The sequence below is a fragment of the Lycorma delicatula genome, chromosome 2 (genome assembly GCF_047948215.1).
Source record: "Lycorma delicatula isolate Av1 chromosome 2, ASM4794821v1, whole genome shotgun sequence".
Classification (NCBI taxonomy): domain Eukaryota; kingdom Metazoa; phylum Arthropoda; class Insecta; order Hemiptera; family Fulgoridae; genus Lycorma; species Lycorma delicatula.
Genome location: NC_134456.1, coordinates 46001644 through 46145822, shown reverse-complemented (window position 1 = coordinate 46145822; position 144179 = coordinate 46001644).

Genomic DNA, 144179 nt, shown 5'->3' with positions numbered 1-144179 from the left:
TACGCAGAAAAAATAAATAATTATAATGTAATTTATAATTATAAATAATTTTATTAATATTAATATATTATATTAATAATATTATATAATAATAATATTATATAATAAGATATTAATAATATCTTTTCTCTGTTTTTTTTTTTTTTTTTTTTTTTTTTTTTTGGCAACACAACACAGTTACCCATCAAATTCTATGGTAGTTTGTGTACTCGTAATTATAAAAATACCTAATTACAAAATATATTTTATTTGAAATCCTATGTAATGGATAACAATTGAATATTTAGGCATCCTAATTATTTCTTTTAGAGAATGCACAAGAATTTCACATGTCGAATTTTTACAATCGTTCAACCAGAATGTTTATTTTAATATCTTGGAACATTTATTTTAACGGAGAAGATAGATGGAAAAAAATAAAAAAATTCAATGGTAATCGAACTCAGTAACTAGAACGTAAATAACAACTTTATGAAGGAACTGAATATAATAAATAATTTAATAAAAATAAATATTAATATATTCATAATGTATTGAGGAAAAAACAACTTACAAGCTATTGCAATATTATTTCCCAAATAATTTCACACTGAAAACTGTATTACCTGAAACAAAAAAAAATATATATATAATTAATGCTATAAAAATAAAATATAAGGTAGCCTACAAATATAAGGTACGTTTTAAATATATATATATATATGTATATATAAACCTTTTTATTTTTTAATAATTAGCAAATTGATATAATACATATTAGTTATTCCTGAATACATCACATAATGAATTAAATTCCTTATGTAATCATTATTTTCCCATGATAGTCGTCTCTGACAGCATACGATGCCGCACTTGTATACAAGTGACAGGACAGAAACGCTCAGTGTATTTGAATAGTGGTCTGTTTATTGGGGCTTGCAAATGTCAGAGGCTTACACACTCCACGGAATAACAGAATTACGGTTATTCCGACCCTACACGTCACAACATAACACTGAGTTGTGTTGTGAGCGACGACTACATGCTCAGAAATACGCTAGCTCCTGGCGGTCTGATGTACGTGGTATAATTTTATTAAACCATCTGTAACATTTAAATAATATAATAAAAGGGTTTCTGGTTACTTAAAATTATATCACTTCATATAAAGGGATAAATATGAAATTATTTTAAAAATTAATCTAATTTACTTTTATTTAATAATGAAATAATTAAAATATAATTTTTAGCAGAATTTTGGAAACAATAAAAAGCATAGCAGAGGATATCTTTTCACAATAAATTCTAATTTATTATATTATCTTAGTTATATTGTGGTTTTATGAGAATAATTAATTTTTCCCTGCAAAAAAACAATCAATGTAGACTCAAGAAACGTTAATTTTTCCAAACGATGTGTGTGTGTGTCGGATCATTATTTTAAATTAAAATTTATTTTTGGTAAAAAGGAGAAATATTACGGATTTTGGAAATTCCCCATGTTATAGTAACAATCACAGCTACTTTGATTATCAAGAATAAGTTATTAACACATTTTTTTGTCGATAAATGATTTTCGATAAATGATGTCGATAAATGATTTTCTATGTTGAAGGTTCTGAGGTTCAAATCCTAGTTACGGTAAGTTACTTTTATCCAGATTTGAATATTAAGTTGTGTTGAACTTTGTCGGTTGGGATTATATTAACACAAATCTCAGAATGGTCAGCCTGAATCGGCACCAGACTTCACCACATTTACATGTCATACATATCTTTATCTCATTAAACCATGGATTGCTTATTATTTACTAGCTGGACAGACTACAACGTATACGATAAGAATAGAAAAAAAGAGTAATTGAATAACAACGCACAAACATACAAGTGATAAAATAAAAAAATTTAAAAAAACCCACGAAGACGTTTTGAAGAAACACATCTACGCCTCCTGGCGGCTTATAACCGTAAAACTAATTCAACAACCGGCTCTGAGATGATACCTATGTAATGCAAAAAACCTCATCAGAATCGGCTCAACCGTTTTAGAGAAAATACCTACTACAGCGTTTCCTGGTGGCCTATAAGAGTAAAACTAATCTAGGAACCTGCACTGAGGTGATATCTATATACTGCAAAAATCCGCATTGAAATCGGTCCAGTAGTTTATGAGGAAAATGATACCGGTCTCTCTGGCGCGAATGGTAGCGTCTCAGACTTTCATCTGGAGGTCCCGGGTTTGAATCACAGTCAGACATAGCATTTTCAAACGCTACAAATCACTCATTTCATCCTCTGAAGCAATATTTAACGGTGGTTCAGGAGGTTAAACTAAAAATTTTTAAAAATGAGGAAAATGGTGGATATATACGCATGCCCCCGCTCCACACACACGCGCGCGCGCAAAACCTCTTACTCCCAGTGCTTATACCGCCTCCATCCTCTCGTGGGTAAAAATAGAATTTAAGTATAACGTAAACCATTTTTTCAAAATAATAAATCAAAAATACAATAAAGCCAAAAAAATTAAATATCGTTTAAAAAAAAAATCGTTAGGTTCATTGTCATTAAATAAATAATAATTTTTATATAATCATTTATCGTTTTAATTATTGAATATTCTTGTATTTAATAACATAATTAAAAATTAAATTTTCAGGTTTAAATATTTTCATTATATAAATCTGATGTGTAAACCACATGACTTCCTTGTACGCCTATTAAATACATATACCCATTTTTTTTTTAAATGAAAAGTACATAAAATTTTATTTCATTAATAACTTATGATATTTTTTCATTGTTATTATTTACTTATTATTTATTGAATAAATTTCTTTACAATCAGATGTTAATAATTATTAATAAATCAATACAATAAAATTACAAAAAAGGAGGTGAAGTCGGATTTGAACCGATGTGCCTTCCTCTTGTAATACCAAGTATTTCATAAATTAAAATTTTTTTGACTTTTCATTAGAACCAATGAAAATAAGTACCACTTATGATATATCGTTGAAAAGCTCTCAATGAGATCTTGTTACTGCAGTTAAGAAAAAGTCCAAAATCCAAATTGTTTTGATTTTGGGCTTTTTTGAACAGTTTTGGTCCAATCAATTGGAATGAAAATGGGAGATGCACAACTAGATGTTACAACAGCTCTAAATTCGAAATTTCAACATTATACGGCTTATCGTTTTTGAGTTATGCAAGACACATACATAAGTACGTACAGAAATCACACCCAAACTCGTCAAAATGGATTTAGGGATGGTAAAAATGAACATTTCCGTTAAAATCTGAAAACCGAAATTTTTCGTGATCACAATCCTTCATTTACTTCGTACAAGGAAGTAAAAAGGGCACATATCTTTTAAATATAAAAATAATTTAATTTAATGTTTTAATACGCTAATATTTAAAATAGTGGATTACGACGTTAGAGTAAAAGATTTTTAATTTCGTACTAAAGATAAAAATGGCTCGAAAATCTTAATATAAAAATTTAAAAATTATATAAGATAACAGACTTTTTACCTTAAAATAGAAACAGAGGCGAAGCATCAAATGGGATTACAACATTTAATTCTTGTCAGGAGAATAAAAGATCATAAAAAGAAAGTATTTGAAATAAAGAACACGAAAAAGAAACATTAAATATAAGTCTTGTTGTTATATTAGTGTACTTCGTTCTTCTTATACTCGGATCGGGTCCCCTAAGGGTAAGTCATACACTATGGTTTCAAGACCTATTGTATTTTCTAGAAAACGATTCGTTTCTTTGTCAACGAACTTAATCCTCCTTTAAAACTGGTCAGCTTTACAATAAGGTAATATATATAAAAATAAAATAAAAATAAAAATAGCCACCGGTGGTTTCACGCCACGACAGATTGCAATATCCTGTGGGTCAGTTTCTTTTTTATTCTTCTAGATTATCAACAATTCCTAACTTTATTGACATCCTACCCCTACAGAGGGTAGTACGATGTGCTGAATTATGTAAATAAATTTAACTTCACGGTTGTGAACTTAGGGATTTATAGATGTCGACTACAATACTGAAAAAAAAGACAACGAAAGCAAATTAACTTCTTCTATAATATTAATTAATTAAATGAAAAATAAAAAATTTTTTTGACAAAAAATAATTATAATTTTTTTCTGATTAATTTAGAATAAATTTTATTGTGACAACTAAAGTAATTTCATTCACCAAAAATAATGTTAATCAGAAAGCGTACCAAATGCATCGTGTAATTTTTATTAAAATGAAACCTCATTGCTAATTTTTTATAGGAGAGGTAATAATAAATAATAATTAAAAAACGAATTCTACTTAATTTTTTCCATCTAAGGAAGAACTGTGTGTCGAAACTTTTTATCAGTATAATAAAAAATTGTCCTTAAGATTGTCAGCTGTATTATAAAGCGGACCAGCTTTGAACGATTAAGCTAATTGAAACAGACCGTCAGGGCTCGTTTCGTTCGCCCGGCTGTCTAGACAGGGGACTTTGCTCCCTGGTCCTCGCATTCCTTATCCTTATGGTTGTTAGAATATTAAATATTTTACAGATATTCGATAAAGAAAAAAAAATTAATTTCTGGCAACAGAAATTGTCACCATGGCAATTTCTGTTGCCATGGTGACAGAAATATAATAATGAAGTAAAAGGATACCTTTTTCATTAATGAAAATTTTTCATTCACAAATTCACTTCTGAGGGGGTTAAAGCCTCGGTATGTGACTTAAAGCCATCTCTGGGATAATACAAATGTGTCCTAAAAATTTGAAAGCAATCGGTTTGCTGGTTGTCGCATCATGCTGCTGCAAACGGACTAACTTTCGCATTTATATATATAAGAAGTTTTAAGTTGTTATTTTTTAATCAGCTCTAACCCGATATTTTCCTTTTTTATTCCCAAAACACAAATATAATTTTAAATAAATCCTTCGTATGAAGAAGAAGTATAAATCGTTTGAATGAATGAATCGTTCGTGTGCTTAATTCAAAATAAAAATGTGAGCACATATAGCAAATAAACAAACCAACGCACCGTGTTTTTTTAATGGAGAGAAAGTACGATTGAATAAATTGTCAGGGTATTAAAAGATTCTTAATACTGCTTCAAAGACGTTTCAATCCTATTCAAAATTTCAAAAATTATTTTTTGAAGTTTTGTTGCCCCTCCCAATAAAACCTATAAACATTAATATTTTTTTTTTTGTTTTTACTTTTTCCATTAAGTTAACAGAATGGGTTTTTCCCGTTTCATGACTTCCCTCTAATTAGAAAGTACATAACTTTACCAATGATAATTCCAGAAAGAAGTACAAGTATGTATGAATGTATACTGGCCTATGTTTCCTTAATATCTTCTGACTAGTTGGACTATGTTATATAAAATTTGGCAAATGATTTCTGTATAGACTGTATTGATGCCATTTAATTTTTAACTCAATTTGTCTTGGATTCAGAGAGACATTACGTGACCTTATGGGGTCACGTTTCTCAAAATATACCCTAGGTAGATTTTTCAAATATTTAAATATCCCTTAAAAGGTTAATATCTTCTTAATGGTGTTTGCTCTTATTTAAATCCCAAAAAGGGTTGGAATAAAAAATCCTTTTTTCTTTTTTGTAGTTTCTCAAAAACAGATTTTTGTCAAATCAGACTCAAAGAGTCAGATTTTTGTATTAATTAGTTAATTCCATTATTATATTATATTATTCCATTAATATATCACTTTGGTTACCTTTACGGGAAATTTCATTCCGAGTTGGTAGGTAATAATTTTTTCGTAGCTTTCGTTTTGGTTGATATCTTCAGAGTGCATAAACCGAATCTTTTTTTAATTTTTTACGATAACTTCTGTGGTACAATGATGGCATTTATTTATTATTATTATTATTTTTTTGTAAATGCTCAAGATGATGGAAAAATAAGATGGCTGTATGGTCGAGTATCTCAAAATGTAATCATTGTTTTTCTAGAAAATACTTTACCTGTATTATATTTGCATATACTTTAATTTTTAACTTATTTTTTCTCGACGGCAAAGTCCTCGACAGCCAAAATGGTATACTTTCGTCTTTTCCTGGAATGTTATGGAACTCTTTGCCGATTTTTTATTCATTAATTTTTCCTTATATTTACACAGAGGTAAGATTTCATAAATGAGATTCATCGTGAAAATTTTATTAAACATTCTTCAGTCGTTCTTATAAATTGATTTACATCCAACAATAGGATAACCAAGCTTTTTAAGTATACAGTAAACAATAGGTTAAGGAAGAAGCAATTAAAGAAAACAATTTCATTTATGTATACAATTAATACATGGCTTTCGTTTTAAAATATGGATTTTTGGATAATTTCAAATAGCTTGGAGAATCGATCGGTTGGAATTCTTTAGCTAAAAAGCGTTAACAGTTAAATCTAGTAAAGAGGAATTAGCTTTGCAGCTAACAAAAAACACACACAACAATATTCATCACGAAACTCAAAATTTCGACACTATAAAACAGCCGGAAGCACTTAATGCGGCAGAAATCCAAACACTTATACGACAAAGGTTTACTAGAAAATCTAGAAAAAATAAAAGAAAACTATTAGAAAAACATTAGGTCCAAAATTTCAATATAATCAGGAAAAATTAATTCGAAATAACAAACTCTAAAATTGAAAAACTGTCAGACACCATAAGAAAAAGACGAATTGCATTTTACTCTAATTATTAGAATAAATAACAGTAGATTGACTAAACAAAATTTTGATTTCTTCCAAAGTAAAAAAAAAACTAACTGAAAATGGTTCACACATGTCCAAGAAGACCTAACAGAACTGAAGAAATTATAAGAGAAAGAGAAATTTTAAAACAGAATAATAAAAGATGAAAATAAGTTCCAAGAAGTGCCAAATCGCAAGAATAACAGATCTGAACTTTCTCAAACACGAAGGAACGATATATCAAAATGAATGAGGAGGTGCAGTGGGCAGATAAATAAACAGAAAAAAAGAAACAACTGCAAATAAATAAATGATCTAACGTTCCAAGGTGAACTATTCGGAGAAAAAAAAACTAAAAATTCAATATTTAAAAAATTGTGTACAACATACCTTTGTAAATGTTATTCTATATTTTTGGTAACTCTTAAATATCAAGTTAGGTAAACGTAATAAAACATGTGACAAATATCAATCATCAAACACTCCTTCAAAATATTAATAATTTTTATTTTAATTAATCTTTTTAATTTTTTTAATTTCGTTATAACGTTATCTGCTATCGTATTTATTGCGGTTCTATACAACATACAAATATTAGACTACTATTTAACAATTAATATAAAGTATATTCTGGTTTTGACAGCTTTTTCTTATGTTATAATATAATAAAATTTAAGTTTTTCAAGAAATGGAAAATCCTGGGTAAATAAAAATGACATATTGTCTGAAAAAGGGGGAAAATAGAGATCAATTTGAAGAATTCTTAGACCATATCGTTGAACTAGAGAAATAACAATCTGTTTCATAACAAATAAAAAAATTCACATATAATTCATCTTCACGAATTTTAATGATGTTTCATAACTTTATTTTAGAATTTCCAGCCTGATTGAACCCTTTCTAGTCGAACGAGGATGGCTTATTAATATGCTCCCCCGATAAATTATTTTGTATCTGAAACTGATCTAGTCTACCCTACCTGATCGCTTAGCACCTCCAACATTTTGAAATATAATGTTCAGCATACGTAGATATTGATCGATCACTAGAGTAGGATTAGAAAATGTTGCTTGGAATTATGCTAAATTCTTATAAACTCATTCTTGTTTTTTTATAATAAAACGCCATTATTTCCAATATATATACACAAAACTTAATTTAAAAACAGTTGAATAATAATTATATTAGCTGATCACTACCAGTTGTAAATCTAAAATTTACCACCTGTTACGAAATTAAAATTTTATATAGCGTAATCCGAATTTTTTTTTCGGCCTCTGTGGAGCGAGTGGTAGCGGCTCGGTCTTTCATCCGGAGGTCCCGGGTTCGAATCCCGGTCAGGCACGGTATTTTCACACGATACAAAAATTTTCATTGTCATACAAAAAATCTCATCTTCTGAAGTAGTAAAAAAAAAACCGAGTTTTTAGCCTGTTTTCGTTAGCGTGAATAAAATTATGCAATAATTACAGTGATAAACATAATTTTTGTTTTATAATATACGATACATGATTTTAATCTGCTTTAAGATGCTGAAAACGAATATGAACTAAGAATTTTTCTATCACCCACCATTTTTGAAAAACTTTTAAATTTTAATTTAAGGCCTTTTTTCATTTGTCAACGTACAGTGAACATTTTAAGCTCCTATATTGTATTTTGTTAGCTCATTTTTTATTAACTTTGTTAATATAATTTGCAAGCTATAAATAAACAATACTAAACAAAGAATTGAATCATATCATAGTCATATATGACATATGTACCTATGGTTTCGCGTGAACCAAAGGATCATTTAACCGATTGTTACTTTTGTTTAACAAGTGTGTCTAGAATTTCTAAAACATTTAAACATACTGAAAAAAATCCTTCATTGCAATCTGCAATCAGGCCTGTACCTCACATTGAAGTTATTCCAGTTCCTGGGCCACCCGTAAATGTATGTTTCCAAAGCAGCGATGAAGAATCAGGCAGAACTGAAGAAATCAGTGATTTTGATTTTGAATTATATTCCAATAAGCCACATATTATATCACAAGGTGAATTAAATGACTCGGTTAGGGATTTAAATTTATCAAAAAATCAAGCTGAACTGTTAGGATCAAGACTGCAAGGTTGGAATTTACTTTAAAAAAAAGAAAGATATTTCGGGCTTGCAAAGCCGACAAAAAGAACTTTCTCAGTATTTTATTGATGAAAATAATTTGGTTTATTGCACAAATATTGATGAGCTTATGTTGAACTTAGGACAAGTTCATAAACCTGAAGACTGACTGACGCCTTTACATAGATTCGTCCAACTGCAGTTTAACAAATATCCTTCGATACCAATCGCTTATGGTATTAATTTGAAAGAGACATACGGTGTGATGAAAGACATTCTTGAAAAAATACATTATAAGAAACATAGTGGAACATATGTAGTGATTTGAAAGTTACAGCCGTTCTGTTTTGCATGCAGTTAGGCTATACTAAATATGTGTGTTTTCTTTGCGAATGGGACAACCAAGCTAGGGATAAACATTATGCTACTAAAGAGTGGAAGAAACGAAACAATACTAAATGGGAAAAATGTTATTCATGAGCCCTTACTTGAACCCGAAAAAAATATTTTTATTCTCTTTCCATATCAAGCAAGGACTAACAAAAATTTTGTAAAAGCAATGAAGAAGGATAGTCCCGGATTTTTTTACATCAGGCAGAAATTTCCGAATGTAAGTGAAGAAAAAATTAAAGAAGGAATATTTGTTGGTCCTCAAATAAAAGAGTTGGTCAAAGATGATATATTTAACTGAATGTTAAATAATTTAGAAAGTGCAGCTTGGGCTTCAGTTAAAGACGTTTGCAAAACTTTTCTCGGCAAACAAAAATCCGACAAATTACCACGATGCTATTAATTAATTTCTTACTTCATACAGTGCTATAGGTTGTAATATGTCTTTGAAAATACATTTTCTCCAGTCACATTTGGATTTTTTCCCGGACAACTTCGGAGATGTAGGTGACGAACACAGTAAACTTTTCCACCAAGACATTTCGGTGATGAAAAGCCGCTATAAAGGGAAATGGAATACTAACATGCTAGCCGGTTACCATTGGACATTATTTTGGGATGTGCCTGAGGCTATTTATAAAAGAGAAAGCATCAACAAAATTATTCTAAAACAGGTATGGCCATGCAAAATTATAAATTTTACACATTTTTAACTATATTTTCCCTTAATTTTTTTTGGAGCGTAATTTATTTAAAACTAAGAGTGACAGAAAGATTGTATTTAAAACATCAGTAATGTACGCAAAAAAGCAATTCATGAAATGGTGTCACACTTATAGTAACATTAAAAATGTTTTTTTTTTGTACATCAGTGTTTTTTCTATATCTATAATTAATCATAAAATTTTATAACTATGAGTATTAGTTGATAATTAAACCTTAAACAAATGTAAAAATATATTTTAATAAAAGTAAAATCTCTGTCTCAATTTTATAATAATCAGAATAAAGATAATTCTACTAGGTATTTACTTGATAATTTATGATTATCTATTACCTTTTCGCATCACAGTTCATTTATAAATATAAATTAATATGCATATATATATATATATACATTAATTAATTGGTATTACTAGTAATGACACGTATTATATAACATAATGGAAGCTGTAAAAGGTATTGAGTTATCTATCTCGTAGCCAAATAAGGCTAATTCCATTTGTTGTTGGGAGAATGAAGGTGTTATTGGTTCTCTCACAATAATTTACGAGATGCCTTGTCGATCTATGTATTATTAGCGTGGACAATTTATGGCTCGATAAATTTTGGAGTCTTGGCTGGTCGCCTGTGACGTGAATAGGTACAACTGATGCGGGGCGACAGCCAAATTACATCGGTAAAAGCATTCATTAGTCGTATATTATTCATGAATTATTGATAATAGAGTGCACAACAGAATGGAATTGAGAGAAAGTGAGAGATATTAAATGAAAAGAGAGAGGAGGATGTGAGAGTAAATATATTTTTAATTAAATTTAAGTTCCTTTCCGTTATAATGATGTATTAATTTACTAAAAGAATTAATAGAAGGTCTTCGAACGTGGAAGATGACCGATGAATGTAGCTATTGAACAATGATACTGTTATATTCTTTGTAGTATCATTATATCGAAACAAGTACTAGGCTTTGAGTTATACTCCATTCAATTCATTGAATTAATCTAAATCATTGTTACGGTTACGTCATATAATAATCATTGTATCTAACACAATAAGTATTTATTAACCTTTATAATTTATTATATTGTCTAACTAATACTTTATTACGTACGTAATTAGTTGTAGATAAAACTTTACCGTTATCTATAAATCATTTTATTCACACGAAAACGATTAAAAATATTTTAAATCGATAATTTTTGTTAAGAAAAATTGTACACTATTTTCAAGGTCACTTAGAAAACAAACTGCAAATAATAATTTCAATTAATACAGAGTTTAGTAACAGGCAATTTCCCTTAAACGCAGGTTTAACATCTTTAATTTTTTTGGTTTTTAGAATTACATTCTGAAATTTTTATTTTACACTTGGTAAAATTCCTCTTATTTAATTTCAACTCAGTTGTTCACTTTATTTTTTTTACTTTCTTGCACGAAGTAAAGGAAAAATTTATCGCGAAAAATTACGGTATTCAGATTTCAACGGAAATATCCATTTAGACCATCCACTAACCCATTTTGACTAGTTTCGGCGTGACGTCAGTATGTAACTCGCATAACTTGAAAACGATTAGGATGTTGAAATTTTGGATTTAGGAATGTTGTAACATCTAGTTTTCCACTTCCCCTTTTAATTGCAATCGACTGAACCAAAAGTGTCTTAAAAAAAGCCCAAAATCCAAAAAAAAAAAAAATTGAATTTTGAACGTTTTCTTAACTGCGGTAATAAGCCATCATTGAGAGCTTTTCACAGTATCATAAATGGTCCTTATTTCCATTGGTTCTAGAATTATAGCTAAATAAAATTTTCATTAATGAAATATTTGGATCTTAGGGGAAGGCACAAAGGTTTAAATCAAACTTCATCTCCTTTCTTGCTTAATTTTTTTTTTAAATTTAAATATATTGATTTTTTAATAATTATTAACCTCTGACTGTAAAAAATATTTTACGATCCGGAACCTACAGATGAAAGGCCGAAACGCTACTACCACTTGCGCCACGGGGGCCGGAAAATTCAAATGACCTGAACTTATTCAAGCTGTCACTGAAGAATTAATTGATTTTCTCAAACGGGACAAATTGTTATTGGAAAAATTGTGTAATTCAGTGGTTACATAAAGGACGATAATAAATAAAGACAGAATGATAACACTTTCAAAACTTCTCTGGATGTATTATATATAAATTGGCGCAAACGTCACTTCCATAATTCGAAATTTCTGGGTGTTTTATTAGATGAAAAGTTTTCATGGGATGATAAAATTGATTTCATTTGAAACAAAATCAAAATCGTATTGTTTTGTTTTGAAGCAATATAAATCGTGTTGTTATGAATTCTACTATATTACGACCGCCTAAAACGATAATAATTGATTTTATTTTTTAATTTTTGTGTGAAAAAAGTATTAAAAATAATTATTTTTTAGAGATTCGTACTGTTAATTTGTGAATTTATTATTTTTATTTTTTTTTTATGTATCTTATCTTTTGTCATTTATTTATCTTCTTTTTCTTTCAGAAGAGTTTACGAATGATGACTGTTTTAACAATCAAAATGATTATCCTGGTTTATATTCAATTTTTTTTTTAAGTTTCTGATTGGATTTTGATTACAGTCGTGTTTATCAACGAAAATATTACATTTAAATTTAAATATTAAATCTATTAACCAATATTACTGAACCTCATTGTAGATTAAATCAGCATTTTATTTTCTTTATTATAAACTTTAATAAAGTATTAAAAACAAAAAAGTAAAAAGTTTGCAACAAAGTAAATTTTGTAATAAATCTATTTTTACATTTTTGATCTTTCTGTCATTTCAAAAAATTTATATTTTAATAATCTTTTAATTTATAATTTAAAATTATAGTTAACGCAAACTATGTCAAGTCAAACTATGTTAAGGAGATTAGTAGCGGTTTGAAAAGATACCATGCCTGACCGGGATTCGTACCCGGGACCTCCGTAGGCAATACTGAGACGCTACCTACTCAGCCAAGGAGGTCGGCAAATACATTTATTATATATTAATAAGGCAAATCAATTAGCGTTTTAACTCATTTTTCCCATAAAAAATGATGATGCTTGTTTGTTGCATATGCTACATTTTTATTTTAGCTTTTGGAGCAGAACGGACCAATAGTGATGCGCCGGGCGGTTGCGCGCAGCGCACGAACGATTCATCCGTTCGAAAGATTTGTACTTTTTGATACGAACGATTTATCTAAAATTATATTTGTGTTTTGGGGATCAAAAAGGAAAACATTGGGGTTAGAGCTGTGTTAAAAAATCACAACTCAAGAAACAGCTAAAAATGTTCAGCATTTTGGAACGTTTCGTGGTAAACGTTTTTGTTGTTGTAAGTAAGCTAAATCCATGAACGTTATTTAGTAACAATTGGTAAAAAAATTGAACAAAATCATGTGTAATGAAAAATAAACCATGTAACATTTTCGTGGGGGGGCCGTAAGCCCGCCTTTTGCTAGTATGTATAATAAATGTTTCAGCTGAATAGGTAGCACCTCGGCGTTCCGTGCGAAAGTCCCGGGTTCGAATCCCGGTTAGGTATGAAAATATTTTCAAGCCCGCTTTTTCATTAAAAAAAAAGAAAGTTGTTATATCTTAATTTCTGAATTTAAACGCATGTTCAAAATCATAAAAATATTTTTTTTCTCTCTAGATAAAAGTAATGTTTTTTGAAATTATTTTGGATTAAAGTTTACAGGAACTTTACTCCTAGAAAAACTTGTAATGTATTTTTTATTTTATTTAACGTATAAAAAGAGTAGTTTGGAAAACTGAGGATCATATAATTACCCCCATCATATGTTATGGGGGTTTAAAATTGATAGTAAATAGATATTACATTTTTCCAGCTGTGAGTCAGAAAGATTAAAAATTCAACGTAACACACACACACACACACACACACACACACATTTATATAAATATATAGGTATAAAATATATAAAAGGGGGTATCATGGTTGAGGGAACAGAAGCGAAGGGGAAAGTAAAATGAGGTTAGTTCACAGTATGATGGTAAAGCAGGGTTACTCTGTCCCATGGGTAAAAGTGTTTCTCAGGGGTGCAGCAGATTAACAACCCCTATGTTTCTACTTACCTGCTCAAAAGCCTCTTCAATCTATAAATTATTTATGCCAGTTTAATAGAAAATGTGTGGGATTATTTGACATAAAATTTAAACTCTATTTTAGATATCACGTAATAATATAATTAAATAACATAAATATAGTCTAAATTACTAACTTAATAATAAATACTTATTAAGTTCTGTACACGTTTTCTCTATAAAATAATAAAATTTAGATTTAATTTTGTCAGTTATACAACGTGATATGAATTATATTATCATTTACAGTATTATCTTAATGAAGTAACACACATCGTATCATATTTAATTCAATTTTGGTGTTAGTTTATAATTTCATTGAAACAAAGTTAGAGTTTACTTCATTTTAATCTAATATATTTTAATAATAAATGTAAATAATATGACCAAGTTATGTAAAGTACATATTACAGCGATAACCTATGTGGTGAAATGGTATTTCATACATCTGTAGGTTATATTCTATGTAACTAAAATAATAATAATAATAAAAAATACTATAATGCTGTTATAAGAATATATTTTACGAAAAGAAAGGAATCTTATTAACTAACATTTTCAACAAGCAATAAAAATAATAAAAAAATGTTTAAATTATACATTTTTTATTGTTGCGCAGCTTTCTATTATTTATCAATACGCCGAACCTAATTGAATCAAACACAAAATTTACGTTATCTAGACAGTAGTAATTTAATTAGGTATCCTTTTCATACTGAAAATAATTTTTTTATGAAATTTTTTCATCGATAGGAGATAGCGCTTAATTTTAAAAATCATAAAAGAAAAAATGATACTCCTCTTACAAACGTTTTCAATTGGATCCGTATATTTAACGATACTTTTTTTTTAGTTATGAAAGTTTTATTACTCTTCACCAAATGGAGTCATTATTTTGATGAAAGAATCTATTATTTATTTTGTAGGAGAAGACCTTTCTTTGTTAGTCCCGTTATATATTTTCCTAAATTACTTAAGTGGAAAATTGTTTAAAAAAAAATTATTGTTTAAGAAGATTATCTTTTTATTATTATTGCGTAAATAAAATAGGATAATTATTCAATCCCCAAATAGATCACAAAATAGGAAAGTATCAAGAAGGCTTTCTAAAGGAACGATCATGTCTAGAATATAAAGTGAAAACAGATTCTAACATATTACGTAACCAGGAACAAACCTATCTTCATATCTTTTATCGACTTCAGAAAGGTCATGATTTTGTGGACAGAGACTTTTTTCAAACAGAAAATGGATCGACCAGAAAACTTTGAACCTCATTTAACTCATTCTCACAAATGGAATTTCTTAAGTTAAACAGATAGAAGATATAATTTAAAAACAGGAAAAATAAGGAAATACAGGAAATAAAATAATCCTTTCCTAGCGATAAAAAGATTGAGCAAGGTGATAGAAAATTCGTCAACCTATTTTAAAGCTTACTAAGGCAAATATCAAGCATTTGAAAAGACCTATGGATCGTGAATTTATCTTGGTAAATTCACGATCCATTAAAGGAAATTATTAAAGGGATTAACAATAAAGGGAAAGGATATTGATTGAAATCTAACAAGGAGATTCACCAAAATCAAAAAGACCTAGAAACAGCAGATTAAATTTCACCTAGAAACAGCAGCAGATTAAGTCCTATAAGATTAAATTTTTTGAAGTATATGATAAGGTTGGACCAGAAGATATTAAATAAACAAATCTTCGACAAGCTATGGAAAGCTATTAAAAGCAAATAAAATTACCTATAACGGATGGAAGACGATCTCCAAAGGATAGACTTAAGAATACTGTTGAGATTGAGATAACTTACGAAGAATAATTTACAATATAAAAATTATGGCAGAAAAAATGAGAACAGGAAGAAAATGGACAGATGAGAAAAAACAAAACCGTGCCATAAAAAACGAGAAACGCACAAGAAAGAAGAAAAAAGAAGCAAGAAAGAAGTGATATTTGTTTAGTCCTAAGTTGGCCTTTTCATGTAAAAAAAGAAACAGGCTGACGTCATTTTGGTAATCAAAATAATTTCACGCTATACTAAACAATATTAGTTACAAAACTTAGGGTAAAAATAATAAATTTGCCAGAAATATATATATATATATATATATATATATATATAAATTTCAGGATATACTGAGATATACTGTAATTTGATGTACAATTAGATATAAAATAAAGTTCTCAAATTTATTTTAGAATCGATAAGCACATACTTTATATATATATATATATATATGTTTACATAATGAATCTTACAAAATAAAGTATCGGTCAACTACTTTACCTTCTTACGAGAAATAGAATTCCAATCCTTTCTTGGGGAGTAGCTCACGGGTTATAACTGTAATATTTTAATGATAGCATCCTTTGTATGATATTATTTTACTTTAAAGGTCTCTTTAAAACAAGAGAAATGGTATAAATAAAAAGTTGGTACAATGTCTGTACCCAAAATGAATTTTGAATAGTTTTAAAGTTATTAAAACCACTATTCCAAGGGATGAAAAAAAAGATGGGGTTCGAAGCCAAAAAAAAACCATACTTCCCTTAATAGGCACAGTATCGAATCTGTTTTAAGTGGTAATTAGTCCTGTAAACATTACCAAAATCTTTTGTCTGTAACAATTTTTGATATGAACAATCCTTACGACAAGGGATGACCAAAATATTGCTGAAATTGTAAGAAAATGGGGCTTGTCGTATGCTAAGCATGTGAAACTTTTTTCACATGCAACCATTGTTGTATTAAGTAAATTTGATTTTATTAACTTTACTTTTACTTTTCTTAACTATAAGGTGGAAATATTTTTTATACCCTACTTAGCACCGGCGAAATCTACCCTGCCTTCCGGCGTGCCGAAAGGAATTTTTTTTATTCACAGTACCGTTTCTTGTCAATGCTGTGAAAAATAATAACTTTTTGCTAAATTGTATACTAAACATATTAACATATGTTTTTAAAACGCTCACAAATCCATCAGCACACTACTATTGTCCTGAACAGAAAAAAAATATATACAATAAATTTCAATTACAATCAGATATATTGTATTTCTTAATACATTTAAATTAAATTATATTTATTTTATTTATTATTATATATAAACAATTTTTATTGTAGTAAGCATCCTTCGTTGCTCCCTCTATGAATCATGAGATTTTGCAGATGATGAGGGGGCTTGAGTGCTCATTGATACAGAGTAGCTGGACCGAAGGTGTAACCATATCGAAGAATCTGTTAACCATATCGAATCTGTTGAGAGCCAAACTAAGGAAAGATTCCTGAAAGAGAGCAGCAGCTCTTTCAGTAATTGTTAAGGGCGTAGGTCAGGAGGACTTGAACGACCGTATCAACATCATTCAATCTTCTGCGTACTGCGCAGTTGAAAGAAATGGAAAACTAAAGCTGCTTTTTATCCAAGAAAATGTGACTGTCTGCTTTTTCATATAACAAAGATGGAGACGCCTTCCTTGGTAAAATATTCCGGAGGTAAACTAGTCCCCGTTCGTATCTTCGGGTGGGGACTACTAAGGAACGAATCACCAGAAAATTAAAAAATAACATTCTACGAGTCGGAGAGTGGAATGTTAGAAGTCTAAAAATGTTGGTAGGTTGGAATATTTAAAAAGGGAAATGATAGATTAAATGTAGATATAGTTGGAATTATCGAGGTTCGGTGAGAAGTGGAAAATGACTTTTGGCCAGGTGATTTTAGAATAATTAACAGGGCTTCAAATAAAGGGAGGCAGGAATAGGTTTCGTAATGAACAAAAAGACAGGGAAGAGAGTAGAGTATTTCAAAATGCATAGGGACAGAATCATTGTAATAAGAATTAAATCAAAACCAAAGCCGACAACGATTTTTAAAGTATATGCCTACAAGCGCCCATGATGATTATGATGAGATAGAATGTGTATACGAAGAAATTGACCAAACAATTAAACATGTAAAAGGGGATGAGAATTTAATAATAGCTGGAGATTGGAAAAGGCAAGGACGAAATATTGTGGGTAGATACGGGCAGGGCAAAAGGAATGAGAGAGGGGACCGTCTTAGAGAGTTTTGCACAAAGTATAATTTAGTAACTGCCAACACCCAGTTTAATAAATCATAATAGAAGAATATACACGTGGAAAAAGCCAGGTGATACTGCAAGGTATCGGATAGATTATATCATGGTTAAGCAAAGATACAGAAATCAACTCGTCGACTGCAAAGCTTACCCTGGAGCAGACATTGATGGCGATCGTAATTTAGTGATAATGAAATGTACGAGTATTGGGCTTTAAATACCTGAAGAAAAGGGCCAGATGAATCGGTGGAATTTAGAGAAGCTTGAGAAAGAGGAAGTAAAGAAGATTTTTGAGGTCAAAACCAGTCAAATGACTGAAAATAAAGAAAAAAATCCTTCGTTGCTTTTAATTAAATCTATATGAAAAATATGAAAAGATTAAAGCAGTTTTATAATGAAATAAAACAAATAACATTATATTAATCATTACGTATACTGTCTCAAATATACGATGCACTTCTGAAATTTCTACGAATGCGATTAATATCTCACACTCATACGATATTAATATAGAACTCCATGTAAAATAAACTTGGTGATAGCAATATTGGATACTAAGTATAATTGACCAAATAATATCATTTATCTGTTACAAACGTTATACCTAAAATTAGAGAACTCATCACTCGACTATCACTCAGTTATTCACAGAGAACTACACGCTTGGTGGTTTCTATTGTATGCTCTCACATTACTCAGCAGTAAAATATTATCACTGATCCAGTTAAAATCATATACAAGTATATTCGAGTAAAATCTAAAATGTATTCTCTATTATGTACAATTATAAAATAATTTATCATCATCGAAATCAATTATATCTAATTCATAGAATATAAACTTATATATATATATATATATATATATATATACATATACTCTTAAAATCAATAATTATTATACACTGCATCGTATATACATCGATATTTTAGTTTCAATCAATGCTAATTATTTATAATAAAATGATCATTAAGTTTCAATTAAATTTATACGTAACTGGGAATGATTAAGTCATGTAATACACTTGTATTATGATATCAGCATGTGTATTCATGGGAATAGTAAGAAATGATAAAAATGCGGGTGAGCGAGAGAGAATATTAAAAAAAAACAGAGCTATAAAAAATACATAATAACAAAGTACTGATATATTGATCATATTATATGGTTATGTGTTTCGAGGAATGTCTCTAAAATCTTATTCTTTTACATTCTTTCTATTTTTTTTTTTTCTAAATATTTTCTTCTAGACTTTCATTTTCATATTTTCTTCTAGATCATTACAAAATTTTTGTAGCTTCTCTTTTTTTCACGTTGTAGCATTGTTTTAATTAATTATTCTAGTCTGAAGTGAAAACCAAGACTTTTTCAGTTTACCAAGTTTACTGATTTTGACTTTCTCTATACAAAATTCTTCCAACTTTTCTTTATTCTCCTTTTTTCTAATTCTCTATTTTCCATATCCGTAAAAAAAGAATGCTTGTAACATAATACAAGTACTTTCGTTTTAAAAAGAAGGAAAAATAACACAAGGTAAAACCAGAAAAAATTTCATAGCGATACTCAAGAACAACAAGCATCTCATTTTAGATAGACAATGAAAAATTAAGGAATAATGTTGTCTTCTTCAATGAACATTTTATAAGGTTAATACTAATCAAGCACAAAAAAAAAATTAGTTGATAAAAAAACTATCACGTAGGTGAACACCGGATGGATCACGTGTTTTATGCCTATTTACAAACACCGAGACAGACAATGAAAAATAAAATTTAATTCACCACCCATTCTTCCATGATACAATTACAATGCCTTATTTATATATATACTATTATTAGGTATGCAGGGAGGAAATTACTAGCTTTTTAATACTTAGGATGTTAATAAGTTTCATATAATTAAAAGAGTCCATAATTTAACTCTTAGTAGACTACCAAGGAGTAGTTCCACCTGCCCGCACCTTATACAGTTTTATAGATTTTACAGGAACCGCTTATTTTAAGATCATTTATTCTAAGCTATGTGTCAAAAACAGTTCTCTTTTGGGGAAAAGTTAAAAATAAATATGAAAAATGCACATTTTTACACGTGACAGATAGAAAAGTTTCAAGCGGATTCTTGGAACCCCCCCGTTGGTAATCGGTGTGACAATTTTTTAGGCATAAGAATGTCAACTTGTCTTAAAACAAACTAGTTATTTTACTTCATTCAAGAAGATTATTTCTTTAAAAATTAATTTTTAACTTTGTACAAATAATATTTTTTTAAATTTATAACTGCCCAGGAATAGAGGTCAATGCACGAAGGAAGCATCACCAAAACAAAAGCAAAAAAATAATGTGAGCAAACAATTTCAATACTGACATTCCGCAACAGACATGTGTACAAGAAGCATTCAGAAACTGCAGTAAACTGCACCCAATGTGTTCGCACTCCAAACGCAACCCAAACTGCACTCCAAACGAAATCGCAGAGTTATTATCCAATCACTTCGAGAAAGCCAGCAAAACGTCTAACTACGAAGAAGATTTTCGACCGAAAAAAGAAGAACATGAAGGTCTACTAAATTTCCGTACTGAGTATAATTACTCATATAATGTACCATTTAAAATGGAAGAATTCGTGAAAGCGTTGGAAAAAGCAGGCAACAGAGCTGCTGGTCCGGATGAAATCCATTATAATATGGATCAGGCAGCTCAATACCACTGCAAAACGCAGACTATTAGCACTGTATAATCAAATATGGCGGGATGGAATGTACCCACAGCAGTGGTAAAAGGTTCATGTTGTTCCAGTACTAAAGAAAAATAAAAATTTAACAGATCCCAATAGCTATCGTCCTATTTCCTTAACGTGCGCTATGGGAAAAATACTCGAAAAAATGATTAATAATCGACTCGTTTGGGTTTTAGAAAAAGAAAACCTGATATTACCATATCAAGCAGGTTTTCGACAATACCACTCTACCACCGATCAAATGATCAACTTAGAGAATATTACATATAACAGCTTTCTTACAAGAAAACATTGTGTCAGAGTCTTCTTTGATCTTCAGAAGGCTTTTGATATGACTTGGCGACATGGAGTAATGCTCCAGATACATGAATGGGACATTCGTGGCAATCTGCCAGTATTGCTCAGCAACTATATGAATGACCGTACCTTCCAAGTACGTGTCAATAATGAATATTCATCTGAAAGAATGTTGGAAAATGGCATACCACAAGGTTCGCCGTTGAGCGGTACCTTGTTTACCATTGCCATTAATAAATTGATATTAGCCATTTCAGTAGAAATCAGCAAAAGCGTCTATGTTGATGACTTGGCAATTGTGTATGCCAGCAACAAGACTGCTATGGTGAAGTACAAATTGCAACGGGCGATTAACACTCTGAATGAAGTTGCGAGGAATAATGGATTCCAATTTTCACCAGAAAAAACGTGTTGTGTACACTTCTGTAGGAAGAGAATTCCTCATCAAAGTCCTATGTTGAAAATTGGCAATGATCCAATACAATATAAAGACAACGTGAGATTTTTAGGACTAGTATTGAATAAATCCCTTACGTGGGGACTACACATACAGGACTTGAGTGTTAGATGCAAAAAAGCCCTAAACATTATTAAATGTTTATCGAACATTCATTGGGGCTCAGATAAAGACATATTACTGAGATTGTATAAGGCATTTGTTCAATCAAAACTAGACTACGGATGTATTGTATATTCATCCGCTAGGAAGTCGCATTTAAGAGAGTTAGACGTTATTCACAATAGAGGAATAAGATATGCGACAGGCGCTTTCCGCACAAGTCCGGCGACTAGTCTAATGTCTTAAGCCGGAATACTGCCACTACATTATAGAAAAGAGATCCTTTTGCTAAGATACGCAGCAAATATATGGGCTTTTTCTGCCCATATAAATAACAAACTTTTCAACAAACATCATATGGCTGCATTATACGAACGTCGTGCTACCTATTCCAGACCAGCCGGAATTAGGTACGACGAATTAAGAAGGAAATACGAAATTGCTATTCCAGAGACACTAGCAATTTCTACTAGAGAAATACCGCCATGGCCTTTGCCAGCGGTAAATACAAGGTTGGATCTCTCTCAGGGAGAAATAAAAAAGAAGCCAGCAGTTATCATCCAACAGGAACTTTGGCAACCGCCAGTAGTTACGAAGAACATATTACAATTTATACTGACGGTTCTAAAACCGAACATGGTGTTGGATGCTCCATATATATAAATGAAGAAGCGCATTGGGGCTTCTTGAAGAATGGCATGGGGGACCCTCAAGGGTAAACTGAGGGCGCGAGGCTATGGGTGGGCGTGGTGCATGCCTGTAGCCTATTTATAAGGAGGAGTCAACTGCCACGGCGCCCTGGCGCGACTAATATACTGCTCAACGGCGGTTCTAGTTGCCCCGAGGGTGCTTAAACAAACTATAAGCGAGACAGGTAGAAGGAAATGGTATTCATAAGTTGTATTTTTAATTTCATGGTCTTTTGAGAACCTTACCTCAAATTTTACTATCGGGGCCCTTTACACCCCGTAAGTGTTGTGTTTGTCTTTGTTGTTTGTGTCTTAATGTTTTTGTGTATAACCTTTCGTAGATCTCAGAAACCGCATTTCCGATGCTTGAATTCTGTTCTTATGCTTTGTAATAGGCACCTACATCTCTGAACCATACAACACCGCTACAAGCCGGTCTAATCCTGAACCTGCCAATCACGAAGATGGGATGAGTGGTGAAAGAGGAGTAAAAACCTAGTAAAAAAAAACCTGGTCCATCTAGCTCCAGATGGCAGCACTCAGTAAGGGTCCCAATCTAGGGTAATAGATGAAAGCCGGTCTACAATCTCTAGGGCAGAAGAGGAAGTATTTCCCAACAACGGAAACGGTAGAGAAGTTTAGAAGATGGATCTACATATGAAATCCAGGGCATGTCTGGAGGCTAAAAGGTAGCAGCCCCACCGCTGGACTATCCTATAAGGCGTTGGTAACGCCTTTAGGAGAAATTTAAGTTACTCGAAAGTCTTAAAAGAAAAGATTAAATGGATTAAAGGTCATAAACCCGGAACGAATAAACTTAGATATTTTGAGATAACGGAATTTGTTATTTTAAACCAATAAAGTTATATTCAATTTAACCTAAGATTACCCAAATTTGTTAAATATATTTATAAATAATATTTGATAACCGTATATAATTTTTCTTTACTGTGATAACTTCAGAATATCTTTAATTTAATGAAGGACACAATAATCACAGCAAGAGAACAATGTTGGTCATTTTTAATCTTTCCAGTAAAATATTTTAATTTCTAAACAATATAATACAGTGGAATCTATAGTTATTTCCTATCTTCATTAAATTAAATTAAAACTTTAATTTTATTAAGGCAACGTATCTAATCATTGATGATTTCAATAAATAACATTTTGAAGAAGCCTAAAGACATAATATTAAATTTCAGACGGAAATATGCGGAAGGATAACAAATATTTAATTTTAATGACAACTTAACGTTATATTAAGACGCTTCAAAACTGAAATAGTATAACATCATTTTTGTAGCTGACGAAATAAATTTGATAATCTCCATCAATATTTCATATTAATGAAATTAAAATCCATCATAATATTACTTGTATTATAGATACAACTTTCTTTATTTTTTCGCTGTAGCTTTTTATTTATATAGCATTTTAATAAATTAAATTAAAATACAGTGCAGTACAGTATTAGTTATACTAGATCAAAATTTAAATAATAAATTTTAATCTTGAATTAGTGATGCTAGTATAATACCGTACGTTTTAATAAAAATATAATTAAATTAAAAGATTCTTGCGCAGAACTGCGCAAGAAGACCGACTTTTCGTCATTTTATTTTGTTTCCTTTTGAAAATGTATCAACTCATTCTAATTCAAAATTTTACAAAAAAACCTTTGATCTATAAAAAGTAGTTGTACTTAAAAAAGCCCTTCAATAAAAAAAAAATAATTAAAAAAACAAATTTCAACTCACTCACCACTGTAACTAACTGTAAAAGCGCGGATGAAAAAAAAAAACACCACCGCACAGTCAACATAACCTAAACTTATTTTGACTTTAAATCAATCGTAACTGAAAAACGACGCAACCAATTTTCATCAAATTTTCACAAGCATAAGTTCAGATATACAGCATATCTAAATTTCAACAAAATTGAAATACTAGTTTCGAAGATTTTTGAGCCACATAGGCTTAAGTATATTATATTCCATATATATATATATATATATATATATATATATATATATATAAGGAAACCTGACTTAAAGTAAATGGTATTTTCGTACTTCATATATATCAAAAGGTAAAGAAAATTCATTTTCCCCACAAACTCCCATCATTCGACTGAAAGTATTACCGTACTTTTCTTCGAAAAGTCGGTAAAAAACCTGTTGAAAAACGTGTTGTACGGTAGAACGAATACAAAAACAAAAAAAGATCGTTTCGCTTGGGTATTTTGTTAATACTAACAATAAAAGAAAAAAATCATGAATGAAAATACCTAAAGACCTAAACAATGATTTTGTTTGTGACAATATAAAACTCGAGGTAAATTATAAATAGCATAACTGTTGTTGATACTAATTTAACGGTGTATTATAGTCAATATCAGTACACTTTTATTATAAAACATGAGAATCGAGAAAATTGGAATGGCAAATTTTATTTTGTAAAGATGTAACAAATGTCTACCGATGCTAATTGGTAGTAAAATAATCGTCATATGAAATTAACGTATGACTGTCCTGTTACTATAATAAATGTACAACAAAAATGCACTTTAAATATACTTATTTATAATTTTTAAGTCAATTAAATATTATTACCATTATTGTTTTCTTTTCTTTTGATGTAGAATGATATTCTCTTAACCAGTTTTAGCTTTTCCTTTAGGACGTAATTTGGCCCATTTTGTTTTAAATAAAATAATTTAGATACAATAAAATAATTACTAGAGAAAAATTTAATAAAAGTTTTAATTTCAATATAATTGATTACCTAAATAAGGAAATTTGTTAATTCAAACGTTCAAGAATTATTAATACATAAAATAATCTTAGAGTGATTATAATAAATAAACAAAATCTTAAAGTCAATATAGCCTCCATTTTGATCAATAAACAATTATGATCATAAGGTACAGACGAATTTGTAAAAACAAAACAACAGAGATTTTAATAGAATATAAATTAGGTAACAAAAATTGGAATCTGATCACAAAATTCGTTAATTAAAAACCATAGTTTTAGAAAATGAATAGGAATTTGGTGGTTTGAAAATTTCACATCTAACAGTCGTTAAGAATTTTAAATGAAATAAAAGTTTTTTGAAAATCGTAAAACTTGTAATAAAGAAAGCAAAAAAATCACAAGAATAACGAAGTTGAAACACCTTGGGAAAGTCATTACCCCCTAACGTCTTAGAGAAGGAAAGAATAAATATACAGACGAAAAGAATGAAACTTACATATCATTCAACATCACAAATTTATAACAAAAAATTCGATTTTATAACATAAAACAGAAATTTTATCAAGGGTCTTATACGGTTTCAAACCCCTAAAAACAAATGTCGTGAAACTAGAAAAAAAAGATCTTTGGAAAAATTTACGGACGGAAACTGGAAAACGGAATTTACAAATTAAAACAAAAGAAAGAAATTTATAAAATAAAAAAAAATAAACAGGAAAATATTAAGGTTTATGGACAATAATATACTAAAAACATTAAAATTAATTAATTGAACATTTAAATTTTTTTTTAAATTTTCAATATTTTTGAAAATAAGCACACAAAAACAAAATAGTTTCAAAAAGCAGAAAAAGTTTTCAAAAATTAAAAATTAATAAAAAATAAATTTTGAACAGAGATGATTTCAGGAAAACAATAATTGAAACGGAGTTTCCAGGAAAATAAAATGAAAATAATAATTAAAGAATTTTGGACTGAGGAGAGAAGACAACTCAGACAAATGATGACAGAATTTTGGAAGAGAAAAATGTGTAATGCTATTTAACGTCATCCTCAGTTTAACGTCATACGAAATAAAACTTAAAAAATCTCTTTCGGCACGTTGGAAGACGGAGGTAAATTTCACCGGTACTAAGTACAGGATAAAAAAGATTACAATCTTAAAATTAAGAAAAACTTCAAATTTATTCAATACAACAATTGTTGCATGTAACAAAAAGTTTCACGTGTTTAGCATATAAGCCCCACCTTCTTACAATTCCAGCAATATTTTGGTCATCCCTTGGCGTAAGGGTTGCTCATATCAGAAATTGTTTGAGACAAAAGTTTTAAGTAATGTTTAGAGGACTGACTACTTTAAACCGATTCGATACTGAGCCTATTAAGGGAGGTATATTTTTTTATCTTCGAAAGCCCATTTTTTCCACTCCTTGGGCCAGTGGTTGATAATATCAAAAAACTTTACTTAGATAAATTTTAGGTCCTTATCAAATGAATAGTAGGAACTTTAAACAAATTTGATATTTTACTTAATAAGAAAGTTATAGCGATATTATGTTTTTTCGAAAAAGTATTCCCATTTCCACCCCCATGGTCCGATTTGCTCATTAAAAGTCGACCGAGATTGTGGGTCGTTATATTTTATGTATTAATTTGAAAGTAATTGGCGCAAAATTACAGCAGTTATCGTGTCCACAAGAAAGTGAAATTTATATATATATATATATATAAATAAACTTTTAAATTGACGGTGTTTTTGGGGTCTGGGGTATGTGAAACGCGAAGATATGTCGAAATTTTCCGGAAGTAGAATCATGGTACCCATTAAAATAGGTCGTTTTCTTATAAAATCTAACTAAAAAAAATATATATTCAAACGGCTACTCCTTTCTATACTTATTTTTGCGGGACCTGAAATTTCTTTGAATAATAAGCATTCATGTTACCTAAAATTTTCACAATTTTCATATTTCTGCTTGGATTATCATAACTGATTTGTATCTTATTTTTTTCCTTCCTAGCATTATCGTTCTAACATTCGTAGTTGATGCCTTTCGGAGTACTTCCATTCAAAAAATTTCTATTAGTACTGAATCTTACTGAGTTGAGATCATCAAGTATGTAGATATGTTAAGCTCCTTCCACTCCTCATCCCTAGAATCATGGCCTCATCTTCTTTGGCCCTCCCGCTCAAACAGTTGTAAAATTTCTTAAACCTTTCATTCTTATTGTAACAAAGAAGTTGTTTAACCATTAGGATGGTTAATCATTAAGGAGAAATCAGAAAGGGCCAAGACCGTATGTATGAGAGTGGGAGGAGCTTAACAACGCTATTTATTCAAAGATTCCAACCTAGGAAGACTCAATGCGTAAAATAGTTTTGAGAATGATGGACGTACTCCAAAACGCGTCATCTACTAATGTTGTAGTGGCAATCCTAAGAAGGGCAAAAATAACACTCAATTCGTGCTATCTATATCTCTCTCAAGATAAATTTTTATCTTAACCCACTAATGTAAGAGACGTATGTTCTTCAACTGTGGTGGATAGTAACTTTAAGTGGTTTAGATTCGTTTTAAACTAACCTTCCACTTTTGATTAAGATTGCCTAAAATGATATTACATATTTTATGTAAACAAGTATTTTTATTTTTAGTTATATGTATTTTATATAAAAAAATAGATTTTCCCTTTTTGTAGTAGTTTCTATGTAAAATTTATTTAGTAATTTTAACCCACCGGGTTGGTCTAGTGCAGGGGTCGGCAACCTTTTGAGCCAGAAGAGTCAAAAATTACAATTTACAAAATTTCAAAGATTTTAAACAGCCACAAAATTTTATTTCGTAGTTTTTAAAGATCCACAAAATATTTTCGAAAATAGGTTTATTAAATAACAATTTATAGGTACTTACACTTATAATTATTATTTTAACTCTAATTTTTAAATAATAAAAGGTGTATAATAAATAATTAATAAAATAGGTAATTTATTAAATATATATTTTAATAAAAACACTTTCGCGGTAATATCCAACAGTAGTACTTTGCTTCTTTTTTGACAATTCTTATTGACTTCAAAAAAGTAGTTAGGTATCTTATTTGGAAAAAAATATGTATAATATGTATTTTAAAAATATAATACTTATTATGTTACCTATCTTTACTTCGGTTTTTTTTATTATTATTATATATATGTACATACATAACTTTGAAAAGATAATTCGCTTCTAACTCTTTTACTTGAAACAACAAACTATACGTCACAGCCAAAGCACTGGTGAGGACGTCAAATTGTCTTGCGTCGAAAGCGAATTAAAACCTACATAGAAACATCCGACGACGGTGCATTCGAGAGCTTCTGACGGACTGACGACAGTGACGACGCGTGTCACGGGGGAGGGGTGCGGTGAAAAGCGAGTACAAGTGGCAAAGCGATAGAATCGGTGCCAAATCCTCGTTAATCGATTCAAAACGATTTTTAAATGTTTTTTTTTCATAAAATAAATAATATTTGCGTATGGAACTAAAGAGTCGCAGCTTCACATCCAAAGAGCCGCATGTGGCTCGCGAACCGCAGGTTGCCGACCCCTGGTTTATTGGTAAAACAGATCATTGTAAATCAGCTGATTTCGAAGTCGAGAGTTCTTAGTTCAAATCCTAATAAAGGTAATTGCTTTTATTCGGATTTGAAAACTAGATCATGGATACCGGTGTTCTTTGATGGTTGGAATTCAATTAACCACACGTCTCAGGTATGGTTGGCCTGAGTCTGTTCAAGACTACATGTTTACCGGTACATCTAAGGTTACATTCCAGTCGCTAATGGCTTTAATTGTTGATGGGACTATAAATAAAAATATATATATTTGGTAATTAATAATAATTGTAATTTTTTCTTATGCACATATTAAGTATATATTTTTTTTTTTTATGAATACTACATGGAAGCAACGGGTGCCCAGATGCTCACCAACCACATTAATTTGAACCAATATCTGTTTCGGTTCAGCCTGGCAGCTGATGTACTGTGCGTCTGCGGTCCAGTCAAATGAACACCTGATGTTTGATTGCCCTGCTCTTGAGGGTTGGGAGGTACCAGAGACCGGGCAACCCTCGAACTTAGACGTCAAAGGAAAAATTGGCCACTCACAAGCGGCGAGTCAATGGGGCGAGAGCCGCATTGTCGGACCGTGTGCGAGTTCCTTGATGCGATTGCTTTGTACAACCGATATCAGTAGTTTACTTAACGGAAAGACCTATATCGCACTGCTGTAGGACGCTAACCTAGAGATATATGGCTGAACACCAGCCAATTAAGGCTCCAAGCGCTTTAATATGGTGGACAGGTACTTGCTGGTATTCAGCGACTTAGGCGTGGCAGCGAATTTCTAGAAGTAAATTTTAATTTATGGATGTCATATATAGTTTTAGTCGTTGACGGGGTGCGCATATCCATTTTAGTAAATATATGACAAATGAGCGGTTGGGACACGTAAGCTGGTGGTGTATGTCACCGCGCTTAGTCCGCTCGCTCACGCTGTTAGGTAAGATTTAGGATCTATTTAGGGCACTGGCTGCTAAACTGTTACGAGGCTCAGTAGCCGTTTGTGGCACAGACATTCGGTCTTATGCTTTAGCGCGACCGAACGGTGGTGGCGGGAGAAATGCCAAGCAAACCAACGTACGTATAATTCTTCAGTATCTATGAATGATAATTTTACAATTGAAATGAGTACCTAATTTTTTAATTTTAATCAGTTCATTTTTTTGTAAACTTTTTTAAAGCGTTTTGTATTTTTAAATTTATTTATATAACCGTTTAGCATACAGCTTAATATTGGAAATTTAATGAAATAAACTTTAATAAACTTTTAATTAAAATTTCGCATTAATGATGTGTTACATATTTGATTACCATGGTTATAAATTTAAGTGAAAATAAACACATATTTGCGAAGGTTATCTATCGAATGCAGAAGGTTTATGAAATCGTAAGATTATGTTTAAATAAAATTTTGCAAAAAAAATAAAAAATCTCACTAAAAGATTTAATCAGCTGAAACCCATTATTTTCCAGTAGATAGAAAGTAATACCGCTGTACTTCCCCATAATATTATACAAAATTAACACATATAATGAAATTATTAGGGAATAATCGTTATTACTCTATTAAGAACTAAATGTCTAGCTTTAGCAAGCTACAATTTAAATGTTATGATTTGAATGTTAAATTTACAAACATATCTAGAATAGTTTTGAATATGATATAATATAACGAATCAAAATTAGCGTTTATTCATGTTAATGAAAACAAAATTTTAACGTAATGTGTGCATATATATATGTGCATAAACCGGGATTATACCGGCGGAGCTATGTTAATTCCAGCGTTTAATTGTGCTTTGTTATCGCTTGCTTTACACGTTTTAATACCAAATACAGACACATCCTTTCAATATTCTAACTAAAATGAAATTGGATACAGGTTTTTATTCCCATGATGAGGAAAAAGATAACTACAGACAAATAATCGGTACATTTATTTCATTGTCAAATTTACTAGCATATTAAACAGTTAAATTATTTATTTTATATGACAATATTCTAACATTAACGTTCATCCATTTGGACTTTACTCCACTATGCAAACCGTTTTCATTAATTAAGTTATTTTTAAATTTAGTACGTAATTTCAGGTTTATGTGATAAAGAGGTATATTTACTTTTTGGCCTACATAAAATTAATACGAGTATATCAATGAATCGCTTTACTCATTATTAAAAAATAAATGTTTATTTATTTAAAAACCTGAAGAAAAGGTGTCAGATGAATCGGTGGAATTTAGAGAAGCTTGAGGAAGAGGAGGTGAAGAAGATTTTTGAGGAGGACATCGCAAGAGGTCTGAGTAAAAAAGATAAGGTAGAAAATGTAGAAGAAGAATGGGAGAATGTTAAAAAGGAAATTCTTAAATCAGCAGAAGCAAACTTAGGCGGAATAAAGAGAACTGGTAGAAAACCTTGGGTTTCAGACGATATATTGCAGCTGATGGATGAACGTAGAAAATATAAGAATGCTAGTGATGAAGAAAGTAAAAGGAACTATCGGCAATTAAGAAATGCTATAAACAGGAAGTGCAAACTGGCGAAAGAAGAGTGGATTAAAGAAAAGTGTTCAGAAGTGGAAAGAGAAATGAATATTGGTAAAATAGACGGAGCATACAGGAAAGTTAAGGAAAATTTTGGGGTACATAAATTAAAATCTAATAATGTGTTAAACAAAGATGGTACACCTATATATAATACGAAAGGTAAAGTCGATAGATGGGTGGAATATATTGAAGAGTTATACGGAGGAAATGAATTAGAAAATGGTTTTATAGAGGAAGAAGAGGAAGTTGAGGAGGATGAAATGGGAGAAACAATACTGAGATCTGAATTTAAGAGAGCATTAAAAGATTTAAATGGCAGAAAGGCTCCTGGAATAGACGGAATACCTGTAGAATTACTGCGCAGTGCAGGGGAGGAGGCGATTGATAGATTATACAAACTGGTGTGTAATATTTATGAAAAAGGGGAATTTCCGTCAGACTTCAAAAAAAGTGTTATAGTAATGATACCAAAGAAATCAGGGGCAGATAAATGTGAAGAATACAGAACAATTAGTTTAACTAGTCATGCATCAAAAATCTTAACTAGAATTCTATACAGAAGAATTGAGAGGAGAGTGGAGGAAGTGTTAGGAGAAGACCAATTTGATTTCAGGAAAAGTATAGGGACAAGGGAAGCAATTTTAGGCCTCAAATTAATAGTAGAAGGAAGATTAAAGAAAAACAAACCAACATACTTGGCGTTTATAGACCTAGAAAAGGCATTCGATAACGTAGACTGGAATAAAATGTTCAGCATTTTAAAAAAATTAGGGTTCAAATACAGAGATAGAAGAACAATTGCTAACATGTACAGGAACCAAACAGCAACAGTAGCAATTGAAGAACATAAGAAAGAAGCCATAATAAGAAAGGGAGTCCGACAAGGATGTTCTCTATCTCCGTTACTTTTTAATCTTTACATGAAATTAGCAGTTAATGATGTTAAAGAACAATTTAGATTCGGAGTAACAGTACAAGGTGAAAAGATAAAGATGCTACGATTTGCTGATGATATAGTAATTCTAGCCGAGAATAAAAAGGATTTAGAAGAAACAATGAACGGCATAGATGAAGTCCTACGCAAGAACTATCGCATGAAAATAAACAAGAACAAAACAAAAGTAATGAAATGTAGTAGAAATAACAAAGATGGACCACTGAATGTGAAAATAGGAGGAGAAAAGATTATGGAGGTAGAAGAATTTTGTTATTTGGGAAGTAGAATTACTAAAGATGGACGAAGCAGGAGCGATATAAAATGCCGAATAGCACAAGCTAAACGAGCCTTCAGTAAGAAATATAAGTTGTTTACATCAAAAATTAATTTAAATGTCAGGAAAAGATTTTTGAAAGTGTATGTTTGGAGTGTCGCTTTATATGGAAGTGAAACTTGGACAATCGGAGTATCTGAGAAGAAAAGGTTAGAAGCTTTTGAAATGTGGTGCTATAGGAGAATGTTAAAAATCAGATGGGTGGATAAAGTGACAAATGAGGAGGTATTGCGGCAAATAGATGAAGAAAGAAGCATTTGGAAAAATATAGTTAAAAGAAGAGACAGACTTATAGGCCACATACTAAGGCATCCTGGAATAGTCGCTTTAATTTTGGAAGGACAGGTAGAAGGGAAAAATTGTGTAGGCAGGCCACGTTTGGAATATGTAAAACAAATTGTTAGGGATGTAGGATGTAGAGGGTATACTGAAATGAAACTACTAGCACTAGATAGGGAATCTTGGAGAGCTGCATCAAACCAGTCAAATGACTGAAGACAAAAAAAAAAAAAAAAAAAAAATGTTTATAAATGAAACCAAAAAAATACTCATAATTTCGAAAATAATAAAAAATCGCAAGGAGCCAGGTCTGGCGAGTAGGGAGTCTGAGGGAAGACAGTCATCTGATTTTTGGCACAAAACTGACGAATTGACAAAGCTGAGTGTGCGAGCGCATTGTTGAGATGAAGAACCATAAGTTGTCTCGCCACAACTCTGGTCTCTTATTGCAGATTTTTTCACGTAACCATTGTTAACGGCTTGGTAATACGCACGGTTCACTGTTTCAAATTGAGGCAAGAATTCAAAATACATATTTCCAATAAAATAAAATAAAAAATCTCTTTCGGCACGCCGGAAGGTGGAGGTAGATTTCACCAGTGTTAAGTATCGGTGGGGGGGGGGGAAGAAATAAGTCCACTTTAAAGTTAAGAAAAACTTCAAAGTTACCCAATACGACAATGGTTGCATGGAAAAAAAAGTTTCACATATTTAGCAATCAATAAGCCATCTTCTTACAATTCCAGCAACATTTTGGTCATCCTTTGCGATAAGGGTCATATCAAAAAAACACAAAAGTTTTAGGTAAGGTTTAGAGGACTAACGATTACTTTAAACCGATTAGATAATGTGCCTATTAAGGTATGATTTTTTGTCTTCGAACCGCCATTTTCCCCACCTCCTGGGCGACTAGTTGGCGATATCAAAAAGCTTTACGAAGATAAGTTTTAGGCCGTTATCCAAAGAATAGTGGAACTTTAAACGAATTCAATATTTTACTTAATAAGAAAGTTATAGCTATATGTTTATTCCAAAAAACCGTCCCATTACCACCCCCATGGTCTGATTTTGGCCGTTAACAAACTCGACCGGGAATTTGAGATGAGTTATTTTTAAGCAACAATTTGAAAGTGATTAGCGAAAAATTATGGCAGTTATCGTGTCCACAAATAAGTGAATAAATATATGTATATACTTTTGAGCAGACGAGGGTTTTGGCGTCTAGGGGATGTGAAACGCGAAAATATATCAAAATTTTCCAGAAGTCGAATCTTGGTACTCATTACAATAGGTAGTTTTCTTATGAAATCTACCTAAAATCAGAGAGCATCACTTTGACATTGGATCTAGACTGACGTGCTTTCTTGGGGCTTAGAGATCCTTGACTGATCCATTGTGATGATTGAATTTTTGTCTCGATAGAGTAGCCGTAAACCGACTTTCGTCTTCCATTACGTTCCTTTGCATGAATGTTTCATCGTCATCGGCTAGTTCAAAAAGTTGCCGAAAACATCCACTCGATGCTCTCTCTCCTGTTCGGTCATCAAACAAAGAAAAAAGTTTGCTGTAACTCGATGCATGTTCAATTTTTCAATCTAAATGTCATGGCATGATCTAATCGAGATGCTAACACCTTCTGCAAGTTTTATGACAGTAAATCGGCGATTTCCACGCAGCAGATCGTTGATTTTCTGAACGCGGGTGTCATCACTTCAAGTCGAAGGCCTTCCTGGTCGAGGGTCATCTTCGATCGATTGACAATCACTTTTAAATGGTGAAAACCGTTCGTAACGCTGCGTACGCCCCAAAGCATCATTTTTCTAAGCCTTTTTTAAAAAATTCAAACTTTTTTCAAAGTTTTCCCCAGTTTCACACAAAATTATACGATGTATCGTTGCTCTCGAAAATAGCACATTACAAAAATCGTTACTAACACTTACACACGTTGCACTCAAATAATAAAAACATGAAAACTAAACGATATATCAACAATCCAAAAACATTTGGTTACAGAGGAGGTTATGCAGAACACAATTGTGCCAACCGCATGACACTAAATATCTCCGTTGGCGCGTAATTAAAAATGTTCGGTTATTTTCTGAACAGACTTCGTATTCTCATTTTGATTTATCATATGTTGAAAATAATCAATACGATATTATAAAAAACAAGATATGCAGCAGAAGAAGTATTAGATGAAGTCCAATTCTGTTTCAGAAAGATCACAGGTAAAAGAGAGAAAGAGAAAGTGAGTGAGAGAGACTGACCCTCATTTTAATTTTAGAGGTATTGCTTAAAAAAAAAAAAAAAAAGCAAGCTATACGGCATTTATAGAAGTGAAAATTGATAATGTAGAATTGACAAAATTAAAAATATTACGTAATGAAGAGTCATTCACAAACTGCACTAAAATCAGATGACAGTTGTAAGAGTAGAAGGTGAAAAAGGAATACCGGATTCAGAAAGAAGTGAGCCAAGGAGAAGCCTATCCCTTTTACTATTCAAATCGTACATAAAAAAGCAGTGCAGAAATTAAACATTGGATTGACTGAAAAAGGAGAAAAAATGTAAAGATTTTTGATACTTTCATTTAGCAGAAATCAAACATGAATTAAATATTTCTGAAGAGAATGAGTTCTATTTCTGGAAGAGAAGTATATTTAAATTATTACTTTTTAGGTCACTTGCTCTATTACTACGCCTTCTTTATCGTTTTTCTGCTTAGCTTCCGAAACTACCAAAAAGTATTACTTCAGAGGATGGATGAGGAAAATTTGTATGATTGTAAATGAAGTGTAGTCTTTTACAGTTTCAGATGAACATTCCTGAGATGTATGGTTAACTGAAATCCAACCACCAAAGAACACCAGTATCCACGAACTAGTATTCAAATCCGTATAAAAATAACTATCTGCCTTTACTACTACGTCTAGATATAAAAAAAAGTTAAAAAAAAGCAATTGATACAAAGATAGATTTTTAGATTTTCGTGAAAGGGGGAATTTGGAGGCAAAGTTTTTTTAAAAATGTTAAAATAAGTACGTATGTATGTATGAATGAGCTTAATATAAAGTGGGATTATATTTGCAAAGTTTTGAGAAAATTGATTCCCAAAAATTATCTATCCCACCCTCCTAGAGATATTGACCCCAAAATTTCACCAACAAATTGCCAACTTGTATAAAAATAATTAATAACTGATTTATATCGTTAAGTTATTACAATAATTAAAGAATAATGCAGTATTAGAAAAAATATTGACTGTTGAAAAATTATGTACTGTGTGCTACTAATCTTCAACTAATGCGATATATTAAATATTATTAACAATGTGTACCGTTAAATTCAGGTGTGAGTAAATTTAAATAATAATTATATAAATGTTTATTGCTTGAAAATAACTAACAAAATCCACTGATTGTATTATTGTATTTGATAAAATTAACCAAATTTTAATAATAAGTACATGATCGGTACAAAGGATCACCTACGTCTATTAAGTAGTCTCTATTAAGATGTGAGTCCGGGCTGAAACACTTCAGGATGGAAGGTGCTCTGTTCTCCTATTCATGTATCAATTATCAAAATGTATATCCAGAAATGTATACGCATACACAGTAAGCAACTTATAGCGCGATAATGCCTGCCTCTGTAGCGCGAGTGGTAGCAACTCAGCCTTTCATTCAGAGGTCCCGGGTTCGAGTCCCGGTCAAACATGGCATTTTTCATACGCTACAAAATTCCATTTCCATATCCCACGCAGAAGTTTCAAGCTTATGTGACGATTTCATCATCAAGCAAAAAAAAACAATATTTTTTTAAGTTTCTGTTTGGAAATATTGACCGGAAATTTTGTATCATATGAAAAATATCATGCTTTACCTGGATTCAACAGGGAACATTCTGATAAAAGATTCGTTCGTAGTTGCCACTCCACCATGGAGGTCGACACAATATATCGATAAATGTAATTATTTTATAAAAATTCGGAAAACTGAGTAGGTAAAATTTCATTATACTATTATTTATAGTGTTATTTTTTTGTTATAAGTTAAGAGTTATTGAACTGAGTATTTAAATAGCTGCATCGCCTTCATCATTGACATGCAACTTCCCCTCAACAACATGAAAAATGTCTTCACAGAAAATACATCAAGAACAAATAAATAAAATTTTTCTAAAGATTTAAATTAACGATGGTAAATTTTACAAATAAGATCCAAAGTATAAAGTTCACGAAAAACCTGGTTTACCGTTATGGAAGAGCCTGTTATTAGATACTGGCGTGACTTTGGTCAATTCCACCCGAAATGTAAATGTAAATCTATATTTACAGTTTCTAAGGAAAAAATATCTGCAGTAATATTAGTAGTATATAAGGAAGTTTTTTTTAGAGTTATTTGAAACAGAATAAATAAACTTTATAACAAATATAGAAACCAGAAAATCGTTGCAGCATTTTTAGCTAAAATATTTTAACTATAAAGGAAACACATACTTATATGTATGTTATATACATTATATATATATATATATATATATATATATATATATATGTATATATAAGTTTTACTTTAAGGGAATTCTTATATGTTAAATATCATCTTTTCTTTAAAACGTAATTATCTTTTATTTTTTTTACAAACCTTTTTTACTAAGCGTATGAAATCAGAAATACTAATTATAATTATCACCGAAATTAACCAGAAGAAGCTGTAGTTTGAAAAATGCCCAATAACTGAAAATCAATGATACAAATTGTCCACATTGGGCAATAAGAACCAGTAAAGTGTATTTTAATTCTTGGGATGAAAATAAAACAAAATATAAAACAATAAGTAATCAATTTTGGACACCTAATAATCTCATTCCGGACGCCACCCGCCAGCGCAACACTCTTAAAGCTAGTATGAAATAAATTGAAAGAAATATTTATAATGGTATAAAAATAATTTGATAAAGTAACTGTATACAATTAAAATACAGATTTTTAGCACAAAAATTATTTACGTATAAACCTAAACAAGTATTTGTAATATTTAATGTTAAAATTTATTGAAAAATATGAAGTAAATAATTATATTAATAAATGAGGTTGCGGTTGGTTTATGTTGATATAATGCTTGCTTTGATCTTCCACTCAGTTGTGATTACATTATTTTAGTCATTATGGGCTTAAGTGTGCGTAGCGTACGTGTATTTGTGTACAGTATTTTGATTGTTACGTTTGGTGTATTTTGTAGTATTACTTGCCATTATGAGTAATGTGATAATTATTAATACTAGTATTAGTTTAAACAATAAACCACAATAAACAAAATTCTCAGCGGTATTTATTATAAAAAGTCTCAGTTTAACAAACAATTCATGATTTTTTAAGTGATTTCTTTGGTTTAATTTTTTTCTTTCATTTCTCTACTGTACTAATATTTTCTAAAGATTCTGTTATACGTTGTACTTCCTTAGTTATCGGTTGTATAAAATGCAATTAATCTTTACTTTCTGTACCCTTTCCTCACTTTATATATGACTTAAAACATAATTGTCTTATTTCAGCACATGGTAGAGCTAAAAATCAGTTTCTCCTTGATACAGATTAAGATCCGTTAATATTCTTCAAAAGATAGGAAAATTTAATTTTGCAGCTAGTAATAATTACCTGAAATAATTATCGATTCATTTTTATATATTCACGTACATAAAACAAGAATGAGTTTTTTGGTGGACATATAGTAACACTATTGCTCTTCATTAAGAATTCTATTAGAGGAAACAGGCATTTCGGTCTACAAATAGAATGCCGGCATATAACGAACGTATGATTTGCTGCTGATACGACAGTGTTTGCAAACTCTGAAACTGAAATGAAGAAGATCCTCGATCGTGTTCAGCAAGAAAGTAAGGCACTAGGCTGAAGTTAAACATCGGAGAAACCAAAGTTATGATGGCAGAGCCAACGATCAGTGATGCGTTGTGCGATTTTATAAAGGTAAACCGTTTCGTATATTTATAAAGAGAAGCCCCCTCTTCTCGGTCGGCCGAAATACGAAAAGTAATTCTCCTAGCGAAGGAAACGGTTATAAAGTAGACAGCTGTATGAAAGGATATGGCAATTTCGAGGAATACAAAGCTGAGACTGCTTCCGGTACTAGTCTTTCCGGTAGTTGCCGGGATTCTCTACTATCCCGGCTTTCTGAACCGGATATAACCATTTATTATATTGTATACTATATTATCAATAGAGAGTATATTGTGTATTATTATCTCTAAGTGTTGATTGTTGTTATGTTTCAATATATTATATATATTGTGTTCTATTTGTTGATTGTTGAATATTTTTATCCGGTGTCGTTTTTAAATAAGCGACATAACCTTCCATAGCGCGTTGCTATGGACCAGGTTCAAGCTGTTACTTTTAGCAACGGCGAATCATCGAATGTAAATAATAACCTAGTAATCTCATGTAAACCCTAACCTACAAGATAATAGAATACGTGCGCTTCTTAAGTGTTTTGATGTTAATCAGACAACCCCTTCCAACCAAGCAATACCAGTATTGCGCAATGTCAGTTGGCAGAACGATGAAATGCCCATGATGAAAGTAACGTCGCACACCCAGCGTTGCGTAGTGGCTCGTCCCAAAATCCTTTTCCCGCCATGATGAAACTTTTGAAACATAAAATAATAAAAATTTATTGACGTATATGAAAATTGGCGTCGAAATGTGGATTTTTACTCTAATATTTATAAATAGGAAGTGCCGTACTCACGTGTGCGTGTACACGCACTTCCAAATAAATATGGAGTGTAGGTTTTTTTGTTTATTTTATATAAAATTTAATTGACTGTATGTGTAGTCAAGAATTATGATCTGAATGATTAATTTCGTTTATTTCTTAACAATATAATCATTTCTAATAATTTTTCTTAATAAACAATTTACTTTGAATTAATTATTAATGTACTATTATATACAGAGCGGATCAGAAAATAATTAACTTTAATTATTTTAATTCAAAATGAAAATATAATGGAAACATTTTATATGAAATAGAAAATAAAATAGTTTTCATTAACATAAAAACCAAAACTGACCCTTTTGCAAACCCTTTTATTTGTCCCTTTATAACACACACCCATTAATAGAAAATTTTTCATATATATTTCACAAATTTCGTAACTTTATTATTTCAGTACATACATGTGTATACAAAAGGATTTACCAAACATGTATTAGAAAAATCAATCTAACTTTATATTGAAGCCTGAGGGGACAATTCATCTATGCAGATATTTAATTTGTATAAATCATATAATTTTTTAGATAAATTAATTTTAGAAATTAAAATTTAATAATAATTGAAGATGAAGTCAATAAATTCAGAGAAAATTTCATTCCATTGAACGATTAGCCAGTAATATATTCTTTTCATTTTTCCGATACAGGCATTTGAATTCGAAATTTAATCATATTTATTTCATCAAAATTTAAATTCAGATAAAAAACACACTTTTGAACTTACAATGTTCAATTTTTATATTATCACGTGATTTTCCGCATTTTTGTAGCCACACACTTTGTAATGCTTCATTCTCCGGGAACGGAAAATATTTCACGTTCTTTGTAACTCTCCGTGTAAAAGCTAAAACAGAATTGTGTCTTCAGAGAGAAAATTCTTTTCTGCTTTGTCCAGGTAAAAAAATGAATCAGAGTTGTAAAACAAAACGGATTAAGATATCAAACCTGAATGCAGAACAATTGTTCTCTTTATTGCACGGGGTTTAAATTGGTTTACCAGAAAATCCCTTGCATTTCATTTGACTCATTAGAAAAATATGTTTATTGAATATAAAATTATTTTTCACTAAACAACAACTTTTTATTTTATTTTTATTTCAGTATTATAAAGTAATATTCATTTTGGCATCCGTAAAAAAATAAGTAATATCTCATTTTCCCGTGTAAATTAGATTATTAAAAGCAATTTCTTTCAAAACTTGTTTTGTGATAATATTTTTAATTAAACTAAAAAATCATCAATTCCGAAGATTGACCAAAATAAATAATATCAGATCTTTAGTTATAAAATTTTGAATCCCATTTAGTTGATTTTCCATTTTAACAGCATTAAATAGTTTCATATAATAAATGGAAAATAATATTAGTAAAAAAAAATATTTTATGAGCATAAAAAAAAAATTATCGGTGATTCGATACCGAACACCACGAATAGCAAAAGGAGTCGTTACCATAAAGTCAGACACGCTACACGAAGACTTTGTGTCAGTCGCACTTCATAAGATGTGTCCCCTGTTTGTTTGTTTAGGTTTTCATTCATTATTTTGAATTTTATCTTAATTAACAATCAATTTCAATACTCTTAAGAATCAATAGACTTGTATAAAATATTTATTTTAATTAAGGATTATTAAAAAAAATTTTTTTATTATTTTTAATAAAAATTACAACTTTATCAGTACCAAATAATACTAATTCATAATGAAAGTGAATAATAATTCATAAATATTCGATTGTTAGCTCGTTTAATCATTGTCATGTATTTAAAATTTTGTAAAATTTATAAGTAAAAACTTTTGTCCCAAAATCCCTTACTTATATCTTCAAATAAACCGGTAGAAAATGAGATTTTGGGACGAGCGTATACGCATGCGCGCCGAATACTGTGCGCAATGCTACACCTTGTTACTTTCATCATGGAAATGCCGATGGCAAAAAATGCCAACGCGCAAATTATTCTGAACCTAATATTCGCGTACAATCAGCTGGTCCATCTACTTCTGCTATCCTCTGTCAAATGAATTTAGTCTTCTTGACAACTAAAGTTGTCATGCAAAAATATTAAAACCAAAGCCTATTATTGTTACAACCATTAATATAATAATTGAATTGAAAAATTTTATTTCACAATTATTTCTTAATTATAATTTTATTAATATAAATTGACGACAATGAAATCAGGCCACACGGTAGAAGTTCCGCATATAAAATTATTAAGTCAAAAATGCTTGAAAACAATATCAGTCACTATACATGTAAACTTAAACATGAAAGAGTGGTGATGCGAGGCATGCATCACTCAGAAGATAAATCAGTGTTCATTGATGAACTGACGAAGTTAGGCCACGAGGTTAGAAACGTCACTAACGTTCTACATCGTCAAACGAAGGAACCACTGCGAGTTTATTAAATTGTATATTTGGAGCCCAAATCTAATAATAAAGGAATTTTTGACCTAAGATCTCTCAAATGTATAAGTTCCATATGTTAAAAAAGAACTGGTCCAATGCAAAGTTGCCAAAAGGTTGGGCATATCAAAATTCTATGTAATCGCCCGCACCGTTGTGTAAAATGTGGTGCAGATCATGCCACAACACTGTTCTAAGGAACCACAAGTTCCAGCTTCCTGCGTCAACTGCGGCGATGAACATCCAGCGAGTTACAAAGGATGTAAAATTTATCAACAGTATAAAACTAAAGTTTATTTTCCCAAACCCGCCCTATCTTTCATAATTGCAAAAGAAAGAGTTATCTCGAACGACATCTATTTTTTTCCAAATATCGCTTATTAATGGTTGCATTAATTTTATTAAGATTCAGATTATAATTTATTTAATTTTTTTTGTCTTCAGTCATTTGACTAGTTTGATACAGGTCTCCATGATTCCCTATCTAGTGCCAGTCGTTTCATTTCGGTATACCCCCTATATCCTACATCCCTAAAAATTTGTTTTACATATTCCAAACGTTGCCTGCCAGCACAATTTTTTCCTTCTGCCTGTCCCTCCGATATTAAAGCGACTATTCCAGGATACCTTAATATGTGGCCTACAAGTCTGTCTGTTCTTTTAACTATATTCTTCCAAATGCTTCTTTCTTCATTCAAAGCAACAACTCTTCACTTGTCACTTTATCTACCCATCTGATTTTTAACGTTCTCCTATAGCACCATATTTCAAAAGCTTCTAATCTTTACTTCTCAGATACTCCGATCGTTCAAGTTTCACTTCCATGTAAAGCTACGCTCCAAACATATACTTTCAAAAATGTTTTCCTGACGTTTAAATTAATTTTTGGTGTAAACAAATTATATTTCTGAATGAAGGCTCGTTTCGCCTGTGCTATTCGGCATTTTATATCGCTCCTGCTTCGTCAATCTTTAGTAATTCTACTTTCCAAATAACAAAATTCTTCTACCTCCGTAATCTATTCTCTTCCTATTTTTATATTCAGTGATACATCAGCATTGTTTCTACTACATTTCATATTTAAATTATGATTAAAATCTAAGCTATTCTGTGACTTCAATTTTTGTCACTGGAGCAGGTCTCCTGTGCAAAAAAAAACTCTTCAAGCAATTATTCCTTTTGCAAAGGGTTTTTTTTATTAAGAAAGAATTTTTTTATGAAAACGATGTAGATGAACTACTCTGGTGTATAAATCGTCAAATTAAACCGCCCTATAAATGTTAAAATTTAATTTTTTTTTTTTTAATTATACAATAGAAAGCGTTCAAAAATATCATTCAACCGTTAAATGACTGTTGGTGAATGTGAATAAATAACATCCAGTTTATATATATATATATCAAAGAAACTGGATATATATATATATATATATATATATATCCAGTATATATATATATGAAACCATAATAGTTTTAAATTTTATTTGAAATGAAATGTTGGTCGTTTAGTATCCGTTAATAACATATAATGCTACAATCCTCGGTATAACAGTTTGTTCAGAACATGGTAATGTATAGCTACACTTAAGATTTTCTAAAAAGGCAGTTTTTTAAATCTAAGTGATCCTTAGCGGGCTCTTAGAAACAATTGAATCCTGCGTTAGACAGTATTCTAAATTTATCACTTAACTTCATATTATATCACGTGATTGCCGTATATGGTATATAATGAGCTTTTATCTTTTTTATATTTTTTTTTTAAAAAGAAAGTAATAATTCTTGTTTAGAGAAATAACTGCAGTTACTGGTTTTAAAAATATTTTACGAAGCGCTAAATTATTTTTATTATAACTGGCTATTATGTAAATTGTACGGATAGGTAGATTCAAGAACAATCAAAATATATATTTATAGAAAGAATTCCTTGTACTGCAGAATAGTTACTTATAAATATCAAAACAGTAATATTTTAAAATAGGTAAATAAAATTTATTACACATGTTTTTCTTCCATATTACAAATATTTTTGACTATACTTTATCTATCAAGCTAAATTTTAAATAAAATAAAAAATAATTACTTATAATGTGCTATCACATACAGTTTCGTTTAAAAATTATTGCAGATATATAATAAATTAAAACGACCGAACAGTATTTCATTTTTAAAAAAATACATTTTTATATTTATTTATTATATAAATAAAGACAACGAAATTCAAAGTAAGAGAACGGATTCGATTAAATATTAAGCTTTTAGAAGAGTGGTAGATATCGAAAGCTGCAAATACCCACAATAAATAAATATTTATTTTTAAATTAGAATTTTTCATCTTGTGCTATATATATAAACATTTACAAGTAGGTTCATATAAAATTTAATCAATAGTAAATAATTTATATTAAATGAAAAAGATTCAACAGCTTAAGCTTGTTAAATTAAATTTATTGTTTTCTACGGAATCAATATTAATAAAAAAAAAAACTATTTAGAGATTTCTTTCTCACTGAATCGAATAATGGCTTATTTTATATAAATTATAATATAATAATTTAAAAAATAAAATCATACAAGTATCACTTGACTAAAAAACTTAAAAATTTTCTTAAGATATATCTTAGCCCGTAACTTGTAAATCCAACTCATAAGACTGATAGTTGACATTTTAAATCGAAATCTGTTATGGATAAGACAACAAAGTTGTTTTTTCAATATAATTTTTTAAAAGTCTTCGAAAGAAAAAATAAAATAAAATACATTTTTATTCTGATTATATATCTATTAATATATGAGACATATCACGTCAGAAATGAATAGAATTAATTATAAGTAAAAAAATAAAAATATATAATATGCTCTCAAATAAAATTATTTGTGATAAATAAAAATATTTATTTCATGACAGTAATGGTATATACAAGATGTAAATTCAACGCAAAACACATAGGACAAACGGGAAGAAAATTAAAGTTAAGATATAATGAATACATGAGATCTTAAAAAATCAAAAGCAGAATACTAATTACGCAACACATTTATTAAAAGAAGGACATACCCTAATGAAAATGGAAAAATCAGTGAAATTAATTCACAATTATATTAAAGGAAGAGGAACGGACATTTTAGAAAACTTAGAAATCTTCAAATTAAAAAGTAACAATAAAACGATCATAAATTAACATTAAAATCGTGTTTTGTTTTGTGTTCTTTTTTAGTTTATTAACTATTTCATTTAGAATAATTTTATTCATTTCAATAGCGCGTTTCTATGGACCAGCTACAAGCTGTTACTCAGTAACGGCGACTTATCGAATGTAGGCAACAACATATTACCTCATTTGAACCCTACCATATCAAGCAACAAAATTACACGGGCTAAAATGTTCGGACAGGGACCCTAGAAAACCGGCGCGGCGTAAGTTGATGAGAGATGTCATTGTCGACAATGTGAGTGACGTATCAGGAACAGAAAGTGAAGGTGACATAAATAACACCATCCAGTTTAGTGGTCTCGTATCTAATGTTAGTTCTTGTGGAGTATGTGGTGCTGAAATTAATGTTTTGTGATATTATGACTGAGCTTGAAATTTAATATTGGACTTTAATTTTACTTGCAACTTTTTATTGTATGTTGCTGATCTTGGGGGTTCCTTAAAGACTCCCTTATCACGTGCTTTTGTCAGGAAACTTACTTATGGCTCCGCAAGAGTGCTGATTGTAATTCTAATTGTTATTGATAAAAAAAAAATTAAGTGATCTCGCTTCCCAGTAACTCCTCAACAGATGGTGGTTTTAAAGTTTTTTTTTGTTTTTTTAATCACCACTTCCGCTTTGCAACATAAAAATAACTAAATTGGAGTTCAAGTAAGGAAACATGGACGTTAAAAACTGACAACGTTAATAGGATTAGGTAAAAAAATTAATTAATATTTTAGAAAAGTTTTAAGATAATTATTAAGGAATATTTAAAAAACCAAAATATGTTTCTAAAAGTGCATAAATAAGTTAAAATAAGCTATTCACAATTATTATAAATAAATTGTTAATCTGAAGACTTTATAAAAAGTTTTTCTTTATTTATCAGTAACGTTATATCCTTTCACCGTTTTATTTATTTACTATTATTTTTAGTTGTTTAGGTGTTACTGCGAATTAACTTCATATAAGACATTATATCGTATCTACTTTATCATAAGATATATGATGTTTAATGTGTACACAACACGACGGTAACCTGAATCTAATTGGATCATCCTCAGAATGGCAACAACATCTTGTTAAAACAATTTTATATACCTTTAAAAGTAGGAAGCTTTTTAAAAATGTCAACTTCCAACTACATTTGAACACAAGTAACGTAACAATGAATTTTATTAAGAGAAAATATAAAAATATTATATAATAACACCAATTATAAATAAACAGATATGTTAAACGACTACTGAACTTTTCTGGAAAAAGAGGTTATACTACAAAAATTGTTTATACAAGTTTTTTATTTAAAATCTAAACCTAGAGTATCAATTCAATTGCTAAAAAATTACCATCGTTAGACACTACATAAAAATATTTTTAAATAAATGTAAAAAGTAAATGAATAAATAAAGACGGAAGTTGTATAATTTAACTGACTTTGGTCTTGATAGATTTTTTTTAATACGTCGTAGGGTTTTTAATTAATGACTTAATTATGAAATATGTGAAGCATAATTTTAAAAAATATGAAAATATTCTTTAAAAAAAATATGAGTTCGATTTAACCAGATCACTTAAGATCGAATGAGAGTTTTTAAATTTAAATTTATGTAGGATTAAAAGTATAATTGAGAAATAATAAAAATTCCTAGTAAAACATTTGCGTTCCAGCTGACACCCTTGAACAAATGACTTTTATATTACAAAAATTATACTGCATTTAAAGTATAAAATTATTTAAAAAAATAATAATAAGATCAGTAACCTAACAAAGTTTTGGGTCTCATTCGTCACACTTGGCTTGATAGCTACCTCAAGCCGTAAAATTTTAAAAATACATAAATTATGAGAAATTTTTAAAATTCAAACAACTTTTTTCATTTTTAAGTCGGATCTCATAGCTCCAATTTTTTTGTTTTTTTAAAAGTCCCTATGTCGTCTAAATTAATATTAGATACAATTGAATACGTAATCTTCATAATTATTTTAAAAGAAAATCGATGCATTAACTACAATTCCATTAAGTTCTCTTGTATTTTGGAGCTTAAAAGATTATATGTTTTAGTAATTATTTACTTCAGTATGTCTAAATAAAAACTTACATACTCTATTTTAAAACAGGTGTTCGAAAATCTGGCCAAAGCTGGGATATATATAAAACAGGAACACAGAATATTCAGATTCCAAATAAGTCACTACGCAAATAAAAGAAATACGTAGATATATTTAGATTACAAATATTCCATATTATAATTCTTCAGGTAAAAACAACAACGTGTTATTTTAACGTCCAATCGAGAGGTTATCATTTATTATTATTATAATTATATATATATATATATATATATAGAGAGAGAGAGAGAGAGAGAGAGAAAGAGAGAGAGTGAGAGAGAGAGTAATAGAGAGCTAAATATTTGTGTCAAATTTCAACTGTTTTGTTCAACACGTTTTCGAGATTTGAAGCCAAACCTCTTTTGAAATAATTTTCAATTTCCCATCAATAAATCCAATCGAGTTAAACCTTAAGAATTTTATAAAAGATCAAGAAGCAGTTTTATCGTAGTAAAAGTCAATCATCTACAACCGCTATAGAAAAAGTCAAAATTAAAAATGGCAAAAACTGCCCCTTCCCTTTTTTAATTCTGTTCAAGATTTAATGAAATCAATACCCAAATGTTTCGACGATCTGTATAATTTTCCCTAATATCTATGGTGCTGCTATAGCAACAGAAATAATGATAAACAGTACTTCACATCACAAAACAAATATTTTTAGTTGAGATTTTAGAATAAGAACAACAAATTTGGGTAAAACAGCAATTTTTACTATTTTACCAGTTAAAAAAAAAGTTATTAGCTGTTATTGATCTTGGTAATCCCAGTAAAAAGCGTAAACATATCAAACCATTTAAATTTTCCATCATCTTAGTGTACGCCTTTTTTATAATTTGGGTAGATAAAAAACTTATGTCAAAAAAAAGACAACATGAATAATCTTAAATAAATCAGAGATATCCTACCCATGAAAAAAAAATATTCGAGAAAGAATAAATTTTACGTGTTAATAAACCTGCAACATATCTTCATCGCTTACTTTATTATTAAGTAATGGTAAGACTCTTCACAAGGATTAGAATCGTTTTAAAAAAAATTTGTTTATTTATCTTAGTAAATAAATCATGAACAATACATAATGTATTCGTGTAAGATTTGTAAAATTTTGTAAAGTGACGCCTAATCTCCTTCACATAACGTTTTTGGAATGACCACTAATTAATTACGTGATATAAAAAAACTACCAGAAATCTTAATGTAAAAACCAAATAAGCTTGACTAAGCAATTAAAATTCTAAATTGTTATATCATGAAAATATTAAGTAAAGTTTTGTTAATTTATTAAAATATTAATTGCCTACAGATCACAATTTAGGCGAGATTTCATTGGAAAAATGTCACTAATATAGAATAAAAACTATTTTTTATATATTTCGAATTTTAATTGTAGTCTGAGTATAGGAAAAAATCATGAAATCAGTAAAATCTAAGGACATTTTTCACAGTAATTATGTAATATACAGATTGGTTCACATTCTTTATAGGAGAATTTACAAGAGTAATTGGAAATAACGAATGAATACGGAGAAGAATATATAAAAGGAGAGAGTAAAGTGAATTCCGGTAATATACTCGAATATAAAAAAAGAAAACTTTCTTAGATACAATAAAACAATGAATTAATTCAGATTTATTGAATAAATAATTTACCGGTGAATTTAAAATTTCTATTATTACAGTTTTTAATAAAAAAAAATAAATAAAATCATGAGTTTTATTAATAATTACTATTTCTGAAAAGAAAGAAAAGCATAAAAATAAAAAAACAATCTCAATTTTATAACGTCTATTTGCAATCAGAGTGACAATAATAATGATAAAATTTGGGTAAATCAATGCTTTCAGTTTCAGTGATATACAAATCACTAGAGGTTTTGTTTCATTTACAATTCGTGTTTGAACTGTGTTATTAGGAAAACATTTAATTTAGGCTCCATTCCCTGAGGAGAATCGAAAATATTCACTACAAACAATAGAGTATTCTGAATGCTATGGGCGTGGACAAAGTTCATTGTTTAAAAGGCCAAGAGGAATATTTTGTTTTAAAATAGCATAAAACATTTGTTTGTTTTTATAATGTAAAAACTCTTATCTATGATATTATGTAATTATCTTGTATTGTCTAGTATAACGATTTAAATTGTTTGATTTAAGATCAACGATTTTAGATACTAAAAAAAAATTAATACAAAAAAATCAATAATAAAATATAAACGAAATATTGTTTCAAATTTTACTTTTATTTTACAAAATTTTACAATTTGTTCATATTATTGGGTAAAAATATTAAAAAAAGAACAAAGTAATTCAAAACTATAGCTCAAAATGAATCAAAGGAACCTAATAAACTAAAGACGATGGCTATGATATAAGTATTTAACTTCCCAAGTTGGAGGTTAACTGTTCGATACTAGTTCGGACCATTTTTATTTTAAATCAATCGATTTCCATTCTGTATATGGGTTGTGTAGTTAATATTACACTCACATTTAATGATTTAACGAATTAACAAATTACATGTAAATAAATAGATATACTACACGAATAAAGGAGTTCACGCTACACGAATAATGTACTACACTACATTCTGAGTTCTGATTCAAGGAAGCTGCATTAAACTTCCTAAATATTGTTTGAAGCAGTTTAAAAATACAGAATTATCTATTAAAAAGAAGAAAAAGGTTCAAGGGAAGTAATTTATCGATTAGATTTCTGTACTCATTAACGACCAAATATAAAACTTAACTATAAATTTCCACCTTACCGCAAGGAGAGTAAAAACTGTTCGATAATTTTTATTATTTATGGCAACGTAATTTCTGAATTCCCAATTTTCGTTGAAAACATATCAAACACGTATCGTAAGTGAATAAATAATAATGAATATATGATGATTTAAAAATATCCAAACTGGCGAACAAAGTTATTACTTTTTCAAATCCGTATTTGTTTACAAGAAATCTTTTTTTTCTTATTATAACGACATAGCTACTTTACAATCTGTTCAGCAAGATAATTGAACAATAAGCAATGAACTAATACTAAGTTGCCACACACCCAGCGGCTTGTGACTTCATAATGAAATAGAAGAACACTTCGTACGGCCAGACCATAAAGTCGTCTAATTGAAACGAGAAGACAAACCAAGAATATTGTGCCTCAGCAATCCTGAAAAATCACTGATCTTGTTATCTTATAAACTGACCACTAAATAATTCGAGTGCCGATCCAAACGATTCTGACACCGTCGGCGGACCAGAGAGATTTCCTGCCGAACGGTTCGCAACTAAAGGTCATTATATATAAGGATATTACTTACGTACCAGGGTATGTTGAGCATTTTCCGTAGTGTCTTTGTTTGGTAGCGTTGAGGTATGTCAATACTGGTGTTGCACGCTGTACACCACAATTCAAACCCGTAAGTCCAAACAGGCTTCAAAACGGATTTATAAATCAATAATTTACTTCCTGCTGAAAGCCGAGATCTATGTCCTATCAGCCAGTACATGTGATTAAACTTGAGATCCAACTGTTTCCGCTTAGAAGAAATATGTTTCTCCCAAGTAAGTCGTTGATCGAGATGAAAACCCAAATATTTACAGCGTGAAATCTCGGAATCGAAACATTGAAGATGAAAATGAGACATGAACAAGAGAGTGAGACAAAATTAGAGTATCAGGCAATATTTGAACGAAGTCATTTAAGTAGTTTAAAGAAAGGGTTTTAAAAATTTTTTTCATTGCCTTTTTTCTTGATTTTTTTTTAAGTCCTTGAATTACAGAAGAATTTCAATAGAAGAAAATTTAGGTTTGTCTAATAACCACATCATCCAATTGACTGATTCAAATTATGATAATTTTTTTCTTTCTTTTTTTCCTGTTTAGCCTTCCGGAGTTACCATTCAAGTATTACTTCAGAGGATGAATGAGGATGATATATATTTGCGTGTAAATGAAGTGTATGTAGTCTTGTACAGTCTCAGAGTTCGACCATTCCTGATATGTGTGGTTAACTGAAACCGAACCACAAAAGAACACCGGTATCCACGATCTAGTACTCAAATCCGTATAAATGTAACTTTACTAGAACTTGAACGCTGGAACTCTCGACTTCCAAATAAGCTGAATTGGGAAGACGAGTTCACCACTACACCAACCCGGTGGGTTAAATTATGATCCTGATAACCTCAGATATCTACTTTACCTTAGTTGAAAAGTGAACCAAATTAGGCAAACTCCATGCGTTGTTCGTTTAATGAGTTATTTATGGCAACTTGTTATAATTGTGGTGTTAATTAGAGCTTTAATAAAAATTTAAAAAAATAGCGATAAAGTACAGTATTAGAAAGATCCAGAAACGGTTAATGTTGAAACAACTAATTCGGTCGGATTTCAAACTATCTAGCTTCTGCAAAAGAGGCTGGGATTTTATCTGTATGCCATTCCGATGATATACAACACTGCATATATAAAAATATAATTGAAAATAAAAATGATTTATTATTTATCAGAAATAATAATAACAATAAAAATATTGAAAATAAAATAAACTTTAAAACATAAAGCTGCAGTAAAGTATAACCAAACTTTAATTCCATTTTAAACTGACTAAAGTCGGTGCTAAATAATAAACAACTACAAAAATGATATTAGCCCTTTTTTTGTAACATAACATATAAGAACTGAGAAATTATATCTATGTAAAAATATCCCAAAAGTCCTACACCATAGGGATTTTACTAATTTTTCTCTGTTTTCCAGTTGCAGGACTGAAAGATGTTGACCACTGAAGAAAGGGTAGAAATTATCCTCCTTTGTGGAAGAGAAGGATTTTCTCATAGACAAATTCAGATGAATTTAATGTGAAGCATCCTCAACAAGAGCCAACGGTTGTCAGACAGCTAGGAAAGTTCAAGGCTACAGGTAGTGTAGCCATGTTAAAAGATCTGGACGTTCAAGCTCTTCAGAAGAGGTAGTGATTTTGGCGAAGACCTGCAAGTTCAAAAAAAAGCAATTTCGGCAATTCGCCGAACAAGCTTGAAAGTGAACGGTTCTCGGTGAACAATATGGAGGATCTTGCAAAAAAAAAACAAGTATCATCCGTACAAGTTACAAGTGTTACACCACATGTCAGAAGAGATCCTGATCATCGTATGGAAATGTGCAATTAGTTTTTGACCCACTTGAAGGAGGAACCCAAGTTTTTGTCTAAAGTTATGTTCCTCTGACGAAGCCAACTTTACGTAAATGAGGTGAACCGACATAACTTACGGTATTGATCCGACAGTAAGCCTCACTGGTTTATCGACAGTAAGGAACAAGAAGCTGATTGCGTCATGGTTTAGTGTGATTTGTGAAAAGACCAGATCATTGGCCTCTACTTCTTTGATGAGACAGTTAAGAGCAAAACTTATTGGAAATGTTAGGAAATGAATTACTGCCTGATTTGGATTTTCTGGGTCTGGAAAACCAGAATGGTTCATGCAAGACGGTGCACCTCCGCACTATGGTACATACACAAGTTCGTGATTATATACCATAAACACTTCCCCCAGTGGATCGATCGTAGGGGACGAGTAGAATTAGGCTCTACGATCCCCGGATTTAAGCCCAATGGGTAGTGTCTTGTGGGGTTATGTAAAATTCCAAGTTTGCATAGTCAAGATCAGGGGCAAAAACCGTCTGCGAGAGCGCATCACTACTGTGTACCAATCTGTAACCCCTGACTTGGTGATCAACATTTTGCAGAACACGGGAGACCGTTTTCAATTATGTTTCGATTTATACGGAAACCAAATTGAACAGATATTGTATATATCCCTATGGTGCGGTACTTCTGTGATACTTTGTACATAAATGTAAATATACCAGTAAACATGTACTTTTACACGTTGATTTGTGGTTACAAATTAAAAAATTCGGCTATTTTATCGAATTTTAATTAAATCTATCAATATCGATATTTACATTTATTTAAATCGATATAAACCGATTATTTAAATCGATTATAGTATTCCAATATATAATCAAATATATATATATCATATTTAATCAAATATTAAGTTGATAAGGTGCGTTATTTAAAAATAAAACTACTACTAATAATAATATAACAGAAATATAGAAATACGAGTAACCGTAGTAAGTATTTTTACTATTAAAACATTTCTGATAATAAATTGAGAAAAGTTATTGTGAACTATCTATCATGACCGGTACGTAAAAAAGTGTATTTCACTTGAAAGAAAAAATATAGTGACTTTCGAAAACATTTAAAGACAATAAAAGAAACTAAATGGTATAAATAAATCTTGAACAGAATGGTTGAGATTTAAAATAAATGGTACATATAATGAATGAGGCAATAAAATGGAGACAAAATCAATGAAGAGAAAATATATATATTCACATTAACAACGTCGAGTTAAATATTACAACAGAATTTTACTGAAGTAAATACCTGTTATTATTTTTTTTACTTAAAGTATATAGTAACAAATGTAGTAGTACGGTGTTAAATATGCAACAAAGAGATGCCTGTAAATTTTACTACCTTTTACAACAGCATAAAAAGATTTAGGTTATAAAATTATAATTGCAAAATAAACTGTTTTATTTCGATGTATGTTTTTTTTATTTTACAAGGTAATGTTTCGTACGGCAGTGGTAGAACAATGAGACTATAATTTACCGTCACATAAAGAGCTGTAACAGGTTGCTCGTGAGATCAATACAATTGTTTCAACGATCAAATTTTATAGAACCAAAGTAAATTGTTTTAAATTAATTAATTTTCTTTCGGACTTGAAAATGACTTGTCAGCACTTGTCTATTAAAGCATGAAGGTAAGGTGCTGAAGAGTAAATAACTAATCGGGAGTAATTGGAAATTCATATTTTTAAGGTATAAAACGATTTACTAAACCCTAACGTTTTTCCAGAAATCAAACTAATATTTTTTTCTACAGAATATCTTCTATTTACTCTTTTTATTAATTAGGTTGATAATTTCAACTTTACATAGGTCAATCGGCCTTAGAAAAGTTGCCAGTAATTTATATGATTTATTCCATAACTGTCATCTGAAACTAAGCGACATTTTTTTTTATTAAGTGATAAAAATAAGCTCATCACATTTTAAAATAAATACAAAAAAGAGTTTCGCAAATACTAGAACACTAAAATAAAATTTAATGAAGTGGAAATTAAAATAACCTTTTTTTTTTTCTCTCAGCTTCCCTGGGCCGGACCGAATTGTTGGTATTACGCCACGCAGGGGAGTGTCTTTAAACTCAAATTGGCCACCCCACCTACCGGCTGTATACCGGCATGGCAGGTCGGCCTACCGGTTAGCTCTTTTTGAGAGTATTGCCCTTTTGGACACCACACCATACATAGTGTGTCGTGACGTGGTGCCGGGTCTTTTCGTTATTCAGTGTGCTGTTACCTGACTGTTACCCGTGGAGTCCTTGGTGGCTCATCAGTGCCAATACACCGCAGCATGTTGGACCTCACCAGCAAGGCTGTCCACCCAGTCCTATTCTAGCCAACACCTTGTCTTCTCTCATCGGAGTATTTCTGTAGTACGACTTGTCTAACAAAACTAGCAATATTATTCCAGTTTAACTCGCTTCTTAGCATGTATTCAATTGTTGTCTCTGGAGTTATACCTGTGAGTGCCTTACTATGTCTAAGTGTGTCCCACCTATTGCACTCAAAAAAGGTGTGCTCAGCATCATCTATCTCGTTGCAGTAGTTGCAGATTGGCTCTTCTCTCTTGCCTATTTTGTGCAGGTAGTTATTGAAGGAACCATGTCCTGTAAAAAACTGCGATAGGTGATGATCAACCTCACCAAATCTTCTCGACAACCATAGTTTGATGTTGGTGATGAGGGTTCTCGTCCATCGACCCACAGCTTCCTGCGACCATCTTTCCTGCCAGATATTATAAACAGCATCCCTGACTTCTTGTTCTGGCTTGCCTTGTGACCTCTCCACCCTCTTTTTTTGCGATTAGGTCAATAGGAGGTGCACCCGATAACACGCACAGAGCGGCATAAGACACAGTCCTGTATGCGGACAAGACACATAGGAGCACACGCCTGTGCGTCTTCGCTAGTCTCTCCTTGTTGCGCCTGATGGCGATAGAGCGCCACCAGGCCAGAACGGCATACATAAGCGAAGACACGACGGTGGTCGCCAGTAAGCGGCGCTTTGGGGCCCTAGGGGCATTCTGCGATGACATAATGATGTTTAAATTTTTTATCATCCTTTCTGCCTTGTTGCATACACTGTCTATGTGCTCAGTGTATCTGCCGTTTTTCTGGAGGATGACTCCTAGTACTTGATGTTATTCGCTTCTTCTATAGCATGACCGTTGATAGAAATATTAAACGGTTCTAGCACTCTTCTACCCGTAAAGGCAATACACCGGCATTTTTCCGTAGACAGTTGCAGACCCCTGGACCTCAACCACTCCTGTATAGTGTCGATGGCCGCATACACCCTTTCTCGCACCTCCAAGACCGTCCTTCCCTCTACGAGAACTGCAAGGTCATCTGCATAAGCCAGGACCTGGACGCCGACAGGAAACTCCTTCTGAAGGAGTTCATCTATAATCACCAGCCACAACAACGGCCCCAGAACAGAGACCTGCGGAACTCCACCGTGCATTTGAAAATGTACCGTTTCCTCCTGTGCTTCCACCAGACATCCTCTGTTGGACAAGTAACATTCAATTTGTCTACGTAGGTATGGGCTGAGGCCCCTAGCCGCAATTGCGTTATTGATATGACCACAACCAATAGCTCCAAACGCGTTTTTTATGTCTAGTGACAGCATCAGTGGAATTCTCCTGATTCGCCAAGTACCTCTCTTCACCTCGTCGGCCCATCCCGAAATTCGGCAGATGGCATGCACGGTGGGTCGCCCCCGCATAAACCCGTACTGGTTAGGACTGATTCCGGCTCCCTCTTCTAGTTCTTTGATGATGCGACCAGCCAGCATCTTTTCTACTAGCTTCCCCATCATGTTAAGGAGGCTCATGGGTCTATAGGTTAAATCTTCATCCGAAGAGGTACCTTTAGGTAGGAATACCACTCTGGCCTCCTTCCAGCAGTCGGGGAAGTCTCCGTTCTCCATCCCATGGCTGGCAATCTCGAGCATCTCCCAGGGAGCCTTCTGAACCAGCCCCTTGATCACTGCTGCGGGAATCTTGTCCGGGCCAGGGCTCTTCTTGGTTGCCAAACTCCTCACCGCAAGTTGTAGCTCTTCCATGGTGAATCTTCTATTGTCGCAAGGTATGGGTCTCACGATATCAGGCACTGTATGTGGGAACAACCTGGCTACCTCCCTTGCAACACTGGTCTTATTGAGAATAGGCATACGTCTCCCGAACTTTTTGGTCACAATACGATATGCCTGGCTCCAAGGATTGCTGTCAAGCTCTTCGGACAGCCTGATCCTGCAATCCCTTTTGCGTCTCTTAATAGCCTTATTGAGCGTTCTTCTTGCCTCGAGGTATCTATTGGCTATTTCCTGGTACCCTTCTCTGTTATTCCTAAGAATACGTTGTTTCTTTCTCCTAAGGGACTGGAGCTCTTGTCTCATGGCTTCAATTTCAGCAGTCCACCAATATACGGAGCACCTCCTTGTGTTGTTAGCTGCCATTCTATCCATTTCCTGCTTTATTATATTAGATAAACCATCAGGTGATTGTTGATGTCTATTAGACAATCTACTTGCAGTCCTGTTGACGATTTGTTCTATTTGTTCTGATGAGAATCTGGGGGGGGGGGGGGGGTAGTGCACTTCTCGCCTGAAATCCACGTCTTTCAGATCCAAGATAGAGGCACGGTGGTCGCTCGCTATATCTTCTAAGAGAACCATCCACTGGTACTGATTCCTCCTCCACCTACAGTCCAGGATGGTGAGGTCAAGCACCGACCGATGACCTCTCGCTACGTACGTGGTCGTGTCGTCATTAATGCAGATGCAGCCGGCAGTTTCCAGGAGATCAGCAAGGATCTGTCCCCTCCTGTTGGTGTGTCGACTGCCAGCCGCCACCATCTTGCTGTTAAAAATCACCCAACATTACGATCCTCTTGGTTGAATTGATAATCACACCTTTGTAAAGTGTTGATGAAGATGGTAAAGTCCGCGATCGCAATGTTGGGCGAAATGTATACACCAACGAATAGAGCTGTTTCGATCTCAACAGCCACCACGCCCCTACCTCTAACTTGAAACTCCATTGTATACTTTGACTTACGTCCATAATGGCAAATTAAAATAACCTATTTTATATCTTTATCACTCACAAAATTTTAATAGAAAATTTATTTCTCTACACTTAAGATACATTAAATTTGATCAGATCATTTGCTATTACTTTTCATGTAATGTAAGAAGTGAAACGTAAAAGATTTTTATAGATACTACTTCTAAGGGATTGTTGAAAGATCTCATCTGTTCGTTATATCTTAATATTCTTCCTGTTTGTCTAATGTATGTTGCATTGCATTTTTTATAATAAGTACAATTAGTTTTGACGACAGATTTATTCCGAAACGCGTCAATATATAATAAAGGAATGAAGCTATGAAAGGTAAACAGTATTCAACAGAGAAATTAAAGTGTTCTTAGCAGAAAATATAATAGTAATTATTCTCTTAATAACAATCTTTTTTTTTTTATTATAACGACACAGCAACTTTACAATCTGTTCATAGAACAATAAGTAAATAAGATGTATTTGAATTAACATTAAGTTGCCACAGACCCAATGGCTTGTGACTTAATAATGGAATAGAAGAGCACTCCGTACGGTTGAAGCGATAAGGTAAACCAAGAATATTGTTCCTCAGCAATCTTGAAAAATCACAGATCTTGTTGTTAGACAACATGATCTGTGATTTTGATTACCAAATAATTCGGGTGCCGATCCAAACTATTTTGATCCCGTAGGCTGACCAAAGAGATTTCCTGCCGAACGGTTCGCAGCTTAAGGTCATTATATATAAGGATATTACTTATGTACCAGGATATTTTGAGCATTTTCCGCAGTGTTTTTGTCAAGTATGTCAATATTGAAGTTTCCCGCTGTACTCCACAATTGAAACAAGCTTCAAAACGAATTTATAAATCAATAATTTACTTTCTGCTGAAAGCCGAGATCTATGTCCTACCAGCCAGTAGATGTGTTTAAACTAGAGATCCAACTGTTTTCGCTTAGTAGTGATATGTTTCGTCCCAATAAGTCGTCGATGAAGTTGAAAACCCAAATATTTACAGCCTTGAGATCTCGGAATCAGAACATTGAAGATAAAAACAGGATGACAGTTTTTATCTTCAAAGCACGTCACGTTCACACTTCGTGAACGTGACGTGCTTTGATTTTGTTTCGTTTATTTTTATTTTTTATTTTTTAGAATGTAAGCCACAATTTGCGAAGAGTGATATAATCTTGAATAAAACGAGACGCAGTAGTCGGATTTTCATGGATAGTAAGAATTGCAGTACTGTCAGCAAACGTTACAACTGTGGTATCTGATGTAATTGGAAAGGTAGCCGTAAACAGAACATACAAGATGGGTCCGAGAACGCTTCCTTGAGGTACCCCTAAATATATAAGGAATAAATACGTATAAATCTCTCATGTTTAACTTGAAAGAACCTGCATTCTAGGTAAGATTTTAGTACCACATAGAAAACATGCGGTAAAATCTTTATCAGTCTACAGAGAAACCTCACATGCCAAACCTTGTCAAAAGCCCGACTGACATCGAGGAAAGCCGCTGAACAGTGCTGTTTCTCGTCTAGAGCATGATTTATAACGTTTACAGTCCTGTTTGCTTGCTTCACAGGATTCTCCCTAAACCCAAACTTGTGAGCCGGAACTTGATCGTCCACGAACCACTTCAGTCTTTTCAAAGACCTTGGAGAGCACAGGAAGCAGGCTGATAGGCCTATAAGATGTTACATTTGTGGGTTTTTTACCCGGTTGTTTTGCTATAACAATTAACTGTGAAATTTTCTACGGACTAGGAAAATGACCAATTCGGATAACAGCATTGAAAATCAAAGTAACCAAACGTATCGCATGCCGAGGTAGTGCCTGGAGAACCCGACCGGTGATAAAATCATACCCCGGAGCCTTTGCTGGATGTATCAACAATAACAACAATGAAAATGGTTATATTAAATTTTGTTCAACTTTATATATACTATTAAAGAGTGTGTATTTTTTTTTATAATTCTAGTAGAATAATTTTAAAAAAGTTCCAAATCATAAAAGTATTGATTGCAGTCATTTGAATTCAGTAATTAAAAATAAAAAAAAATTTACCCTACAGTATAACTAAAAGTGTAAGAAAATTTCCTTACACATCGCTTAGCACATAGTGAAAAATGCATTATTTTTATAAGAATTTATAAATTTGTAATAAATAAAATTTTTAAGTAATTACAAATTGAAAATAAAATATTATTAAAGATTTATAATTTTTATTTCGTACTAAAGAATATTAGACGTAATACACGTATTTGGTGTTTTATATTTACGCGAAGTCTACTTCACTGAAATAAAAAGAGCGTTCTTTAAATTGAAACAATAGAAAGGAAAGAGATTGAACCTACTAAAGTAGGGGCTTTGCATAAGCACCAGGCACATTGTCTTGAGTGGAGGCTGAAAGTAGAAATCTCCTTCGGCAAAGTTTCCATTCACATGTTCAATATATTGCCTTAAAATTGTCTTACTCTCTCTCCCTGCCTTTCTTGGAAGTGCATTGAGAATATATATTTGAAACGTTTAAATTAAAATTTTACAGATTCTAGATTAAAATCGTCATAAATTACTGCGTTATAAATAGTTGTAATTATTGTTTCGAAATATTACAATAAATATTAAAAAAGTTAAATAAATAGCACGTTTTTAAAATATATTTAAATAAGTTATTTCATTGGTTATGCACTAAACTAAAGTCTCTACCCAATAGAGTGGTGTAAAGATAAATTTATTAAATTCGTGTATAAAATGAAATCTTTCTTTAAAAAAAAATGTTCGAAAGACTTTTAAAATAATTTTTTTTTAATTATAGTATTTAGAGGTTAAGACCAATTTAAATTAAAAAAATAAAAACTACAAAATATTTACTATTACTTAAAAAATTTAATTAAAATAAAAAATTTTTAAACTGGAAACTATATCCTACTCACTTTCTTTACAATACAGAAATTTTAAGCATTAATTTTCTACGAAGTAGAGATTTAAAAAGTAATTAGAAAAGTCTGATTTTCTTTTTTTATTATTTTAATAATTATGTCATTTTTATAATATTTTTAGTTTATTTTAATTTAAAGTTTAGTTCACGCCAACTGTAAATTGAAAGTTTCAAGAATATATAAATCTTTTGTTCAATCTTTCAAATCTACAACTTTGTCCACCTCAGTTTGTACTAATTTTTTTTTTATATTTACGTAAACAGAAGGTAATCCTAGATAGTCATGAATTTATTTACGTATTTATGTCAGTAAATTTATTGGACAACAGCGATGACATCAGGCGACTAAAACATTTCCATGTGCTGGACCTAGGAGATGTAACCTGATGAGCGACCTTAGAAGGAACCTGGGAGTGAAAACACAGGATGATTCTGTCACTGTGTAGAGAGCGTCACTTTGTTAGTCTACGAGTTTCAGCTACTTTCATTTACCAGCTAATATTTGTTTTATCTAGTTACCACACATATGCCTAATTTAATATCGGCTGACGACGACGGTAGCATCTCAGATGTTAGCGGGAGCACAGTTATATACGCACTGGTGCAAGCGTCACTCCCGCCGCACAGATGACCGCGCAGTTCTTCCACCATAGTGACGCTGCGGCTCCACCAATCTCAGTCCAATAAAATATTGTGCACGATAGTGAATTTTTAATTCATCGTCGACCACCACCTGTAGAAGAAGAACAACAAAATGGAAGAAGACAGAAGAAGTTCCCTGGCCGCCTCAACGTGGGACCTCCCGGTAGATGCCAACATCCCCGCCGGAGCAGCAGGTTTGGCCGGCCCAGGAGCCGGCTCAGCTGGGATCGCTCGGGGAGAACGGCCTCAGCCGTGCCGGCGTAAGACGACCGACGCCGACCCAACACTGCCGGGCTCTGAGAACCGCCACTGCCACGCTCTAGTGGGGACCATAGTGCCGCTGAAGGGGAAACCCGGTCTGATTTTAATTGACGAGCCGCCAACTCTCCGACTTCGCCAGCTTCCCGACGACAACAGTCTTTCTCAGGGCTACCATAAGGTATAAATTACAACGAGCCGTCAAAGCCAATCGACGGCAATCTACAGTGTTATTTTCATATACTGCTATCGATGACGTTATTTTTATTTTTGAATTTTTCTTCCTGTGATTTATTTCTAGTGCCATGTTAAGTAAAGAACTTTACTTGGACCATCTGTACAAGTGCCTATATATGAGGGGTTGAACCTTTGTAGTATGCTTTAATGAGAGGTTTTGTCCAGGGACCTCTATTCACGTGTTTATCATGAATCAAATTTAGTTATGTTCCCTATGATGTACCGTTTGAAAGTGTCAACAGATAGACAGAACACAAAAAAAAAATTAAAATAATTTTTTTGAATAATCCTGTGAAAATATTTTGAATATCAGAATGATTTCAAAATTTCAAGCTATGTGTCATATATAGTACAAAAATTCAAAATTATTCATGAAGGTTCCTGTTAAGGAAGTATAATTATTATTATTTATTTAAATATAGTTTGAAAAACAGACACTTTGATTTGTGAAAATTTGCAACATAAAAGAAAAACTGTATGTATTTTTACGTAGGTTATTTAAAAGATTTTAATCCAATTTACTTGTTATTAAAAAAAAAATTATTTTTTAGAATTACAATGAGGATTATTCATAAGAAAGGATAGATTTATAACAAATATCTCCATTAAAAATTTAAAAATAAAGTGGTATATAATAGTACCTTTTGGTAATGTAATTAAAATAGTGGAATAATTAAATTTTACGAATTTCTTTTTAAGCTGTTAACCTTCTTGATTAAAAAACCACAAAATCAGTAAGTGAATTCATTTTTTATTTTAGAATTTTCTTAACATGGAACTCGCTTTTCAAATCTGATATTATTTATCTCAGAATAATCTTTTACAGATGGTTAAACATGTTATGTTGGTAGAATATTGAGAAGAAACTTGTTCTTCTAAAAAGATTACTTACTACTTTATTTTTATTTATTTTTTTATGCTTTTATTTACAGTTGTATCAACAATTGCAGTCATTAGCGACTAAAGTAACACTATCACGTAGTGTTACATAAAACAACAAAAATAAACAATAAAGAAACAGGAATAATAAAGAATAAACATAGAAAAGTAACAACAACAATAGAAACTAAAATACATCAATCAGACAAAACCCACTAAATCGTATTCTTCATTCCACTGTAGGAGAGGAACCGCAACAGATGTTTTATACCTTCTTTCTGGTTTAATAGAAATTTCATATCTGAACCCAGGTCTAAGTTTTGTCGGATGATTCCAGAGATTGGGCAATCAAAGAGCAGATGGTGCACGGACCATTTGATCTTTCAAACCTCACAGATCTTCTGAGGAGAGCCAAATAGATGAGCGAGGATAAGCCTGGTGGGTCCAATCCTTAGCCAAGTTAAGATGACTTGGTCTCTTCTGTTTCTCGGAGAAAGAGGTTTCTCGAGCACATTCTCCCGGATGTTATGTAATGCCGTGGAAGGACTCAGCAATCAGAACCTAATTCACTGAGCCCGCAGTTTTAAACGGACTCATGAAGTCTCTCTCACATGTCGATTGTACTCGGATGTCATTTATTGCAGCTGCCTCGGCAGCCTCATCGGCCCGTTCGTTCCCCAGGATGCCACAATGGCTAGGGACCCATACCAGTACTACAGTCTTATTTATCCTAGAAAGGATATCATGAATAATCTTAGTGATGAATTCAGAATGTCTGCAACTCAAGCTCTCAAGTACACTCCTAGAGTCGGTAATTACTGGGAAGCTGTCATCACTACGGGTTCGGTAAATTTCAGCGAGAAGTAAATTGCATAGGCCTCACTCACAAAAGAACATAGAAGAACAGGCATTAAGTTTATACTGCTTTATTTTGTTTTCTCAAATCAGTAAAGAAAGTTTTTAAATTATATACAATTATTTATGATTAATTTAATAATATTAATTATATCTTTTACGCTAATTAAGAAAAATAAAAAGTAGATATCATTATTTTGGATTATTTTAAATTAAAATCATCTTCATAAAATTTCATAAGCTACAACATGAAAATTCAGTGTTATTTTCCTCGGGTATAAAATATTAACTGAGTAAAAACGTACATACAATCTGTAATAATTATTTATTTAAATGTTATGTTATTGTATTAAAAATATTTTTAATTAAAAAGTAAAAAAAAACATAAAATACAGTTAAAAAGATAAATAAACTTTTCTAAAAGTTTTATTGTCAAAAAGTCAAAAAGAAAAAGTCTAATAAATAAACAAACTGAAATAAAATGATATATTTCTAAGAAACTTAAAAGTTTTAACAACGTTTCCTAAAAAAGTTTCACGTGAAAAGAAGGGTCACTTTCGATTTTAACTTGTAAGAAGGAAAATAAAATACCACCAAAGTACCAATATAAAAAAATTTAAGGGAAATATAAATATATTATTTTGAGGGTTTTCAAAATGAAAGGCCTACATTAAAATGCAGATTAATTTTAGCAAAAATAAAATCATTAATGACAAAATTTTCTCTAAATTCATAAGTACTTAAGTACCTATTTGTGGTATTTCAATAATCGGTATTCATTTACGTTTAAATCAGATTTAATGGATTTGTCGCGTATTTAATATGTTTATAGCCTTGTTTTTCACTGGTGGATTCGTAATCTAATAGCTCGCTCTATAAGCTATCTAATTTAAAATAGTAATTTAAATTTCTACACAGATTTCAATTTCGATTTACCTATATACAGATTAATAAAATGTTGATGGAAAAATCATTTGGTCAGTATGGTAGAAAATCTGTAATTATAACATAAATTTTATAATTAAAAATAGAAACAAACGATACTAGAATCACGTAATTAAACATTTGTTTTAATGAACTTTTATTGAAAAACAGTAAATATATAATCTGTAATATTAATAATTAAAAATGTAAAAAAACGACTGTTCCATCAAAATAATATTAAAATAACGTAGAGGAATTAAGTACCGATTATAAATAGAATTTTCATATTATTTTAAATATTAAAGTAGTAATTTAAAACTAAATTAATACTAATAAAACTGGAAACCTAAGACTGTTATTGCTTTTTAAAGTTATTTTTATAGCATTTCTGCAGTTGATTATTTACATTAGCTTAAATTTTTGCGATTTACATAAGCAAACTGCCGATATCCTTGGGGGAGTAGTAGCGTTTAGGGTTCGAATTCCGGCCAGGTATATAATTTTTCATACGTTACATTCATATTCTATATTTATTCCATTTCTATACTTCCATTGCCAAAATTTTATTATGGGAAAAATAAAAATCTGATATGAGCACCAAATGACTTTCTTGTAGGCCTATTAAATTATATATACACATTTAAAAAAAATAAAAAGTACATAAAATTTTATTTCATTAATAACTTTATCTTTTTTTTAATTGTTATTATTGAATAATTATTTATCGTAATTTTTTTTACAATCAGAGGTTAACAATTATTAATAAATCAACATACTTAAATTAAAATAAGTTAAAAAAAAGGATGAAATCAGATTTGAACTGATATGCCTTCCCGTTGTGAGATCCAAATATTTCATTCATTAAAATTTAATTTGTTTATAACTCTGGAACCAATGAAAATAAGGAGCACTTATGATATATCAGTGAAAATCTCTCAACAAGGGCTTATTATTTAACTTAAGAAAAAATTCAAAATCCAAATCTTTTGAATTTTCGGCTTTTATGGACACTTTTGGTCCAGTCGATTACAGTCAAAAGGGAAGGTGAATAACTAGATGTTACAAGTCTTAAATCCAAAATTTCAACATCCTACGGCTAATCATTTTTGAGTTATGCCAGATACATTCGTACGTACAAATGTCACGCCGAAACTAGTCAAATGGATTCAGGGATGGTCAAAATGGATATTTCCGTTGAAATCTGTACATCGAAATTTTTCGCGATCACAAGTACAAGGACGTAAGAAAATTTTATATAGTTTTTGCAACAAAAAAAGAAGTCGGCTAGTATCAAGTATTTGTAATTCAATGTAGTAATTTAGTTAGTAAAATATCAAACAACGTTTGAACTGTTCATCTACAAAGTTGAATAATCTAACCCTCTGCAGATTAGGATAGTGATATGTATTTCTCTTTTAACTTGTCTGTTAGATAGCATCATCATGTATTTACAATTTTTTATTAATAATTTATTTCGTAACAATTCTATAAAGTTTCGACAACATACTGTCTGTCTTTTACAGCTATGGTCCACTATGATCTAATTAGCCCGGTAGTAAATATAAATGGAGGACTTCGGCACAACGGCCAATCAGAGCCCAGAATTTTTTCGGTTAATTTTCCATTAACGAATCATAAAATTTCAAATATATACTGGCAAAAAGCAGTATTTTGCAAAGTCACATGTTATGGAGTCTTTTGGGAGCAAAATTAGCGTATATATTAGCCTTTTGAAAGCAACGTTTTCTGAAATGATTAATGTATCTAAAATTCTGGGGATTCCCCAATCTTTTACAATGATCTGAACGACTTCTTGATGACGTCAGCTGTCAATCATTCATTTTTTAATATATTAATACTTTATACGTTTGACTTAACAAGAATTCTATACAGAAGAATTGAGAGAAGAGTGGAAGAAGTGTTAGGAGAAGACCAATTTGGTTTCAGGAAAAGTGTAGGGACAAGGGAAGCAATTTTAGGCCTCAGATTAATAGTAGAAGGAAGATTAAGAAAAACAAACCAACATACTTGGCATTTATAGACCTAGAAAAGGCATTCGATAACGTAGACTGCAATAAAATGTTCGGCATTTTAAAAAAATTAGGGTTCAAATACAGAAATAGAAGAACAATTGCTAACATTTACAGGAACCAAACAGCAACAGTAATAATTGAAGAACATAAGGAACATAAGAAAGAAGCCGTAATAAGAAAGGGAGTCCGACAAGGATGTTCCCTAACCCCGTTACTTTTTAATCTTTACATAGAACTAGCAGTTAAGGATGTTACAGAACAATTTAGATTCGGAGTAACAATACAAGGTGAAAAGATAAAAACGATTTGCTGATGATTTAGTAATTCTAGCCGAGAGTAAAAAGCATTTAGAAGAAACAATGAATGTCTTCAGTCAAATGACTGAAGACAAAAAAAAGAAAAAATACATTTGACCTTATGATCCATTACAATCTAATCACCAGCAAAAAATGAAATCTAATCAAGTATTCTTGTTTTAATATTTACTAGTTAATGATGAATAAACGACTACATTCTGATGAATAAATAATAAGCAATATGCTGTTTTATTGAACTTCAAATTTTCTTCATTTTTAATTTTAATTTTCAAATCAACAACTCCTATTTTTATAGATTCATCTTGTCAAGAACAATCAATCACATATGATAGAAATTGTTTTTGTAATCTGAAAATGTGTACGGCAATTCGATATTTTTTATAATATGACTTTTGAAATTCTGTAAACAGTTTATACATCAAAATCTGTCTTCCCGTAAACCTTCATATGGATACGGGGTTGAAGTTATCATCACTTTAATATTTTTCACGCTACAAGAATCAAATTTTGACACATCTTTAACACCGCTATTTTTCCTATCGATTTGAAAACCTACAACAACATAACGCGGTTTGTCTAACTGCGATGATGTTTTTACATTCAATTTTATAGAATTTGTTTGAGGAACTGTTGGATATTCGTGAAGTTCCCAAATTTTAATTCCATACGCACTTCTTTATTTTTATTTCTTAATTTAACTAATTACAATTGATATTCAGGCGCCGCTTTTATATACGGTACAGTCCATACGACTTCTGAAATTTCCAATTTAGATTTATAATCTGACACTCTAGCGTGTTGCGTTTACATCATTACTACTACGTTTCAACACTAATTCTTGTCTATTGTTTATAATGATTTTTTTTATAATCTCCAGCAAAACCCATCAACATTGATAATGGTATACGCAAAGTAAAATTGCCATCGTTTAAATTTATTATTTTCACCACAGATCCAACCGGCACTTTCAGCCGATGAAAGTAAAGATTCTGTCATTGAAAGTACATTTTTTATAATTTTTGTCACACCTACATTTCTAGTGCCGGCTACTTCTTGCCCGTTATAAAATACTTAATCTCATCGAATAAATATGCACCAAATCTGATGTTGATTTTCTCCAATTTTTGCTTATAAGTTTCTCACAAACAATCAAACAAATATATCCGGGAAAAGTATATACATCCGGTTGATTGACAGCGATTCTAATTTCCGCAACGGTATCGAATTTATTTACAAACGGATAATGTTAGTGGTATACGATAACGATTCGTCTGGACGTTTAAATTTTTCAGCAATTAAATACGAGTAATTCATTATAGAATCTATATAGGAAAATTTCATCTTTAATTTCAGTAATATATTGCTTAACCGCGGATGGATTTTAATTTTCCATTTACGATTTCAAGGCCAAGAGATTTTAACGTTTTAATGCTTTCTTCCCTCAATTTATAACTTTTTTTTTAACAAAACCAACATCATCACTATCGAATATATGAAACATATTGTATCTATCCCACTAAAAATAAAAATTCAAATGCAATAGTTTATTTTACATAGGTTAAATTACCAACTACATGCTGATTTGTTCGCCACATAAATTTAAGAAATTCTGATTTTGATCGGTCAACTGTATCTCTAAATTGCTAATTTCTTTCCACTAACAGGTAAAAATATAATATTCAACGGATATTCTTCAATCATATCACCAAGGTCGGCGATTAATGGAAACGTGTACAAAATATTGTCTTGATTACCATCTTTGAAACTACCCGTAATAATAATATTACATATACAGGAGCGATATTTATTGGTTGATCGATATGTGTGTTAGATTCTGTTTGAATAGTCTCGATCCATAACCCATTTTACTACCGATACTGTACTATTTATCTTTTTTTTTCATTATCCCTAACTCTCCTGGGCCAGACATACAATCAAGTAAATCTCAGCCCAGGAGAGCGTCCTTCAATTCTAAGAGAGCCTCCCCACCTACCGACATGGCATTTCAGCCCCCCCCCCCCCCCCGTGGATCTTTTTTATTGCCTGCCTCTAATCTCCGAGAACAGGTGTACCGGACCCGACTACGTCGTTCCCAGGCCCCTCCCCGGAGACCGGGACTCGATCTATACTATTTAATGCCTCACGCCTCTAACCACTGAGCAGGGAGAACCGGGCTTGACAAAGTCGCCCCCGGCCCCCCAACCCGCAGCCGGATCTGGTTCTTTTATTTTGCCCCATCCCAGCCTAAGAATCCCAGAGTCCCTCGGTCTTTTCGACCGGGGTAAATAATTTTATATAATAGATTTATCTAAAAATTCTATTCATACAGTGCTTTTAATTTCGGTTTGTAATTTATTGCTGTTTGCTTTAATGAAAACGGTTTGTTTAACATTTTTCATTTCGGCTTGTATATATTCACCGATATCTTCAATTTCATAACTGCCCGTTGGCATAGTATATATTGCTTTTTAGTTAGCACATTATTATTCTTTTCATCTTTTTTTATATTCTCATCAAACGAGAAACATAATTTATTGTTTTTATTTTCTTCTACATAGGAGTACTGTTCCCCGTCATCAACCATTGTAAACACATTCATTTTATATTGTCCTTTTGAAAGATCGATTGGTGGGAAATATGTATTTTTAATTATCGAACTAGTATCATTAATCGATAATAAAAGCGTCATATCTCTACCACGAAAAAAAAAAAATAAATATTAATATACTAATCGCAATAATCCACATAAAAACTCTAAACATGATCGACCACAAATTACAATGCCATCGGCTTGATATCTAATAATATTGTATGTTACATTAGATTCTGGGAAACAATTCAATTCTGTAAGTGGCTGTACATCGCTGATAATATCAAAATACTTTTTATATTTTTATCGATTTTTAAAAAAAAAAACCCAATTTGTACCGAGTCCGTTTGAAGAATCTAAATAGACTATAGTGCAGTTATTTTTTCAAATCTTTTCGGTAATGCATCTCGCATAAATACACCTCTAAAATTTGGAATTTCAACAGTTTTGCATGTTTAACCGTTTCGTAATCATATAAAACACGTTTCGATATTGAATCTATTATTTTTTTTTTTTACTTTCACTATTAGTTTTTCCTTAGCAACGTTTTTCTTAATACTACCTCCTATCCTCCTTTCTTTAATTTTAATCTAACACTTCTTTTTAGTTTCAATCTACCGCCCAATTTAGATTTAAGTTTCATCGTGTTAGTTACTGCGTAAGCCGCCGCTCTTTCAGTTAAACTACCATCTGGCGCGATCACCCGTTCCCAAGCTCTTTTAGTTAGTGGTTTATCGGCTTCAGATCTAGTTTTAGTATCTGAATATTTCTAATAAGCTATATCGTGCAGTTTACAAGCCTTATCCAATTTATTGATACCCCTGTCATCGCGCTTCAGCCTCATATAATTTTGTACTCGGGCCGTAATAATTATCCTGGAATATGTGCCTCAAATGGCAATAGACCTAAAACCTTATTAACTACAGAACCGATAATACCACGTCCTTTTTTCGAATCCTTTTCTTCATATCTATATATATATATAAAATGTATTTTTATTCAAATACATTAATGGTATAAATCGGCTTTAAACTAGGAAAAAGCCGATGCTGGAATCCGAGCGCGGCTTTTTATGAAATAAATGGCAAAATATTTGACAAAAAGTAATTTTTTCATACATTTTTTATAATAAACACCAATCTTTAACAACAACATTTTCAGGATTAATGATTGTTTGAAGTGTCACTCATTTCATTAGCTGTTAATGATGCTTTAATTTACCCGCTCAATTATCGGTTGGGAATCCAGTCGATCAAATAAATTGGTTTTTATTTTAATTTTCTCAAATCCTTTCAACTTTTTCATTACATTTTTTACAATAAACAGAAAATTGCTGTAAACAGTTTATTGAGATTCACACGGTCCAGTACTGGAAATATACTAGGAAAGGGACGCAATAATAATAAGTACTCTTTAATTGCTTACTGGAAACTAAAGTTTGCGATTCAAAACACCACCAAGAAAAACTTCGAAAGGCATTGTTTTATTATATGATGGTGCCCAACCGAATATTACTACCTACACAGTTGAAACCATCCATAAAATAAGATTTGAAGTATTTCTTATCGTTCGGATCTCGTTCTTTAGATTACTGATGGCACTAATTCAATCCACTTAAAAGTCATTTTAAGAAAAGGCCGTCGATTGGTCTACAACCAAAAACGGAACCTTGATGCACAACCGCGGTTGTTTGCTTAACTGAAAATATTTTTTTGACAGCTTAAAACATTTTATGTAATTATGGAAAAAGTGCGTTAAAAATAAGGAAAAAATGTTAAAATCTGATGTTATTAAATTTTTTTTTCTTTTTTAATTTGTACCTTCATTACCAATAAGTGACTCTCCCTCGCATATATATATATATATATATATATATATATATATATATATATCGTGAAAGACCGAAATTAAAGAATCTTCGGTGAATGTCGACACTACCAGATACGTCGGTGAAGGACCGAATTGTTTGCTTATTCCGATCTACGCCGATATTTATCGACAAACACAAATATGCTCTGGTGATAACAAAATTTTTTTTAAAATTCACCCAATAGCAATTTCTAGAAGTTTAAATTTAAGCCGAACATAACCTAATCTCGCTTCTCTCGCTAACCTCGTCTAATTAAGTTAAATACACAATTTGTATATGTTAATCTAAGACATTGTAGGCGATTAATCGAATGCATCGTGTTTATATAAAAAATTAATCAAATTTTCGGCATTTTATAAATTGAAAGGGCCAGTCAGGATATATAGAATATGTTAACTGCATAGAGGAACGATAATTATACAATTAAACGGTCAGAAGGTTTGTCCTTTGTTAATTTTTTTATAAAAATCTTTTTATTCAAGTTTCACAATCAGTGCATGCTGAATGTGGTGAGAATTTGATTAATCACCTCCAACGTTGGAGAATAACATATATAATTTGTATATTTAACGTTAATACGACAAGATTAGCGAGCGTAGGTTATGTTTGGTTTAAATTTAAACTTCCTTTTTTATCGAGGGTTTCTCGTAATCTAATTACCTTAGAGATTGGTACTGGGTAATTATTTTTTTAATTTCTAGTTATCGTTTCTACCCCCATTAGAGTTAATCTGTGTTTGTTGACATGTACATGAGAAGGTCCGAATAAGCAAATTTTTCGATCTTCAAAGATGTATTTTGTAGGTGTCGACATTAATTGTAGATTCTTTAATTTCGCTCTTTCATGGTAACAAATATATATAAAATTTAACCCTTTTTCTTTAATTAAAATTTGTAGGTAATTTTATTCAAACTGACCGATTACAATTGGTAATTTAAAAACAGTTTTACTGAAAACACACACATACAGACACGCACGCAAGCACATACATACATATATAAATATGTATGTCCTCAATTTAAACAATTTATTTAAATTGTACAAAACTAATTTTATCAATTGTATTATGGTTATTGTTATTTTAATTACCCAGAGTTGGTGGATTAATTTTAGTTGTTATGCATATTACTTTGGATAGGGAAATTTTATCAACGTTTTGTATATACGCGTAATAATAATTTCCTTAAAAACAAACTTCTGTACTTCTCTCCACTCTAATTTCCGTTGATAGTGTTTTGTCAGTACAATTTCGATTGTGGTAAACTTGAAAGCAAAGTTAATAATAAGTTTGCTAGTTGAAATAATGTTATTTCGAGTAAAATCCTAGAGCGAGAGAGGTAGTTCTCCGTTATCCAGAAATGAGGTGTCGTTAAACTTAACCGGACCAACGCGAGCCGACAATCAATCCTGTCTGTTGGGACAAGTAACACGATTCCATTGAAGCAACCAACTTCACTCTTTCATTCCACCCTTTCCATCGCTTAATAATCCGTTCCTTTTCGATCTGTCCCCAGCCAGCACCTAATCCCCTCATTTAAAGCGGTATCCATAATAAACTGTGTTGCTGTTTCAAAATAAAATTTTATGTTATGTTCTCCTAAACTTTAACTTCCTAGTTAGAGAATTGATTTCATATTATAAAAAAAAATCTGCCAACACAATTGTAGTACTTTCCCGTCACGCGGCTTACAGCAGTGAGTTGTTTCTGATGCACAGCTTACATACATACATTTATTTAAAATATTTTTCATTTTATTTACGTATAATATTTTTCCGTTTATTTAATTCAGTGATTTTAAGTAAAGCACGCGCGCATACCGTATTTAATTTCCACGGGTGTGGCGGTACTAGCGGCGACGGTCGGCACTAACTAAACTAATGTAATTTCACAACATACTTGAACTTGTACGGACGGCAGACTGGTGTAGCCGCGAGGCTTAACGCACTAGATACCGATTCGACTGGAAGATCGCGTTTGAGACCCAGCCAGACCAAGTTATTACTTTTTTACACTTTAAATATCAATTATTTATTTAATTCTACCCCTCACCTGTGACATCACAACATAAATGACTGCAACAATATTTTTTTGGGGTAAGGATGCGATTTTGCAGAAGTATTTTGGGCAAATATTATTATTGTTTTAACTGTTAGAAAACGTGCTTAAGAAAAATATGACCTTAATTACGCGAAATCTTGAGATATTAAGGGTGACGTTGTTCTATAGCTTCTCTCTCTTGATCTTTTTAAGTTGAAAATTTAATGGCATCAATTCCCCGTACACAGAAGTAATCTGACCAAGTTTGATCAAAATCGGTCGAGTAGTTCTGGAGGTATAAGGTGATTTAGGGTGCGACACCGAACCCACACACATACACGTACATACGAATATCCGGAAAATTTCCATCCGGTTTTTTGGGTTCCTTAGTTGTCAAAATGTGAAGATCTGGTGAAAACCACATACGTCCAAATTGGACCGATTGCAGTACTTTCCCTTCTAGAGCTATACCTGTGCTACAGCGCTATCTAGACGGGAAAGTATAAAATTAGCGTTAGGTTGTTATTCGTTAAAATTTCATCTTTTATTAATCGTAGGATGGTTAGTTAAATAAATTAAAGAAGTACGTATATATGTAAACCTTTTTTTTTTCAACTAAAATCAAGTCTGAAGTAGTGAAACCACGGCACTTAAACCAGACGACCAGAGATATATATACTGTTATAATTTTTATATAAATTAGATATACACCAAGACAATAAAATACACAAATGATATATCACTTACCTATGACAGAAAGCTCTTACATTTTATAATTTAATATTCATCAATCTATAAATAGAATTCTTAATTAATAAAAAAATAAAATTTAAGATATCCGTTAACAATTTGGAGTATTAAATAAAAAATTAAAAAAAACCGCAAAAAAAATTAATTAAATACTAAAATTAGATGACCAATTCGATTGTTAAACAATCATCATCAGTAGATATTGAAGTTCACGGAAGTAATTTTTCAAGGAAACTAGGTACATCTAAGTAAACCCAGCGGGTTGGTATAGTGGTGAACGCGTCTTCCCAAATCAGCTGATTTGGAAAGTCGAGAGTTCCAGGGTTCAAGTCCCAGTAAAGACAGTTACATTTATACGGATTTGAATACTAGATCATGGATACCGGTGTTCTTTGGTAGTTGGGTTTTAATTAACCACACATCTCAGGAATGGTCGAACTGAGACTGTACAAGACTACACTTCATTTACACTCATACATATCATCCTCTAAAGTAATACCTGAACGGCAATTCCCGAAGGCTATACAGGAAAAAGAAAGAAGGTATCTAACTAATGTGTGTATCTTGTAATGTGTATAACTTATCCAGCATTGTTCTTTAAAAATTTTTATTTCAAATTCGTCATAGGATTTTTAAATATTTATTACTTAATTATAATAAAATATTTAATGTTTATTAGCAAAAACTAAAAATGTTCAGTAAACAAAAAATTTGGGTCCGATGATCACATTAATTAAGTGACGTTTATACATTTAAAATTATGCAGTATTAAAAGTATACTTGAGAGAAAAAAATCAAATTTCCTTGACAATTTGATTGATTTCCTTGACAAATTACATTTTTAATCATCAAGATTATACTACTGTATTTAGAGTACAATTGGTAAAAAAAAGCAGACAACACAGTTGTAGGACTTTCCCGTCACGCGGCTTTTTCTGATGCATGGCTTACACACACATACAGACACAACTTAATTTAACAGCCTGTCAGGGCTGCACAAGCGCTCCTTATGGTGGCAAGGGATACTATTAACGCAGTAAATCCACTAGTTTGTAGCATATTTTGAGGTGGGGATGCGATTTTGTAAAAATTTTTTGGAAATATTATTTTTTAATTGTTAAAAAATAAACTTAAGAAAAGTATGACCTTAATTGGGCGAAATTTCGTGATACTGAAGGTGACCTTTCTTTGCAATCTCATCTCCTTTAAGTTGAAAATTAAATGGCATCAATGTCCCATTTACAGAATTAATCTGACCAAGTTTGGTCAAAGTCGGTCCAGTAGTTCTGGAGATATAAGGTCATTTAGAGTGTGACACTAAACACACACACACATTTACATACAAACATTCGGAAAATTTCCATCCGGTTTTTATTTTGTTTTTTGGGTTCCTTAGGTGTCAAATCGACAAGATCCGGTGAAAACTAAATATACCCAGATTGGTCCGATTACAATTCTTTCCCTATAGTGCTAGACGGAAAGTAATACGGGTTCCATTTGAACCCATAACTAAACATATTATATGAGTAGATCGAAATCTACATCATATACCATTTTTAATTGCAGACACAATTTAAAAAACATATAAGTATCAGAAAAAAATGGTAAATTGTAAAATCTTAAATAAGATCTCATGGGTTTTCATTTTTTTTTAAATATCTCATGTCATATACTTATTACCAGATACAGTTAGATTTTCAATATTGAAAATTAAAGTTTTACGATTTTTAAGTAAGAATCCCGATCAGAATTAAAGTTAATAATGAGAGTATTTATTTACATAACTGATATGCCTCGATTTGATGCAATGATCATCAACAAGGCTAATACATTATAGTTCAAAAAAATAATAATAAAAAAAAATGTATAACCAGTGGCGGCTCGCGTATAGGCACTGTGGAACTGCATCATTCCCTATTTAAACTTTATATTATCGATAACACTTAATATAATGCATGCTTTGTTCTTTAATTCTTTCATTATACTTGTACAGTATATAATCCTTAAGCTTGTGTCAGTAGTCATCCTACAGTTTATAAAAAGGTTACAAAAATCTTTGTGTAGAGCTGCACGCTTCACAGTTCCAGAGACGTGATGTTTGGCTGTTGTGCGCATGCGCACATAGGAAGCTGCCCACGAGGCTGCGAGGGAGAGAAAGAGTACTGCCGCTCCCGCAGTGCCGACCCTGGCGTACGAGTGGAAAGTAGTTTTTTTTTACTCCGCGTGTGTATGGAACGTTCCTTGTTCGTTACCTTTTTTTCTTTAGTCCGTAGAAGGATTATGAAAGTTGTTTTTTCAGTAGCGATCAGAAGATGGCGAAAAGCAAGGACTCTTTGATTGCCAAATCTGCCCGAAAACATGCTGGAGAGGCGAAAGAGAAGGCAAAGAAAAACAACTAATTAAGTATTTGTTTCTGTGTTCGTAGAAATTTAAATCAAGCACTATTGAACTATAGTGTTTTTCAGTGGACATTTTATTAAGTTATCTAATAATACTAAAAAAATATTATCTATATTACCATTTTATTATCTATTCGGTTAAACCGAATACGTCTACCATATTCTTGAATGTGATTTGTTTAATAATTAGATTATTATCCTGCTTCCAGCTATTCTATTTGATTCATCTGTTTCGGTTCTTTTATTTTACAGAAAACTTTAACTATGACCTTGAAAAGCTCCAGGAAAAAAGTTTTGGAGCAGCACCCCCACTAATTTTACCTACGAGCCGCCATTGTGTGTACTTCCATATTTGTGATACTCGCTTGTCCGGTAGGGTCAAAAATCAAGCCATGGAGGGAATACATGCAGTTAGTTTGAACAAGTAAACTAGATGCATCACGCAGAGGAGATGGAAGGGTATAATGAATAGCAGTGTAAACCGATTATTTTCAATAGAGTGTAGAAGCCGAAAACCTCTCTTCATAAATGTACATTTAATAAATCGGTGACTATATTGAAATAATTCGGGTTTGCTGTTATTTTTATGAAGTAATTTAATAAATTGCTACTTTATAAATATTCAACGATGTTATAATTTAATAATCATCGGCTGAAATAATAAATAACAAGTAAATATTTTGACATGACAAGTAAATTGATCTATTGATTTTACATTGAAAATAAAAATTTTATTTATCGCTATAATTCTGATAGTGCGAGTCGTGTATATAAAACCGATTAAGTGTATATGATCGTGTACATGCAGCTAAAGTTACACCCATTGTAATAATCACTCTCTCTCTCTCTCTCCCCATTTTATATATTTGGCTCTTTAACCAACTTCAAAAGATTTAAGTGCTGCTCCAACATCCAGATTAAACCGTTAGTTTTATTACATTATACGTTACTCTAAATATATGTTAATAATGTCATCCTCATATAACAATAATATTACAATAATGTATATCATTTTTAAAATCATTTATTAAATAACCGACTGGTAACTGATAGATTTCTATGTGATCGGGATAAGAAAAATATTATCTTAGGTCATCCTCGGCCGCGCCGGCGAAGGATGACCGACGCCGACCCGACACTGCGGGGCTCTGGGGGCCATCACTGCCACGCTTAGTGTGGACCCAACTGCCGCTGAGGGAAAGCCCGGTCTGACTTCAATGGACGAGCCGCAACTCCCCGACTTCGCCGGAGACCAGCTTCCGGACCCAACAGCTCTTCTCAGAACTAACGCAAAAAACGGCCTTTTTCAGGGCCACCACAAATTATGTGATCGGCTTCGACGATCCGTCGAAGCCAATCGATGACAAACACGGCTCACCATAAGGGCTGCCATAAGGTTAGTAAGTGCCACGTGCCGTCGAAGCCAGTCGGCGACAGCTTATAAATCGATAACGAAGGCATTTACAAAAAAAAGGGTTTCACCATTGTTTTTCTTTTAAAATTGTAAACCGAAATCATGTGCCATAAGTCCACCTTTCTAGTTAAAAAATACAATTTTGATTAAATATGGCGGAAAAAAATTAAAAATCCACCATAATGCAAGATTTTATTTTAATTATGTAGAGCCCCACTTCTTCCTGCCTATAAATACCACTCAGATATCCAGTATAAAACTGTTTCCGTACTTAAATATTACCTGCGTATTATTTAAATAGAATAGAGATAAATAATTAAAATTTATCACATTGTATTTATTAGGTGTAAAGAATGGGAGGTTTACTAAATATCATGGTGACAACCACTAACTTGTTAAAAGGTAATGTAGCTGTAATTTATACAACAGTTTAGTACTGTTTTGTAAATTTATTCCACATTCCGACTGAATATATTTAACTCTTTAAATACCAACATTTAATAATACTAATAATTAATATATTTTTACAATGATTTTTTTTTTTTTTAAAGGCTGAGTACTTGAAAACATTTTTTACTTTATAAAAAAAAATCAGTAGTAACTTTCTACGCGAAATTCATGACAAATTTCGTTCTGAATAGATTGCATTACTAAGTATAAAGTTACAATACTGTTCAGAAAGTCATTTCAGCTTATGTAATACACAACAAACAAAACATATACACTTTCACACATATGCAATTATGCACAAATATATATACGTATATGAAGTTTACACCAATGTTTAATTAAAATTCAATTAGGCTAGAGGGTGTATAATTTATACTGCTGTCGTAACATATATATGAAAATGCATCACAAGCCTTCAGGTCATCAAACTACTGAAAAAGTAAATTATGAATTTAATTAAGCCCTACACTCAAAAAAAAAAATAATCAATACTTACTGAAAATATAATAAACTGGATGTATATTTTATTCAACTTCAATCATACATGGAAATCACACAGCAAACATTATAAAAAAATTTTATAGCTCTACCATTCTTCTAACAATTCATTCTTTTACGAAACAATTAATGTACTAAAGAAAAATATATTATTAAAATTTAAATAATTTTAATTTATTATTTAAATTTATACAATAAGTAAGAATGGAAAATTTTAATTATCTAAATTTTTTTAATTTCTTGTAAATGTCAAACCCGGCGAGGTCAAAAATAGATTTGCATTATTATCTGTTCAATTCTTCTTTGATTCCTTTCTTGGGAATGTTTCAACAATATAATAATTTTTTTTTTTTTTTACTTTCGAGGTCACATTGGACTACTTTAGTTTTCCATATTTCATTTTCTCTTGAATTTCTGTATTAGTCTGGCCTTTCGATTATCCCAGTATTTCTTCATTCTATCGGATCGTCGCTTCCTGACTTCATCTGTAACCCTCACTTTGTTATGCCTTTCCAATTTTTTAACGTTGAAAATCAATCGTTTTAAAGTGCTTAGTTAATTTTCATTTTATCACAGGCGTCCTCAACCCTCAAGCCAATTTCTTGAAGATCTCTTTATATTTCTCCAACATATTTTCCACAGGTTTTTCTGTTAATAATCCTTGTGACCAGTTGTTTTAGAATTCAGTTCTTAGGCATTTTTAATACGTGAAAAAAATGGGAAATCTTTCGTTTTTTCATTGTACTGAAAATCGGGTCGACTTTTTTGTAGACAGTTTCATTTATGGCAATTCGCCAGACTCCATCCTTTTCATAATTTTTATTTAAACAAGTTCTGATAATTCGCCTTTTTGTTTTAAGCAACTGGTCCGTTTTACTTTCATTCTTAATCTGAATTATAGCTTCACAAGCATAAAGCGCCACCGGAAGAACAACTCTGTTATAATGGTTAATTTTGAATTTTATTGAAAGACATTTTTTATTGTATGTTTGCCAAGTTAGATTTTATGCTCTTTTAATTTTAGTTATTCTGTTTTACCCTGATTGTTTTTCCTTCAATCTGCAGTGAATGATTTCACCTAAATATTTAAATTGTTCAAATATTTTTATTTCTTTATCGTCGTTAACTTTGATTGTGCTAATACAGAGAGAATCCATGATCATTATTTCCGTCTTTTCATAAATAAGCTTTAAAAAAAAATCACTAAAAAAAATGTAGGAAAAAGAAACAAATTTTTCTTCTAAAACTTTAAATTAAAAAATCAACGCCAAATTAAAAATAACTACCGCATGACCAATTTAATAACGCATTTGGATTTAATCAACACACCGCTGTGATCAATACTAATTCACAATGCAAAAAACTTGTCACGCAGGAAAGATGTGAACTTTAAATTGAAATACATGGAATCATGTTTTGTCTCTTTATTTTCATTAAAGTATATAACAAAATTGCAAATAATATTTCTATCTTCGCTATGAATGTATGATTTTCTCATATTTTCGAATTTGTTTTTATCTGTCCATCTTAACTGTTGTAAAATAAATACTAAAACGGCAATGATAAAATAATAAAAGAATTAGACTAAATTTAATGATAAGTGAATTCTTGCGGAATTTCGTAAGTAAATATTCGTATGAGTACAAATAATAATAATTACTAATAAATAATAATAACAATACTTACAGAAAGTTCATTCAAGAATTAGAGACAAATGACTGTAGAAAAATTGTTATTAATTCATTGGCAATGAAACTAACGGTATTTAGCAACATAATTCCTAGCTACATTCAAGCACTTATCTTTCTGTGAACCTTCTTATTTCAGTAGTAAAAATTTGTTCATTTAGGTATCTGAACCATTCTTGAACCTCAATCTTGACTCGCTCAACGGTGTACCATAATCAGAACCACGTAAAAATTTTTAAGAAAACCAGACAGATAAAATAATGCAAGATCGGGTCTCTAAGGTGTATACGGCAAAACCTATCTACCCGACATCCCGACGTGCGAGAATAGGTTTCCGCGTGTTTTGAGGGGTATGACAGCGGGCTTCATCATGAAAAACGTTGCGACTTCTCAGAGAGAACTGGGACTTTACCTCCTTATTTCAGGTTTACTTTTTTCCTACTATGTCACAACAGTATTGGCTGTTGATGTAAAATAGTATTGTACGTTGGAACTTCCAAATAACCGTGACAAATGTGGTCTTCATAGTCTCAAACAGTTGCGGCTTGCAGATGAACTGGAATAGCAGCACCTCCTATTTTCACTTATCGATAAAATTAATCAATTTTTACTTCCTTGTACAAAGTAAAGGAAATATTGTGATTCCATATTGTGAAATTTTGCGAAAAATTTCGGTTTCCAGATTTCAAAGGAAATATCCATTTTGAACATTCCCGAATCCATTTTGACTAGTTTCGGCGTGACGTCTGTAAGTACGTAGGTTCGGATGTATCTCGCATAACTCAAAAACGATTAGCCATAGGATGTTGAAATTTTGCATATAGGACTGTTGTAACATCTAATTGTGCATCTCCCCATTTGATTGCAATCGACTTGAACAAAATTGGATTTTGCAGTTTTTCTTAACTGCAGTAATAAGCTCTCATTGAGACATTTTCAATGATATATCATAAGCGGTACTTATTTACATTAGTTACAGAGTTATAGCCAAATAAAATAGTAATTAATGAAATATTTGGATCTTCCAAGGAGAAGACACATCGGTTTGAATCAGACTTCATCTCATTTTTTTAATTTTTTTTTTTTTTATTTAAATGTATTGATTTATTAATAATTATTAACCTCTGATTATAAAAAAATGCGATAAATAATAATTCAATAATAAAAAAAAATATGAAAAAATATCGGTAGTTATCAATGAAATAAAATTTTATGTACTTTTTCATTTAAAAAAAATTTGTACACATAATTTAATAGGCGTACAAGGAAATTATGAGATATGTAGTACCCACATCAGATTTTTCTTTAATTATTTCTTTATACTTGTACAACGTACAATCATAAGCTTAATGTTAGTATAATGTTATCACTTAATGTTATCACTCATTTTATGAAAAAGATACAAAAATCTTTGTATGGGACTATGCGGTTCACAGTTCCAGCGGCGTAATGCTTGGCTGTTGTGCGCATGCGCACATAGGAAGCTTCACGCAAGGCTACGACGGGGAGAGAGCACTGTCGCCCCCGCAGTGCCGACCCTGGCGTGCTGGTGGAAGGTAGTTTTTTTTTACTCCGCGTGTTATGGAACTTTCCTTGTACTTTTCTAGTTTAGTCGGTGGAAGGAATATGAAAGCGATTTAGTTGTTTTGTTTTCAGTAGTGATCAGAAGATGGCGGAAAGTAAGGGCTCTTTGATTGCCAAATCTGTTCAAAAACGTGCTGGAAGGCCGAAAGAGATGGTAATTAATATAAACTAATTATGTATTTGTTTCTGTGTACATAGAAAATTAAATTACGCACCACTCGACTAGTATTTTTAAGCGGGCATTTTCTTGTCATTATATAATAATACTAAAAAATATTACCTGTTTGACATTTTATTATTTATTCGGTCAAACTGAATACGGCATTTAAGCACATTGTGTTTATAAACCGTTTACCATATTCTTGAATATGATAAAGTGTAGAATTTGATTATTATCCTGCTTTTACTATTCTATTTGATTAATTTTTTCGGTTCTTTTATTTTACAGAAAACTTTAACCATGGCCTTGAAAAGGCCCAGAAAAAAATTTCCTGGAGTAGCACCCCTACTAATTTTTGCCACGAGCCGCCACTGGTTACAAAAAACCGTTAGGATCACTATACCGACCCTTGGAAATATTTTGAGTTTTTTCCTGGTAGACCAACTCAGATGTTTCAATTTCATACTTTGAAGTTCGGATTAAAGCAAAATTTCAATCTAAATAAATATTACCTTCCGCTTAAAACAGTTGTTTAAGTAAATACAAATGTGAATTCGAGTTTCTTTGTGATTTTGGACCGACCGTATCGGAACCCACCTCAAACACTTTTTGCACTAGTTACCCTTATCATAGACAATGGAATGGACAGTGACACATTTTTTCGTGCAATGTTAATTTGTACGTGCTGAACGTGTGGATTGAGTAAAATAGCTTCCTAATTTTTTATTCGGCAGCGGCTTCAAAAAGTCAAAATGAATTTTAAACGTATTATTTTTTACCTTTTACTACTTTTTAACCTACTTCAAAAGAATCAGTTTTCAATTTTTTTTTTTTTTTTTTTTTTTTTAATTTATTCATAGATTCATAGTGTTCTGCCATTAGGGTAGGTCCTGTCACGGTTGCTCCTCTTCACCTTGTTCAACCCTTGGCTAACTTCTTTGTTTCGCATGTTTTTTCTTTTCCATAATTTTATCCATCATTTGAAATCCATCAAGGATTTCAAATCACCAAGTCTTCTATAGCATCTACTAATAAACACCTTCTTCTCATACAATGTCTTAGCCAGTTCCTTTTCCTATATCCAATCACATTTAGCATTTTCCTGTTCTCTGCGATTCTCCTAAATATTTATTCATTTGTTATATGGTCTTACCATCTGACATTTATGATTAACAAAATTTGTACAGTATTTTTACAAAGTTTGCTTGTTCATTGGGAATTTAATGAAGTTAATTTGTGTCAAATCTAAAGAGGATGTTTTTTAACTCCAATTATTTAAGCTTTAACACAAATTTATTGAAAACTATTGTCAATACAATAATCTGGGAACCATTATTTTTAAATTTTTAGGTCAAAAACATATCAAATCACCAATTTTGATGCATAAATGTGTACCAAAAATGTTCACAATAGTCTGGTTTAATTATAAGAATATCGATATTTTTCGCTAACCGTAACTGAAAAAGTTAGACAGACACACACACACACACACACCCACGTATATATATATTTATCAGTGTACGTACGCGTATAAAACAAAACATCAATTTTATTTTTGTTCCAGATTTAATCTTTCATTTACTAATGACGATGCTGTTAATTTCAACAGTATAAAAGTTTCATTATTTTTTCTATTATTTAATTAAAAAACCTGAGTTTTATATATATATATATATATAGTATTATAAAGGGAATTGAAAGACAAGTATTAAGGTTTCCTTGAATAAAGAACGCAACACAAAAGATTATATCGCAAAAGCAGGTCAAGAAATAAGAGGTAGAGATGAAAACTGTTATTAAAGAAGGCTGGCTATTTTAGTGTAGCTCACAGTCCTTTGTTATAACAATATTGAAAACATAAGATACCCTCTGTATTCTTACTATGTCACTTATTATAAACTTGCTATTCCTACGGAACAAATTTTAAAATTATACTTCTATATTGCTTTTTATTTAGTTAAAAAAAATTATAATAAATAATTTTCGGAATTTTAATTAATTCGTATCTGGTGAATTATTTCTCAACCAAAAATATAAGCAACCAGCAGATGTAAGAGAGTAAAAAAGCAGCGTTTCAAGAATATTCGAGCGCAGTATTTTTGTAGATTTTCCACAGGTCAGGCAGGTTGATCTCTCAATATATTAGGATAAAAACAATAAATAATCAATTTACCATCGAAACAAAAAAATGTTACAACTTTCCCTAAAAATGTATAATTATATTATACAAATTACTGTGTTAAAATTAATTCCTTAGAACCAAACAATATGTATTACTGAAACTCTTAAAATACTCTTAATTATTAGAGCAGTCGTGTAATATATCTAATTCTCTAACAACAACAAAATTAATTGTTCTCAATTTAAATGTCTGTAACAAACAATATATTCCACTGGTGAAAATAAAGTTGAAAGTTCATACAAACATAGTTTCGGAAACGTTTCGTTAACAAGTTACGACTGGCGAAAGATTTCTCCCTGATTGTGTCTTCAGTAAAATTAAGCGTTGGGGTAATTCTTGGAACCCAAATTAATGAAAAATTTAACGGTTATTATATGAAATCTCAACTGAAATCCAGTCCCAGAACTGTATTTTTAATAGTTACTGAGAAATCTGAGGTAAAAAACAAAAGATTGGGGATCGAAAAACACATTACTAATTTGTCAAGTAATATTGTTAAATGATTTACAAACATGTAAATGTTTAAAGAAAACATGTAGAGAATATGATTTTGAGTAAAACTGTATGAATAAAGTTTACAGAAACTAAATACAAACGTAATAATAGGAGGTTTTCGAAAAGAACGATTTTTTTCAAAAAAAGGAGATTTTTCGAAAGGGACGAAAAGGAAACCTCCTGATATTTTCACATGCTTTGTGATATATTTGGGGTTCTTATTCAATCAGTCATATTTTTGATAGTACTTTATAAATCACTGGCGAAAATGAAATATCTCTATAGGTGTTGATAACAATGCACCGTTTCTAAATTTCGAACAGTTGCCATCTCCCGTCTGCGGAGGAGGCTTTATAGCCTTGCGATGGAAGTACAACTAAGGAAAAGTCCTTGTATAGATGTATACAGGATCTGGGGGAATAGTACGCCTCTCCTTCGTTTTTAAGGGCAACGGGAGCCCGAGTGCTTTCCAAACATATAAATTTAAACCAATATTTCTTTCGCTTCCACCTGATGAACTGTGCGTCTGCGGGAAGGTCCAATCGAACGAACACATGATGTTCAATTGCCCAGGTCATGGGGGGGGGGCAAGACTCAGGCCACCCTTTAACTTAGAGGTCAAGGGGAAAATTGGCCACTCACATGCGGCCAGTCAATGTTGCGAGAGCCGCATTGTCGGACCGTGTAGGAGTTCCTAGATGCAGTTGCTTCATTCGACCGACATCAGAAGTTTACCTAAGTTCAACCGACACCAAAAGACTCCTACCGTGCTGCTGTAGGAAGCTAACCGAGAGATATGGCTGGCTACCAGCCAGATTAAGGATCCAAGCGCTTTAATGGTGGACAGGTACTTGCTGGCAACCCACCGGGTTGGTCTAGTGGTGAACGCGTCTTCCCAAATCAGCTGATTTGGAAGTCGAGAGTTGTAGCGTCAGTTAGTCCTAGTAAAGTCAGTTATTTTTACACGGATTTGAATACTAGATCGTGGATACCGGCGATCTTTGGTGGTTGGGTTTCAATTAACCACACATCTCAGAAGTCGTCGAACTGAGACTGTACAAGACTACACTTCATTTACACTCATACATATCATCTTCATTCATCCTCTGAAGTATTATCTGAATGGTAATTATCGGAGGCTAAACAGGAAAAAGAGAGGAAAGGTATTTGCTGGCATTCAGCGGCCTAGACGGGGCAGCGAATTGATGTCTTTGACAAGATAAATGAATTATTGTTAGTCATATCTGTTTTAGTAGTTGACGGGGTATGCCTACCCATTTTAGTGATATATGACAAGTGGGGAGTGGGAATCGTAAGCGAGTGGTGTATGGTACCACGCTTACTCCGCTTACGCTTTTAGGTGAGACTAGTTAGACTAGTTAGACTAGTGTCCTAACTAGCTCCTAAGCTAGTTAGGACACTGGTTGGTAAACTGGTTCGAGGCTCAGTAGCAGTTTGTGACACATACATTCGGTCTTATGTTTTAGGGCGACCGAATGGGGTGATGGCGGGAGAAATGACAAGCAAACAAAATAGGTGTTGATATCAGTCTTCGAATTATTCTTGTGTAACGGATGTGTAGTGCTACATTCCTTTCTCCCAGAATTTCCTTCTTTTCCCAAGTTTTTATAAATATCCTTCTGGCCTTCTGAATAAAATACTTAACTATCAACATCTATAATTCCGCGACTACTCTATCTTCTCCTGAAGCTTTAGTATTTGTTCAGACTCGGTTTCATTGCATGTTATTAAAACTTTATTTAAGAAGGACGTTAAAATGTAAAGGTCTTTCGATCAGTTCACACAGCTCCATTCGGCTGCACTCAGCTTCGGACTCTCACTCAGCTCCTGACGATTCACACAGCTCCGATGCATACAACTCCAGACGATTCACTCAGCTCCATAAAGCACACAGCTCCTGGCGGTTTACTCGGTTCCGTACTCACTATGTAAGCCGGCTCCGCACTACATTCAATCTGTATTCTTCCAATAGCCTTCATGGACTCAACGTAACATTACATATTAGGTTCAATCATATTATACGTAAACTTACAAAAATTAATATATATAATTTATATATATTAATTACTATGTAACATATATATATATGTGTGTGTGTGTTACATATTCAAATAATAATTAAATATAAACTACACAGGATTATTTATTCATTAATAATGGATTAGAATAATTATATCAAATCAAGGTACTATGCCAAGACGACGATTATTCTACAGTAATTTGTGCGATTTGATGGTTTCTAATATTTCTTGCTTGATAAGGGAGGGCAAGAATTCGGTTTTTGTGGTAAATATATATATCTTTTATTTTAATATTATTTTTTACTTTTAACTGAAAAAAAATTACTATTAGTATATATTTATACGTAATCGGTTTTAATTAATGTAATACAATTTAATAGGATGTATCCATGTATACAAAATATATATTAGATAAAATTTTCAGCACCACTAAATAAAATTTCCACCCAGTTTTTATATAAGGTAGGATCTGCTGAGAACGTTTATCAATATACAACGGCAAAATTAGCCATTAAAATCCTTTAAAGAGCAACATCAGAGATCTTCTTTTCTTCTTACTGTTCATCTGTTTGCTTTTATGAGTGTAGAATTACACCCGCTCAAAGTATGCAGGAGAAAAAAAACGGATGCAAATTCAATCAAGAACGTAGAATGAATGAATTAAAATTTTAAAAGGAAAAATTTAACGAATGTTAAATTTTAATTGTAAAATTACGTTACCGTTTTAATAATTAATAAAAGCTAAAATTATAAAAGGATGAAATAAGAATATTAATTGTTGTTTCCTAAACCAAGAATTGAATTCGCAGCATCTCTTAAGAGATTTAGAAGGGTTGAGTACGGATACAAAAGAATCCAATCTGTAAGAATTGTCTTTGATTCCGTTCTATTCCCCTTTGAAACAGAATAGAGGTTTGATATAAACCTGACCATACCGTTCCTTGTCTATTATTACATTCCACGGTACAAAGCCGGGCAGAAATGCAGTGACGTCAAACATAGTAACCCGTCTCGGTTAAACCCTCCTTAGTAGCTCTATATTACATTGGGATAATTATTTACGGTATTTAATTAATGAATATATCTGGTTAACATAAGTTATTCTTTCTAATCAAAAAATTAAGAAACAAATAATATTAACATTGTTCGTAAATTGCAATTAAAATATTTACATATAATTATTAAATATAAAATTAGATAGAACTCAGAAAAACATCTAAGTGAATAATAAGACAAAACTGCTGAAGAATTTATATCCCTATAAGATTTTTAGAATATCCAAATTTTAAACATTTAAAGGACTAGCCACCAATTTATGTAGATAAAATTTTTATCGTAATTTTCTTTGATATTAATCATATTAATAATTATGTTAATTGACATTAAATATGTACAAAATGAAATGTAAAATTAACTAAATGACAGCACACGAAGTCAGGTTGAGAAAATTCTTAAGTAATATACTAAAAATCGATTTGTTTTCAAAATAGAACAAAAGAAAAAAACTTGATGTGGACACCACATGACTTCCTTGTACGCCTATTAAATTACATATACAAATTTTTGCTGCACTTCATTTAAACTTATCTCATTTGAAAGTGAGATACGATCCTCCAATTCTTTAATAAAGTGGACAGTTACACAACTGCAAAAAAATTAGTTTTTAATAACATCAAATATTTATACAATTATTATTAATTCAACAATCTCACATGAAATATTAGGATAGAGTAAAAGTCCCTTTATTATTCCTATTACTAGATCAGTATTATTCGTATCTTCGTGATTAACAAAAGTCTCAGATTTCTGGTGTGTCGTATAAATAAAAGTTAATAATGATTGAACTATTCCGTATAGTGAACTCTTGTATACTGGTAACAAATATTAATTTCAACCTTACGGTGTAAAATATTCAATTTTTATTATTGGATTACTTGGTAAATAATCAAAAATTAAAAAGAAACAATCATACAAGGAAAAAAAAATTACATGAAGAAATATATGTCAAAAAAACGACAAGAAGATGTATATGAACAGGAAGAAAATATTAAGAACAAAGGAACAATAAAAAGATTAAGAGAAAATGATAAATATAAAGAGGAAGAAAATGTTAAGATCAAGGAAAGAATAAAAATATTAAGAGAGGATGATGAATATAAAGAGAGAGAAAATATGAAAAGTAGAGAACGTGTACACAAATTGAGATAAGAAAAATTATATCAAACCAAAGGGCGATTAAATGATTGGCAACAAAAAACAAATAAACGAAATTATGATCAACTCTGCTTAAGGAAAATGTTGTCAGACACTATCGCAGGAGTAATGAACTAAAAGGTAAAAAAGTTTTGCAATTTATTAACGATCGGACGTGTGTGCCTTAGTGTATATGTTGTTCATGTGAGATTCTATTTTTCAATCACTCTGTAGTTAACATTAACGTAGACAAAATTAAACAGAAATTTCAGAATAATTAAATAAAATTAAACTAGAATTCAAAAAATAATACGATTCTACATTATAATTTTCAATAAATATTAAATATGAGATGTTTCACCAAATCTATTGCACAAACACAAACACACACACACACACACACACACACACACACACACACACACACACACACACACACACACACACACACACACACACACACACACACACACACACACACACACACACACACGTTTGCAATAATGTCTATTAAATTATATATATGCACATTTTTAAAATACATAAAATTTTATTTCACTAATAACTTCTTTTCATATATATATTTTTTATTATTATTATTATTATTGTATTTTTTTTTTACAATCACGGAATTAATAATTATTAATAAATCAGTATATTTAAATAAAAAACAAAGTTATAAAAAAGGAGATGAAGTCTGATTCGAATCGATGATTTCGAATTTCCCTTATAAGATCCAAATATTTCAATAATTAAAATTTTATTTAGCTATATAACTGGAACGAATGAAAATAAGTACCACTTATGACATTTTGTTGAAAAGCTCTCAATGAGAGCTTATTACTGCAGTTAAGAAAAAGTCAAACATCCAAATTTATTGGTTGTGGGGCTTTTTTTTGGAAAATTTTGGTCAAGTCAATTGGAATCAAAAGGGGAGGTGCACAACTAGATCTTACAACAGTCCTAAATGCAAGATTTTAACATCCTACGGCTAATCGTTTTTGAGTTATACGAGGTGCATAAGTACGTACGTACGTACAGTAGTCACGCCAAAACAAGTCAAAATGGTTTCAGGGATGGTTAAAATAGATACTTCCGTTGAAATCTGAAAACCTATATTTTTCGCGATCACAGTACTTCCTTTATTTCGCACAAGGAAGTAAAAAGGGATTCAAAGGATTGCATAACTTTCTCAGATTTGACCTTGACAGATGTCTTAATTATGCAACAATTAGATTAAAGTTGCAAAAAACATAAAATTATTGAGTAAGAAAATTTGAGTTTGATTGGAACCTCTTGATCAAATGGCATTTTTACCTTAACATTTATATACAGTGATTATAAGTGAAATATACAGATTCGATAGTTTATTAAAAATTTATTATTTAACAGTTCAGATGATTAATTACATTATTATATAGAAGAATTTTTTAAGTTTTTGTTTATTTGTTTATAAATGTTCATTGTGTGCACAGTTTGTAACAAGACAGGTATCAACACGGTAATCGAATTCGTCCCAAACACGTGTAAGCATATGCCGGTCAACGGAGCAACAGCATTTGTGATGCGTTGCTTTAAAGTCGACGATATCGACAGGAAGGGGTGGTATAAAAACTTTGTCTTTTACATAACCCCATAAAAAATAGTCGCAAGGCATTAACTCTGGACTACTAGGTGGCCAACACCATGTTTTCCTCGTTTGCACGGCCAATCCATCGTCAGAATAGGCCTTCATCGAGATAATTTCTGACCTGCAAGTTGAAATTATGACCTGTAAGTTGGAGCTCCACCTGTGAGGCGGAGCTCCATCTTGTACAAAAAACGAAGTTGTTACTATTTTCCTCGACTTGAGACATTAGACATTTACTTAGCATGTCCAGATAAATTATTGCGGTTACTGTTACTTCGTGGAAAAAGAACGGCCCGTACACAGTGCGGGATACAGTGCAAAACACGTTCACTTTAATGGATGTATATGTTGTAAACTTTCTCTTGGGTTTTCTGTAGCGATTTTTTATTTGTATTAATAACGGATCAGAGAATATGCATTAAATTGTGCTATAAGAATGGAATAAACTGTAACAATGTTTTAAAAATGCTAAATATTGCTTTTGGTGAGTGCGCTATGAGTAAAGCAAGGGTTTACGTGTGGTATAAGCGTTTTCAAGAATTTTGTTAAAAAAACTTTAATGGAATTCTTGGTAAAACTTTAAATCTATATTTGTTTTATAAGGATAAATAAATATATATTTAATTCTTGTATATACATAACAATGCATTATTTAAATCCCGTCAGGAATACGTATGTTATAAAAAAAGTACTGCACCACTATTTGCGTAGATGGGTCAAAGAAAATATTGATGAAGATAATAATTAAATTAAATAATTAATTATAAAGTACGTAAAAATTTAGAAAACTTTAATGAAAATTATTCGAGCACATATTTACATACATGTTAAAATGAAATGAAAATTCAGCTTTAAAATTTTTATAATTAATTTATTTAAAAACTCATCGACTAAGAAATATCATTTCTGTAAAAAAAATTAATTTTCATTTTTTTAAAATACTTCATTTATAGTATAAACAATTAAAGTCATTAGCGATTTATCAGTGTAGTGCAACTGTGACGATAAATTTTTAGTCTTTAACAAACTCAGGTCGACTAACCCACCAGGTTGGTCTAGTGGTGAACTAGTCATCGCAAATCAGCTAATTTCGAATCGAGAGTTCTAAGGTTTAAGTCTTAGTAAAGGCAGTTACTATTATACAATTTCAATAATAGATCGTGGTTATCGGTATTATTTAATGCTTGAGTTTCAATTAACCACACATCTCAGGAATGGTCGTCCTGAGAATGTACAAGACTACACTTCATTTACATTCATACATATCATCCTCATTCATTCTCTGAAGTAATACCTTACAGTGGTTCCGGAGACTAAATAGAAAAATAAAGAAGGTTGACTACCCCTGAGACGTGTGGTTAATTGAAACCCAACCACCAAAGAACCCCGGTATACACAGTCTACTATTCAAATCCGAATTAAAGTAATTACCTTTATTAGGATTTGAACCTGAGAATTTCGACTTTGAAATCAGCTGATTTACGACGATGAGTTTACCACTAGATCAACCCGGTGGAATGTTAATTTTATTTTAAGCATATAAGTAGGAAAAATTGTTAAACTGGTCAATAATTTGTTAAAAATGGCAACAGCGGTTGATTAGAATAAGAACTTTTCTCTTATGCCGAAGTACTTGTATTTTGTTAAGTGATACGAAAATATTACTGTTGTCTGGTTTGATAGAAATAATGTCACTTTTTTTTGACAATAGACAGTGACTATTCTTTAAAATAATGATTCCACAATGGTAATTATAAATAAAAAATATAAATTTAATTTTATAATTTACTAAATATCAAACTATAACATTCGTATTTAAGGGCGACAAAAAATAATCTGAAAGTACATTTTTGTATCTTGAAAACTCGTTTTACTTTTTTTGAGGGACCTCGAAGAGATGACATTGTATTTCAACTGGGAATACACGAAATCATAACAAATATTTAATAATTGTGAAAAGCTTAGCGCTTTATTTAACATAAATTAAAGAAAATAATACGACGTTATTTTGTTTAAGACTAAATCAATTTGATCGTCCTATGAGAATTTTTCTTCTAAGAAAAAATCTTGAAATTTCCCACAACGGGCAACAGAAATACTATTTTTATCATTAATACCATGCAAATAGAGCAATATTATGTCTGTCTGATAACCACAATTCAAGAATCTTATCAATACTTAAGATCAGATATCCATCCAATAAATATTTTTTGAACAAATAACTGAACAGTAAAACATGGCCGAAGCTGTGGCGTATAAATTTAAAGAAAATAATTTTTATTTGTTAAAATACTACGTTCACTCTCCGAACAAACATCTGGCCACCCACGAGTTACACTTAATAAAAATCGCTTAACACGATAAGATTCGGAGGAAAACCGGGTATTTGCCTTGACAAAAACTCATATGGAAAACTCAAATTTGTATAAAAAGAAAACAACCACTCCTCCGTAGGAAAAGACACCCGCCTTGTATAATCCCGTTAGTCACACTACCTCTTCTGTTCCTAGCCTTGATGGGCTTTACCGGAAGTCGTATTTTACACCCTCTAAACTTGATAACACAACACAGTCATCAGTTTGACCTCTCTCAGGATGCCCACAAATGCCTCTGTAGATATTTCTATCAGTGAAAACATACCAACCCCGTTGGGAAAGACGGAGGTGGTGTGACGCTTTCGGTCGCCACACCATCCCCCACCGTTCCTAGCCCTGATGGGCTTTAACGGGAGTCGTCTTTAGACCCTCTAACTGATTACACCTCACAGTAATAAGCCAGGCCACGGTTGGGATACCACCGATGTAAATGCCTCGGTAGACAATTACATCGATGTAAATTTGACTTCGATGAAAATGTCTACCGAAGCATTTACATCGGTGATTTTTAACTCAGCTTTTGCCTTCCCTACAGGCCTCTTCCGGACATTTTGACTGTCCTATGTCAGCGGAAACAACTGAATATCACATTTCATCAAATGTATGGGATTCTAAATGCATTCTCAAAATTAACTTTGAAAAACAAGTTAATAAGTTACAAAGCCATCCTTAAACCGATCTGGATTTGTGGCAACCAATTATAGAGCTCTTCCGTAAAATCTAACGTAAATACATTACAATGTTTTCAGTCCAAAGTTTTACGCACAATCACAAATTCACATTAGTATATTACAAATAACATTACACATACAGTCCTCAACATACCTAGGGTCGAAGGAGAGATCTCAAGATTTTTTTCAACGCCATTCAAGATACAATAATCATTCAAATGTTCTGGTAATTAACCTTTTGAACAACAGTGATGCCACTCAACGTTTGCAGCGTTCACATTCTACCTTTTTTAAAATTCAAGAGTTCTAAGAATTAAATATACATTAGGCTTTTCTCCTTCAAGACATTTACGGTTATCCACCTCATCTAGTCATTGTTTCAATGGAACAAATTAGAGTTATCTAACTGAGTTAAAAAAATTACAAGTTTAAATAACTATCTGCAGATATAGTTGTAATATTTGCGAAGAGAACAACTTTGAAGGGCTGTGTAGGTTTTGTAACAAAAATGTTACAAAACATATATAAGCCTATAATTTTATTTTTAATATAATTTATAGAGAAACTTTAAAAAATAATATTATCCTATAATAAACGTTAACTAGAAAGAACTTATCCCACGTCCTTACTTCATAAATATATATATGTAGATTAAATGAACACAACTGAAATTTTGATAAAACATTAACAAAATGAACATTACAGAACTTCACAAAATTTAACCGTTCTCCCTTTCCCCTTTTCCATTCCCCCTTCCTTTCCCCCTTTTACTTTTCCCCATTTTACTTTTTCCCCATTTTCATTTTTAGCATATTTCATTTCCCTTCCCCCATTTTCCCTTTCCCTTTCCTTACCCTATTTCTCTTTCCTTTATTTCCTTTTTACCCTTCCTTTTTACCCCCTCCCTTTTTTCTTTTTTCTCCTTTCCCTTTTCTATTTCCTTTTCCCCGTTTTCCCCTTCTTCCCTTTTATCTTTTTCGATCTTTCCGTACTTCCCTTTTCCGATTTTTCCCTTTTTCCCTACGCGCGTAAATCGGTCCAGTAGTTTTTTAGTCTATAGCGGACGCACATATCGGAAACATTGAAATGGAATAGTAAAATATTTAATATAGCGTGTGTTCTTTTAAGTCCATCAGATAGCGCTGTTTTTTAAAGAAGAAACATGTTTTTACCTATCACAGGTGTGACATCTTAGGTATATAAAAACACGTGCGTATTCGACTGCAACGTTATGTCAAAATTTCAAAGCGATCGGTAAAGAACCTTCGGAGATTTAAGATTTTGAACTAATATTTACATTTATATATTTATATATAATTTTATATATATAAATAAAGTTATAATTTCTTACAAATCGTACAAAAATTTACAATCACTTTTTTATTTTTATTTTTTTAAGTAAAATATTAAAAATATATCTCCTAATATAAATACATAATTTTAAACAAAATTTTATTAATGCTCTGCTTTTACTTAACTTCTCTATAATAATTTTATACATAAGACATATTACAGATTTTTATATTTACTTTATTGTAAGATATAAGGATAACATATTTTTTTTAAAGAAAATATCTGATGTTTTTTCAGAAAAATAAAAAAGGAACAGTACGAAGTAGAGGTAATTCAAAATTGGATCATCCAATTTGAAGAAAATAATGTCTTGAGTAAATGAAGAGAGATTGTATGAGGATTCATTTTAGTGAATTGCTTTCTTTTTGTGTTATACAGGTACGTAATGAAGAGAACTGAAGCGGTTCTTTGCTACTTGCGCTTTATGAAAGGGAAAGAAGGCTTTATTGGACTGCTCACGAGCTCAGTTACAGTACTGGGGGTCTGTTACATACAAGCTGCTTCGTTCAGGGCGTTTCCCTTTTCATGGAATTCAGCTGGGCCTTGCTATATAGTATACGAAGCGAAGCCGTTTCAAGTGTTTTTCGTTTATCTCAGATCTAAAACGGAGAAGTAGTATTTTATTGCAATAAGACCTGACGGAATGAAAAGCGAATATTCAAACAGTAACCTAAGTCACATAAACAAAGTATTATTAAAATAACGTGTACCACACAAAAACAAGTATTTTGTAAATAAAATTTTATTACTGGTTTATGAACTGAAGTTAAGCGTGAAGTCAGATATCTATTTCAACATAATAAACGTTAAAATTATATTTAACGTACCATTACAATATTTATTTTCAAAAATTTCTCGCGCGCGCGTGTGTGTGACACACACTCACACACACACACACACACACATATATATTTATATATATATAAGCTGGCAATGTATTATTTGTCAGAAAAAATACTAAAAAATAAAGGTACTTTTTCGGAAATTCACACAAAAAAAAAGTCTTTTTAATCAGTGTAAAATAACACTACTTGAATAATTACCTAAGATTAAGATGGAGAAATGACCGAAAAAAATTCGTATTAAACATTTCTGAATATGATATTTATTATGAATCATATAAATAACTAAATACATGATTACGCTACAAAATATGCTAGATACCATACAGGAAAAACTAGGATTATTCGACAGGAAAACTCACTAATGCGTTGAAGTATTAATTCGAACAGTTCTTTCTTATTTTTGTGTCTCTGACGCCATTAACGTCTCGACGTCACTTAAGACTAAATTAAGTTAGGTTAAGCTGTAGGTTATGTTTGGTTAAGTGCAATATACGTTATTTACGCAGTAAATAACTTGATTTAAGTGAAATCCGATAGGTTTAATTCTTAAATGATTCAGTTAGGTTTAGGTCAAGGTTACGTTAGGTTAGGTTAAGTAAATAACCGTTTGGTGTATTGAACTTTGCAGGACATCGTAACGCTTGCTTTGTTCTCTAATCTCGTCTAATTAACTTTTATAAAATCCTTTTTTTTGGCGAGGAGGGGGAACAGCAGTTACGTAGGCCCCATAAGGGGCAGTGTTGGACCCGCCACAGGTTCTGCAAGGTGTTAATTGAAGTGCGTATGTGTTACTGCGCCCTACCGACTAAACCTAAACCCCCTCACCAACATCCTCCTTCCGAGACCAGACCGGCTTTGAAGCATTACCACGGCCCCGGCGGGAACCTTCGGACTCAGGGGATTCAGAGTCCCCGTGCGTCATCACCGTCGCCGATCCACGCAAGCGCGGACCAGGGGACAGTTCAGCAGAGAGCTGTCCTTCACCCCTTTGTCCTCCAGTCGTGCTTTTCTGTCTCTCTCACAGGGCTTTTCCCAGAAGCTATCATTCCGCCGGCGGCAATGTAGAAATTCTCACGAGTACCCAGCTCGGTCAGCCAACCTTAATAAAATCCTGGCTATGAAATTCCGATAATGTGCCAAAAAAAAGAATAACTTACATGTAATGAATGAAAAAATTACTTCTTATTTTGGGTCGAATGTAGTATAGGTGCCGCCAAACCTACTTTAATTTTAATAGCCTATTATGTGATGGAGAAACACAAAAAAAAGTTAGGGCCAAAGAAATATCAACAGAATAGTCTTGACATAATTTTACAGGTCAAGAATATATTAAAAAAAATGTTTTTCTAAAAATATTCATATGTAGGTTAAGCTTAACAAACTTGCTTACGTAAAATTTTCTCTAAATCTAAACCCATTCAAAAAATGTTAAAATAAGAATAAAAAAATTTTCATTAACTTTTCTTTTAGGTTAGTAATTTTAAAAGAATTTCAAGTCCCCTGATTCAGGACACAAAAATGAGTAAAACATTTTTATTAATTTACAATTGTTGTTTATTATTAATAATTTTTATTTCATTTAGTGAAGGAATAAAACAGGTAAATCATTATTATTATAATTAATATACAAAAAACCGCTTACTAATAATTGAATTCGACGCGTTCAAGCGCTTTCGGAATTAAATTTCATTTTCAGGAACTCTCATATTCGTTCTATTTATAACATTAATTAAAACTTCACATGCAAAATTAGATAAAATCGTGATATTTGCTTAAAACATAACAGTTCGTCGGTATATGTTTTAAAATTATGTCAAAGTAAACATCCTAATTATCAGCTTGCATTACGGTGTGCAAGCGTACTGCCGAGTTAATTGTCTGCAATAACTCGATTGTTTGTCAACGGATTTTTACAAGTGAGGTGTCATTTTCTTTAAAATAAAAGACTTAAAATTTTTTTTTCTTTTTGTCATCAGTCATTTGATTGGTTTGATACAATTGTCCAAGATTCCCTACCTAGTGCGAGTCGTTTCTTTTCGGTATCCCTTACAACATACATCCCTATCAATTTGTTTTACATAAACCAAACGTTGCCTGCCAGCACAATTTATCCCCTCTACATGTCCCTCCAATATTAAAGCGACTATTCCAGGATGCCTTAATATGTAACCTATATTAACTATATTTTTCCAAATGCTTCTTTCTTCATCTATTTGACGCAACACCACTTCATTTGTCACTTTATCCACCCATCTGATTTTTAATATTCCTCTGTAGCATCACATTTCAAAAGCATCTAATCTTTTCTTTTCAGGTGCTCCGATCGCCCATGTTTCACTTCCATATAAAGCTACGCTCTAAATTTTTATAATATGTAGAAATTTGATCAAACAAATAATTACAAAGCTATTGAAGATTAATAAATTAATATGGCCGCCATTTTGGAATTTTTGAAGGTGACATTTTCAAATTTTTTTTTATTTTGTAGAATTCGACATTAGTCTTAAATCTGACAAATTTAATTAAAGTAAGTTTACCTGTTCTGAGAAATAATTTTTTTTTGAAAATCACAAAATGGCGTCCAGAAGGAAAACAAAGCAAAATGAGAATTATGTCGATACGAATTTTTTTGTTCATTTTGCTGTTCTGATTCAGTACCTGAGTTCGGGGAATACGTCCTGGAACATTTTTATATGAAGTATAAACTTTCATAGAATTTTTGAAAAATATTTATAACGAAGGAAGATATAGCAAACAACAAAAACATGTCTTTCAATTTTAAGAAGTAGGGCTTGACTTTTGAAAATAAATTTGTTGGATTATTTATAACATGCATTGTAACAAATTTATTGTAGTTTTCTCTAAAAAAGGCATTGAAGAAAATCAAAATTGTTTTGTTCACGATATCCCCCCACCGTCTAAGCGAATTTTGGGAAAAATATTTGAGCTAAATTTGAAAAAAAAATCGGTTCGGTCAGTTCTGAGATATATGTATGTGTATTGATAAACATACATTCATTATAGTTTTGGTCTGGATGAACTAGTAGAACCCTAAACGGTAATTATTTTCAAAAAATACTGTAGCCCATTTTTTATATGATCACTATACGTGATCAGTATGGCTATTGTAGCTAAATTCTACGAGAAAATCATATAATATTTGTAAATTTATATTCGGCAAAATATAATATTGAAAAATGAATGTAAATTTAAAATTTTTGTTGAACAGCTGTTTCTCAAGAATCGTAAAAAATAACAATTTTGGGAGGGCAAACCAAACCTACAAAGAAGTTGCAGATACGAAAAGAATTTATGCTTAATCTTCGGTAAAAACAGTATTTAATGATTAAACTACAAATATAAAATACAGATAAATAATTTTAAAATAAATATTTCATATTAATAATATAAAACAAATAATAAATGAATATAAAAATTATATTAAACTACATAAATATAAAACAATTTTTTTTACCAAGTTATTAAATACAGCAGAAAATATTAATGATGATAGATTTTGATTTTGTAAAGAATTGGGTTGTAATAATGACTAGATGGCAAGCAATAAAAATGTTCGCTTTATTGCATGATGCTTTAAAACAAGAACTGAATTTATGTGCTGAAATCAAATCTTATTGAGTGAATAAGATTGCTGGAAGTGTCATTTGAAAGAAGAAGAGAGTATAATGCGTTATGTTGTAGAATGCCCAATGTTGGAACAATCTAGAAAATTCCGAAAATCACTACAGTAGTTAATAAAAAATTTGAATGGACTAGAATGGATATTAAATAGGTAAATATTGTAATGAAGCGTACAAATATAAGCGAACATGAACTGATTGAGAACTTTAGTTAATTTTTTTAATAAAAAAAGAGTCCAACAACGATGTTCCCTACCCGCGTTACTTTTTAATCTTTACGTAGAATAGCAGTTAATGATGTTAAAAAACAATTTAGATCCGAAGTAACAATACAAGGGGGAAAGATAAAGATTCTACGATTTGCTGATGACATAGTAATTCTAGCCGAGAGTAAAAAAAGTTTAGAAGAAACAATGAACGGCACTGATGAAGTCCTACGCAAGAACTACCGCATGAAAATAAACAAGAACAAAACGAAAGTAACGAAATGTAGTAGAAATAATGTAGATGGACCACTGAATATAAAAACAGGAAAAGAAAATATTACAGAGGTAGAAGAATTTTGTTACTTGGGAAGTAGAATTAGTAAAGATGGACGAAGCAGGAGCGATATAAAATGCCGAAGAGAAAGACGAAACTACCCTTCATTAAGAAATATAATTTGCTTACATAAAAAATTAATTTAAACGTCAGGGAGACATTTTTGAAAGTACATGTTTGAAATGTAGCTTTATATGGAAGTGAAATTTGGACGATCGGAGAACCGGAGAAGAAAAGTTATGAAGCTTTTTAAATGTCATACTATAGGAAAATGTTAAAAATCAGATGGGTGGATAAAGTGACAAATGAAGAGGTGTTGCGGTAAATTGATGAAGAAAGAAGTATTTGGAAAAATAAAATGAAAACAAGAGACAGACTTATAGGCCACATATTATGGCATCCTGGAATATTCGCTTTAATATTGGAGGGACAGGTAGCAGGAAAACTTTATGCAGGCAGGTTTTCAATAGTTAAAATTAGTTTTTTTTTTTACCTGAAAAAACAAAAAGTATTAATTTTATGTATTGAAAATAGAAGAAAAATGATTGCATCACAATTTTTTTAAATTAGACTTTCTATTAATGCTATTTTTTTACTTTTACCTTTTCAAACACAGTAGCTTAACAACTTTTCTTTTGTTTTGCAGTTGATATCAAACTGTTTTGTTATTTTAATTTACCTAGCTATTTTCTGTTTTCTGTTAGTTTTTTACTGTGTAGAAGAATAATTGTAATTTAAGCTATCAGAATAGAATAAATTTTTAAATGTATATCATATAGTTTTATAATCAGTGTATACTCTTTTTATTTTTATTTCATAATTAAATCAACCACATCCCAGATGGTCTTTGACCACGAATAATACGTCAAATTTATGTGTTTTAATACATGCAAAACATTGTGGAAATATTTGACATTTATTTTTCTCCTAAATAAATATCTTTATTATTACGTCAATAAGTAAATAATTTCATACCTGTAGATACACATGACGAAGTCGTAAATAATTTAATAAAATTCAAATTATTTAATTAAAAATATGTTTGAAACATAAGAATTCGATACATAAAACTAATTACACTAACAGCACAATAAATATTAATTGACGCATCGTTCTTACTGTTTTGAACCTGTACGGACAGGTCGGCGATCACAGAACAATGAACAGTGAATCACTAGCCGTGCGCAAGCGCATAGTTTTAACGTCAACAGAGAGAGCAAGCACATGCCTTCCGAACGAAAAGCCAATCAACATTTTAACGAACGTGAATTGTTGTCAACAACTCCGTCTTAGTGGCCGTAGAGTGCACAAAACTATTTTTTTTTTTAGCTGAATGATTTAAAAGAAAGTACATTATGTTATTTTTTTATCGTACATAAATTGTGTTTTCATATTTATAAAATAAATGTCTTAACATTTATTTATTTTTATACTACTGTATAAATAGGAGTGTAATGTATTTAGGGTTTGTGTATGTATGTATTTTTTCCACTGTAGCAGCTCAACGGCTGAACCGATTTAGATATATGATCCCGCGTTGAAATCCTTGCGTTACCGGTAAAAGCGCAGTATATATGCTTAAATAAGTTTTAAAAAATTTGAATATAATTTATACTATATACAAAATTGTCACCCTCACGCTTTATAATCATCCTTTATTAGTAATTATCCTATATTAAAGAGCAATGTTTGTCAGCAATGTTTTTTTTTTTGGCACTGTTGATTTTTTAAATTTCTAATATTTATCTCTTGTTAATTACAATAATAATAACTATATTATCTCTTGTAAATAAGATTCTAAACATGTTTTTGCATAAAAAAAAATTGGTACTTACGTATTAGCCCGTCGACCATACCCATAATGATCCCGTAACTTTGAAAATACTTCAAAGTTAAGAGATCATTAACATATTTTACATATTAAAAATATAAGCATATAATTATAAATATATAATTATATATTATAGGATATAAATTATGTGCTTATAATTACAGATATAAATTTTTCTTTTTCCTGTTTAGCCTTCGGAAGTATTATTTCAGAGGATGAATGAGGATGATGTGTCGGAGAATAAATGAAATGTAGTCTTGTACAGTCTTAGTTCGACCATTCCTGAGATGCGTGGTTAATTGAAACCCAACCACCAAAGCACACCGGGGTAATTATTTAGTTGAGGTGCCTCACCCCGAAATCACAAAAAATATATATATCAAATTCTTGTAAAATCTTTTGAAATGTATTTTATGATGGAAATGAAGTGTCGGCAAAGTAATTATTTGAAAAAAATAAATATAATATACTCAATATTATAACTTAAATAATAAATTTATTATTTAAGTTATAAATAATAAAAGTAGTGAGTTCTAATAATAAAAGAAAGAATTCTAAATTATCCTGAGGTGAGAATCTGCATTATGGAATGTATCAATATTCAAATTTCTACTTTTCCGACAATTCGTTTCCATCATAAAATACATTTCAAAAGATTTTACAATGATTTGATATGTTTTTTTTGTGATTTCGGGAAGAGACGCCTCAACAAAATAATTACCAACACCGGTATCCCACGATCTTATATTCAAATCCGATTTCCTAGGACTTGAACACTGGAACTCTCGACTACCAAATCGGCTGATTTGGGAAGTCACGTTCACCAATTCGCTATTGAGCGAAGCGAGCGTAGAATAATTAACAGTGTTAATTATTCAAGGTAAGCGAGTAAATCAAGTGTAGGTTAAGTTTGGTTAAATTATATTTATTAAATAAATAAATATAAATGGTTATAAAAATGGTAGTATTATGGTTATACCGGGTGAAATTAACAATAATCAAAAACGTTTGCAATTTATTGGTCGACGGACTAATAAATAAGTACACCCTGACCCGAAGTACTCGAAAAAAACACCCCTCCAAAAAAATCTTTTTTTTTCTTTTTTTTACAGTTATTGATATTTTTGCATTTATAATAACGTATTTTTCGATTTGCAACCGATGATATTATGTGTAAAATTAAAAAAGAAAAAAATTCTCTATCGATATTCTCTCTAAGTAAACAGTTATCGAGTTATCTAAAAATAGGAGAAAAAGTGTATATTTTTGGCATATTTTTTTTACATTTTCTTTAATAAAAATTGAAACACACCTTTTTCAACTAGCGCATAACAAATTAATCATTTCTGATGGTATTCCAGAAGCATTAAAGCAAAAATTAGCGATCATATACAAAAAGTCCAATTATGCTCATTTTAAAACAGATACCGCCTGGACTATAGCAAAAAATGGACACACTCGAGGGCATTTGTCCACTTGAATTTCTGAGTCTTTTCTCTTATCCGCCACATATTCTTTTTTCTTCATTATTTATAACTTGTTGATTTTCCCACATATTCGCTGAATGTGGAACCATCTGCATGCAAGACTAGCACGCTTTTCCTCTCGGACACTGTAAGTTTACTCAAAAACTTTTACTTATATAGTCGTGTATTCTATAATAACGCTTTTCAACAACCGTTTTATCGGTACTGTTACACGGCAACTAACAAAATATCACTTAACTCCACAAATAAACATACAATAATAATGTGTTAACGGAATTCAAACTGTCAGTTTCTATAATGTAATTGGATTAACCAAAAGCAGACTTACAGTATGGAGAACAGTAACCAACCTATAATGTGCTGTTATAAACTATGCTACACATTTAACATATTGTACACACTTAACTAACTAAAACTAATCAAAACAGTACTTCATACAATGGATCATTATTATGCAGTCAGATAGTATTTTTTGCAAATTACAACTAGATATTAATACTGTGTGCAAATAGACAACGGATCGCTATTTTATCTGTAAGCCGTACAGACCAAAACAGGTAACAATTTTACAAAATGATTTATTCATCACACTGTTTGATGATTTAAACCATCTTATATCGTAATTTTTTTTATAAATTCTCGATAAAATATAAATGAAGGTGCGAGCAAATAACAGAAACGATTCGAATTTTTTTGCGTATTTTGATATGTATTTATGTAATTAATCGGTTCCTTAAGTTTGGGCAATACCTCCCAGGGTAGGCCCTCTAACCCTAATTTTTATAGACATACAGGCAGCATTTCCTTCCTTGTGTTGGAGTTCTGTTCTCTATGAGTTGGAACGCTGCAATGTTCCCGTAGCCCTGCAGGCCGTAGTACGTGACTATTTGTCCAACCGTACGGCCCAGTTTAAAGATGCGCACCTAGTTGTGGAAAAATCCGTAACCAGGGGATGCCCGCAGGGTTCCGTTCTCAGTACCCTGCTGTGGAACCTGGAATTGGACGGATTTCTGGGATTGACGTTTCCAGAAGAGGTCACAGCCCAGGCCGATGACTGTCTCCTTTAGTTCGTGGTAATTCACGATTACAGCTGGAAGAACGAACGCAGGCGGCCTTGTCAACCGCAAAGGGCTGGATGGACATTCAAAATTTCAGTGCCCATGACGAAGTTTATGGTTCTCAACGTTGCAGACAAATTATCGTACAGTCGTAACCCCAACTTGAATATAAAGTCTGTTTAATCAGCCGAGTTAGAGTTCATAAGTACCTTGGTGTTTTGTTTGATGAAAAGTTACTGTTTAGCAACCGCATTAGCCAAGTAGCGGCGGACGCCGTCTCAGTGATTCACAAACTTAGGAGAATTGCTTGGAAAGACCGGAGATGGGTTGTCGGCCGTCAAATGTACGTGGTGTACTGAGATGTCTTCGAAAGCATGACCTCTTACGCGGTACCCATTTGGGCGCATAGGTTGGATATGAATAGAGCACTTGTTCAGAATTTAAGAAGTGCCCAGCGCAGAGCATTAATGTATGTACTGATGTTTTTAAACAACCCCCTACGAGGCTACCACCATACTGGTAAAAGATCTCCCAATCGCATTAGTGGTGAAAGTTTTGGCAGCCATGTGGAGGTAACGAAGAGGCCGGGAGGCCGAGGTATTTGGGATGCGGTTTCGAGCCAGGTTACTACCGGAGCGGAACGGCGATCGCAATGCACCGAATCTAAATTTCGTTCAGTTGCCCATCTCCCGCCTGCGGAAGAAGCTGCAGCGCCTCGCGACGGAGGCATGGCAGCTGGAATGGGACACCACGACTAAGAGAAGAACCTTCTATAAGTTTATACAGGATTTGGGGGGATAGTATGCCACGAGTTCGTTTTTAAGGGCAACGGGTGCCCGAGTGCTTACCAATCATGTTAATTTGAACCAATTTCTATATATATATATAGATATATGGCTGACCACCAGCAAATTAAGGCTTCAAGCGCTTTAATATGGTAGACAGGTACTTGCTGGCATTCAGCAAGCTACGCGTGGCAGCGAATTGCTGTCTAGACGAAGTAAATTTTAATTTCATATATATTTTTAGTAGTTGACGGGTGCGCCTACCCATTTTAGTAAATATATAACAAGTGAGCGGTTGGGACACGAAAGTCGGTTGTGTATGGCACCGCGCTTAGTCCGCTCACGCTGTTAGGTACGCTCTAGGAGCTATTTAGGATACTGATCGCTAAACTGTTTCGAGGCTCAGTAGCCGTTTGTGGCACAGACATTCGGTCTTATGCTTTAGGGCGACCGTTTGCGGAGGTGGCGGGAGAAATGCCAAGCAAACAAAATGCATTTTAGGTGCGGGATCTGTAATTTAAAAAGTTTTATACATTTCTTGACAGCTTTATCATGAAATATACATTTTCAAAGCATTTTTGACAATTGTTTAAACCGATGGAAAATAAAGCAAATGACCAAAAAACATATATTTCAATTGTAAGAGGTAGGGGTTAATTTTTTGAAAAAATTTTTTTTTGATTATATAAATATATATTCATTTTAAGTAACAAATTTGTTTTACTAATTTTTTCTCTAAAATGCCTATGAAGAAAATCGCAATTGTTATTTTTGCGATATACTCCGTACCCTTAACGAATTTTGAAAATAAATTAACATGATTAATTCCCCGTATATAGAAATATTTAAGTCAAAGTTAAAGAAAATCGGTTTGGTCAGTCCTAAGGTGTAAGGCCAAAAACAATGCGACACAAACACATTTTCATACGTACGCACACACATATATTTTTTGATCGAGATGAAGTAGTTGGATTTTAAAACGTAAAGATTTGTAAAAAAAAAACCCAATACCACATTTTTGACATGATCACCATACTTTCCCTTTAATATAATAACTATTCTATTCGGGAAAGTAAAAATATAAGAATAAAACATCAGACGAAAGAAAAACAAAATAAAAATTACATTGAATGTAACATGAAACAATCAACCCGTAATTTTTTTTGCAAATGTTGAATCATACGATATGACCCAAAAAAAATAAATAAAAACTTTTCTCATAATTTCTGAAATATAAATAAGGTTTAAGGTTATTACAATACAAAGAATTTGGTATAACCTTAAAAATTAAGATTATTAGTTTAATAATCTTCTATAATCATTTGCTCTAATTATAAATTGATTTTTCACTCTTAATTTTTTAACACTTAATTTCTTCAATCCTTTACCACCACTATAAACGCCTTCATCTTCATTTCTTCATTTTGTATAGCGTGTAAAACAACTCAAAAGAACAATTTCCAAAATATAACATTACACATAACACTTTATCAAGTCTACCTGTGTATTATTAATTGTTTAGTTCTGTTAGATAATTCGTTATCATTATTACTATTTTACATTTTATTTCGTTTTATTTTTTAATATCTCCTATTAAAAAGCTGGTTAATTAGTTGCACTGATAACTTGTTCTAATTTTCCTAGAAATTCATCGGCTTATTATCTCCTGTTTTTTTTTTCATTAGTTTTGCTTTCTTAATATTTATTTTTATACCATATTCTAAAATCTGCTAATTCTCTGTTGCATGTCCAGGGCTTCATGTTTTTTTTTTGAAAAAGTCATTTTATCTGTAAACCTTGTACAATTTATTTTCTTTCCTTCTACACTGATCCCCTTATCGTCTGCTAGAGAATGCTTTTTTTTATCAAATCTTCAATATGTTATATATGGTTGGGGATAGGCTGCACCTTTTTCTTAGTCTTCTTTTTTTTACTCGCTCAGTTAGTTGTATACCTTTTATTTTCATATCTGTTTTCTGATTCAAGTATACTTCTTTAGCTAATCTTTTATATTTTTTTATTCTACTCTTTAGCTTTTTAATACGTCTATTAGTTTATCTAATTTGATATATTTTGACGTTTTATCTATATTTATAAAACGTACAATCATTTCTTTACCTAGAGCGTATGAAAACGTAATGGGAGGACCGGGGCACATCGAAGAGACGTGGATAATGGGCTAACTAAAGTGATCCTATGCGGTCATAAAATATAAAACATAATTATATATATATATAATGTAGGCATAGATTTTGTTTCATTCATAATTATACTAGTGATTTTACTATACGATCAGATTTTTGGTCGGTATATTATTATAGAAAAGTACTTTGTTTTCATTTCGTCATGAATTTACAGTTCTGGTTTAAAAAATGGTTTGTAAGTGAGTGTCTTCATGCGAGTTTTTCCAAATATTACCCGATAACTTATTTTAAATTGTATTTGAAGTAAAAATAAACTAAACGATTGAAGAAATATTGTTCAAAATTATTAAAATAATTGGTTCTAATAACTTAGTAAACTAAATAAGATCAATTTAAAATTTTTATAATAAAGTAAAATAGTTAAAAATGAAATTTGGTTTTGGTTGTTTTTACAGAAAGTCTAATATGTATATTTGTAGAATATATTGTTGCTAAGACTAACCGAAATTCGATTTTGGAACATTTCTTCTCCAGTACCACAAAGGAGTCTTACGTATATATTTTGTTAATTATTTTGTAATGTTAATAAAATAAGGAATTTTTTAAATTGTATTCTTTACAATAGAAATATAAACAACTTACACACAAGATTCTTTTTTTAAAAAGTTATAGAATAAACAAAAATATGACTAAATTAACATAAAATCTTTAACATTACTGCTTTAATTTAATTCAAACCGATTTTTGAAGAAACGTTTAGATTTAAATAGATCTTCAGTAAGATTTTATTCATCAGTGTTAAATGAATTTATATTTCATTAAAATATATACAAAAATAAAAAAATAAAAATGAAGCAGTTATTCATCATTTAAAAATAAATAGAGGAAAAGTAAACCAACGGAGGATAATGAAAAAGAAAATTGGAAAAGGGTGGAATAGAACGGTAGAGGACAAATTGAGAACCGGAATGAGGACATTTCATTTCGCCTCCGTGTTAATCGGGTTAAAATTGAACAGTGTCGGGCGGAAATGCATTAACAGTCTGCCCGGGCACAAATTGTTCAGGGACTTCGCGTATCCCGCTTTTGCCGCGGCCCAATTAAACACGGCCACCGGCTTGAATTAGCGAGACAAGATTGCATCTCCTTAACCACCTCCGTTCACTCTATTATAGCGGTAAGCCTATTCCTGATTCATGCATGTCCTTATTTGGTCGGAGTAATTGATTAAAATTTGCATCAGACAGAATAGGATTTATTTTATTAAAAATACCTATCTCCGCATCTCTGATATATTTTCAATCACACATCCATATTGAGGGTTAAATGCTTCTGTTTAATTTAACGTAATTTTACAATATTACTGGAAATAGTTTTAAGTAGCACCTAGGAATATTCAAATTCATATATACTGAAATATTTATTAGATACCTTGTGTATTTACTCTAAAATAAAATTAATATTTATTTATTATTTTCAAATAGGGATGAATTTAGTAAATTTTCCATGTATCAATTTTAAATATAATTATTGTAAAACGATAAATTAAAAAAAAAAAATATTGATTTAGATTTGTCTGTAGAACTACGAATTATAGTTCAAAATGAGTCCTCTAAATAGCCATATACTCCTTTTGATTTCTAAGAAAAATTTGTTTTCTTTTAATGTGAGAAACATTATTAGAAGATTTAGTCACCATGGAGTAACACATCTCCATTAATTGCTTCTACATTCAGCTGAATGAGATAAGAATATATTTTTTTTATATATTTACGATCATTCCGAAATATTTTTACTGATAGCATGAATTTTCAATTATTTCAGTAGAAGAAAAGCAACTTTTATTTAAAAACGTTTTTGAAAGTAAGTTCAGCTCCGCAATTAAAACTTTCTTTATTCTAACACATCACCAAATTCTAACCATTACTGATAGAATGCAAGTCACAAAGTACAAATTTTTAATAGATTGACCGGTTACAAAATTGTAGTGAACTGAATGACGGCTTTATACCGAATACAAAGCGCCCGCACCAAATTTTAATTTGATCGGTAATTTTTTGTACCGAAGATAACTCAGATATCGTCCATCAATCACTTATATATTTTTTGCCAATCCTAAACCCAATATTTTTCATTACGGAATGTGAATGTTCAAAAGTTACCTGTGGTCGTCTATACAGAACTAATTTAAAAAAAAAAAATAGAATTTATTATTGATATCTTACTTTTTAAACAGATTACGGGGTGATCTCACTGAAGAGATGAACAACTGAAAAAAAAAAACAAAAAACAAAAGTTAGAAAAAATAAAAACAGATCCTTATATTTATTATAAAAACTGTTATTTTAGATAATTAACGAAAAAAATAATTTAACCAACAACTAATAAATATTTATTCACCTAAACTTTAAATACAGCAACAACTGAGGTTGTCACACAAAAAATATTTTTTTATAAAAATAGAATCTTGCGAAATATGTAATATATTGTTGTATGTTTGCGGCTCGATCAGGATATTGAGAGATTAACAATTTAGAATGTTTATATAATTACAATTTATTACTTTAAGAACATAAATGAAACAAAATAAATCAATAATAATAACAAGAGTAATAATAATAAACGACAATAATAATCATAGTAATCACAACCACAATAATAATTATAATAATAACAGACAGTAATTAAATACATTACAGAACTTAAAGTAATCTCAAGAATTATTCGCAGATAGTTAAATAATGAAAACCAGAATTCAGTCCCAATGACAAAAGACATCAGCATGACCGCTAATCTTAACACTTTTATCTACTACCTTTGTATTAACAACAACAGTAACATATAAGACAAGTATAAAGTTCTTCACTGCAAATACCTTTACTATTCACAAATAAAACTGCCCTAATATTTTATGAATCAAATTTAATACATTATCTCTTTCACTTATAATCTAACAGTAACCTCCAGAACCATTTTTTGTTTTCATGTACTGGAATTACTTGTGACGTCACCTTAATCGCGTCGAACTTAATTCACTAGAAATTCGCTCCTTCACTGCCCTCCTCCCAGAATACTCTCGCTTCAAACTTACAAAATCTCTCCTCGCCTAGAACTCTACTGTAGCCCTCTGTCGCAGACTCTCCGCGCATACTTCATCTTGCAGACTGATTTTCAACTGGTCTTGTTCGAAGAATTTAAACTTCTATCCTCTTTACCTGCAGGACCAAACCCAACTCAAAGCGTAAGAATGATCGTATGCCCTCACATTGTCTCATGAAATTCAAGACCTGGGTCCGGTAACTCTTCTTTCGGAACAACATCTGTTTAGATGTGTCAGTGGGCAATATTACAAAGGATGATTGTTAAGCAGGCATGTTATCTTTAGTAAAAAGGTTTCTTTTAGCCTCTTTTTGGATTACTTCCATTATTATATTTTCTACTACTTCCTTTTTAATTCGCAGGAATCTGATACTCAGGTCCGTTATCCCGGTCTTGTTAAAATAATAAAATTACCTCAATTAAAAAATTAAAAAAGAAAACAAAAAAGTAGGAATTTATTTAAAAATTTTTGAAAGTTAAAATTATCAGTATCATCACCACCACCAGCAACATTACCATCATAATTATCTCCAACTTCCACGACGGAGTAATAGTGTCTCTGCCTTTTATCCAGACGATTTTGGGTTCGAATACTGATCAAACTGCATTTTTCACACACTTAATGTTTTTATGTCTTATCACTCCAAAAAAAAGGCAGGCGTAAACTTCTTGTTATAAAATTACATATATATAGTGTGAGTTACGTTACAACTAGTTACAGAAAAGGATTTCAAATTTTATAACAAGAAGCTTACGCCCACTCCAAAATCGTCTGGATAAAAGGCAGACACACTATTACTCCGTCGTGGAAGTTGGAGATAATTATGATGGTAATGCTGGTGGTAGTGGTGATATATATATACAGTGTGAGTTGGAAAAGATTCTGTGCACTATAATTATGGAAGTGTAATGATGAAACTTTCTTAATTATTACTTTGAATTTTTATTTATTTTATAGAAACGGATATTGTGTTGAAAATGACCTCCTCCAACATTGCAAACATTTCAATTTGTTTTCAAATACTTTAACTAGCTGATGTACTGGAATGCCTTGTACGTATGCCGTTATTACAGTTTTTAGTTCGTCAACCGTCCGTGGTCTGTTTCGATACACTGCTTGTTTCGCTGCTCCCATAGAAAGTAATCTGAGGGAGTCAGATTGAGCAATTACGCAGACCAGAAACTCCTCGAAATGATTCGTTCACCAAAGACATTTCGAAAAAAGTCATTGACCAGTTAGCTGTGTGCGCTGTGGTGCCATCCTGTTGGAACCAATCGCGATTGATTTCTACTTCTGTTAACTAACTAATGACCTTTGTTAAAACTGCACAATAACGATCACTATTAAAGGTATTTTAAAATAAAATTGAACCCACAATGCGCGTTCGACTCACGCTGACACAGTCTCTAATTTTTGCTTTGTTTAAAAATTGTTCGTGTAATTCATAGGGGGTTGTTGTCGACCTCAGTCGTTTATTTTTTTCAATTAATATACCCTCCAAGATGAAACTACGCTTCATCTGTAAAAAAACGAAATGTCGAGAAATTTAGGTCAATAAAATGTTTAAATCATTGACAATAATTTAATCTTTTGGCACGATCTGTAGGTTTCAATTCACACACATTACTTGTAGAGGAAAAGTTTCATATCTTTTCTTACAGCTTTATGTTCAATAGCAAGTCCCATATCTTGCTCCTATAACAACCTACGCATTGATTTTGATGACATAGCATCTGAAATATCAAGTAGCTCTGTTCGTTTTATTTAGGTGGCCTTCCACTTCGATCAGCGTCTTCAATAAATTTTGTTGCCAGAAATTTTTCGATAAGATTTCGAATTGCATTGCGGTGAGGAACATAAGTATTTGGAAACTTTTCAGAGAACTAGTGGTTCACTACATCAGTATACTTGTCCTCACAAAAGACGTGTCGAACGAGAGAAATGCGTTCCTCTACCGAAAGAACCTTAAAGTTTCTCGCAACTATTGATTCCAATAAACTAAACAACACGAAACGAAGCACGTTCAATCATGACTCTACAATTGACGTCTTGGTTTATTACTGAGCAACGCCCACTAACCCACAGTGCAACCAACCTGACGGCGAAAGAACAGAATAAACCACATAATTCTAAAGCACCTGTACAGCGACTTTCTGAACGTACCGCATATATATAAATGTTTGCACTAAACAAAAACGACTATTAACCATTTAAGCCTTAATTTTGCACCAACTGTAAATTATCAAAATAGTTTAAAGAAAAATTGATAAAGAAAATTTTAGTGACATTGTTAAGAAATCGGTTTTACTTCTTTAAAACGACTTTTTTTAACATTTATTACCATTCATTATCCATTTATTATTCTTGTTTCAGTTTGTGTTTAATGTTTAATGTTTATTTTTTATTTTGTTTGATGTATATCGTTCAATTATTTATGATCATGTTATTACATTTAATTCAGTTTGTTGGTACATCTGAGCGAGTTACCGCTCTTTGTTTTCATATTATCATTGCGTCTTTAGGATATTAGAATCGCCCGCGAGGTTCTCTTGGGAGTTAGTGAAACCGACAGTGCAGAAAGCACCGACCATGGAGCACACTGGCGGTCGTTCGCTAGACAAATGAAGGCTACTAGAAGGAAAACTGTACAGGTGAATGTGCCCATAAAGTTAGAAAAGTTATGCAACTTGTTGGTTTTTAATTTTATCTCTTTTTCACACGTTGTACATAAAAATAAATAAATAAGAAGAAATATGTCAATACACCTACTTATATAAAAATTTGATTCAGTTTACACCCTGTACAAAAAGGTTGACAATAGGAAGATCTTGCGAAGAAAGTAAGAATATATATGAGAAAATATGAAGAATACAAATCAAATTATCTTTCTGAGGATAAAAATACCTCTTCCAAAATCGGGTTTCACACAAAAAGGCAAAGATAAAGAGAATTTTCTGTTGCCATCAACTTTAATAGTTAAATTTAGCCACGCTAAAAAAAACTGTTAAATACTCTTAAATGAAATTAAAACTTTCTTGCCATTTAATGTAACATTAATTAACATTTAAACATTAAATTAAATTGTAAGTGAAAATCCAATGTTTTAAAAATAATAATTGAATATTTACAATTTATTCTTTAAAGATTTTAAATTTAGCAATTCGTGCCTGATTTTTAAAACATAAACTGATTCACTCTATTTATAGACATATATCATGTTATATTTGAGCACCTGAATAAACTGAATTGAATAACATTTCAAGTTATTAAATCACAGAAGAATGAGATATAGTTTATTTATAGCAGTGATTTACGAAATTATAGCATTATAAGAAAATTACACAGATGTTTCTGATGTATGGCTTACACACACAACTTTATTTAAATTATTTATCATTTTATTTAAATATATTTTTCGTTTAATTCAATGATTCTAAATAATGCGCATGCGCATACCGTATTTAATTAACTAACTAAACTAATGTAATTTCACATATATATATATATATAAATGAAATTCAACCTTACCAACACAATTCGTCCGCAGTCTCTTTTCTAGCACTTTTGGTCATTCGATCATCCTCAGGAAAAGTTATTGTTCAATATCAAATCATTAAAATTAAATTATGTAAAATGTAAATTTATAAAATGTTAAAATCACAACAACTGCGAGCTTCTTACATAACACACATAACCAACTTTATACTATGACAACCAGTTGTGATTTTAACATTTCATAAATTTATATTTTACGTAATTTAATTTTAAATGATATGAAATTGAATAACTTTTCCTGAGGTTGGTCAAATGACCGAAAGTGATAAAAAAGAGAACGCGGACGAATTGTTGGTAAGATTGAATTTGATTTATTTATATATAAATAATATATAGCAACTGTGTCATGTTTAAAAACTTAATGTAATTTCACAACTAAACTAGAACAAATTTCGCTTGTACGGTCGATACTGGTGTAGCCGCGTGGTTTAACACACCGGGTACCGAGTCAACCAGGAAATCGAGTTCGATACACAGCCAGAACGAGTTACTATTTTAAACTTTAAATGTTATTCATTTATTTAATTCGACCACTTACCTGTGACGTCACAACATAGCTGAAACTACAACAGCATTTTTGGGTTGGAAGAGCGATTTTACAAATATTGTTATTGTTTAATTGTTAACAGATGTGCCTAAGAAAAACGTGAACTTAATTAGGCGAAATCCAAAGATACTGAGGGTGGCCTTACTGGATAGCCTTATCCCCTTAATCTTAGTTGAAAATTTAATGGCATCAGTGGTCCATATATAGAATAATCTGACATATAATCTGACCCATACATAGAATAATCTGGCTGGAGAATTTGCTTTTAAATTTAGTTTAAAGGAAAATAATGTTTAATTTTTGAGAAAAATATGTGCATTGTAAAGGTTTCAATACACAGGAAATAGCAATCAGGTTATATAAGAAGTAATTATCTAAAGATAAGATGAGTCAGGGATGAGTAGGGGGCTCTATTACAACAAAGGTGGGGATAAAATATTGTTAGTTGATTGGTTAAACCAAGAAATTGATAAAGGGGATATTTTTATATAAAATATATAATTTTATTATATTTAATTCTATCCAATCAAGAGGAAAATAAACTTAAATAAATTACATTTAAGTAAATATTCATATATATGTATACACACGCACGCTCACGCGCGCACATGCACAAAAAAACTAATCCAAAAACTAAGATTCAAAATTAATACATGACCCATTTTGCAGAGGGCCTTATATCATACACTGTAGTAGTTTCTTAAAGTTTGTTTTCTGCGTTCTTTTTCATAGATTTCTCATTTTTAATCTTTTTTGAACGATTTATTTACACCATTCATTGGAAATAAAAATAAAACTAAATAATGAAAAATTAACTAAGCATTTTAAAGAAATAAAACTGACTTTATAAAAATACTTCACTGAAATTTTCTAAAATTATTTTTAAATTTGTAATCGGCGCCAGATTAAGGCTTGGTTAAGTAGTTAATAGTTGTTTTAACTCGGCGCGGCGCGGGAGTTTTAAAAATCCGAATTATAACATTTTTAATAATTATACATCTTTTTTACCTTTAGAGGGTTTTTAACAAATTTTATTATTTTTTAAAGTTAATTTTACAACCACACCTGTTTGTTTTTTAAAAAGTAACGTAGTCCTAGTACATAACCAGGTAGCATTAAACCAGTAGATAGATCATTTTATCTATGATTCCTCTCTACTCGTATATAAGTAAAAATACGTATGTATGTTTTAAATTTATATACTGTGATTAAAATAAATAATAAAATTCAAAAACAATTTAAAAATAATTTTATTATAATGTTTAATAAAAATAAATAATGAGAGACAATAAAAATTTTGTTTTATTTTAGGTAAGGTCATTTTTATTGTTTCATGTTCGTTATGATCGATTACAGATCATAGGATAAGACAATGCATTTCATTAGGTGAGGAATGCCATATTGCATGGAATTTGCTCCGGTATTTTCCTTTATAATACCATTTTAAAAGGCCTGGTACGGGTAGAGATTATAAATTTTAAAATTCGAGCAAGCAGCTAAGAAGCAATATAAGTAATACACTGTATGCCGAATAATCTGAAATAATATATATATATATATATATATATATATTATATATATAATAGAGTAATAAAACCAATAGAGAAACAAATATGAGCTTCTAATTAGATGTACTTATAGAAAATTTTTCTTATTCAATTATCATGACACCGTTACTAAACTTATAGTGTAGAATACCTTAAAACTTCAAATTTACCATGGGCAGTAGTAACTGTACATTGCTTGAAATAAGCAATGAGATTTCAATTTTGACTATGAAGATAATTTTATTGGGTAAGATGATGATAACAGATGATGTATTGTTTGTTAAACAGCTGTTCAAATTGAATAAAAAAATTTAATAACCATGACTAATTATCTAACTATTTTTAATTTGACTAGTTTCGATTATCATCTATTTTTAATCATTTTTACCAGCTATTTTATAACGAGTCGAAAATGTGGTTTATCTGAAATTTATATTTTTATTTGAAAGCCGCCATTTTGTTTCTATAAAACTAGAAGGTTGAAATTTTCACAGATCATTTTTAGAACCTTCGTTAAAAGGTCTGTAAAGTTTCAATAGAATCGATGGGGGAATGAGGGAGTTATATTAAATCAAAAGCTATTCCTCTTTGTGGAACTTACTACATATTTTAAAATTTGCAATGTTAATGAAATAAAATTCCCAGGAAACTGTTAACAAAACGGTTCTTTCACAGAAGAAAAATTAATCACAAGAAAAAATGTTAAATTGTAGTTCGTAAGGTAAAATAAAAACGTATGAGCATCTACAAAAGAGATGATCGTAATCTGATAAATTTAGATCTGAACAATCCATATGATAAAGATTCTCCTCCTTAGGAGAGGAAGGTCTAGAGGTGGAAAAGAGAAAGCGGAACAGGAGGTGGGAATGATGACGATGAAGAGGAATAAAAAGTGAACAGAATGGATTTTTTTTCGCGCGTGAGCACCGACATCAAGTGCGTGTACATTCAAATGCAAACTCTTGAATGACTACATTAAAGTGGAAGCTTAGTGTTGCTCATTTTTCGTTCATTCCAAATAAGAGAAATTTTATCAGTTCCGTCCAAATATACAAAACATAAAAATGTTGGTTCATAATTACATTTTCGTTTACAGAAACTCTATTTTATATTACAAGGCTGTGTTATATCTTCATTAAATTAGCTGAAATCATAATTCATTCGTTTAGACTATACTCGCTTTCTGAGTTAATGAAACTAAATTACATAAGAGACAAAGTTAATTAAACCGAGATGATATGTTTAGCAAAAGAAAAATAAAAGAAAATATATTTCTACCTCTGAAGTCAGGATTAGATGATTTCATGAGTAGAAGTGAATAGAAGAGGAAATTAGCTACAATTAAAGGAACAGTAAGAGAGATGGGGATTTTACAATAGATGGTTTTGCTCTTTCAGGGTTCTTACTTTCATTTCCTCTTTGACATTTTCTTCTTACTTCACCGTTTGTAAACTCGATTCCTTTTCTTCTTTTTTCTCTACACTGATATTTTTTTAAAGAGATTTTTCAAAACATCTTCCACATTCAATTCATTTTATAGAATCTATCGCGAAATATATCGAATCAAAATTTAAGAATACATTTTAAAAATATAATAAAAAATTATCATTTAATTATTGTGATCTTGTGAAATAAATCGTTTTACTTTTAAATGCTTAGTGCTACAGGATTTCAATTTTAAATTCTTAGACTACTGCTGTTGGTTTCTCATTTAAATATTTCTGGATTCGATTCTGGATAAGTAATCTAGGCGAATCAAATTTCCAGAAATAGTATGATACCCAGAACTATCGTCTCCGAATAATTATGTTTTTTTTTTTCATTTCTTAAATTAGAGGATTACTTTTATATAATGATAAACAAATTTGCATAATGAAATGGAGTAAAGAAACTTCTTCATACAGGAGTAATTCATTATTCTGAACTAATAAATTGGTACTTTTTAATTCGAGCATAAATTCATTGAAATATTCACTGTTTTTTATAGAGTAATTAATAAATCATTTAGATGGTTTTCCAAATTGTTTGATATTTCTTGCTTGAAAATACATTTATTCTTTTACTGGGTGTATATATTATTCTGTATATAAAAGTCGTTTCTACGTTCAGTGGGATGATTGTGATAATTTTCAAAATTTTTTTACTAGAATCATTTGGATAACTGCAATTTTAAAATACTTATCCCAATAATTTACCCACAATAATTTTAGCTAACTTTTTAATCTCGATAATTTATAATGTCAACAAGTAACAAAATAAAATTCACGAAACTTTTAAAAAATTTATGATTTCACATCCACTGAAGGTTATGAAATAGATAATATCTTTGGTATTATATGAGGCTTCAACACCCCCCTCTCCAAAGAGTATACAAAATAAACAATAATGTCCACCTAATTTTTTCTGTTAAATAAAAGAAATGTAAAGATTGTAAAATTTGCTGCACATACTACACATTGTATAAATTACTGGAATGTTATGAAGTAAATTACATAGGTTTATTTTTGTAATTGAATTTATTAGATTATCTTTTCCTAGACTGATCAATTATGAAGAAGATTATTGACTAAAAATGATTTAACATCTAAGACGAATGATTTAATGTATAGATCAATTCCGCAAAATTTAATAATATAAATGTAAACTTCTAATTTAACTTTTTCAATGCACTCATTTATCTCATTTTTAGTTCTTCTTAACTTAAATATGTGTATAACTTTTAATAGTTTTATTAAATCACTAATTAACAGAATGCAGTAAAAAAATGACGTAATATATTTGAAAACAAAGAGAAAATTGATCTGAAGGAATGCAGTGAATCATTTCAATTATGCTGACTTATGGTCCATATAGAAATAGCAAAACAACTTAAATTAACCTTGAATGAACTTGTTCTTTACCTCTAAATTAATTTTCGTTAATCATTTGTGCAATATCTTAGATAGCAATGAAAAATGAATAATAATGAATAATGAAAATAGTGCTAGATAATAGTTCACCGGGAATTATCGTTCAGGTATACTTCAGAAGATGAGTGAGGATGATATGTATGAGTGTAAATGAAGTGTACTCTTTACTGTACTCTGTACAGTGTCAGTTCGACCATACCTGAGATGTGTGGTTAAATGAAACCCAACCACCAAACAACACCGTTATCCACGATCTAGTACTCAAATCCGTATAAAAGTAATTGCGTTTACTAACCTCTCAACTTCCAAATCAGCTGAATTCTTAATCAGCTGGTGGGTTCTTTTTCTCTTAACCCATATTCATCTAAAGTTACGATAACGCAACTTAATTTCTTTTTCATTATTATTACATTAAATAAAATTTGTTTACTATTTTTAAATAGCCTGTTTTAATAACAAATCTTGCATAATATTATTAAATAATAACAAAAACGTTCATGTTGGTAATAACTATTTTATGTTATTGTTCACTAGATTTAATCATATTTTATTTCTTCTGAGATGATCTATAAATAATTTATTTAAGAATAAACTCCGATGTACGATATTATTTTAACTGATTATTACACACTGAAAAATAGCAATAGTTTTTCTACGTAAACTTATCTTATCGTCAATTATTTATTATGTCTATATCTAGAAATAAATAAATAAATTAATGTTGCGTTTTCGTAATTTCAGCACGAATGAATATTCAGAATGATTCATTGTTATTTTTTTCCTGTTTAGCCTCCGGGAATCATCGTCAGGTGTTACTCTAGAGGATGAATGAGGATAATGTAAGAATGTGTGTAAGTGAAGTCTTGTACAGTCTCAGGTCGATCATTTCTGAGGTGTGTGTGGTTAATTGAAACCAAACCACCTAAGAACACTGGTATCCACGATCTAATATTCAAATCCGTATAAAAGGAACTACCTTTACTAGGATTTGAACGTTGGAACTCTCAATTTCGAAATCAGCGATTTGCGAAGACGCGTTCACTACTAGACTAACCCCGTGGGTACTCATTTTTATTGGCATTTCTATTCAACACATAAACACAGTGCATTCTTACATACCTTATATGTTCTGAATAAAAACCTTTTAGCAAACACGATGTTTTGTTCACCACTTTCAGAACAGATTATACCATATTCTGGTCGTCATTCTTGTAAAATATTTATGAAAGGAAAACCTATGCAATTTGGCTAAAAGGTGGGGCGTTTTTGTTCGTCACTAGGATACTTTTTCAACTTTTCTCTTTATCAAGGGAAAGAAGCAGAAGTATATTCTAGCCTTGGATTAGGTGTTTCAGTGGTTCATTATTTACTGCGCATTGTAGAAAATCCTGGAAAGCAAAGCATTTCTTTTCTTAGATTTTTTAGTTTGTACAAATTGTTAACTTTACTGAAGAAGGAAGGTTTTTCGCAACGGGAACAGTTAATGAAATTAGAATTACGAACAAGGAACGTTCCACGCACACGCGAAGTAAAAAAAACTATCTTCCACCAGCACGATAGGGTCGACACTGCGGGAGCGACAGTTCTCTCTCTTCCTCGCAGCCTCGCGTGTAGCTTCCTATGTGTGCATGCGGACAACAACCAAACACCACGCCGCTGGAACTGTGAAGCGCACAGTTCCATAAAAAAGTTTTGTATCTTTTTATAAACTGGCGGATGGCTACTGACATTAAGCTTAATGGTTATATATTGTACAAGTATAAAGAAAGAATTAAAGAAACAAAGGACTCATTGTATTAAATTTTATCGATAATAATAAGTGGAAATAGGGTGTGCTGCAGTTCCACAGTTAGCAGCTCCAGTTCCTATACGCGAGCCGCCACTGACTTGTAGGCATCACATTGTAATCATCAAATGCGAATAACAAGAAATTGCTTTTCCACAAATGTAAAGACTTTGACAACCAATATTGTTTTCAACTGCAACAACTCAGTTGACAAGCATCTTCCTGAAAAAAATGTACATTATAGAAGAATCCGCTTCCGGATATGTAAAAGTACAACGGTATTTTCGTGTAATAAGTGTAAAGTTGGACTTCACCCAAAATGTTTTTTTGATTACCGTAAGATATAAACTTGATATATACAATGTACACTGAAATAAAACATAAACATTTCATTTACATTGCATCCTAATTTCTTTTCTGTTTAGTTTTATTTAGATTCGTAAAAAAACATTTTTAAAATAGTAACCTAAATCACTTTGTGTTAATTTAGACCCCCATTTTCTTTTGATGTTGCGTTTGCGCAACATTTCATAAATCGATAAGTAAACATACCTGAGGGTAAAAAATCATATGAATGATTTGGAAGCATCTATAATCCTAAGAAATAATTTTACGACCAGTGCATCAGAGCGCGGAAAAATATCGTTTAATGAAAAATAAAATTTTGGAATTTACTTAATTAATAAGGAATTAGGTACGCTATATAATTTATAAGAAGTAATGTTTCAAAATTTGTTAAAAGTAGTTCCAACTTTGTTTTGTTAGAAGACGTGTTTTTTTTATTTATTTATTTAAAAATATTTTAAAGTAAAATATTTAAAAATATAATAATTAAAACCAATAAAATTTCTATCAAAATTTATAAGTAAAATAGATTTAAAAAAAAATTCAAGCAGAGGTTCTGATCCGTCTTGGAGATACTGCTTTTTTGAGGGTACGAATTCAAACGCTCAGAGTATAACTTAGACAAAATTTGTACAACAAAGATTAAAATAAAAACGGAATTAAAAAAAAAATTGTTTGAAAGACCATTTTACATTTATATACATAATAAAAAAAATAGTAATGTTACATTTTAATGAAAAATTTGCAATATTTTGGTAGATTTCATAAGAAAGCTACCTATTGTAATGGGTACCATGATTCGACTTCCGGAAAATTTCGACATATCTTCGCGTTTCACATCCCCCAGACCCCAAAACCACCGTCAGCTCTAAAGATTATATATATATATATGTCCCTTTCTTGTAGACACGATAACTGAGGTAATTTTGCGCCAATCGCTTTCAAATTGATACATAAAATATAACGACCCAAAATCTAGGTCGAGTTCGTTAATGGACAAAATCGGACACAGGGGTGGAAATGGTGATGGTCTTTTTCCTCAGGAGATGGAAAAATGAGGTTTTGAAGAAAAAACATGCATCCCTTAATAGACACAGTATAGAATCGATTAAAAGTGGTTATTAGTCCCTAAAGATTACCTAAAACCTTTCTCTGAAAAAAACTTTTGATATGACCAGTACTTTCGGCAAGATATGACAAAAACTCGAAAACAAAAAAAATGGAAAAAATAAGAAAAACCAATGATATTTTGGTTTTTCTGTTTTTTTTTTTTTTTAAACCAAATATTCGCTATAACTTTCTTATTAGGTAAAATATCGAATTCGTTTAATGTTCGTACTATTCTTTGTATAAGGGTCTTATCTAAGTAAAGTCTTCTGATATCACCAACCCAGGAGCCCAGGAGGTGGAAAAAATGGGGTTTCCAAGACAAAAAAGCATACCTTCCTTAATAGGCACAGTATCGAATCGGTTTAAAGTGGTAAACCGAAGTGGATTCCTGTAAACTTTACCTAAAACTTTTGTCTGAAACAATTTTTGATATGACCAATCCTTACGGCAAAGATGACTAAAATGTTGCTGGAATTGTAGGAAGATGGGGCTTGTATACTAAACACGTGAAACTTTTTTCACATACAACCATTGTCGTATTGAGTAAATTTGAAATTTTTATTAAATTTAAAGGGGAAATCTATTTTATCCCCTTATTTAGCACCGGTGAAATCTATTTCCGTCTTCCGGCGTACCGAAAGGGAATTTTAAATAATTTAAGGGTAATTTTTTTGATAATTTAACCCCTGCATAGAGTATTTAAGAAACAACTTTCAATGAAGAATAGAATCGAATAGAAATTGAAAAAACATTATTTTTAAACAATTTTAGAATTCGAAATAAGATACATTCGTTATTTGATTGTTAATAAAAATAATCTATGTTCTTTGGTTACTAAATTGATAAATAATTTATGTTTTCATTATACCATTAGCACGTGAAAGATGTGTTCGTTCAGTTATTTGGTTATTTTAAAGCAATCAATAACTACGTTTTTTGATTCATTAATCTCATATTAATAAAAGTTATAGCTGATGTCATTGTAGCACATGTTGAAGATGAAAGTTGTTATTTTCGAATTTAGAAAGATGCGATCGATGCAATGCTGTACAATATAAATTTAATTTCAATCAAGAATTTATGTATATAATACATTTATGTATAACGTGACCAGAAATACACTTGGATAAGGTGTACAGTTTTATATATATATAAATTTTTCTATCTAATATCTTCTTTTTTACATAAATCAAGGAAAGTCATTTTACAAAAAACTGATTTTCGGATAATCTATACTTTTAAAAAGGGTTTTAAATTAAAAATTATTTTTAGTTTTTCTTTTGTTTTAGTTAAAAAATAATATTAATGAATGTATTTATAATTTTTTTGTAATACAAACAAATGTGTTACTATCAAATACTTAACAAATATTAAGAAACTTAAGAGAAAACAAACGAACCAAAACAAATAAAAATTTCTTATATCTAAGAGTTCTAAATTTAAACAATTTATATTACGTTCAAATTTGGATATTCTCTTTCAGACAATTATTACACTTTCTTTTAAAAGATTTTTTTCTCATTAAAAAATCAATTGTTAAATATTTAATATTTTAAATAATTTATAAAACGAAAAAATTGTTAGTAAATTATACGGAATGTTCCCGGACGTATTCCCCGAACTTCTGGACACCAAAATGAGCAAAAACGTTCACGTCGGCATAAGTTCTATTTTATTTTGTTTTCCTTCTGGACGCCATTTTGATTTTCAATAAAAAGATTTTTTCTCAGGAACGGGAAAAATCTGTTTTAATTCAATTTTGCAAATCTAAGACTAGAGCCTTGTTCTATAAAATAAAAAACTTTGGAAACGTCACATTAAAGATTCCAAAATGGCGGCCATCTTAATTTTTTAATCTTCAATATTTTTGTATTATTATTTGTTTGTTCAAATTTGTATTTTTACAAAATTTATTAAGCATCATTTATTTTTAACCAAATGACACCTTATTTGTAAAAATCTGTTGACAAACAATCGAGTTATTGTAGACAATTAACTCGGCAGTACGCTTGCACACCGTAATGCAGGGAGATCATTTTTATTATTTACTATTATTATTAATAATTTTTATTACATTGGTAGAGAAAATAAAATTAAAAATGAATAATTAATATTAATTAAATATAATTAGAGGAAAAATCGACGATTCTAATAATTTGGAGTGTAAATTGGTGAGTGTAAAGTATAAATGTGGACGGTGGACACACCGGCTCATCAGTGACGTCAAGAGCTGGGCAGAGCGGAAGCACGGTGATACCAATTACGAGCTCACCCAGTTTCTATCAGAGCGCGGGTGCTTTAAAGATTACCTGTACCGTATGAGTAGGAGTACCACGAGATGCTGCTATGATTGTGGGGAGCAGAACACGTAGTGGTTTCATGCAGGAGGTGGAGAGACTTGAGGGCTGCCATGAAGAGCCACGTCGCAGTGAACGTGGATAATGTAATAAGTGTGATGTTGGATGACAGAGATGCTTGGACGAGAGTGACGACTGCGGTGTCAGCCATAATTAGAAATAAGGCAGCGGTGGAGAGAGGCAGACAGACTGGAAGACTGCAGTTGACCTGCGGCGGAGAGACCGATGCCGGACGGCTATGGGCGGCCAGGCTTTGACGGTGGGGGGGAGGGGGTGGCGACGGTGGCTCCTCGGAGTTGTGATTCGCCTGTTACACTAACATTCTTATTTGCGTAGTAAATGGTGTATTAACTATAAACGTATGTTTTGTATTTTTCAAATGCAATAAGTATAAAAAAAACCGTTTCAATATGAAAAGATTTTCTTCTTTTTTTTGAGGATTTTGAAGACACAGTGGACCAATTTAATCAACTCTGGTTTATCTTTTCTTTTTCTTTTTTTCTTGATTGCTTCCCAATACTTCATTCTGTCAGATCTTGCTTTTCTGAGTTCTTCTGAACAAACCCTTGTTGTTGTTTTTCTTTAATTTTAAATCTGGAGTTTGCTTCTTTTAATATTTTTATATTGTCAGTCTTTATATTGTGATTTCTAGTTCTTGCATATCTTGTTTAATTTCGGTTATCCAGGTCGGTGTTTTGGACATTTTCCAGTATTTCTCGATCAGTTTCCTGACGAGCCTGTTCGGTTCTGTTCTTATTACGCGTCCAAGTAAGGAGATTCTTTCCTTTCTGAAGTAGTCTACAGCCGGTTCTACATCTTTATGTACCTCTTGGTTTGGAATGAGTCTCCATTGTCGTAAGTCAATAAGTCGTATTGTCGTATTGTCAGTAAGTCGTCTTTTATCTATGCATGTTCTTAAAATTCTTCTTTCTATTCTTTGCATCTCTGCTGAGTAAGAAATTATTTCGCTTCCATATGATATTATAGGTCTGATTACAATTTTGTAATGTCTGAGTTTGGTATTTATTAAGAAGCATCGCATCGTTTATTATATGCAGTTTATGGTGGAATTTTGTACATAATTGTGATTTTTCTTTCCAGTTTATTTTTTTTTTAAGTCATGTGTGATATTTTCTTCTAAATATTTAAACCGTTCAACTAGGTCGACTTTATGTACTTTAATTGATTTGTACTTTTATGACGTGGTTCAATACCAGGGGATTTATGGTCATTATTCTGGTCTTTTCATATGATATTCTTAGGCCTATTTTTCCTGCTAGTTCTTCCAACGAAGTTACTCGGAATCTAGCTTCTGCGATGTTATCGGCTAGAAACGCTAGGTCATCTGCAAATCCTAGACAGTTTACTTTGATACGGTTTACATGTTTCCTTGCTTCAATTGTTACGTGTGGTGAGTCTTTTTTGTACCATTCTCTCATTACATATTCTAGAGCGCAGTTGAACAGCAGTGGGGATAGTCCATCTTGTCTTAAACCTGTTTTGATTAGGAATGGTTCTGATATTTCTCCTCTGAATTTTATTTTGGAGTATATATCAGTTAACGTTAGTTCTATCATTTTTATTGGTTTTGGGTGTAATTCTAGGTTTCTTAGTATTTTCAGCATTGGTGGTCTATGAATACTGTCGTAGGCCTTTTAGAAATCTATGAATGATATTCACAGATTTTTCGTTTCATTTTGTGTAAACATTTTCATTATTATTATTATTATTATTCCATCATCATCAGCCCCCTTAGCCCCCACCGAAAATAAATCCTAGCTCCCTGCCTGATTATATATATATATATATATATATACAAATCTTATTTCATCAAAAATCTGTTCAAATTAATTTTAAATATTTACTTGTTACTCTTACTCATAATAGTTACTTCAAAATCGTTGACAAATTTCTTGGAAAAACAATGCTCCATATCCAGTTACCTCAAAATATACACCTCTCTAACCATCAGAGTGTATATCTTAGACGAATCAACTGATTTTTCATATTACGATTTTTTATTACTTATTTTTTTAAGAAATCGAGTTTTGTGCTCTTATCCTACAGTATATACTACAATTATGATTGCAGCATTTTTATCTTATTGTTGTACTAAAAAATATAAACAAAAATAATAACAGAAATCTATTGCAAAATATATTGAAAATTATTTATTAATATAAAAACAATTACATAATTTTTTTTAAACATTTTGTAAAATAAAATACGTGTAAGAGAGTATTTGGAATTAATTTTACGTCCTTTGCAGATAATTCATTATAATTTTAATAAAATAAATTTAGATATATTATTAATATATATGTCACAATTGCCACGCAGTGTTTGTGAAGTTTATACAGCAGTTTCTTCAACTATTGTTTTGACAATTAATTAAACTAAAAATGAGAGATTTGAATAAAAATTAATAGAATAGCAAATCGATTTTTATATTTAAACAAAAAATAAAATGTCTGATTATAATTAAACAATATATTTTTAGAGCTGATTTCAGCTTAATTAGAAATCGCTTTGCCTTGAGGATGTATTTCCAAACGATTTTTACAATAACAAATAAATATATTTTTGTATTTTTTCATTTACGATTGCTGTTATTAAATCATTAAAAATTTGTCTATCTATAAGTCTATCTATAAAATATTTCCCTAACTATTTATCAACAGATATTCAATTATTTTTGTTTAAAAAAAATATGTATTAATTTTCTGGTGTAATTAATATTACGTTCTATGTTTCATTATAAAATAATATAAAAATCATTAAAATACTTTTTTTTTATATTTTAAGCTGAACTTTTTCTAAATTTTTAATGATAGTAACAGAAGCTGATTCGTTGAAAGAGAATGCAAAACAAAGGATGAACTAAACGATAGCTTAAATTTAATTGTTTTTTTTTTCAATTCTTAATTACGACTTTTAGAAGTCGGCCCAAAATTAAAAATAACAACCACTATTTATTAACACTTAATTTCTCTCTGACTTTTAACAGTGAAATTAAAGAACTGAATAAAAGTTATTTTTCAGTTTTCATGGACGGTTGTATTTTTTAACTCTGTTTAATTTATTTAACACTTTTTAGATTTATTTTTTATTTAAAAAAATAAACAAATAAATACATAACTTAATATTCAAACATTTTCAGTTCTACATGTATCTTTATGATAAAATAATTTTTTTGAAAATTTTGGGTAGTATCAGGAATGAATCAGGCAGCTTTCTTAAAATACTTCCTGAAATTAATTTTAAATAAAATAAAATTGAAATCGAAAAAAATTTCGATTTTTTTTTTTTCTTAAATTTGGAAGTTTTCACCAGTGGAGAGGAAGTTATTTCAGTGACTGTATTGTTTAACAAAATATGTTTTGAGAATTAAAAATTTTAAATTGCGAATTTTTTTTTCATTTTGGAGCTGTCTACTTAAACGGGAAGCATTTGGGTAAAATTAATTTTTAAGAAAATAATCCCAAAGTGGAAATAATAAAATAAAAAAAAAAACTTTTTAAAATCGTTTACGATTCAGACATAATTTTAAATAAACAGTTGTGATTTTTTAGAAAGAGGAAGAACATTTTTGGCTAACTTTTTTTAAAGAAATACTTAAAAGTAAGGGGTATCAAAAAATTAAACTTGATACATTTTAAATACAATGGGTAACTTGAGAGATGGATTAAATTATTTTAAAAATTAAAAAAATATATTTTGTTATTACAAACCATAGGAAAGGGATAGTCAAACAACTTTTATAGTGATTTAAAGACCTAGTGACGTCGAAAATGCAGTTGCAAAACACGCCATTTAATTTACTTTCTGAAGAAAAATATTAAACAAATTTTTTTGTTGAAATTTTTGATCTTGACAATAAAAATTTCAACTATTGTAAGAAAGAGTTTTTGCTGAAGTGCCGCAGTAAAGATTTGAAATGTTATTTCGCCCAAAGCACCTTCTTTTTCCAATTTGTGAAAAAATTTAATTTATTCTTTTCCTCTGAAGTTTGGCTTGCATGGCATATCTCCCGCCACCACCCCATTCGGTCGCCCTAAAGCATAAGACCGAGTGTCTGTGTCACAAACGGCTACTGAACCTCGAAACAGTTAAGCGACCAGTGCCCTAAATAGCTCCTAGAGCCTACCTAACAGCGTGAGCGGGCAAAGCGCGGTGCCATACATCACCGGCGTATATATCCCAACCGCTAACTTTTCATATATTACTAAAAATGGGTAGGCGCACCCCGTCAACTACTAGAAAAAAAATATATATGGCACTTAATAAATTAAATTTACTTCGTCAAGACTGCAATTCGCTGCTACGCCTAGGTCGCTGAATGACAGCAAGTACTTGTCCACCAATATTAAAGCGATTGGTGCTTTAACTGGCTGGCGGCTAGTCATAATCTCTGGTAGCTTCCCACAGCAGCGCGTAGGAGCTTTTTACTACTGATGCCGGTTGAACAACGCAACATCAAGGAACACCCACACGGTCCGACAATGAGGCTCTCGCCACATTGACTCGCCGCTTATGAGTAACCAATCTTCCCCCTGACCTCTAAGTTCCAGGGTGGCCAAAGTTCTGGCCCTCCCAAGAGCTGGGCAATCGAATCATGTGTGCAGACACACAGCTTATCAGCTGCCAGGCGGAACCAAAACAAATATTGGTTCAAGTTCACGTGATTGGAGAGCACCCGGGCACCCGTTGCCCTTAAAAAGGAGAGGCATACCATTCCCGTAAGCCCTATATAAATCTATAAAAGGACCTTCCCTTAGTCGTGGCGTGCTATTCTTGCTGCCATGCATCCATCACGAGGCTGTAGAGCCACCTACACAGGCGAGTTTTTCTTCAAATTTTGTAGGCAGATACTACCTTTCCCCTGAAGGTTGTATCTGCCTAAAAAATTTTATGAAAAACGGACAACGGGGTCCAGAATTATAAAAACAAATACAGGGCAACATATGTACTATATGCAAAAAACGTTCGGTTGACAAAAATACATTTTTTGACTTGGAAGCACTGATATAAATATTTTTCGAAGATTATTTACAATTCGTTAAATCTATTTTTATTTATTTTTATTATTATTATTAAAATACGTTTTTAATATCACTTTAAGGCATAAAACTTATAAACGTCCATTTTTTAGATTTTGTTTTGACTGAGTTATATAGTACTTTACAATTATATACTGCAATAGCAACTTATATCACTGTATCCGGTGAATTTAAATTAAACGAATTGAGATATCCTTCTTTTTTTATAAATTAACTTTAAAAAAACCTTAAAATTTATTTGTAGTTCGATGGATGTTTATTTTCTAAAGTATAATTTAACTGATACTAGAAGTGATAAAATAAAAAATTTATAAAAACATACGAAGGCGTTTTGAAGAAACATATCTACTGGAGCGCCTCCTGGCGGCTACCGTAAATATAATCTAAGAATCTGCTCTGAGATGATACCTGTGTAATGCAATGATATGGCACGTATGTAATGTAAAAAACCGCATTGAAATCGGTCCAGTAGTTTTTGAGAAAAATGGTAAAACACACATACGCACACAAAACCTCTTACCCCAAACGCATATACCGTTTCCGTTCCGTCGTGGGTAAAAAGAAGGAAGATTTTTCTTTTATGTGCAAAACTCCTTAAATTTTACAGTAAGCCTTACAGCAAATATTAACTACTCTGTTATAATGAGAAACACACAGTTTGCAAGATTTTGTTATTTAACATATAATCTATTAAAAAAAACATATCAGTTATTTTTGTTTAATAAAGGTACATTTAAAAAATGTCAAGTAGAATTTCTGTTTGTTTGATAAAGTTATTTGACAAAAAAATATTTAATTTGTCTAACGTAATCGCGAAAATGAGTTTTCGATGCGTTCCAGGGTGATGATGTATTATCCTATTAATATTTCTCTTATATTCGTGTAAAAGATTTTATATAAAAGCGACATATTTTAAAATAACTGGGGCTTATATTTTATAATACCATATTAAATGTTATTATGTTTTCTATGATTGTTTTGTTTTGTATTTCACAATATGATTTTACGCTTGTGAACGACTCGTTTTAATGAAGTCATGAAGTATTTGTTACGTAGTATAGTAGTCTATATATAAAGCCGTTGTCGACTTAATATAGCCCACCCCGTGTAATATATTACTGAATAATAACATTTTAAGTCCTTGTCAAAACTCTGTGCCTATGTTAATAAGCTTAACGATGTAGCCTAATATAAAATTAAATGAATTTAATGCTCTTATTTAATACGTAAACATGTATGAGGTTTTGTAGACCTGAAAAACTATGTCAACCGTAGATTTTCTTTTTGTCTTTCAAAACTTTCTCGGTGGAAATAATATTTTCAAAATTAACTTAGTATTATCAAAGTAATTATTATTACACACTTAGTGGTTTATTTTATATGCGAAATTTCATTCGTATTATCATTTTATAAATATATATAATTAATCGCTTAGTTCGTCTAGCGATTAAACTCGCCAACGCAAAATCAGCTGATTTTCGAAGTTGAAAGTTCTAAGATTCAAGTCCTTGTAAAGGCTAGAGACTGTGAATACGGGTGTTCTTTGATGGTTAGGTTCAAATTAATCTCATGTATCAGAAAAGGTCGATCTGAGCCTGTTCCAGACTACATGTTTACCGGTGCATTTAAACTTACATGGCACTACGTCAGGCACGGCGAACCGTTAGCAGTAATTTCATTTGCCTATACATCGACCGACACACACACACCCGGAAGTATCTGGAAAACCGGTTGGAAAAAATATATGTAATTATAAAATTAATTTATTTTATCAAATCAATAAATGATAAATAAAATAAAGATTTATTCGAACGGTTATTGAATTAAATTTATAAAAAATTATTTATAAAAAAAAACCACTATAAAAGTAAAAACTAATTTCAATTTTTAGATAATCCCTTGGTACAATAAGAATTTTCTACGTAATTTTTACATTAATATTATTATTTTTTTAAAATTTATGATACAGTTTTCTGCATTCCAAATGCCAGACCTTCTATCCTATTATTCATTCCCACGCAATCCTTTCTTCCTCACTGGATCCGCCGACATCATCCACCTATCTTCTAGGTGGTCTGTCCCGTTCTTTTCTCTTCCCCACTGCCTATCTCTACACTCAATTTAACCGACAGTTCTTCCATCTGGAAGAATCCATCTCAAAAAACAAAATTGAACCCCATGCTTAAACCAGAGTAGCTTTTATATATTCACAAAGTTAGTCGTTTTTATTTTTCTTCTTTTCATTTCTAGTCGTTTGAATGTTTCAATAGAAACATATCAGTTTCACAGTAGAAATTCCATCTCAATAACCCTATTTTTTAACTTTCTGCCTTCTTTTATCTTCCAAATCTCTGTTACATATGTCATTATTGTTCCAAGTAAAATCTTCTCATCAACAATCAACATCGTCTTCATCAGTACGTTCCTGTATATCCATAAATAAATTTTTATCCATCTCACTAACTTTTTATTAATTGTAATTTAGAAGGCGTCATTTTCAACTGTTTCTACTAAGTCTATATGATCGGTAGCGTAATTTGTAATTCTAAACTCGCTAATCTAAGTGACTTACTTAACACCCGTTCAAGTAAATCACTTGGTTTACTGTTTCATTTAGTTTAGTTCATGTTTCCGAACCTATATTTATATAGACTTACGTCTAGAACATGTCCTGAAAGTTTATTACATTCTACGCGAATCACCTGTATAAAAGCTTAACAAGGTGTTTTATAATAATCGGAAACAATAACAATTGTAACATTACGTTTCTTCACAATTCCTATCCGCTTAATCAACCAATAAAAATTCATTGTTAGTATATTTTTTGTCAGATCCCTGCTTTACCTTACTTGGCTATATAACTTTACTTAAATTTAATTTTGTTGTGAAAGTTGCAAAAATATATCACAAATTAATTGTCATGTAACTATTTTTTCTCAATGTTATTGAAAAAGTAGACTGTTTTTGTAATAATAATAATTTATCAGTTACCGGTTGCTTTCCATTAACACATCAAGAATGATTAAAAAAATAATAATTTAAAACTTAATTCTAGATTTTTTTTGGTTTGATAAAGTGAAAGAGATGAAACCGATTTCAAAAATTCTTATGTGAACGCCATATGACTTCCTTGCACGCCTATTAAATTACATATATAATTTATATACATATATTTTTTTTTATTACATATTTTTTTTTGTTATTATTGAATTATTATTTATTATAAACATTTTTTTGCAAGTATTCGGAAGTGTTCAAAGAGGCGGTAATTCTCTTTTTCTGTTTAGCTTCCGGAACCACCGTATAGGTATTATATCATAGGATGACAATTCCTGAAATGAAACTCAACTAACAGTAAGTATACTCCGGTATCCAGGATGTAGTATTCAAATCCATCCATAAAAGTAATTGCCTTTAGGATTTGAACCTTAAAATTTTCGACTTCGAAATTAGTCGATTAGCCATGACAAGCTCACCACTAGAGCAAACCCGGAGGGTTAAAGAGGCGGTAACTACAATCTAGGAAACTGAAATTGGAAACTGTTTATTTTCTTTAGCATGGAGTAGGGAATATCCAATTTTTAAGTTTTGTAACGAAGAATTGGGTATGAGTAGTTCTGGTACAATTGATTCGAAACATTTTTTTAAGGAAGTGCGCACGGACACACAGTCCCTAAACCAGTAATAATAAGCGGGAATGGTCAGAACGTGGAAACAGACAAATATCTTTTTTCAAGGTAAAAATACAATGTGAAGACGGTTGTTTGAAGTAATTTGCAGGCAAAAAGATAATCTTCCTTATATGCGGTCTCCCAACCAACGAAAGACGTGATAAGACTTACAAAGGCGTGTGTTAGACCTGGGATGAACATAATTGCTCATTGGTGGCGGAGTTAATATGACATACAAAATCTACAAGGTTACAATTTTACATATCGAACTGTTAAACGCTAACTTAACTTTCGAGGCTCAATTATCGGGGCGCGTACAATGACAGTCGAGATTTTATGGTCAGCATCGAACAGACGGAATCGCAAGGAGTGAAATACATACAAATCTACGCTAGATTCCTATTTATACGAATTTATCTGCGCCAACGTAATATTAACTGATATCCATTCGATTAAATTTTTTAGGATATCGTCCTTTTTTGGCGTTCATTGCAATGAATGTAAGTAAGACTCCTTTTAAATCCTTGTACAAAATAAAGGAAGTATTGCGATCGCACAAAATTTCGGTTTTCAGGTTTCAACGGAAATATCTATTTTGACCATCCCTGAAACCATTTGGACTAGTTTCAGCGTGACGTCTGTATGTACGTACGTATGTATCTTATATATCATAACTCAAAAACTATTCCCCGTAGGATGTTGAAATTTTGTATTTAGGACTGTTGTAACGTCTAGTTGTGCACTTCCCGTTTGATTGAGATCGGCTGTAACAAAAGTGTCCAAAAAAGCCCAAAACCAAAAAAAATTTGGATTTTACACTTTTTCTTTCTTCGAAAGAAATCATCAATGAGAGATTTTCAACGAGATATCACAAGTGGTACTTATTTTCATTGGTTCCAGAGTTATAGCCAAATAAAATTTTAATTAATGAAATATTTGGATCTTACAAGGGGAAGGCCGGTTCGGATCAGATTTCATCTCCTTTTTTTAATTTTTTAATTTTTATTTAAATTTATTGATTTATTAATAATTATTAACCTCTGATTATAAAAAAATACGATAAATAATAATTCAATAATAAAAAAATATGAAAAAATATCGGAAGTTATTAATGAAATAAAAATATTATGCACTTTTCATTAAAAAAAAAAAAAAAAAAAAAAATGTGTGTATATATAATTTAAAATTTAATAGGCGTACAAAAAGTACTGTCCACATCAGATTTTTTTTTATTACAATCTCAATGTAGGAAACATGTCCGCTTTCGAAGAAAGACTCTGAAAATATTGAGGATGAAATAGAAGAAAAACTTTGGAAAATCTCATAAAAGAAAAGAACAATAGGCGAAACTGTATTTAAGCATTAACGGTTATTCTTTTCAGTTTCGTAATTAAATTGGGTACAGATGACCTAATTTTAGAAAAAAGTTAAATATTATATTAAATGAAAATATTTTATAAGAAAAATCAGAATGTTATAAAATGCATACACGTTAAAATGAGATGTCAAGTGAAATCCATTAAATTTCTTAAATTAACCAAATGTGTTTTTTACAAATAAATTTACCAGTTTATCCACCGTAATGTAAGTTTTATTTATCGTAGTCAATGATATTTCTAAATTAAACATTTTATTTAATCATATCCAAATATATAAAATAATTTCGTTGAGAATTAAGGATTGCTTATTAAATTACACTATCGTTCTAAAAGGACTTTTTAATTAAATATTGCTGCTAGATTTACCAAGCGTGGAAACTTGTTACAGCAGTTCCTAGCCGAGCATCGCTCTCTAATACGGTATTATACATATTATGAACTGAGAGAATAATTTATCCCCAGCTAGAAAATATTTATTATTTCAAAGGAAAAATTAAATTAGTCATATAAAATATAAAATACTTCAATTTCAGCCAATATTCTCGTAATAGGTAAAAATATCAATGAATCATTCAATGAACCTTAAGATTTAACTTAAAACTATTCATAATTTACCTTTGAAAATCAGAATAATTAGTCAATTAATTATTTAAATTTACTTATAAGTCAATTTTTATATTATTCGTAATGCAACTGATTATTTGAAAAAAAAATATTAACGTATTAAATAAAATTTAATGTAGAAAAAACTTGAAGTGGTAAAGGCTAACTTTTATGAAAGACTAATGACTTTTTCTTTTTTTATTTGCAATAATATGGTAAAAGATAAAAGAAAATTTAAAAATATTTTTATAGCAATGTTTTAAATCGGAGTAATATTTTTTTTTAGTAAGCGTGCAGTTTAATGATTTAAGTGGAAATATAAAGTGATACCCTATATTAAAAACCAATATAAGCCCAATTCACACAAAACGTTCATGAAAGTTTAATCATTATTATTTTTTAACTAATAAAAGAGTAAATGTTTACGTAGTTGAATTAAGATTTTTTATTTTCAATCAACACATAACTTGATAGATTTATTAAATTCTTTACATTAGGTTTTATATTTAGTACAGTATATAATATTATTTATTTCACCTCTTGTACAGTTAATAATCAGAAAAAAAAGAAGAAATCATTTAAGAACAAAATCTACTTCTTTTAAAGGTAGAGGAGATAAAATACACTGACATCTCCAGTCAATAGGGAATTTTTTGCAAAAAAATTAGTAGAGTTTAGGGAAGTACACGGGGTTTTAGATTAGGGTATATATGACGTGTTTATATGTGACTGCACAAATTTTTCGCTAACTGGAAGAAAATGGTGGCAATTCAAAGGTGATGAAAATCGGTTTTTCAATTTTGTAGGCCAAGGTAAACTTCCTAGGTGAAAACGTTCTGAATAAAAGTTGTAGGCTGAGGATGCCCAGCGGGTGTTACATCGTGGCTTATGTTGACGATGGCTCTTGCTGATCGAAGGAAGCTCGCGGAAGGAAGTTAAACTCTAAGCAACTCGGACTTGCAGGATGCTTCAGCTGTAAGGTCATCAACACAAGATATCCCAGGAAAGACCACGATGATTATCCTCAAAGGCCGTTTGGCAGTGAGTCGGCGTATCCGTGTTTCGATGACGGGCAGTATATTAACTATGTTTAGGTTCAAAAGTACCTCGGAGTGTTTCTTGATGAGAAATTGCAATTTAAGAAGCATCTTCAATACATCGCGGAGAGGCCTGCAATACCTTCTTCGGTATTCGACGTGTGGTCAATCCTGATTGGGGTCATAACTTTAAGACATGAGCAACCTGTGTAAAGACGTGTGCGAGGCCATTATTCTATATGCAGCGCCTGTTTGGGCGGATAGGGGTGGTATGACTTAATGCGCGCGGAGACAATTTGTCGGCTTGTCGGGGTCGGCGTTTGATCTCCGTGTAATTGGAAAAGCCGGGCCGAATGAGTGATCGTAGAAAGTTTTATCACATATTTGGCGAAAGAAAGGATCGCTGTAGGGATGTGATGTTCTCTTAGACTTACCTTCTTTGTGTTTATGTTTAGTTTCATTGTTATTTTGTTACTGTTTTTGTTTCTGTTTGGTTAAATTTTTTTTTCTTTTGTTTTGTTTTTCGTTGGTTATGTTTTATGTTACTGGTTATATTTTGAAAATAGTAAAAATGTATTCGTGGGTAGTCAAATAGATATTACCGTTGATATCTGAAAACCGAAATTTTTCGCGATCACAATACGTACTTCCTTTACTTCGTACAAGAATGTAAAAATCTAGATTTATAGTTAATTAATTTAATTGGTCCCAAATTATTTTTAGTGGTAACTGGTCCCTGTTTATTGAATTCGCTACTGTAACAACTCGATTTCCCAGATCTTGAAGAGTAGCAGGCTTAATTGGTAAACCCTCTGAGTTGGTCCAGTGGTTCTCGTCATCGCAAATCAGCTGATTTCTTAGTCGAGAATTCTAAGGTTCAAATCCTAGCAAAGGCAAGAATAATGTTTTTAATAGATTTTTTAACTAGTTTTTAACTAGATAGTGTTCTTTGGTGGTTGGGATTCAATTAACCACACATCTCAGGAATGGTCAACCTGAGATTGTACAAGATTACTTTCATACATATCATCGTCATTGATCCTCCGAAGTAAAACCTTACAGTAGTTCCGAAGGCTAAACAGAAAAAAAATAATAACCCTGAAGTAAAGTAAAGTAAAGTAAAAAGGTTACACACACACACACACACACACACACACATATATATATATATATATATATATATATATATATTTGTTGTTTATATTCTAATGTCGACATATTACAAAATAGAATTATTAACGAGTATTGCAGTTTAAATGATAAAAAAATATTATTACATTTGCTATTTAAAAATTAAAGTGATAAAATATTTCATTTATAGAACGGAACAATATTAAAAATGCCTATCTTACAAAAACAAAATTTATAAAAAAAAATAACAATAATACACGTGTAACGGCAGGCTTACAATAAATTACAATATGAAAACAAATTTAAATTTAATATTATATTATAATACAATAATATAATATTAAACAGCTGCCTTAGTGGAATAGGATAGGCAGCTAACACTTTTATACCACGCATCGCTTTATATTTAAATAACTTGAAAATAATGATGTGATACTTAATAATTAAAGGTCCGATTTTTACTCTAATGTAAACGAAGTCGTGGTTTTAAATGGACTTTCATTCATAATCAGTAAAAGATCTTTAATAATTAAAAATAAATTATTCTTTTTATTCTTATGTACAATATCTATTTTTCAAACCGAATGACATATCCAATTTTAAGGGGTGTAAAATGGGTAAAACCCCCCAAATTATAAAATAGTTTATTTCATTATATTTTTGGACAACCTAATGTTTTAATTACATTTCATATGAAAGCTGTAATGGGTACTATGATTCGACTTCCAGAAAATTTCGACATATCTTCTCGTTTCATATTCCTCACACCCCAAAACCACTGTCAGTTCAAAAGTTTATATATACATTTTATATATATATATATAAATTTTACTATCTTGTGGACACGATAACTGCCGTAATTTTGCGTCAATCACTTTCAAATTGTTCCTTAAAAATAACTCGTCAGAAAATCTAGGTCGAGTTCGTTAACGGCCAAAATCGGATCAAGGGAATGGATGTTGGAGGGAGGGGGTGGTCTTTTTCGGAAAATAACATATCGCTATAACTTTCTTATTAAGTAAAATATCCAATTCGTTTAAAATTCCTACTAGGCTTGGGATAAGGACCTAAAACTTTTGTAAGTGAAGTTTTTTATATCACCAACCATTGTCCCGGAGGTTGAAAAAAATGGGGTTTTGAAAATAAAAAATCATACCTTCCTTAATAGGAACAGTATCGAATTGGTTTGAAGTGGTCGTTAGTCCTCTAAACATTACCTAAAAATTTTTTCTGAAAAAAATGTTTGATATGACCAACCTTTACGACAAGGGATGACTAAAATGTTGCTGGAATTGTAAGAAGATTGTATTTGATCTTGTATGCTAAACATGTGAAACTTTTCTTCACATGCAACTATTGTCGTATTGAGTAAATTTGAAATTTTCGTTAATTTTAAGGTGAAAATATTTTATATCCCCTACTTAGCATCAGTGAAATCTACCTCCGCCTTTCGCCGTGCCGAAAGGGATTTTTTTTTGTTTTCGTTGGCACTCTGTAACGGATGCTGGGGAATAATAATGAATACATTTTTGTAGCGTATGAAAAAGTGAAACCAGACCGGTATTTGAAACCCAAGGATTGGTCTAGTGGTTAACGCGTCTTCCCAAATCAGCTGATTTGGAAAGCCGAGAGTTACAGCGTTCAAGTCCTAGTAAAGCCAGATATTTTTACACGGATTTTGAATACTAGATCGTGGATACCGGTGTTCTTTGGTGGTTGGGTTTCAATTAACCACACATCTCAGGAACGGTCGAACTGAGAATGTACAAGACTACACTTCACTTACACTCATACATATCATCCTCATTCATCCTCTGAAGAATTATCTAAACGGTAGTTACCGGAGGCTAAACAGGAAAAAGAAAAGAGACCGGTATTTGAACCCAAAACCTCCGGATGCAAAACAGAGAAGCTACCCCTCCATCATGGAGAATAAAAATAATGATTGATGTTTGTGGTGGTGATGATAATGATAATTTTAACTTTTTATTGAAAAATAGATAAAATCCTCCTCTTTTTATTTTCATTTTTATACTTTACCTTAAGATTTTTTGTAAATAAAATGATATTTTATTGAATTCTCAGTTATTTTTGTATTTAAAGATTAAGGAAAATAAATATTTGTTTAATTGATGAATAATCTGTTAAAGTCATCTTAAATGTAAGTTTTCATGTTAAACAAAGGAATTGGTTTTATTTTTCATAAACTCTGTGAATTTTTAGTTGTATATCTCTTCAATGATAATCAACCCGTAATCTCTTTAAGAAAAAAGAAAGGTCTCTAATAAATTCAAATTTTTTCTTCTTTTTACTTCCTAGTAGAAGTAAACGAAGTATTGTGATGACGAAAAATTTCATTTTTCAGATTTCAACGGAAATATCTATTTTGAAGATCCCTGAATCCATTTTGACTAGTTTCAGCGTGACAGCTCGTGCGTAGAGATGTACGTACGTATCTATCTCGCACAACTCAAAAATCATTAGCTGTAGGATTCAAAAACTTCGAATTTTGGACTTTTTTTTTAACTGCAGTAATAAGCCCTCATTGAGAGGTTTTCAATGATATATCATAAGTTATTTTCATTGGTTCCAGAGTTATAGCTAAATAAAATTTTAAGTATTGAAATATTTGGAATATTGATTTATTAATAATTATTAATCACCGATTGTAAAAAAAAAGTTTTACGATAAATAATCAATAATAACAATAAAAAAAAGATATAAAAAAATATTAGAAGTTATTAATGAAATAAAATTTTATGTTCTTTTTCATTTAAAAAAAAAATGTGTATACGTAATTTAATAGGCGTACAAGGAAGTCATATGGTGTCCACAATAGATTTTTTTTATATTTTAGTAAAGTCGACAGGTGACTTATGAACAAACATTCACACACCGCAATGAAAATGCCGGAGTGCATTAATTATTGATGAAATCACGGCAAAGTAGAGTTGTAAATTTCCATGATGATCAGTAACAAAAATTAAAGGACAATTTTAATAAACACATTAATTCTTACTAGTAGTAGGCTAATCATTATAACACGTCTTAAATAAAGAAACATTTAAAATATAATATACAATTAATTACAAATAAAAACGAAAAAAAAACAGATTGATCGTCAAACAAGTTATTAAAAAAAAAAAAAAAAAAAATACAACAATATATTACTACCTCACTCTCAAAAAATTAATTACCACTGATTTGGATAAAGTCTGTATTTATTTTTTTTTTCAGTGTAATTTAAACATTTATAAAAGGCACAATATTCTTTTTACACTATTAGGCTTTACATTAAGACGTATGCCGTAAAGTTACACGATGATTATAAGCGGCCTGACGTAAGACAAAACTCACTCACCGAAAACGGTATAGCTATATCTAACAAATAACAAATGTCCAACGGTAGTTTTACAGGAATAAAATGTTAACCGGTTTATTACATCCAAGTGTATTAATGCATATCTATATACTAAACCCTTTAAAATTCCAGAAATATATAGCGCTATAAGTAAAACGTTCACTATGAAACTGAATACTACAACAGGAACTGAATCCATAATGAACATCATTAATGCCAAATAAAGGAATTCAGATATAATTAAAGTATTTTCTACGTGTCAGCGATAAAAACGGCTGTGGCCGATTATATTATAAAACAACAAATCAATGTATTCTTTCTGGGAGAAACAATTCGTTATATACAATGTCTTCATTAAACGTGGACAATAAGTTTCCGTTTAATATTACATAAGAGGATAAAAATCTCCTTATAGGAAAATAAGGGAATAAGGAGAAATAAGGGGATAGGAAAATAAGGGATAATATTAAATTAAATGGAATAAATACGACGACCAGTAATACTTCTATAAATCCTTTTATGTACGAACAGACATTAATTTAATAATATAATTAATTTCTTAACGGACGATATTAAATTAGGTGAATTAGATATAAATTTAATTTCTACATTATACTGCTTCAACTTTCAGAAACCCAAGAAATTAAACCATTACTATTATTATTTTTATTATTATTAATAATAAAATAAAAAGGGTTTTTTTAAATCTGCTTATATGGACTCTGAACTATGATTAAGCAATCTCAGACTTAGAGATGAAAGAACACGTATTATCTGCTTTTTGTTCTTTTTAGTAAGGTTTTCCTCAATTTTATCAGATGAATCATTTTAAGAAACTTATAGCGGTATAATTTTTTTATATTTTTTTTCCTATTTAACCTCCGGGAATCACCGTCAGGTATTACTTCACAGGATGATATGTATGAATGTAAGTATAATGTAGTCTTATACAGTCGACCATTCCTGTGATGCGTGGTTAATTGAAACCCAACCACCAAAGAACACCAGTATCCGCGATCTAGTATTCAAATCCGTATAAAAATGTATTTTCTAGGATTTTTACATTGGAACTTTCTACTTCGAAATCAGCTTATCAGCTTATTTGCGAAGACGCGTTCACCATTAGACCAACCCGGTGGGTTCTATAGCGGTATAATTACTAATTACAACGAAGTCGAAGTTCCAGCGTTCAAGTCCTAATAAAGACAGTTACTTTTAAACGGAATTAAATGCTAGATCGTGGATACTGGTCTTCTTTGGTGGTTGGGTTTCAATCAACCACACAACTCAGGAATGGTCGACCTGATATTGTACAAGACTATACTTCATTTAGATTCATACACATCATCCTCTGAAGTAGTACCTGAACGGTAATTCCCGAAGGCTAAACAGGAAAAAGAAAGTTAATTACAACTAGCTTATATAGAAGGCGTTGCTCGGGGTCATAACTTCTTCAGAGGCCTACCCATTTCTTTTTTACAAAAATTGTTACTAATCTTCCACAACAAACATAAATCTCCTTTATATCGCTTCTTGTTAAATTTATCCTTTCAAATCTAGCCTTTCATATTATCGTAGCCTGGTTTTATGCTAAGATAATATGGTTTGAATGAAAACGCGAAGAGTTTGAAGAAAGCACATATATTTTTAACTTTCAAATAACATACAGTTGTACAATAGGTAATGCAACTGTACAGATATAATAATTACAAATAATTTTTACAATTGTAGAAATATGTGCAATTTAATTTAATTTCTTATTTGATTTAATTTAAATTTAATATAATTAATTAATTCTGCCATGAGCATCGAGGAAGGTGCTGTAGACAGCCATAGATTGTTGATGAAGATGCATAGATATACACATAGACGTACACATACAAATTTATACTGTACAAGTAACTAATGCAACTACAAAAAGCTGACAACACCGTTGTAGGACTACTGACAACTACAAATATGGGTTTTGTTTCTGATGCACGGCTTACACACACAATCTAATTATAAATAACTATCATTTTATTTAAACATAATATTTTTTCATTTATTTAATTCAATGATTCTAACTAAAGTATCCGCCTTAGATATTAAAAAGTAAAGTTAGTTATAAAGTATAGTTAGTTATTAGTTAATAAAAATACCGTAATTAATTCGCGCGTGTGTGGCGGTTCTATCGGCGACGTTCGGCACTAACCAAACTAATGTAATTTCACAACATACATAGAACAAATTTCACTTTTACGGTCGGCAGACCAGTGTAGCCGCGAGTCTACCGCACCAGATACCGAGTCAACCGGGTGATCGAGTTTGAGACCCAGCCAGACCAAAATACTTTTTCTACTTTAAATATTATTCAGTTATTTAATTCTACCGCTCACCTGTGACGTCACAGCATAGCAGACGCCTACAACAGCCCTTTTTGGGGTGTTGGTGCGATTTTACAATTTTTATTTTGCAAACTATGTTTTTTTAAAATTATTAAAATATGTGCCTAAGAAAAATATGACCTTAATTAGTCGAAATCTCGAGATACTGAGGGTGACCTTGCTCTACAGCCTCACCCTCTTGACCTTTTAAATTGAAAAATTTAATGGTAACAATGTCCCATATACGGAAGTAATCTGACCAAGGTTGGTCAAAATCAATCCAGTAGTTCTGGAGATATAAGGTGATTTTCAGATCAACACTGAACACACACGTACATACGAACATTAACAGCCGGAAAATTTCCATCTGATTTTTGGGTTCTTCATGTATCAAAATGTCAAGATCCGGTGAAAACTTTATATGCCCAAACAGGACCGATTACAATACTTTCCGTTCTAGAGCTATAACGTTACTTAGAAGGGGAAGTAAAAATATGTGCAACATACATTCAAATAAGCCATATCTTCTAAATTACAACACAACAGTGTTCAAGGCTACACGGCTTGGTTTAATCCAATGCTTGCCCTTAAACAACATTTTTTGTGTTTCCTCCTGGAGCTCGAATTAGGAGGTGTTTTGGTGGACCAGCCCTGGAACATGCTGTCCGTGAGAAAACACGGGGATTCTAGGTTAACACCGTACCACTTGATTGACTGTCCTTGGGGCTAAAAATTTCTATTATGTAATAGCGTTCAAAAATATTCTAGAATATTCCCAAACGTTCCAGAATTTTAAACTTTTATAATCTTTAACGGTTTTCACCCCTCAACCTT